The sequence below is a fragment of the Ipomoea nil genome, unplaced genomic scaffold (genome assembly GCF_001879475.1).
Source record: "Ipomoea nil cultivar Tokyo-kokei standard unplaced genomic scaffold, Asagao_1.1 scaffold1149, whole genome shotgun sequence".
In the NCBI taxonomy this organism is placed as follows: Eukaryota; Viridiplantae; Streptophyta; class Magnoliopsida; order Solanales; family Convolvulaceae; genus Ipomoea; species Ipomoea nil.
In genome coordinates, this window is record NW_017617577.1 from 1,900,440 (window position 1) to 2,044,618 (window position 144,179).

A 144,179-nucleotide genomic window follows, 5' to 3' on the forward strand; every position below is an offset into this window, starting at 1 on the left:
TGGAGGTGATGTCCAACTTGTCCCCCCGTTTGGTAGCCACCAAGTGACAGTAGAACTCCTTTACCAATTCAGGATACGTAACTCTTTTAATCACGAGATAGGTATCCAAAAGGCCTTGGAATCCAAGCATATCAACCAACTCCGGAGAGAATTGGTCGAGTTCGAGTGCTTTACCTCCGATCACCGTGTAGTCGGCGTTGTTCCATTCTAGGACTCGGGTACTGACGGGCTTCTTCGGCATCATTTGGAGTGGTTACGGTTAGGGTGGTCTTCCCGGTGACTTTTTCGGCGAAAATTCAGGCGAGACTTTCAGCGACGGTGTGGCATGGTGAGGGGCGTTGACGGCGGGGGCGATGCTGTTCTGCTCAGGTGGCTGGCAAATTGGCTGGGGCGGAGGCAGCGGGTCCCCGGTGGTTCTACACGGGGTGTTACACCCTCCCTCCTTACAAAGGGCTTCGTCCTTGAAGCTCGGGCACGGATTTACTCTTTCACCCCTAGATGTCACGCATTTGGCCTCCTGGTTAAGGAAATGTGGCTCAAACGTGTCATTTCCTGAGGGTAGAGTGGGGTTTGGTTGGGTCGGTGACAAGTGGTGTTTGAGATTTTGGGTATACCTTGGTTTCCTGCTCTTGAGCTTGAAGCTCCACATGTGCCTAATATGGCCTCGATTGCAGCCACCCTCCGGTCCAATGAACTTATCGCGAGAATCAAGGACGAGAATCCGTCATCCATGATCCGGTTCTGCCTTATGAGCTGCGCGAGGATGTGCTCGTTGGTAGTTCTTTCATCTTGGGCTTCCGCGTTTCCCCTTCCTTGTGCGGGTTCAGGCTGGCTTGGCTTGCTTTCTTCTTCCTATTCCTCCTCCTACTCTTCTCTTTCTTACATTGCTCGCCTCATTTTCATGTTGGAGATCTCCAATTGATCCACTAGTAGTTGTCGTTCGTCGGGGGATTTCAGGCAAACCTCCTCGAGGGTGATGTATTGTCCCTCTCCGACATAGTAGATGTCGTTGCGGCAAAGGTTTTGGGCATTGAAAACCATTCCACCCATGGGCCTGGCTTCGTTCTGGCTTAGGTCTACTCCCTTTCTCTCCATGGTCCAACTTAGGATCATCCCGTAGGGTAAGCTGATCCGGTTGCTGGATTTACAGAACTCCATGTGTTTCAACATAAGGGCGGGTAAGTTGAACCTGACCTTATGCTTAAGAAAATAGGCAAAGGTGCATTCTAAGCTTCCCACATCCTTACTTTTGTTGTTAGTGGGCAACAAGCTGTCGGACACAATCATAACTAGCAATTTCTGCTCGGCGGTTAGCAACTTCTTGTTTGGCCTTGTGGCCGAGGGGAAACCGCCTTCTCTTCCCAACAAATACCCGAGGTAGTCTGTGTACCCCGTGTTTCGGGTACTGACCCAAGCCTTCCGATCATAGTCTGATACACCCGTAGTGGTCAGTTTTAGGAGCTTAGCCAGGCGGCCCTCGGAGAGCACTATCTCCTTGCCCCGGACCTTAGAGGTGATCTCCAACTTATTCCCCTGTTTGGTGGCTACCAAATGACAATAGAACTCCTTTACCAACTTGGGGTACGTATCTCCTTTAATCGTGAGATAGGTATCCAAGAGGTCTTGGAATTTAAGCATATCGACCAACTCCGGAGAGAATTGGTCGGGTTCGAGTGCTTTACTCTGATCACCGTGTAGTCGGCGTCATTCCATTCTGGGACTTGGGTACCGACGCGTTTCTTCGTCATTGCTCGGGGTGATTTGTGGTTTGGGGGGCTTTTCCGGCGACCTTCCGGCGGAACTCTAGCGAGCTGGGCGACGGGGGTAGTGCGGTAGGGTACCGACGGCGGGGTGTTGGTGTTGCGCCGGTCGGTGGTGGCGTGAAGGCCGGCTGCAGCTGGGGCGGTGTCGCGTCGGGGTGTTGTGGCGGCAGTGGCGCCTTACTCCGGTGGCCGGTATTGCGGCGGGGAGTGGTGGCAGCGGGTCCCCAGCGGGCGCTGGTCAGGCGGCTACTGGGCGGTCGGCGGTAAGTGGTTGGGGCTTTGGGGTGGTGTCGGTGGTGCTTGGTCGAAGGAGAGGAGAGAGAGAGAGAGAGAGAGAGAGAGAGAGAGAGAGAGAGAGAGAGAGAGAGAGAATGTGGGAGGAAGAAGAAGACGGGTTTTTGATTTGGGGATTCTGGGTTTTAGGGGCTTGGTGGGGTTTAAGACGGTTGTGTTCCCTTAAGGTTTCAAGATACACTCATAGTCTAGTGGTTAGGGTCTTGGTTTTCTACGTGGGAAGTCTAGGGTTCAATCCTCATTGGTTGTATTAATCCTTTTTGTGCACCCTTTCCATGCTTTGGGCTTTCTATCATTCTTTTGGTTCGATGTGGCAAGTGTTTGATTGGATCCCCTCGTCGAACTTTTGCTTTCAACGTGTGTTAGGTTTGAGATTCATAGATTATAAAAGGCGTGGATCTTAGTCCTCCACTTACCCCGAGGGGCGGTAGTTGGGGAAATTTAAGCTGATTGAATTAATTGATTTTGTCTTTTATTCATGGTACGAGAGCTTCTAAATAACCGAGCTAAATAAACGATTCTACTAAAAGGGTCTTTTACAGGGGTTCAGAGTTTTATCCTAAGCAGAATTCCTCTTCCGGATTTTCCTCCAGTTGATTCGTGGGATCCTCGTCTCCTAGGGCCACGTTTTCTGCGTCGATTTTGGCTTCGGTTTCAAGGTCGGCCTGGGTGCGGCTAATGACGAATACCTTTCCGGGAGCTCCGTAATTCCCTCGGTTATTCGAGCTCCCTTGTTGGCCCATGATTGTAGGGTTTGTGCTCGGGGGTCGAGTGCACTGGAAGGCCTTGTGTCCTTCTCCCCCGCAGTTGAAGCACCGCAAGGTGTTCCCAAAGCAGTCCTTGCCCCTATGATCCTTATTGCATCTTCGACAAAGGAATGGTCTTGCATTGGCTTCGTTGTTCCTTAGAGACGATCCTTGGTTAGGTGGGTTGACCGTCCTTGTGTTAGAGTCGTTCCTTGTTCTTTTCACAGGCGGTCCCCCACTTCTGGTATTCCTCTTGCGGATCTGTTCCTGAACTCCTCGTTGTAGGAGTTGGATAAGGTAGAGGTCGGCGGCGCTGGTGTAAGCCTCGTTAAGGGTTCGGGGTTTGCTTACGATTAGAGCCTTTCGGGCTTCGCAGTTGAGGCCTGTCACAAATTTCTCTATCTTGGTCGTTTCTGTAAGCACCAATTCGGGCGCGAAACGAGCTAGCTCGAGAAATCGTTTGTGGTATTCCATGACCGTGGCTATCCCCTGTTTTAGGTGGAGGAATTCCTCGTACATGGCTGCCCCTATGTGTGCGGGGTAGAACCGTCCCCGTAGTCCCACTTTTAGGGACTCCCAGTTGAATCCTGGTTCTTGCCTACAAGCAGGTCCTTCGTGGACCCACCAAAGATCGGCTTCGTGTCCGAAGTAGAATGAGGCTATTTCTATCCGGCATCCCTCCGGGAACTCGACCACCTCGAAGATCTTGTTGAACGTTCGGATCCATTCTTCGAGGATGGTGGGGTCATCTTCCCCTGAGAAGATAGGCGGGTGGTGGTTTGAGACTTGGCGAGCTACATCTGAGTTTCCGTTTGGTGGTGGTGGGGGTCGGTTATTGTTATGGAGGATAGCGTCGCTTAGCGTCTAAGTGACCTGACTCAGTTGCTGTAGATTCTGAACTAGTGATTCGTGAGCGGAGGGTTCAGGGGTCCTTGACTGACTTCTTGTCGGCGCCATTCCGGTGGTCTTCAGGGCCAATGTGGATTGTAATGGTAAGTTAGGGGTTCGCATCCTTACCTTGATGCTATAAATATAGGGAATCTTTAAACTAAGCACATAATAGAGTGAGGAGAAGTTAGGCAGACAATGATAGATAAACTCACAGCCTCACCGCGCGTCCTAAGACTCCTAGTAAGTATTTAAACACCTAGAGTTACGGCTAGGTGTTTAAAGGTAAGTTAGGGTTCAGGGGTCCTTGACTGACTTCTTGTCGGCGCCATTCCGGTGGTCTATAGGGCCAATGTCGATTGTAATGGTAAGTTAGGGGTTCGCATCCTTACCTTGATGCTATAAATATAGGGAATCTTTAAACTAAGCACATAATAGAGTGAGGAGAAGTTAGGCAGACAATGATAGATAAACTCACAGCCTCACCGCGCGTCCTAAGACTCCTAGGCCCTAAGTATTTAAACACCTAGAGTTACGGCTAGGTGTTTAAAGGTAAGTTAGGGTTCAGGGGTCCTTGACTGACTACTTGTCGGCGCCATTCCGGTGGTCTACAGGGCCAATGTCGATTGTAATGGTAAGTTAGGGGTTCGCATCCTTACCTTGATGCTATAAATATAGAGAATCTTTAAACTAAGCACATAATAGAGTGAGGAGAAGTTAGGCAGACAATGATAGATAAACTCACAGCCTCACCGCGCGTCCTAAGACTCCTAGGCCCTAAGTATTTAAACACCTAGAGTTACGGCTAGGTGTTTAAAGGTAAGTTAGGGTTTAGGGGTCCTTGACTGACTACTTGTCGGTGCCATTCCGGTGGTCTACAGGGCCAATGTCGATTGTAATGGTAAGTTAGGGGTTCGCATCCTTACCTTGATGCTATAAATATAGAGAATCTTTAAACTAAGCACATAATAGAGTGAGGAGAAGTTAGGCAGACAATGATAGATAAACTCACAGCCTCACCGCGCGTCTTAAGACTCCTATGCCCTAAGTATTTAAACACCTAGAGTTACGGCTAGGCACCTTAAGGTCTCAAACTTTGAGTACTATCCTAGACGCAGCTTATATTCTAACTCTTAATATCTAAGTATGTAGGTACCTAGGGTTCAAGCTTAATGTCTCAAGGTCTTATCCTAAAGGCATAGTCCTAGGGTCGAACTTAGGCTTTGATACCAACTGTAACACCCCTAAATTTCAATATATTTAAAACCTATAAAATAAAGGCTAATCTCTTATTAATTTCTAAACAGAGCATAAACTAGACATAGTTGTCGGGGTGCTATGCCCCATCTGAGCTAGAGAACTCAGATGCACAGGCTAAACTAACTAACAAGGCATAAATCATAACTAATACCCAAATACAAACCAAGGCATGTAGGTCATCTTATCTAGGCTAGAACTATCTAAGCTAAGTCCACGAATCCACTAGTAAGGAAGCTGTACCTAATAGGGGAATAAGGCTGCCGTGCTGTCAACTTACTGCCTTTTCAGTATGAACTAAATAAGGAAGCTGCTTAATGTGCGAGGATCGCTTCCGTAGAATCGGCTCAACGCGTTACTGGGGCGTGCCCGGCCAAGAATGGTCCCGACTGTGCGGAGAGCTCTCCTGGGTACTTGGCCTTGGATAATGACATCCCGTCCGTAGGGCCTGGTCGGCCAGCCAGGTCCCGGGAAAGTGTTTGATCAAAGGCGCGCAGCCCGGCGTAATTGGTCGTCTGACCGTATCTCTTCTGCGAGCCCGTCCGGGGATACGCCGGCTGGCGGGTCGGCCGATTGGGAGCGCTCGGCGGCCACCGTAAGGCGCTTCGCGTCAGGGCTGGGAAGTCTTTGGCGATCTTCCCCCTGCTAAGTAGTGAATCATCTCCAATTATGGCTGCCTTGTCTGACCTTCCATCCAGACGGCAAATTTGGGGTATCTATCAATATTCATAATAAATTATTTATAAATATATTTGAGTATTGCTTGTGGATTACACTAATTTTAGACCAAACTTTCAAAGTTGACATGTGTGTCTGGTTGATTTTTATTTTATTTCTTTTTTCGGACATCACATAATTGATTTAAATTGTATCAAAGTTTTTAAAGGTTTTGCACAAAAATGTCAAATTTAAAAATTTAGCCAAAATTGTCACAAAACAGATAAATTTGAATAATTTTCAAAAATAATTTTTTTTTATTTTTTATTTTATATTGTAGCTAGATTGCTCCCAAAATAAGTGTATTTCACTTTTAATTACTCAATTATAATGATATTTTCACTTTTGATCATTATTATTCACTTTTAGTCACTCAATTATAATGAGATTTTCACTTTTGACCTTTAAATTTGATTTGTTTCAATTTTAAACATCACTTCAAATATTTGAACTACAAATAAAATACTCTATTTTTTTTTTTTTAAGTAGAGAATCACAAGGGAGAATACATTAAATTATTAAAGCCAAATATCAAAAGTGAATATTATCGTAATTAATGGGTCAAAAGTGAAATAAAGTCTAGTATAGTTAAAGACGCAAATTATGCCCTGGAAATGTGTTCACTGTGAATGGTGAACACAAGTCCAAACGACGTCGTTTTTACGCAAAAAAAAAAAAATCGCGGATGTGGAGTTAACGGCGCCGTTTGATCAAATTATGAATTTTCTGTTATGAGATTATGAATGTAATGAAAATTCATAATCTCATAACAGAAAATTCATAATCGCATAAAAGTAAAATATTTATTAAATTATGAATTTTCTGTTATGAGAATGAGATTATGAATGTAATGTAGATTCATAATCTCATAACAGAAAATTCATAATTTCATAACAGAAAATTCATAATCTCATAACTGAAAATTCATAATCTCATAACAGAAAATTCATAATCTCATGGTTCCAAAGTGAATGTGTAGGCATGGTTCCAAAGTGAATGTGCAGGCATGGATTCATAATTTATGAATGTCCGTGATTTCGGACGGGAATGTGTAGGCATGGTTCCAAAGTGAATGTGCAGGCATGAATTCATAATTTATGAATGTCCGAAATCATTGCTCACCTCAAATTAAAGTGAAACCGCGAAATCTAAAAATGAAGAAGAAAAGTCACGCAATTAATTAAAAAAAAAAAGAAGAAGATAACGGTGTACTAACACCGTTGGAACCGTGTTCACCATGAATGGTGAACACGGTTCCATGGCATAATGATTGAGTTGAAGAGAATTCAATATTAAATTTTGGATAAAAGGGTCATATATATCCTTGAATTATTTCAAAAAATGTAATTAGATTATTGAAATTTAAAAGTTTCAAATAGGTAAGTGAATTCGATAAAAAAGTAAAATTAATCCTTGTTTACATGTTACTTTAGGTCCACTGACACATTATTAGGTTATGTAATGGTTACCAACACAACATGCATACCCTAATCTTAATTTGTTGAGGAGCAAACATATATCAAGGTTAATACCGGCCACTTTTAATTTCTCAAGTGTATTGACATTTGCCCTGAAAGGATTGACCAAGTGATTTTAATACTTAAATGTCACAAGTTTAATTATTGTCAATATTTTTTTAGTCAAACTTATAATCTATGCACAAATTTGTTGAAAAAGTATAATATGATGTTCACATTGTCGAACCAATATTCCGTGCTCAAATTTACCTATAAAAATAGGCAAAAATGAGTTAATTGCATTAAAAAAAAACATAAATCAAGAACTTTGTGGTCCAATGGTACCAAGTTGCTCGCTTATGTGGGAGGTGGTGGATTCCACCTCAGTAGAGGTGATTAGAGTGACATTTAATTTGATGTAGTAGTATATGTGAGTATCTTTCTTTCCTTATTAAAAAAAAAAAAAAAAAACATAAATTTTGGGTGTCTATTTAAATTATTTTTAATTTCAATGATCCCATTAAAACTTTCAAAAGAGTTTGGGGGTACATTTGAAAATTATCTCATTAAATGAGAAAATATCATTTTTAGTCCCTCGACTATAACACATATATCAATTTTGGTCCTTGAATATTAAAATTTTCAAATTAAGGGCATGACCATTCAATTTATATCACATTTGGTCCTTGGCTATTAACATTTTCATATTAGGTGCATGACTATTCAATTTGTATCCCATTTAGTCATACCGTTAAATTTTCCAACCAAAATCATCGGTGACCGATTAATTTATTTAATTTTTAAATTAAAAACTTAAAAATAAAATTAAAAAAATCCCAGTCACCCCTCCTCCTCCTCCTTCGTATCTGACGAAGACGAAGGAGGAAGCAGCTGGGGGAGGGGGGACAAAAGAGGAGGGTGGGGGTGGCCGAAGTGTTTTTTTTTTTTTTTTTTTTTTTTTTTTTTTAAATTTTATTTTATGTTTTTAATTTAAAAATTATTAAAATAAATTAGTCGGTCACCAGTGATTTTGGTCAAAAATTTTAACGGCAGAACCAAATGTGATACAAATTGAATAGTCATGCACTTAATTTGAAAATGTTAATAGTCAAGGACCGATACAAATTGAATAGTCATGCACTTAATTTAAAAATTTTAATAATCAAAGACCAAAATTGATACATGTGTTATAGTCAGTAGACTAAAAATGATATTTTCTCCCATTAAATTAATGCAATCCATCTATGAATTATAAAACGTAAAAGGTTGAAGTTGGAGTCAAAATAATGAATAAAAAGCCAAAGCACTCTCAACTCTCAATAAATAGTAGCAATCCAATTCACTTCATAATCAATTATCATCTCCGCCCTTCAAAACATTTATAACATTTCTCTCCTAATTTACATAGTATATTCCTTTAATTTGTGCATTTTACATTTACACAGTGATAATTATTAGATTTTTCAATATAAATGCTTCAAACGAACATTGCAACTATAGTATTTTTTTAAAAATGGAATACGTTATAAAAATATTACATTAACATTATCCTTTTACTAAAACATTCCTCCAATTATGCTCAAGAAAAAAGAAATACATGTTCACATTTAATATTATTTATTTAATCAATGTATAATATTCCTAAAATTAATTTAATCATAATAAATTATTTATAAATATATTTGAGTATTGCTTCTGGATTATATTAATTTTAGACGAAACTTTCAAAGTTGACATGTGGTCTGTTAGATTTTTATTTTATTTCTTTTTGGTTATCACTGAATTGATTAAAATTGTATCAAAATTTTAAGTTTTTGCACAAAAATGTAAACTTTAAAAATTTAGCCAAAATTGTCATAAACATGATAAATTATTTTAAAGAGTTAATGTCATATGAGATCTTTCGAGTATAGTAGTTTTGTCATGTTTAATTTTAAAATTTAAAATCGACCACCTGTGATCTTTTGACTTTCTAATTGTTACCATCCGTAGTCTAAGTTAATCATTTTTGGTTTTTCAATTTTCAAAATTTAACCGGTACTCTTAAAAGGACTATGAGTGGTTAAAATTTAATAGTTGAAGGACCACATGCGGTTAACTTAGACCGCTAATAGTAACAATTTGAAAGTAGAAGAATCAGGGATGATCAAATTAAAAATTTATGACTAAATATGTGGCAAACCCACTTATACTGGAGTATCCATATGGTTTTATTTCAATGATCTAATTAAAACTTTCACAAACAATTAGGGGTATATTTGAAAATTATCACATTAAAGTAATGTAATCCATCTATGAATTATAAAACGTAAAAGGTTGAAGTTGGAGTCAAAAAGTCAATAAAGAGCCAAAGCACTCTCAACTCTCAATAAATAGTAGCAATCCAATTCACTTCATCATCGCCGCCTCTTCCATTTGTCGATGAGCGAGTCATTGCATTTCCGGCGGCGGAGGCCACCGCCGCCGCAAGAGCAGCTGAGGGAGATCGAAGTCCTCCTGTACTCCGCCAACGACCTCAAGAATGTGAAGCACTTGAGCAAGATGAGGACCTACGCCGAGGCTTACGTGGAGAGGAGCGTCCACGTGGCGAGGACCCGCGTGGACGAGCATGGCGGGGCGAACCCGGTGTGGAACCAAGTGGTGAAGCTCAAGTTCCACCAAGGGCTGCCGGAAAATGACGTCATGGCGGCTCTGAACGTTGACATATACGCGCACGGCCACGTGAGGGAGAAGCCGGTGGGGAGTGCTAGGGTGTTGCTCAGCGACGTGCTTAAGGGGGGCGGCGGCGGCGCGGCGGATGAGACGCCGCTAGGTAACCCCATCCAATTCTTGACGGTGCAAGTTTGGAGGCCCTCCAGTAGGCCCCACGGGTTGCTCAACCTCTGGGTTCCGCCCACCGGGAGGTTCTTGGTTTCGTTTAAGTCATTGTCGTTTAGCTTAAGGGGGAGAGATGGTACGGAGGAGGAGGTGGTGGTGGTGGTCGGAGAGGAGGCGGCGGCAACTAGTGGTGGGGTCATAAAGGATGCTTAGATATATATATATATATATATATATATATATATATATATAGATCGATCGATCGAGCTAGAAGCGCGCTATGCATGGTCGCCACTTGTATCAAAGCTGCTCTCTTTTCTTGTTGTTTTTCTATTAGTTATCTTTGGCTCCTAATGTCATTCAGTCATTGTACTTGAAAAACTAAATGAAGTTTAAATTTTCAAAGAAGGCCCTAAATATCATGGAGTTAATTCCAGCAATGGTCCTCTGACTATCGTAATTTTCTAAAATTGGTCATCATCTTTTAATTTGGACGAAAAAGACACTTGACTTTCAGATTTGTTCCAACATTAATTCTTCCGTTAATTTTCAGTTAATTAGGTGTTAGTATAGAGGATAAAATGGTCATTTTATTAGCTATCTCTTAAGTAAATTATACCACCGTAATTTCAATCCTTTTTTACGGTTTCAGTATACTTCCAGCTGCTTCACTGTCGGAAAGGTCCAAATGCCTGGAAGAAACGGTGGTTGTTGTGTCCATTGTAGCCGCCGTGCCGCCGGAAAGCACGTCGAGAAGAGTTGTTCGTCGTTGCCTCCTGCTCTGTTCGCCGAGAAAAAACAGGGGTTACCGGAAGCTCATTGAGAGAGCAACTCGCCGGGGAGATCCAGCCGCCGCCACTGTTAGTTACCGTCGTCGCCAACCACTGCTGCAACGTTGAGAGGGAACCAGAGCATGAACCTGCCTTCGCTGGATCCATTGTAGCCGCCACGCCACCGGAAAGCATCATCATCAACTTCGCCAGATCTCCCGCTGCTGCTTCTTGCCGCCAATAGATCTGCTACAACAGAAGGTTGCCGAAGCTCATTGGAGGCCGAAACTGCCGAGGAGAATGAAGCTGCTACGCTGATATGCTCACGTCGGAATGGAGGACGCCTTCTTGCTGCCGGAAAAGTTGCTACGTTAGAGAAGGAAGCTCGCCACTGCTCCGCGCTGTCGCCGGTGAAGAGCTTCTTGCACCGGTCACCGCCACTGTCGCTGCTACTCTGCTGGCCGAGAGAGAGAGAGAGAGAGAACGGAAGAGAGACAGAGGCTCAAGGTGGTGGATTGTCGGTGGAAGAGGGAGAGAGAGACGGTGATTCATGGTTTAATACATACCGCTATACTGCTTTCCAACTAATAATCACGGCTAAATGTGAATTAAAGATGTGGTTCCATATGTGAGTTTGAGCATCAAGAATTTCACTATCTTTCTCTGCAATATGTGGAAGGGATGATGCCATTTTTAGCTTCACTGGGGATTTTTTTTTTTTTCTTTTTATCATTCTTAAGAGTCAAAAATACACAAATAGAGAAACTTAAATTTGTAGTTCACTGAACACCACAATAATCATCTAGCACTTAACTTCCTTGAGACCATGTCACCATGGGCAAAGTACAAGAATGTTGGGTCTGTGGCACCATCCTTGTAGTAAGCAAACGCAAGAGTGTTATCATCAGCCATGCTCTCTCCCACAAAAAATTGCAGGTCACTAGGCTTTGAGAGCAGGAACTTGGTTGCTCCCTCAATGTTTTTCTTAAACACCTCTTGTTTCTCGGCATCCAGCTTAGGGGTCAACAGTTTGATGTATTTCTTAATGTATGCTACAAATTGCTTCTTATCAAAGGCAGGTTGCTCCTAGAGTCTGAAAGTGTCAACAATGTCGACGACCACCTTACCAGCTTGGTCATCAACTCCCTCATCCTTATAAGCACCTTCTGCAGATGGGTTTGCCCCAATATCTCTTCAACTGCTCCTGGACCACCCACTTTCTCAACTTCCCACAGAACCCCGTCCTCAATTTCTTTGTTGCAAAATGAGTCAGAGAGAAGCTCATCACCAGTTAGTAAATCCTGATAGACCAACATGGTTGATAGCTTGAGCTCTCTCGAGATGCTCCGAACTGAGATTGAAGAAGATAACTAGGAAAAGACCCCTTTACCCTTTAACTTAACGTCCATATAAATCTTAGTTAACGGAAGGACCCATGGTGGAACACTTTTGATAGTCAAGGGTTTATTTTCTCCAAATTAAAAGACGAGGACCAAATTTGGAAGAGTTTATTTTGTCCAAATTAGAAAAATCATAATAGTCGGAGGACCCTTGCTGAAATTAACTCAAATATCATGGCTCAAGACAAAGTTGATTAGGGTTATAGTCAACTGCTATACTTATATAAAGCCTGTAAACACAATAACGTCTCCATTGAGGCTTGAACACACAACTTTCTAAATAGAAATCCAACCCGAGTACCATTAGACCACATAATTTTGGTATATAGCATTTAAGTTATGGTACTCATATTGTTGGAAATAATACTAATACACCGTCAGTATACCATAAAACACAAAACAATGAATCTTATTTTACAGGTCTACTTTTCAAGAGACAACACAAAAGAATGAATCTTATTTTACAGGTCTACCTTTCAAGAGGCAACACAAAACAATGAATCTTATTTTACAGGTTTACCTTTCAAGATGCAACAGTAGAGATCAACATTGCCATTAGACTACATTTATATCTAACAGGTCATACTCTAAGATGCTAAACCGTCTGAGTCTATTGTTAATTTCTTTTTTCATAAGGTTTTAATTAATGATATCTTTGACTTGTTGGTTTCCAAAAACAAAATGTAGTCAATCAAAATCGCTCTTTTATAAGGTGATTGGTGGATTTGGCGGTGTTTTCCGGTAGAAATATAATGGTGGCGATGGTAGCTAGTATAGAGAGTTTGGATGGTGGAGGGTGATATATCATGTATGGTAAGTGATGATGATTTCAGCAATATAATGATGAAGGGAATATTGATGTTAGCTGGTTTTGGAAGTTTGTTACAAAACTTCACTCCACAACAAAAGACATAGTATGACAACGGTAGGAAACTGAATATTATGAACATGATTACAATATACATGTAAGGGGTCGGGAAATATATATAAGAGGAATCACAAGGAAATTAGAATAGGGAGTACAGTTATACTATGACTCAAATACAAGAATCTTAATATTAGTTTTAATACTATCCCTCAAGCACATGGTATACTTGTAACTTGTAGCTAAAAGAAAATCTAGGACCGGTCAACGCTTTGGTAAATATGTCTGCAAGTTTGATCTTTTGTTGAGATGAAGTTAACTTGAATTTCTCCAGCAGCAACTTTATCTCGCACAAAGTGATAATCTATCTCTACATGTTTGGTGCGAGCATGAAATATGGGATTGACATACATATATGTAGCTCCGGGATTATCACACCATAATTTAGGGATTGAAATACCTGGCGTAGAAGGGACATGATCCAAATTACCTCAGGTAGAGCCGTCAAAACGGACTGGGTAAGCACGCCCCGGCCCGTGAAAAGGGAGGGGCGGGCTTTGATATTTTTGGCCCGTATTATGGCGGGCTTTTTAGCCCGCCCCTGCCTAACCCGTGGACTTGGTGGGCTGGCGGGGGCCCGCCAAATGTAAATTATAAAAATAAATAAATGCTACGCTAATAAATTTATAACATTAAATATGTCTTATTAACCTGATTATATTACTAGGATTAGTGTGTGTATGTGTGTGTGTGTGTGTATATATATATATATATATATATGAAAAAGTTCAAATGCGGTGGGGTCTTCCCGTGCGGCGGTGCGATGGAATTTCAGAATACACCAACAGTGTTAACAATATGCACCAACAGTGTAAGGAAAACACACCACAATGAAATGCAATAAACCATCAAAAAATACACAATAGACCCAAAAAATACACCATATAACCCACCACCCCTAATGGTGTATTTCCGGACACTGTATGGTGTTTTTACTCACACCTAATGGTGTGTGTTTGGCAGGGTCGTTCCAATCAAAATTGAGGTCCTGTGCAAAATTTTAATTTGGGCCTCATTTTTTCAAGTAAGTTCTATATATAAATGATAGTTGTTCAAAAAGTTGTGTTAAAAATTCAAAATATAAATATTGTATAAAATAATACATCTAAAATTTCATTTAAAAAGTGACATGCGTCGTGCGTACACTTAGACGCAAAATCATTTGGTTTATCACTGTGACCAACGTCATCTAAAGCACTATCAACATTCTTATAATTATTTTCATTGTCACAGTGATACCTATCATCGTTGTGTACATAATCATTTAAATTCTTTCCAATCTCACAATCATCTTTATATTCTATATATGAAGATTAGCATCTAACAATTTTTCTTTGGCATAATCTTTTTCCTCATTTTTTTTTTTTTTTTTTTTGTAATGAATTTTTCAAGAGCACCCTTTTGAGATTGAGTTAGTTGCTCCATTCTTCTTTTCTTTTTACGCTTCTCAAACCCAGATGAATATTTTCTAGAAGACATAAAATCCTAAGGAAAAAATAAAAATTTATTTTAAAACTCTATGAATATTAATCAAGAAACGAATTCTTGATTATATTATTCTGAAATCAGAATTATTAAGTCATGTAAATAAAAAAAAATAAACAAGAATTGTGAAACAATACGTAGTTTTAATTACGTGTCAAGAGAATTGAAGAACTTGTGAGTTTGTATGATAAAAAAGAATTGAAGAATCAATAGCACATGAGTTGAATCTGTCATCTTGGTGTGCTGCCTCAAACTTGTAAAGAATACAATTGAAAATTCCCAAAATTGAATTACCTAATCTAGTTCAAATACATAAACACTCAAATTAAATACTCAAATTCAATATTAGAATGTTTGAATTAGTTCAAATACCTAGACTTCTCAAACAACAGCTTCAAATATTAAATACTTAGGCACTTAGGAGTTAGGCAGTAGGCAATTTCTTCTAAGCTGTACTCTATGTCTTTGTAGTCTCTCGTGAGTCTCTTCTGTTATTGTCGTAGGAGTTAGGCAGTAAGCAAATACCTATATTAGGGAAATTTTAATAGGCTTGACAGCTTTGTTCGAACTTCGAAGTCTTTTTACGCTGAATCGATATGCCTTATATATATAATATATATATATTTTTAAAATTAAGGGGCCCCCAAAATGTGCAAAGGCCCTGGGCAGACTTGCCCAGGTCTGGCCCTGGTGTTTGGTGATGCGTACTTAAGTTGTCTCTGTTTCTTATGGTGTATTTTTTTAACGTTGATGGTATATATATCTTTAAATACGCATAAAGGCTCAGTGATATTTGCCCACATTTTCAGTCGATTTTTCTTGTACTCTGCGCTTTAATGGTTGGTGATACATGTAATTTCTCATCTGCCCTTCACATTCTACATGAAATTCCTCATCTTCCCTTTTGATGCATCAGTCGTTCAAAATCCGTCTTGTGAGGTACAAAGAGAGTGTTCCTTTTTACTGTAGCCACATGATGGCCTGCCAACCCATCCCTTTACCTACTGTACTTTTCTTTCTGACAATCCATGCTTGCATTTAATGTGAATGTACCAATTGAGTTTCTTTCACTGTCATTATTATTATTTTTTTTAATTTCCTTGGTCCTCTCTCTCTGCTCAAATTGAGAGCCTTCACCGCCATCATCAACTCCTCGACTTATTCTTCCAAATTAAAAATGCAAAATGTAGTCTTCAACCACTCCAACTGCATACTCGTAGCATCTCCTGCAATGCGTACATGGAGGAGAACAACTCCATTTCCGGCTTTGCTAACAAAGTTATCGGTTCACTCCCGGTGATCGGACTCCTTGCTAGAAACGCCAGCTGTAGACACGGGAAATTTGAACCCAACAAATGGGCTGCTAAAATGGTTTTGGTCCGGTGTTGAGATTGATTGTTGGTTCAATTTAATTAATTGGATCATAGAAATTAATTTAATTTAATTAGCCCAATTAGATTTGATTTGGGCTATTGAATTAATTAATTAGTTGGCCCAAGCCCATTTCATATTTGAATTTAAATTATAATTATAATTTAAATATAATATTAATTTTATTATATTTGAATTAGATAATTATAATTTAGTTTGAATTTGAATTAGATTATACGATAATGAACCTGGACTTGATTCTAGGCAAGGTTCATTTTCTAAAATAAATAAATAAATAATTAATTAATTAAAGGGGGAGTTTGTTGAGGAATGTTGGTTAGGCTTCTAGTATAAATAGAGCCTTCATTTCATTCCAAAACACACTTGAAAGCTGGAAGAACTTGAAGGCTTAAGGAGTTGAGAGCATTTGAAGAGCCTGAAGGCATTGAAGAACGCTTGAAGTTGAAGGCATTTTTGTTGATTTTGCAGGCAATTTGAATACATTGCAGGTACTTTGGAGCTTTGCAGAATTGATTGTCTCGAAGATATTGAGGTCTTTTGAAGGCGTTTGAGGATCTTAAAGCAGCTTGAATCCATTGCATGTGTTTTGAAACTTTGCAGGGTTGATTACTTCTAAATTCTTGACGCTCGTTGTTGGAAGTTACGCCACTTAAATCCCGGAAGCTACGCCACTTGAATCCCAGAGGCACGCGCCAATTGAATCCCAGAGGCTACGCTATTTGAATCCCGGATGCACTTCCATAGATAACGTCAGTGAAGAATCAGAGGACTAGACAGAGATTTTGTACCTGCATTGAATTATACGCACACTGTACACGGAATTTTGTGAATATATACAAAGTTTACTTTTTTGTGTTTACAGATTTTGGCACGCCCGGTGGGACAACTCTGCCTCTCATCTCTTCACTGTTGATTCGCGAGCGCTATAAGGAAGGAATCTAAATGGCATCAAGAAATCCCTCCTCCAAGATGACATATGCTCAAGCTACCCGCTCCAGGGCATCATCTGCGGCCGGTTTCGGTGATAGCCAAGGCCTGGGAGGAGCAATGACTCGAAGCCGAGTGAGGAACCTAGGGGTGTAGCTCCACGAGGCCCAGGACATTGCCCGCCACATCGTCCGAAGGATTGACAGAAACTCCACTATGTCACGGAGAGCTGCACATGACAAAGGATCATCCTTTACAAAGGAAACTGTTGTTGACCAGAATCCTACAAGTGAGGGAGCTCCAAGCAACAAGAGCCCTGCGAGCCCTATTCCATCGAATAAAACTCCAAGCAGTGGAAGTTCATCACGGTCGTCACTTCTGCGGAGAACCTCACCGGAATGGAATCACATATACACAATTATGCCTGCTATGACAACGAACGCGGCTTCGGTGGAGGAACAACTCGCAAACATCACTAAATCTCTCGAGGGGATAGCGGCACTCATGCATAACCAAGAAAGGCGGATCAATGAGCTCAGCGAAAAGGTTGAAAGCGGAAGAAACGGCGAAGCAAGTCGGGCTTCCGGGAAGCAGCCTCAAATCCAAGGAGATGAGATTGATGTCGAGTCCCCACGCCATCAAAGTAGGCCAGGAATGGAAGAGACAATCTCTCGTCCACCACCCGCCGAGAAGAGTATTCCAATTTCTGAGGGCATGATACCCGTCGAGCAGTTGAACGACTGCATCATGGGAGCAATTAAAGGGAAGCTCGAGGGAAGACAATCTTCATATACTCAGAGAATTGAAGAAATGAAGATGCCGCTGGACTATCAACCTCCCAAGTTCCAGCAGTTTGATGGAAAAGGCAACCCGAGGCAGCACATCGCCTACTTCGTTGAAACCTGTAATGATGCAGGAACATACGGAGATCTCCTCGTCAAGCAGTTCGTCCGCTCTCTGAAGGGCACTGCCTTTGATTGGTACACAGACCTGGAGCATGGTTTCATTGATAGCTGGAATGATATGGAGCGCGAGTTTTTGACCCGCTTCTACAGCACCAGGAGGACTGTCAGCTTCTTGGAACTCACCACTACCCACCAATGGAAGGGTGAGCGTGCGGGCACTTACATCGAGAGATGGAGGGAGTTGTGCCTTAACTGTAAAGAGAGGATATCACAAAGCTCCGCAATTGAAATGTGCATCCAAGGGATGCACTTCGAGCTCTCTTATATCTTGCAGGGAATCAAGCCTAGAACATTTGAAGAACTATCCAATCGTGCTCACGACATGGAGTTGAGTATTGAAGCCAACGGAGGGCTCGGCATGTCAAGTATCCCTAGCTCATCCAAGGCGCCTGTAAAATAAGAATTCAAGAAAGGGGGCAAACCCTTCCCGAAACCAGAAAAGAAAGAGGCCATGAACGTAAAAACAGCACCAATGCGGGTTTTCGCCAAAGTAACTGAAAATCCCAGGCTAAGGTCATTTTCCCGCCCATCTCGGGGTACTAGAATCATTGAAGAGATGCAGCAAAAACAGTATCCGTTCTTGGACTCTGATGTGTCACCCATGTTTGATGAATTGTTAAAGCTTAAGTTGATTGAATTACCGGAGATGAAGCGTCCCGAAGAAGCTTCTAAGGTGGACGACCCCAACTATTGCAAGTATCATCATCTCCTCGGACACCCGATTGAAAAATGCTTCGTCTTTAAAGATAAGGTGATGAGACTTGCTCATGATGGAAAGATTGAGCTGACTGATGCAACTGCCAGCACCAACCAAATTTCATGCGGAAGGTTCGCTCCGTTAGTTGAGGAGAGTGATGAAGAGGATGGGGGCAAGCAATACAAACGCCCGCTTCCATTTATTGTGAAACATGCTACGAGGCAACAGCCGGAGTTACCACAGGTCAACCCGGTATGCGAGAAGGATTGGGTAATTGTTACCCGCAAAAAACAAAGGAACAATGCTGGACATGTTAGATCTTTGAAGAGAATAACGAAGCGATGGGTAGAGAGAAAGCCAGCAAGGGACCTCGCCTATGACACAAAGATGAGAGGACGTCCCGGCACGTCTCGAACACCAGTTGCCTTGGCTCAATACATGCCAAAGGCGCTTCCTCCGCATGGGACAAATATTCCTGGAACTCGCCTGAATATTAAAGAGAGACATGTTGAAGAGGAGGAATGTTCATTCCCCGTGATTGAGGGAGGCGACGAGGTTCAAGTCCACAAAGTCGCGTCTTATACTGCCGAGATAACTTTTAAAGATGAGGATCTATTGCTTGGTGGTACACCACATAATCGTCCGTTGTTTGTTGAAGGTTATGCCCGCGAGCAAAAGATTAAAAGGATTTTGATTGATCAAGGGTCGGCTGTGAACATTCTGTCACTCCGGGCGATGAAGGAACTCGACATTTACACTGATGAGCTTTCTCAAAGCCGCTTAATGATTCAAGGATTTAATCAAGGCGGACAAAGAGCACTGGGTACCATCAGACTCGACCTCAGGATCGGAACACTAAACTCAAGTACACTATGTTATGTGATAGATGCAAAGACGTCTTACAACTTGCTGTTGGGCCGGCCTTGGATACATGAGAATGGAGTAGTTCCCTCATCCTGGCACCAATGCCTCATGTTTGAAAAAGGCGGGGTGATAGAAAAGGTAGTCGCTGATGAAACTCCCTTCATTGAAGCAGAATCATACTTTGCAGATGCAAAGTTTTACTTGAAGAAACAAGTTGTAGAGGAGGCTGAGCAAAGCAATGTTGACACACCTCTTGATCCGAGGTGGAAAGGCAAGCAAGTTGTAGACCAAGCTCATCGCGACAAGGAACTTGTTTTCCCACTCGCAAGGATAGAAACATTAAAAGCAGCAGCTCCAGTTAAATCGCTTGAAGATGAAGCTCAAGTTGGGGAAAGTCAAACAGTGCCCGCTAAGCGCACTAGCGGCTTCGACCCTAATGCATATAAACTTCTATTCAAAGCTGGATATGATCCCAAAGAGCCACAAAAGCTGGGGAAACTCATCCCAGAAGCTGGTGGTAAAGGCAAGTCCAATCAGCAGGAGTCGCATGAACGGAAAGGATTGGGTTATGTTCCCCCTAAGCCAGTGCGAATATTCATAAACAGAGCCACAAGTAATTGCATCACTTCTACAGATGAGGAGGAAGGTGACAAGAAACAATCTGTTTTTGATAGAATCGGAGATGTAGAAGTACGACAATCAGTCTTCCGTAGACTTGGGCAGAATCCCAAACCGGCTAAGAGAAAATCAGTACATGACAAAATTGGGCCTACTCAGAGTTCAAAGGAGCAGACCAACCCTCCTACTGAAATGGAACCCTCAAAAAGGCTCAGGAGTGCCGTTCCATCTCGCATGAGAAGAGAAGTTAATATCCATGTCTCGTGTGGTGAAGTTTTGAAGGTCCAACCAAGAACCATTGTACACACCCAAGTGCAAGAAAGAAGTCAAGAAAACATTGATTCAAGTTGCGAGGCAACACCAAGTCAAGATGAGATGGCATCGTCATTTCATATAACATTATATGATGAGATTCCAACCGAGGGTGAAGATGCAGAGGATGCGCCTCAAGAGCTAGAAGAAGGGGTACAAGCCGCAGTGGATGAACTAAAAGAGGTGGATCTAGGAACGCCTGAAAGTCCTTGACCTATCTTCATTAGTTCACTCCTTTCCAACGAAGATGAAGAAATATATGTCACACTTTTGAAAGAATATATTGATGTATTTGCATGGACATACAAGGAGATGCCAGGGTTGGACCCAAAGGTAGCCGTGCACCGCTTGGCAGTGAAAAAGGGGTGTCGCCCGATTATTAAGCAAGCTCAACGGCGCTTCCGCCCCGAGCTCATTCCCTCAATCGAAGCAGAAGTCAACAAGCTTATAGAGGCTGGTTTCATTCGCAAAGTTAAATACCTAACTTGGATATCCAGCATTGTGCCTGTGCGCAAGAAGAATGGCCAGATCCGCGTGTGCGTAGACTTCCGAGATCTTAACGTTGCATGCCCGAAAGATGACTTCCCGCTCCCTATCACAGAGTTAATGATAGATGCCGTAACTGGACACGAGGTCATGTCATTCATGGATGGCTCATCCGGTTACAATCAAATCCGCATGGCGCCAGAAGATGAGGAGTTTACAGCGTTTCGTATGCCAAAAGGTATCTACTGCTACAAAGTGATGCCCTTTGGTTTGAAAAATGCAGGTGCTACATACCAAAGGGCTATGCAGACTATATTTGATGACATGCTACATAAAATGGTGGAATGTTACGTAGATGACCTGGTTGTGAGGTCGAAACTCCGCAAAGATCACATGATGCATCTAAGACAAGTCTTTGACCGCTTGCGAAAATTTCAACTCAAAATGAACCCCCTGAAGTGTGCTTTTGGGGTTGTTGCTGGAAAATTCCTTGGGTTTACTGTTCGACATAGGGGCATTGAGATCGAACAAGCAAAGATCGACGCTATAATGAAGATGCCTGAGCCAAGGAACCTTCATGAGCTTAAAAACTTGCAAGGGAAGTTGGCTTATATAAGAAGATTCATATCAAACCTAGCAGGAAGATGTCAGCCCTTTAGCTGGTTAATGAAGAAGGGTGTCCCATTTGTATGGCATGAGGCCTGCAAGAATGCTTTCCAAAGCATCAAGTCCTATTTAATGAAGCCGCCTGTGTTGACTGCTCCAATTCCAGGACGCTCGTTGATCCTTTACATCTCCGCCCAAGAAAGCTCTGTGGGTGCTTTACTTGCACAAGAGAATGATAATGGGAAAGAAAATGCCCTTTATTATTTAAGTAGAAGGATGACGCCAAATGAGCTCAAATATCTTCCAATTGAGAAGTTGTGTCTGGCCCTTGTATTCGCCATCAGGAAGCTCAAGCACTATTTTGAAGCGCATACAATTCGACTGGTTTCCAGGGCAAACCCGGTGAAGTATGTCATGTCAAAGGTTATTCTTTCCGATCGACTTGCTAGGTGGTACTTATTGTTTCAATAGTTTGAGATCACTTATGTACCACAGAAGTCCATCAAGGGGCAAGCCTTAGCAGATTTCCTAGCTGATCATCCAATTCCGGCCGAATGGGAGCTGTCCAATGACCTACCTGATGAGGATGTGTTTGTAGTTGAAGTTTTACCTCCATGGAAGATGTACTTTGATGGAGCGGCACACAAAGAGGGGGCAGGCGCTGGAGTTGTCTTTGTTACGCCTGAAGGGGAAGTGCTTCCTTATTCATTTACCTTGACGGAACGCTGCTCGAACAATGTTGCCGAGTATCAAGCACTCATTTTGGGACTTGAAATTGCAGCTGATATGAAGCAACTAAGGGTTAACATATACGGAGACTCCAAACTAATTATCAACCAAGTACTTGGGGTTTACGAAGTAAAAAAGCCAGAGTTGATCCCATACAACAGTTATGCAAAGACGCTCCTGCATTGGCTAGGAGATGCTACGATGGAGCACATTCCAAGGAAACATAATAAGCAAGCCGATGCCTTAGCTGCTTTGGCTTCAACTATATCACATCCTATAGATGAGGCTCGGCTACGAGTATGCCAAAAATGGGTGGTCCCTCCAATCTTCGAGGACGATGGCTCTCTTGACAACATTGTTGAACTCCCGACTGCTTCTGTCTATGAGGTAGATAAAGAGGATTGGAGGCAATCATTGATTGACTACCTTGTTGATGGGAAGTTACCTTAAGACCCTCGTAGGAGGGTAGATGTAAGACGTCGAGCTCCTCGTTTCATATATTTCAAAGATGCGCTATATCGGCGCTCGTTTGATGGCGTGTTTCTTCGATGTTTAGGCGAAGAGGAAGCTTTACAAGCGATGGAGGAGGCTCACTCTAGAGTGTGCGGTGCTCATCAGTCTGGTCCTAAGTTACATTTTCACATCAAAAGGATGGGTTACTACTGGCCTACGATGGTGAAGGATTGCATAGACTATGCACGAAGATGTTAAACATGTCAATTTCATGCAAACTTTATCCATCAACCTCCTGAACCGCTGCATCCGACGGTAGCATCGTGGCCATTTGATTCATGGGGGCTCGATGTGGTTGGTCCTATTACACCCAAGTCATCAGCAGGGCATTCGTATATATTAGCAGCCACCGATTATTTCTCAAAGTGGGCTGAAGCAGTGGCTTTAAAGGAAGTGAAGAAGGAAAATGGTGCAGACTTCATCCGAGTTCACATTATCTATCGTTTTGGCATCCCTCGGTATATCCTAACCGACAACGGGAAACCATTCGATAATAAATTAATGGATAAAATCTGCAAACTTTTTGAGTTCGAGCAAAGAAATTCATCAGCCTATTATGCAGTTGCAAATGGACTTCCCGAGGCTTTTAACAAAACTCTATGCAATCTACTAAAGAAGGTGGTGTCGAAGTCAAAACGTGATTGGCAAGAGAGGATGGAAGAAGCACTGTGGGCATACAGAACTACATACCGTACACCAACGCAAAGCACTCCATACTCACTGGTTTATGGGGTTGAAGCAGTCTTGCCTCTTGAACGCCAAATACCTTCTCTAAGGTTAGCTATCCAGGAAGGCCTTACAGACGAGGATAATGTAAAGTTGCGGTTGGCAGAGTTAGAAGCTCTCGATGAGAAGAGATTGCAGGCCTAACAAAGTTTAGAATGCTATCAAGCTCGAATTTCTAGAGCTTTCAACAAGAGGGTAAGGATTCGCTCATTTTAGGTTGGTGACAAGGTGTTGGTGATTCGTAGACCTATCATTATTACAAGGAAAACTGGGCACAAGTTTACTCCAAAATGGGATGGACCTTACGTGGTACAAGAAGCATACTCAGGAGGTTCTTACAAGCTAATTGATGAAGATGGTGTGCGAGTTGGCCCTATTAACGGGAAATTCTTAAAGATCTATCATCCCTAAGCACACGGACTACATAATGAATGATATCCACAAAAAATGCAGCACGTGGTTAAACTGCTAATGCATCTCGCTTGTCTATGAGTGGGCCCAAGTCATAGACGCTCCTGACCCGCACGAGCTTAAACTGCGTACGGTAAACTCCTGGCCCGCATGTGTTTAAACTGCGAACGGCCCTACCTATTCAAATGGTCTTTTGAACTACGTTTGACTTGATCTTCTTTGCAGGAGTACGTAGGCAGCTTAGAAACACTTCCTCTTCTAAGTTCAGTCATAACTAAAATAAACCCCTTTGTGTCCCCTTTATGTCGCGTTTGTTCGAATAATGTAGATGTATTGGAGATGGGTCATCTCTGTTCATGTTGTAATATGGGTGAATTCTTTTGTCAGATTTCTATTAGAGTGACTCGTTTGGGTTTAGACTTAGTTGCTTATGTTCATGCTCAAGTTCAATTACTTTCCTCCGAGTATACTTTTTTTTTTTTTTACACTTGTAATCAAGAAAATTGTTTGCAAGTATTGTTGAAAAGAGAAGAGAATTCAAGTCGTATTCAAGTCTTGTTTCCAAGTATAAAACTCATGCGTTATACAAAAAAAAAAAAAAAAAAAAAAATCTAAGCAAAAAAAATATAAATAAATCTAAAGTATTCTAAAGCTCATGAGATCTTCTTTATACGCTTCCAGCTCTCTTTTGATTGAAGTAAGCTTTTCTTCATCTTCATCTGTCAACGTGGGGCAGTCTCGAATACGTTTAACTTCATCCTCAGCGGTGGTCACGGCCTTTTGCGATGCGTTATGTTGTTCTTGAGCCTTTGTCACACGGTCTTGGAGTTCCGGGTTCTTGGCTTCAATCTCCTTCAACTCTTCCTGTGCATCCTTTATCGTTTTCTCCAGGAGGGCTTTTCGATCGGCGGCGTCTTCAAGGGTTTTCTGTTCGTCAAGAAGAAGCGTTTCGGTTTGAAAACACTTCCGTTGAGCTTCTATAAGGACACCTTGCGTTAGAACTAGCTTCGCGACTTGTGTTTCAACGGGCAGTGCATTCGAGAGCTGCGACCGCGCCCGATCGTAATCTTTGGCTTTGTTAAAGAACTCGGCCACTCGTCGCTTCAATATTGATAGGTCCACCCCGTCCCGTCCCATTTCTTGGAGTTATCTTTCAACGCTTCCTTGGAAAGAAGAAATTCTTTCAGTTGGAATCTCATTAAGCTTCCTGCAGATACTACTCCAAACTCCCGCAATGAAAGCCATGTATTGTGATATAAACGACTCCTCGCCGGGGAAGATAGAGGCTTGGGACGGCTCTGGCTGCGTCTCCTGAGGAGTTGTGTTTAAGGGCAACGTCGACTGGTGGGATTCTACCTCGAGGTCAAGGGTATTAGAGCGTCCGCCACTTTGTCCCATTGAAGACTGGTGATTTGATAACTGGACATCGTTGCTAACATGTGGCTCGGCAGGATCCTGTAAGAAGTAGTGCATGTACGTTAACAAAGGCCAAAGTCCAACGATATACGAAACGGAAGAATTTGGGGAAGTATCTTAACTTGGTTCAATGGTCTCCCTCTAGGCCGTTTCCAACAGCGATCTTGGTCGTCATCACTACCAGCATCCTCATCCGAGCTTCACTGCCTCGCTTGCTCCTCCCTGCTCCTTCGAACGACATGTCCTGAGGCTCTATCCCGAGATGACATGTCCTCTTGTGCAGGTGTTTTTTTGTTCCTTGAGGTGGTCAATTGGTCTCTTTGTTCTTGAGTTCCTTCCTCGCCAACAGGTACGTTTGGGTTTCCATTAACGGCTATGTCTGTGAAATGATTCTCAAGAAGGTTTGCACTTACATCGATCAACCAGGCCTTGTACTCGTTCGAAAAATGCTTCTTTGGAGCAGTCGGGCTCATGGGAAATGTCGCCCTGGATTGGGAGTTGATATTATCATATTGGCGATGAAGCCGGAATCCTTCGGTGAGTGAAGCATAACGGACATCCTTCGCTAACAGGCCGGGGGCATATGCTTGATAGAATCCAAATTGACGACTGAAGCGATGCGACATGTAAGGCTCAGCTTTGCATTGAGACCCTTGGCGCAAAACGAGGAAGCTGGGGCGCAAACATATGAAGTACTCAAAGTCTTCCCTACTCCCTCTACGGTCGTCGTAAAAGATAAAATATCTATTATCCTTGCGGGAGTTGCAGAGCCAAGAAACGTCCCCTTTGAATATCTTCTTACGGGCATCCATCTCGGTGTAATACCTTGCACCACCTTCTCCAGAATTAGTGACCATCTTTGGGTTTGCTAACGTGAGGCTGGGGGTCTTAAAGTGGGGTTGGTAGTAAGTTGCTAGCCAGCTGTACACGTAATGGATTGGAAAAGGATCTCCTATTTGACCAGGAGAATGGGATTCCGAGATTGAGTTTAAACCAGAATAAATACTAGCAAGTACTGGAGCCGCAAGACATATCTTATCTCCTCTAGCCATCGTGCATGATATCTTGAAAGTCTCTGGGCGAATGGTTCTTGTTGGTGTACCTGGTAGGACAAACACGCAAAGCCAACAAGATAAAAACGCGGCCAAGTAAGCTTCCTTTTCGAAACGCCGGGAGATGCCTAGTTCGAGAAAGGGCATCCTGCTCACATCTAACCACCTGATGGATTTGTTAAGTTCTCCACTTGGGTTGTGGGTATTCTTTGGTCGGGATTTCCTGTCCTTTTGAGATGCAGGTGGAGGAGCTGGATGTGTTCGTGGTTTTCTGCACCAGAAGTCAATCCATCGCGATGCTTGAACAAAGGGGGTGCCACCCTCTTGCTGGTTTAAGAGATAAAAGGCCTCGAATAAGCTTGCACAACACTTTTTTGGGTCCCTTTTTAGGTCCAGGGCACTCGGGATGTGTTCGTCATAGATGCCGTCGGACAGTGATAGTCCCCCAAGAACGTGCAAATCCCGAGGCGATATGCTCACCTCACTAGACGAGGTGATCAGGGTGTTGGTTCGCGGACACCATGCTTCGCAGAAGGCTTTGACAATGTTGATGTTACGGTCATATGTAAATAATGACGCGTACACAGCATCATATATCTTCCCCTCCTTTAAGGTGTCGTGGGAGAAGTGAAGCGTTTCTTCAACCCACTCCAAATATCCTTTTAGAAAAGTGAATTCGCCCTCGAAGTCTATGTCTTAGCCCCACGAGACCTCAGCATTAAGTATACGATGCCCCAGTGTAGGAAGGGCGTATTTGGAAGGTTGGTGCTGCATTCCGGGTAGCAAGGTCCACACCTTGGATGGCGGGCATTCGTACTTGGGGGTCCAGTTGCTCTCGTGATACGACACCGTGAGCTTTGGCGGGTCACGTAGTACTATGGGTGGGTTAACCGTCAATGTGACTTGATGATCGCTATTTCTGCTCGATATCACCATGACATCTTGCCCGTTACGTCGTTGATCTTGAAAGTACACCATTTTGAACGTGTCAAGTCGAAAATTCGCTGCAAAAAAAATAATAATAACAATAACGATGATATATTATGCACAAATATATAGCATATACATAACACAAAATTAAATTGACGAATTATATATATTAGTACATTATATATGTATACACAATATTATTATTAATATTATTATTATTATTATTATTATTACTATTATTATTATGTAACATTAGAGTTTGTGGGCTTTTCTAATATAACATTATTATATTATGTTATATTAGTTGTTATCAAAACATTGCAAGACAAAAGAAAGTAAAAAGTTACGAAACTAAAAAGGAAACGAAGCAAAGTAAAAAAAAGAGTAAAAAAAAACGAAGCAAAGTAAAAAAAAAAAAAAAAAAAAAAAAAAAAAAAGAGAGAGAGAGTAAAAAAAAGAGAAAAACAAAACAAAGAGAAAGAAAGAGAAAGGAAGAAAAAAAGAAAAAGGGAAAAAACGAAACAGAAACAAAGAAACAAAAAACGACAAAAACAACAAAAGGGTTAGTCGACATTGAAAAGGAAAAAAAAGAAGGAAAAGGTGACAGCAGGCAGTTGGTGGGTGCGGTGCAGCTGTGTTGTCTCCATCGTAATTAAAGCTTCTCCCGCACATTCCAATCCTTGGCATTATTCATGTTCCTCTCCCCCCTATTCATAACAGAGCAGCCACTTTCACCTCTTTCTCTCTCGAAGCAGGCGGCCAAAAACGGTGGTGTCCACTTCCGGCGACTTCGACGAAGAACGAATTCCGGCGACCTTCAACTACTCCGGCGACTTCTGCGGAAAAAACAAAAAAAAAAAAAACAAAAGAGCTTCCGGCGAGGGGGCTGGGTAGTGTCAACCTCCGAGCAGCAGAGAAGCATAGACGGGCAGAGGGAAACTCCTGGACTTCGACGATAGCCTCCGGCAGCGCTGTTCTCCGGCGAGAGGCTGAGCAACGTCGTCCTGGGGCGGTAGTCTTCCAAAACCGTGGCAACCTCCAGCGAGTATCTCCTGCACCAACAACAATAAAGAAACAGAGCTTTGCAACCGGCGGCTTTTGCGATGGACTTCCGGCGACTACGAACTCCATAGCAGTAATCTGCCAGACGGCTTCCAGCGAGGAACTCCGGCGCACAGCGTTCCGACGACCTCTGGACTCCGGCAGTGTTTGTGGTTGCACGGCAACAAAAAAAAAATAACAAAAAACTCTGGCTGATCGGCGTCGACAGTCTCCGGTGGAGAGCTCCATCAGCATCGTAGTTCGAGCACTGCAAATAGAAACTCACACTCTAGCGGAAACACGTGGTTCCTTTCACGTTGCTCGTTGAGGGAGTTCTTCTTTAAGATAATTATTTGGAGAGGGCGGCAGTAAAAACAGAACAAACAACAAAAAACCAGGTTCCTTTCTGGCCATTTTGTGGCGGCTTCATTATGTGTTGCATGTTCTCCCTACACCTGTAGATAAAAATGCATATAGAAAAGGATGGGGAACAAAGGTAAGAGCAGAGGTTTACCTTGCTGGACGAAAGCTAATCTGAATTGCTCTTCTCTGTTCCTTCGACTGGTGTAAATGAGGGTGTGATGGAGACGGTATTTATAGCGTGCCGTAGGGAAGTGATAGAGTTGGATTACACTCCTAATCTTATCGCCGCTGAAATTTCGCATGGGATGGGTATGAGTATGAGTCGGTCGCATCCTTGCAGGGAGAGTAGTTTGATTGGTACTAGGCTTTGAATTGGCTTAAGTTTAGTTGGAGTTGGCCTGGTCTGACTTCAATGGGCAACAATCATTCTTCATCTTAAAACAGAGATTTTAACAATCAAACGTGGCAGAGATGCTTTTTTTTAGAATTTAAAATAGAGATTTTAACAATCTGGCTTCACTGGTCTGAGTAAAATATCCAGTGTTGCAGAGGTGTTAAATGGGTAAAGTGAGCACAATATTCAACATGACAAAACAAAAAAAAAAACAAAAACAAAACAAAAACAAAAAAAAAAAAAACAAAAAACAAAAAGCAAAAACAAAGGAAAAAAAAACTTCATATGTTTGGACCCATGTAATGCACTATTTTGGCTCATAGAATATTCAAGTTTATAATTAAGCTCATTGTGACAATTTAATCTTTTGATTTGTGTTCCTGAGATATCCGGACATACATTTGGGTCCATGGAGCTTAGATGCATCACGACGAGTTTAAACGACTGTTTATTAAATGTTCGAGACTTTCTCGTTCCAAGCATTATAAGCAGTATGTTCCGGCAAGTCTCGAGGGGGCAATTTGTAGACACGGGAAATTTGAACCCAACAAATGGGCTGCTAAAATGGTTTTGGGCCGGTGTTGAGATTGATTGTTGGTTCAATTTAATTAATTGGATCATAGAAATTAATTTAATTTAATTAGCCCAATTAGATTTGATTTGGGCTATTGAATTAATTAATTAGTTGGCCCAAGCCCATTTGATATTTGAATTTAAATTATAATTATAATTTAAATATAATATTAATTTTATTATATTTGAATTAATAATTATAATTTAGTTTGAATTTGAATTAGATTATACGATAATGAACCTGGACTTGATTCTGGGCAAGGTTCATTTTCTAAAATAATTAATAAATTAATTAATTAACTAAAGGGGGAGTTTGTTGAGGAATGTTGGTTAGGCTTCTAGTATAAATAGAGCCTTCATTTCATTCCAAAACACACTTGAAAGCTGGAAGAACTTGAAGGCTTAAGGAGTTGAGAGCATTTGAAGAGCCTGAAGGCATTAAAGAACGCTTGAAGTTGAAGGCATTTTTGTTGATTTTGCAGGCAATTTTTTTTTTTTTTTTTTTTTTTTTTTTTTTAAAGAAGTTTATTAAAAAAGGAAGGCCAAGGCCAGTACAAGGTCCGGATGGACTTAGGCCCCACATGGCCTAAATCCTACTAATAAGCTAAGTAAGGAAAAGTAAGATAAGACAAGATAACATAAAGTGGCCCCCGGGGCTCTAACATGCATGCCCCAAGCCCTATGCTAGCTATCACTACCTAATCGAAAGGATAGCAATAGCACACACGACAAAGATGTACGACTAACAATGGCACGCAGGCTTAAGTCCAGTAATGGCACGCAGTCCTGAGACGGTAGATCCCGAGCCAATAAATCATCAACACGGCACAAGGCAGCCAATAGCAGAACTCCCGATCAGCACCAGCACGAACCAGAACCAACCCTAACGGGATTAGCTACTATGGGCCAGCAGCAAGCCTGGACTACCGCCAGCTACTATTTTGCAGGCAATTTGAAATCCATTACAGGTACTTTGGAGCTTTGCAGAATTGATTGTCTCGAAGATATTGAGGTCTTTTGAAGGCGTTTGAGGATCTTAAAGCAGCTTGAATCCATTGCATGTGTTTTGAAACTTTGCAGGGTTGATTACTTCTAAATTCTTGATGCTCGTTGTTGGAAGTTACGCCACTTAAATCCCGGAAGCTACGCCACTTGAATCCCGGAGGCACGCGCCAATTGAATCCCGGAGGCTACGCTATTTGAATCCCGGAGGCACTTCCATAGATAACGTCAGTGAAGAATCAGAGGACTAGACAGAGATTTTGTACCTGCATTGAATTATACACACACTGTACACGGAATTTTGTGAATATATACAAAGTTTACTTTTTTGTGTTTACACCAGCAACGAGGGAGGCGTCTCTGTCTCATCTGTGTAAGCTTTTCTGCGCAGGAAAGCAGATGACATACTTTTGTGGAGGTGGAATATCAAGAAGAGGAGTCTGGAGTCATATATTTGCATATATGCCATATTTGAATGCGGTGTTTCTCTCTCCGATAATCAAAAAGTACATTGGTAATGCAGGTCCATGTCTCTATCTCTCTTTTTTTTTCCCCCTTTATTCTTGGTCATTAACGCCGCTTCTGCAACTTTCCCCCATTATTTTTGATTCCCTTCTTTCTTCAATATGGAAACCATTAGTCTCCTATGCTTCATCACATTTTCTTCTTAACACCTTGAACTTCCAACATAAAGGCAAAATTCCCCCTAGCCCTCTGGCTCAAAGAGGAGTATTTTCCAACCTTAATCTTGGCGTAGTCTTGCAAAAGAAGCGCTGCTTCATCTTCCTCTCTTGGCTCTGAACTCTACTAAATCAACAAGATGTCATAGAAATTTGCAGTGCTTTGCGTCTTCTATTGGCATCCTCGACAAGTCATAGTAGGATTTTGATGGCCGGAATGATCTGAGGATCTTGAGAGATTGTAGAGGATTTTGAGGAGATGAGGGGAGTTAGGTATGCTTTGTCTTCCGTTCTGCTTTCTTCTTCTGCAATTCCTATCCCCCAACCTCTGTCACTCTGGGCAGGGACTGTGCTGCTGCCTTCTCCGACTCGAAGAAGGCAAAGTCCGTCTTCATTCTTCCGTTCGGCTTTCTCCTCCTCTGTTTTTTTTATTCTTTATTTTTAATATTAAGATTGCAGTTTTCCCCAGTAGATAAGCAGCAGGGGGCTAACATACAAAAATATTTTCGGAAAGTTTTCCGCCGGTAGATACGCAGTAAGGGCTAACATACAAAAATATTTTTGGAGAGTTTTCTGCCGGTAGATACGCAGTAAGGGCTAACATACAAAAATATTTTTGGAGAGTTTTCTGCCGGTAGATACGCAGTAAGGGCTAACATACAAAAATATTTTGGGAGAGCTTTCCGCCGGTAGATACGCAGTAAGGGTAACAAACAAAAATATTTTCTGGAAGTTTTCCGCCAGTATGGTATATAGGACTATGTAGCAATCTCAACTGTAGAATTTACCAACATCATATTTGGGAACTGGAGTCTTTGCACTTCCATTAATGCGCCAAACTTGAAAAGACCTCTTTTATCTTTGCATAACAAGTGCATAAAAAACAGCCAAATAATTCCACCTCCTTCAAGCAAATGGGGAACTTTGTCGTTTACAGTAATTGTCTTGCTTGCACCCTTGATTCCAACACCTTGTTGCTTCAGTAAAGCTACAAGGATGAAGAAATGACAACCTCAAAGTTAGTTCCGTGGGAAAGAGAATTCTGTATTTTATCAATCACTTTAATCTACCTGTAACTTTTCATCTTCCCTCCTCAGGAGCAGGTGTTGACGATGCTGATAGCCAAGAATCAAACATAGCCTTGAAGGAGTTTGTTGTTGGAATTTTTAGCTAAAAATGGCATTTTGAGAGATTATTTTGTGGTTCTTCATAGTGAGGCGAAGAATTTGATATAATGTAAGCTCAAAATGGGTAATAGGGGAATGAGAAATTGATTTTCAAAGTTAACCTATTTGAGAGAAGTCAATACTTAAGCTAGGTGCTAATTAAAATTAGCACGATTCGTAACATGTATGAATGTTGGGCTTAAGTGAATTAAGCTTTATATGAAAGCTTATTTCTTGAAGTTGGGACCAATGATGGTGGACGAAAGTGCATGCAAATTGAAAGCTTAATTTTAAGCTTTAGTTTCATGCTGAAAGTTGGAGTTGTGAGCTATCTTTCGTGCTCTCCTTTTGTGAGTTACTTTCTTGCTAAGCACGAGTCAATGCTATATGCATTGATTTGTGTTGCACTGTTTCGGTGCTTGTGGACCACTCAGATGTGGTTTCCGGTCCCAATTCGTTAAACCTTCGGATTAGTACGGACTTCTCGGTCACTCAGATATTTTGAAACGGGTCTTTATGGTCGGTACGAATTAATCGGATATTAAGTTCGTGACTGTTGATATTATTTCGATAATAAGTATGACTGTTTCAAACGTTATAATCCTTTTATTATATTGGATTATTTATGTTGGTGTTAAGTGCCATTTTAATGAGCTATTAACTCTTCCTTCCCCTATATAAACACCTTGTGTTGGTAGATTGTTTCGTCCAATTTTGAACTCACAAAATCAATTTTTATCTCTTCCTCTCCCAAAATTGTTTTCTTACAAACAGATTCTACCAACAATTCCGAAAACATCGGAGTGCTCAACTTGTGTTCTAGTTCGCCGGGCTTTGGGTTGGAGTGCTCGAACGTCGAAGTCGTAGTTCGTTGTATCCTGGGAGACTGACGCCACAACGCTCCGAGCACCCTTGGGAGGCGGCGAATCAGTTTTAAGGAGAGTGTGTGTACACACAACTCGGGCTTCCTCTGCTTCTTCTTTCTCGTTGGGTTAAAACCTCAGGTTAGAAACCCGTCTCTTGTTTTATGTTTTTGTTCTTGGTTTCGTACCAAGCTATGCTTCTTCTTCTTTCTCGTTGGGTTAAAACCTCATGTTAGAAACCCGTCTCTTGTTTTATGTTTTTGTTCTTGGTTTCACACTAAGTGGTGGGATTAATCTTGTAAAGGTTAAATCCTTGTACTAGTTTCGTACTAGTTGTGGTGGGATTAATCTCAGAAAGATTAAATCTCTTGTACTAGTTTCGTACTTATTGTGGTGGGATTATTTTGATAAAATAAATCCCTAGTTGGTTAATATATAAACGCTTTATATATATGTGATTTTGGTTTTGTACCAAAAATTGGTTGGAAGTAATTTTTCTAAAAATTAAATTTCATTTTTTCGGGACAAATATATATTTATATATATTTATATTTTGTGTATCGATTTATTCACCAATATCCAACAATCTTAAAACCGATTCGTTTTTTTGGTGATTAAATCGATGAATTCCACGAGTGTTGGAACCGTGAATGTTGCTCGTGGTGCACATTCAAATGGTCGGATCGGCAATGTTGTTGCACATTCCGAAACCCGGGTGAACTTTGGTTCGGAGACCTGTAACACCCTAAATTTTATAACAAAATTTTCTTTAATTTTAATACTTTTTCTCAATTAAAAGTTTAATAATACTCTAGCGGAAGCATTAACTAACCAAAATAAAGGGTGTTACCGCCACACTTAGGCAACCAACAACCTAAGTGCTAAGGCTAAAATTACAACATCGAATAATATCTCAAGTGCCACTTAATACATAAAATTTCAAATTACTATACAACAATATTTTTCTCAAGAATATCAAATCTTCCATGCTGTCTATTCTTAATAGACTAAACTCGTTCTCAACTGGAATCCTTATTCATGTTCACCTGTAAAAATTATTTGTCACAAAAAGATAGAGAATAGACAAAAATTAGCATAAGCTAAGTAAGTTCCATTTCACCCCGTAAAATAATAGGCTCGGATTTTATATAATTTTCAAATTAAAATACTTATATATTCTTATACTTTCGCAAACCCCACCCCACACACACACACACACACACACACACATATATATATATATATATATATATATATATATATATATATACATATATATATATATATATATATATATATATACATATATATATATATATATATATATATATATACATATATATATACATATATATATATATATATATATATATATATATATATATATATATATATATATATATATATATATATATATATATATATACTTTTGTACAATTAACATAGTAGAGACTTTCCAAGTATTACTTAGTAAATAATCATTTTCCAAAACCTTCCATGCCATTTTTTCCAAAATATAACATATTTATCAAGGAGGAGTAGATACCAAGTGAAGAGTCTTTAAGCTCTCAACATAACCACCAAAAGGCATCTCATAAGCCAATCATCATGAAAATAATTTAGAATTCCAATGTGAGTTCTACCGGCTCACTCTGGTTTCCATATCTGAGATAAATTTCAAATTTGTGAGTTCTCCCGACTCACTCCGGTATAATAAAAATATTTTTGTGAGTTCACACATTATATAATATCATATCATAACCACATTCACACATTATAAAAACATATATATACTTTGGGGCAAATATAAAATTTTAGTGAACATGAAATCTTACCAAAATAATAATTCCTAGCAATTCCATAAACCGCCCAACCTCCAATTCCTTTCTTTCTCTCCTTCACTTTCTTCTTTCATTTCGTCTCTTTTCTTTCTTTTTCTTTTTCTTTCTTTTTCCCTTCTGCCGATTCACTTCGCTACATAACCCCCATCTTATAATACTAAAATAATTATCTTTCTTAATGTGTGTAAGATATATTAAATATAATATATATATTATATATAATATATCTATGTATTTATATATAATAATATATAAATAGGAAGAGAGAGAGAGGAAGATTAGAATGAATAATGTTTAGATTGGATGGATTTGAACGTTGAGATGCTCTCTGGCCAACGGTCAGAAGAGGACGACAATTTGCTCCGACGTAGCACGAAGAAGGCTAAGATGATCGATGGCAGTGTATCAGGCTTACCTCCAGACCTTACGACGGATCTTACTACGGATGGTGCTACTGTCCCTGAGACTCCGATGGAGGAGCTGAGGGCTTTTGTGATGCCGATGGCCATGCAGGTAACGCAAGATTCTGGAGAACCGATTCATATTTCTAACACCTTTGTTCCGCAGGTTTCTGAGACGGCGAGACGGACATATGCGCAGACAGTAAGGGGCCAAGCGGACATGCATGTGAGCCAGGAAGAGTGGTGCGACGAGTCCAGTGATGATGATGACCAGGACGACATCTCAGATGAAGAGGATGAAGATCCACTTTGTCCTACGATCCGACTGTCAAGAGCGGAGATAGAGCAGATCAGGGCACCATGGCGGAAGGCGATCATCGTCAAAGTAATGGGAAGGTCGATCAGTTACGCATATCTTCTACGCCGGCTCAATTCCATGTGGAAACCAAAGGGGAAGATGGATCTAATTGCGATCGATAATGGATACTTCATCGTCAGGTTTGGCGCGGTTGAGGATCTGGAGCATGCCATGTTCGAGGGCCCTTGGATGGTCATGGATCATTATTTGCTAGTCAAACCATGGGTGCCGGACTTCGATCCCTTCTCGGATGTTACAGAGAAGGTGCTAGTTTGGGTAAGAATCCCTTGTTTACCTGCTGAGTACTATAGCTTGATCTTTCTCAGGAAGCTTGGGAACAAGGTAGGGAGGACAATACGCGTTGATCATGCCACAAGTCTGGTGTCACGAGGGATGTTCGCGCGCATATGTGTAGAGGTTGACATTTCAAAGCCATTGATATCCAAGTTTAAATACAAGGATCGAGTGCGTTCGGTGGCCTACGAAGGTATACATCTGATATGTTTTTCTTGTGGAATTTACGGGCACTCCCTTGATGCATGTCCAAAGAAAGTGAGGCCTGAGGCCTCTCAAGACCAAGCACAGCAGAACGAGGTGGCGGCTAAGGTCCCTGAAATGCCACGCGGGATCGCTGTTGGTGCCGAGCCATTTGGACAATGGATGATAGCGCCAGGGAGGAAGGGCAGACCTGGAGGCAAACAGATGGGGAAGCCAACCCGTGTGCCCCAGGAGCGTAAGCTGGGATCTACAGAGGGGAGAAATGCTCAGGTTCCGGCGTCCAGGTTTGCGCCATTGGCAGACGGTGAGGATGATGAGGAAGTCCAAGAGGTGGAGGCGGTGGCTGGGAATGGTGGAACGGACCGCGAGACCGTGCAAACGCATGGTGGGGCAGTATCGCCAAGAGCGAAACGCGCCGAGGGAGCTGGGATCACGGGCACAAGGCGCCCAAATGTTATAGCGGTGGAGAAACAAATACAAAACGAACCAATTTCTTTGAACAGATCTCCGGTACGAATTGGGGAAGGAGCAGTGGCGTCTCGCCGAGGGGTCGAAGGGGGCTATAGAAGAGCGGCGGAAGAAGATGAACACACTGTCGTTCGTGGAAAGCAGGGGGGTCTTGTTATACACTCATCACGAGTTCTGGCCGGAAGCGAGATGGGTGACCTCCCGTCACCGGTCTGGCAGCACACAAAGGAGCACCATACGGACCCCCCAGAACGGTTCGACAACGAAGGTGACGCGGTGATGGAGTTAGGGGAAATTCGAGCATCTCTTGACGGGGAGCTGGCCGGCAATGGCCGTTGAGTAAGGCTTTTCGTTTTTTTGGTTTTTCTGGTGTGGTCTGCTTTTTGTTTTAAGCTTGTTTGTTTCCTTATTTTTTTTAATCTTTTATGGATCTTATGCTATGGAATTGTCAAGGGGCGAGTGGACGGGCGGTCCACCGTGCCCTTAATCTCATGCTGCAGGTTTACAAGCCGACTATCTTGGGACTCTTTGAACCAAAAGTCTCGGGGATTCAGGCGAACAAGATTTGTTCCAATCTCGGGTTTTCGGATTGGGTCCGCGTGGAGGCGGTGGGCTTCAGTGGGGGCATTTGGGTCCTCTGGAAGGAACCGGTGCACCTAGATATCCTGTTTACTCACCCCCAGTTTATTCTATTTCAGGTTAGGCAAAGCGGGAAACCGCCCTGGATGTTTGCGCCAGTGTATGGGAGCCCGGCCCACCACCTGAGATGAAGGCTGTGGAGAGATTTGTCCCAGTCAAAACGGGGCCCGCAGGGCCCGTGGATGGTGGCTGGGGATTTCAATTCAGTAACCTCGAGGGAGGAAACGATGAATTATGTCTCCTTCTCGGCCCAGCGGAGCTCAGATTTTGTTAATTGGATTCAAGACGAGTGTAACACCCCGTGTTACGAGTCCTAAAACCAATTAATTAATTAATTAATAGCCCAAGAGAAAGAATAAATTATAATGATTAATTAGGGAAAAAGGCCCACCGTAGCCCATGGGCCCTCCTATATAAACCCAACCCCTAATCCCAATAGGATTAGACCCTAAATAAGATCCCTAGATCTATAAATAGGGAACTTAGGAAGCACCTAGAACTCCTCCCACAAGAATAACGCCCCACCACCTCAAAAGAGCTCCAAGAATCCCCTTAGAAGAAATCAAGAAAACAAGGAAGCTTAAAGAAAGATCCTTCGTAGCCAAGGAATTAATTAAGGCTAAGAGGTAACCCATGTCTCAACAAAACCTATTTTCATAGTTATAATTCCCCCTTAGGGTTTCCCCATATTATTGTATATTGGCGAGTCATGATGATTATTATTGGTAATTGATGTGATGATCCCATGGGAGATCTTGATGATCTTGATATTGGGAGATTCTTGATGATTATGGAATTCTTGATGATTATATAGAGTTCTTGATGATTATGTGTTGTTCTTGATAATTGTGTGATGCTCTTGATGCTTATGCGTTATTCTTACCGAATCTTGTAATTAGAAGACGAACCGTATTCTTGTTGATATAAAAGTGATTAGAACCCTAGGTTGTATCATATGATATTATTCTTGGTTTATCGGGTGGGGAAATCGCATGTTTGGGTGTTGATTATGTTTAGAAAAGCATGATAGGTTATGTGCCGTTCGTTTCTCGTATTTGATCCGTTAATTGTCTACATGTTGTCGTTAATTGCGTTGTAAAGTGTCTAAGTATGGTTTCGGGTTCCACAACGGTTCCCGGGGCGAAATTATGTGATAAGAGTCAGTGGGGGGTAGGTGGGGGGGTGGGGACCCGCCACCTACCCACGGCCGGAAATAGTATATCTGGCAGCGGGCAGCCGGCGGGCGGGCAGCCACCCACCGGCGACCCGCTGCCCGGAACAGTGAGTCCGGCGGGCAGCCGGCGGGTGGCCCCCCACCCACCGGCTACCCGCTGGAAATTCCCCCAACTTGGGATCCCGGCTTCCCCGTTTGATGTTCCCCGTTCCCCGTGGTGTCCCAACGGACTCCGTTTATCGTGCCTATGTCTAGTTTGATGTTTCGGGTACCGTTCGTAGGTTTATGGGTCTATTATATTGCATGCTAGTTGAATTGGTATCCCGTTGACCTAGGTGGAAGAAGTATGAACCCCTTAGGACTATTCTTAGTAAGTGATGGATCACGCATAGGTTTTGTTATACGTTATCTCCCCCTTCCTAATGTGTAATGTGGGTTGCATGTGCTTGCTATGTGTTATGTGTGTGTTACCCCAATTCGGTTGCGATCGGATTGGTTATCCTGAGCTGCGGTCAGATTGATACTCTTGGGCTACGGTCCACCGTTTGGTTGCGATCAAACGTTTCTATACGAGCTGCGGTTCGTCCTTTTTCCTGGCTGCGGTCAGATGACATTCTCTTGGGCTGCGGTCCACTGTTTGGTTGTGATCAAACACTATGATGAGCTGCGGTTCATCGGTCGGTTGCGATCGACCCCTCCGTGTTGCGATACGGGGCAGGGTGCTGCGGGGCCGTGTCAGAGCTATATGCGCTGACCCTCATGTATGGGCATGCGATTGGTCCTGTGGCGCCAACAAAGTGTGTTATGTGTTGTGACCTGGACGAGTTGTGATTACGAGTGTCTTGGGGGATGTGACTATGGGATTTATATTGGGGATTGTTCATGTTGGGTTATGATCATTGTTTATGCTTTGCCTTATCTGCCTTATCTGTTGTGAACTGCATATGCTCGTTATAACTGTGCTTGTGTCTGGCCTTATCTGTCGAGTCATTCCCGGTTTTAAAGCTAGAGTTCGTAGGATATATCTTCATGCTCAAAATGGTTTTCGTATATCTATATATATCTCTATATGTATTGTATTTCAACGCGTTGGAGTGGGTTACAGCATCTCTCGCTGAACAGATATATTTGGCTTTCAGGCACAGAAGATTAAGTCACTGGAGCGCGCTAGAACTTGGAATATAGAAGTAGATAGTTTTCCTTTTTGGCCTGCGTGCCACGGTTACGTAATTACGCTTTGAGGATATTAGTTAGTTAGCCTGTGCACTTGGGTTCTCTAGCCCAGGTGTGGCATAGCACCCCATACGCTTGTATTTATTTCTTGGGATTTAATGAGATTCTACCTTTATTATAAGTTTAAAAGGTCTTGAAAATCTGGGGTGTTACAGTTGGTATCAGAGCCTAAGTTTGACCCTAGGAAAAGACTCGTAGGACCGGACTTTAGGACATTAGGCTTGAACTCTAGATGCTTAAGAACATAGGCCTCAGGAATCTTAGGACGCGCGGTGAGATGGAGAAACCTACACATCACCTCCCCTCACTTCACCCCTCTCTAATATTAAGAAACTCTTCTCCGCTTATTACATCAGGGTGAAAACACAAAATAATATCAACCTTTATCCACCAGGATGGCACCCAAGAAGAAACAGACAGGAACACCGAGACGCCCTACTCAGGAACTCCTGACTCAGAATCTACAACGCCTGGCCCAAATCGCCCAGGCACTAAGCACTGTCATTCCCCAGCCCCTACCAACGAACGAGAACTTGGAAATCCACCACCAAGTCTCGGCACACCAACCGCCCACCTTCTCGGGAGACGGAGACCCCACGATCCTCGAGGAATGGATTGAGACCTTCGACAGGGTATTCAGGGAAACCCAATGCCCCGAACACCGCCAAGTCGGGATAGCCTCCTTCTACTTCAGACACGAGGCCGACATCTGGTGGGCCCGTGAGGGACCCACGTACGAACACGACCCCAGATTCGACTGGGAAGGCCTAAAAACACGGTTACGAGAACGGTTCTACCCCAACCACCTGAAAGCCGCCACACGCGAGGAATTCCTCCATCTAAGACAAGGGGCAGCCCTAGTCTCAGAATACTACCAACGATTCTGCCAACTGGCTCGCCTCGCCCCCGAGCTAGTATCCACCGAGGGGATCAAAGTCAGGAGATTCTTAGCAGGCCTTAACCCCGAACACCAGAGGGCCTTGGCCGCCCAAGAACCAAAGACCCTCGGAAAAGCCTACACCAAGGCGTGTCAACTACAACAGGTAACGAACCCGCCCCAAGGGACACAACTGGGGTATAAAAGGAAGCCCGAAAGAAGTCGCCCAATTCCCACCAAAGAGCCTAAAAACCCCAAAACCACCCCACTGGGCCGGGCCATCACGCCGACTGCCCGGGGGAGGATCCTCACCCTAAGCAAGGCCAGGGTCGGAGATAGCAACATAGTCTCCGGAACTTTCCTAGTGCACGCCACCCCGGCCACCATACTATTTGACTCGGGGGCTACCAACTCATTTATAGCAACCGAATTCGCCGCCTAGCTCGACCATAACGCCAGCACCAAGGTCCGGCTCCAAGTCAAGGTGGCCTCAGGCGAGATCATAAAATGTGATCGCATGTACGAACATGTGATAATCACCATTCAAGGGGTGGAATTTCCCAGCAACCTAATCCAGTTCCAACTGGATGGGATGCAAGTAATCTTGGGCATGGACTGGCTAGGGAAATTCCAAGCGCAAATCTTGTGCCGAGAGCAGAAAGTGGTCCTACGAGGACCAAACGGAAAGAGGGTGTCATACCGCAGTATCCGCCAGGATCCGGGGATCAAGCTTGTAAACATGATGAAAATTAAGAAGTATCTGGGCCAAGGAAACGAGGCCTTCTTATGCTCAGTCGAAGACCTCAACGCCAAAATACTCGAACCACGAGACGTCCCAGTGGTAAACGAGTTCACCGACGTCTTTCCGGACGAAATTCCCGGCGCACCCCCGGCCAGAGAAGTCGAGTTCACCATAGACCTCACACCGGGCGCCGCACCGATTTCTAAACCACCCTACAGACTAGCACCAAAGGAAATGAAAGAACTGAAAACGCAACTCCAGGAACTACTAGATAAGGGTTATATCCGACCCAGCACCTCCCCATGGGGAGCACCGGTACTATTCGTTAAGAAAAAGGATGGGAGCATGCGCCTATGCATCGACTACAGGGAACTCAACCAAGTTACAATAAAGAATAGGTACCCCCTTCCCCGGATAGATGACTTATTCGACCAACTTAAGGGGGCAGGGGTATTCTCGAAGATCGACCTAAGATCCGGATATCATTAAATCCAAGTGGCCAAACCGGACATCCAGAAAACGGCCTTTCGAACACGTTACGGCCACTACGAGTTTACCGTAATGCCCTTCGGCCTCACTAATGCACCCGCCATATTCATGGACCTCATGAATCGAGTATTCCGACCTCACCTGGATGACTTCGTCATTGTATTCATCGACGACATCCTAGTCTACTCCCGAAATAAAGAAGAGCACGAGAAGCACCTTCGTATATCACTACAAACCCTCAGAGAAAACCAACTTTACGCTAAATTCTCCAAGTGCGAATTCTGGCAGGACAGCGTAGCCTTCTTGGGCCACGTAATAACCAAAGAAGGGATCAGGGTGGACCCCGCTAAGATTCGCGCCGTTAAAGAATGGACCACGCCAAGCTCACTCTCGGAGGTCCGAAGCTTCTTAGGCCTGGCCGGTTACTACAGGAGGTTTGTACCCGACTTCACCAAGATAGCCCAACCCCTCATTAAGCTCATGAAAAAGGAAACCCCCTTCCGATGGGACAACGACTGCATCTCAGCCTTCCAAGAATTAAAGGACAAGTTGACCACGGCGCCCGTGCTAGCCATCCCCTCCGGAACGGAAGAATTCGAGGTCTACAGCGATGCATCCAAGAAATGGTGGAGCACTTGCCACGTGTAGCCTCGGACCACGCGCCGCTTTTAATTCGTCTGCAAGGACGGCAACGCCCTAATAACGTTAGTCCTTTTCTTTTTCAGGCAGCATGGACCACGCATCGCGATCTGCCTGAGGTGGTAAGCAGGACGTGGAATTCCGACACTAGCCTGGCGGATAATATCCAACGGGTCACGGAAGGCTTGACGAACTGGAATAAAGAAGTGTTTGGAAATGTCCACATTCGCAAACGCAACCTCTTGGCCAGGTTAGGTGGCATTCAAAGGGCCACAACACGTGGGGCCCATAGGGGTCTTTATAGACTAGAGAAAAGGCTACAATCTCAGTTGGAGGACACGCTTTATCAGGAGGAACTGCTGTGGTTCCAGCGATCCAGAGAAGATTGGATCAGATCAGGAGACAAAAATACCAAGTTTTACCACGCGGTCGCCACCGTGAAGAAGTCGCGAACGAAGGCCCTGGGGCTTAAGGACGACACTGGGAGGTGGATGCAGGACGGTGACGAGTTGCAGGACCATGTTAGGTCGTTTTACTACAATTTGTTTGCTGGGTCTGAAGAGGGGGTGCTTGATCTGAATTTAGGCGCAAATTTTCCCCGCATTCGCAGCATAGACTGGAGGGTGTTTAACAGGGCAGTGACCAAGGAGGATGTTCAAGCGGCGATCTTTGACATGAAACCGTTTAAGGCGCCGGGCCCGGACGGCATCCCAGCAGGGTTTTATCAACATATGTGGGACATTACGGGGGACAGCATTTTTCAGTTGGTCAAGGACGCGATTCAGACTGGTCAGCTTCCGGAAGGGATTAACGATACCCTAGTTGCCCTGATCCCGAAGGTTCTGGCCCCGGAATCGATTAAGCAATTCAGGCCGATCAGCCTATGCAACGTGAGCTATAAAATTTTGACAAAGACAATCACGAACAGGTTAAAGCAAGTTCTACCCAAAGTTGTGGGGCCGTATCAAAGCTCCTTTGTCCCGGGACGACAAATATCGGACAATGTTATTGTATACCAAGAGGTGATGCACACAATGCGTGAGTCGCGGGGGAAAACAAACTACATGGCGATCAAGTTGGACCTGGAGAAAGCCTATGATCGGCTCTCCTGGGCTTTTATACGGGACACGTTGTTTCAAGTAGGTTTTGAGGATTTTTGGGTAAATATTATAATGACTTGTATTTCTTCTTCCAGGTTGTCGATTATTTTGAATGGCGAGAGACTGGAGTAGTTCAGACCAAAGCGGGGAATCCGCCAAGGTGACGCCATATCCCCAGCCATCTTTGTCTTATGCATGGAACGGTTGAGCCAACTTATTGTGTCAAAGGTGGAAGATAGGGCTTGGAAAGGCATCAAGCTGGCCCCATCCGGGCCTATTTTATCTCACCTTTGTTTTGCAGATGATATGGTGCTTTTTACCGAGGCGTCTTGCGAGCAAGTGGAGGTGGTACAGGAATGCCTACGTTCCTTCTGCGAAGCCTCCGGACAGAAAATCAGTCTGAGCAAGTCTCAAGTATTTTTTTCGAAGAATACTCCATCCGATCGTGCGCAAGATTTGGCCACGAAATTGAACATTGCAGAGACGAAGGATTTGGGGAGATATTTGGGCGTACCATCACTGCATGGAAGGGTTACGTGCAATACATATTCGGGGCTTTTGGATAGGATTTCAGCCCGTCTAGAGGGATGGAAAGCCAAAACTCTATCCTTAGCGGGGAGAGTCACCTTGGCAAAATCAGTTCTTAATGCCATTCCAATATATACAATGCAAACGGCCTATCTTCCTAAGGGCATCTGCAATGAGATTGAGAAACGGACTAGGCGTTTCATTTGGGGGCAAAACGACCAAACAGGGGAGAAAAAAATGAGCCTGGTAAATTGGGAGGTGCTCACTACAGAGAAGGCACGTGGAGGACTGGGTTTAAGAAACATGCATGCCATGAACAATGCGTGCATGACGAAGCTGTGTTGGAGGATTAAAACAGAACTAGACGCTTTGTGGACACGAACTTTAACTAGTAAGTACAAGCAAGAACCAGACTCGATCCGATTTGGGTCAGGTAGACGAAGCACTTCAAATGCTTGGAAAGGAATTGTGGCTGCTACAGGTATTCTGGAATCCGGACTCATGCGTGTGGTTCGGAATGGGAGGACGACTTGTTTTTGGCTGGATGCATGGCTTACCCCAAAACCGCTGTACGAGAAGCTGAGTGGATCTTTGGGGCTCTCCGAGTTCTACGCAAAGGTGGATGAATATTTGGATCGAGCCAGAGGATGGAAATGGGAGGTATTGCAACAACACCTTCCAAGTGACGATCTAGAGCGCCTCGCCGGGTTTTGCCTAGCAGAGCCAAACGTCGATGATGAGTGGGGCTGGGGCCCGGACACACAAGGACGGTTTACAGTGAGATCAGCATATAGCCTGGCGATTGCGCCCATAGCGAGGGAGGTGGACAAGGACTGGACTCGGATTTGGAAGCTGAAAGTGCCGGCCAAAATCTCGATGTTTCTCTGGCTTGCTAAACACCAGAAAATCATGACGAATTATGAGCGCACAAGGAGACACCTGACTTCTAATGAAATGTGTTTTCTTTGTGCAGGTAAGCGGGGGGATATGGACCATCTGTTCCGTAGGTGTGTTGCGGCGTCGCATATTTGGGGGCATGCCCTACACAGGCACGCGACAGAGAGATTGCAAAACCTCGACTGGGAAGCCTGGCTCAAAACAAATCTGCACGGTAATATGAAGGACGGATTTGTGGAGGGTTGGCCTGAGCGGTTCGCGACCAGAATGTGGTGGCTGTGGAGGTGGCGGAATGAGGGAACTTTTAATGGCACTAACGTGCCTTTAGATCACAAGCTGGACTGGCTGCGACGTTGCGATGGGGAAATTGCGAGCGCTTTCCTAGACAAAAGCCGGTCGTTACAAAGGTACAATCGGGACATCGAGGCTAATTTGGCTTGGACGAGACCGGTGGAGGGTAGCTTGAAATTAAACGTGGATGGCAGCAGAAGGAATGATGGCCAAGCGACTTGTGGGGGTGTCCTCAGGGATAGCAACGGGACCTGGCTCCGAGGTTTTGGCTACAAAATTGGCAGGTGTACGACAGACGTAGCGAAAGCTTGGGGTGTTCTGCAGGGCTTACGGATGGTCAAAGATTATGGTGTACGGCCCCTTGTTCTCGAGTGTGATTCGAAACCTTTGGTAGAGGCCTTGCGACAGGGCGACGGTGATGGACATCTTTTAAACAATATCGCGAGGCTTTGCATTAGGGAAGCAGAAGATTTTCCAGATTTGCGCTTTGTTCACATTTACAGAGAACAAAATCGCCTGGCGGATAAATTAGCGGACATGGCTTTTTCTCAGCAGGAGGACCATATACTTCTTGAAACACCTCCTCTGGAAACGGAGGAGTTGCTTGCCCTCGATAGGGTAGGAGCTGCATCGACCAGACGTGTATGTAGACAATGAGCTGCTGCTCTTAGCTGCGTTGGGTTTCCCCCTCCTTTCTGATCCAAAAAAAAAAAAATAAATATAATATATATATTATATATAATATATCTATGTATTTATATATAATAATATATAAATAGGAAGAGAGAGAGAGGAAGATTAGAATGAATAATGTTTATTCACTGGGATGATTTAACAAATGAAAATACACCAGATATTTATACTAAGAGAAAGCTAATAAATAGGAAGCTAATGCTCCATGTACTACTCCTATAATCTAGGTATGTTCTACATTAACATACATGACTCACCCATGTTTGTTTTTATTAAATTCTTTGACTTGGTTTAATTACTAATAATAATAATAATAATATTATTATTATTATTATTATTATTATTATAACATTGCCTCCTTTAAACCAAGTTGGATGTATTGGTCATCCCAATATCTCCTTCTTCAATTTAAGAAATGTCTCTATCTTCAAGTTGGATATACTGACTTGTATTTCGTTCTGTAAACCCACTTTACTCCAATTGGCTTCTTCCCAGGAGGTAAATCCGTGAACTCCCAGGTACCATTCTTTTCAATGACACGTATCTCCTCATCCATCGCCTTAAGCCAATGAGTTTTTGTAGCAGCCTCCTCAAAAGTTAAAGGATCACAATCTGCAAAGAGAGCAAATTGAATAATCTCTTCATCAAACAGGTCATTATCATGATCCAAAACATAATCTTGCAAGCGAGCTGGTAAGTGGCGCTCGCGCTGAGATCGTCGAACTCTGGCTGTGAAGGAGACTGGACATGATCTGGAATCGGTTGCTCATCAACAATATTTTCAACAACAGGAATAACTGAACTTTCATCTTTAGCTAACCAATCCCAGGCACCATATTCATCAAAAGTGACATCACGACTTATAACAACCTTCTTAGTTTCAGGATTGTATAGTTTATAAGCCTTTGAAGCGTCACTATAACCAATGAATATGCATTTCTCACCTTTATCATCCAACTTCTTTCTCAATGGATCTGGCACATGTGCATATGCCAAACATCCAAAAACCTTGAGATATTTGATAGAGGGTTTTCTCCCACTCTATGCTTCTTCGGGTGTCTTATCACTGACACTTTTAGTTGGACACCTATTCAACACATAGACAGCACAAGCAACAGCTTCTGCCCAAAAAGGCTTAGGCAGGTTCTTGGATTTCAACATGCACCTTACCATATCCATGATAGACCTATTCTTCCTCTCAGCCACTCCGTTTTGTTGTGGAGTGTATCTAGCTGCCATTTGGTGCTGAATACCCTTTTCTTTCAGAAAATCATCACAGGAAATATATTCTGTACCTCTATCAGTTCTCAAGATTTTAATCTCATAACCACTTTGCTTTTCAACAAAAGTCTTAAATTGTTTGAAAACATCACATGCTTCAGACTTTTGCTTCAGAAAGTAAACCCATGTTTTCCTACTGAAATCATCAATGAAAGTAATAAAGTACTTACAACCTCCATGTGAGGTAACCTCCAACGAACACAGGTCTGAGTGAACAATCTCCAACTGTTTTGTAGCTCTCCTTGACTTGCCCACAGGGAAGGGATCTCTATGCTTCTTCCCAATCACACAAATCTCACATATACGATCAGGGACATTCACAACAGGTAAATCAGAAACAAGTTCCTTTCTCGCAAGATAGTTTAACCCAGAGAAATGGAAATGCCCAAACCGCATATGCCATAACCAATTATCATCACAAACTTTAGAATTAAAGCAATCAAGGAGAGTATTCTTAATTTTCAAAGGAAATAGTCGATTTTGGGACATATTTACCTTTGCAATCAAAACTCCTTTAGCATCTTCAATGGTACAACACTCCTGAGCAATATGTATCTTATATCCTTTTTCTGATAGCTGACCCATACTCAACAAATTTTGGTCTAGTTCAGGAACATAGAACACATCGGATATAAAATTTTGAGTACGATCCTTCAACTGAATAGAGATTTTACCTTTTCCCAAAATTGGCACTTTTGACTTGTTGCCAAATGTCACTTCAGACCGGACTGATTCATCCAGTTCAGAAAACAATTCTTTCTTCCCACACATGTGGTTACTACACCCAGTATCCAAGAACCATATGTTCTTATCTGCAGAAAAACTATCGCTAGCTAAAAGTAAAGTTTCAGAACTCTCACCAGACTTTTCAGCAGTGTTTTCAACAATGTTTGCTTGATTTCCAAGATTGTTGTCCTCATTATACCAACAATCTGCAATCTTGTGCCCATACTTGCCACAATTGTAGCAATGAAATGGAAATTTACCTTGTTTGGTATTACCTCCACCTCTTCCTTGGTTGGAGTTACCACGACCTCTTCCACTAGAACCTCCTCTTCCTCTTCCACGACCTCTACCAGATCCTCCACCTCTTTGATTAGTGTCAGTCACATTAAGGGTGACTTGGCTCTTCAAAGCTTCTTCTGCTAGTGGTTCCGATTTTGACGCAATCCTGTCAATATGACTTTCTACCATACCTTTCAGCTCTACAATTGATAAGAGCTCAGTTTTGTGTGACTCTGTGATCGAAGCCACCACATGGTCATACTTCATCGGCATAGTTCGAAGAACTTTTTCAACCACTGCACCATCTTCAATTGTATCTCCGTATAACCTCATCTTATTCACCATATCAATAAGACGAGTGAAATACATATCTACTGTTTCTGTAGAGGTCATCTCACAATTATCGTACAACCTTCTCAATGACTGCAACTTAGACTTCTGCGCCCGATCGACTCCTTTGTGTGACACCTTTAAGATGTCCCAAGCTTGTTTTGCTGTTTGAGCACGAGCTAATTGCCTAAAAATGGAATAATGAACACCTTGGTGAATCTGACCCAAGGCCAATTTATCTCGCCGTATAGCGGCTGCATCAGCTCCTTCGGGTAGACCGGGATCAACAAAGCTCCAAAGATTTTGAGCTTGCAAATGTGTGGACATCATAATTTGCCAATAATTGTAATCGAGTTTACCGTCCAATTTGGGACCCGACCATACAATATTGAAACTTGTTGCCATATTTCACTACGGGAAATATTTCGGGGTTGAAAGGTTGAATTGACTGGCTTTGATACCAAATGTAAGATATATTAAATATAATATATATATTATATATAATATATCTATGTATTTATATATAATAATATATAAATAGGAAGAGAGAGAGAGAGAGAGAGAGAGAGAGAGAGAGAGAGAGAGAGAGAGAGAGAGAGAGAGAGAGAGAGAGAGAGAGAGAGGAAGATTAGAATGAATAATGTTTATTCACTAGGATGATTTAACAAATGAAAATACACCACATATTTATACTAAGAGAAAGCTAATAAATAGGAAGTTAATGCTCCATGTACTACTCCTATAATCTAGGTATGTTCTACATTAACATACATGACTCACCCATGTTTGTTTTTATTAAATTCTTTGACTTGGTTTAATTACTAATAATAATAATATTATTATTATTATTATAACAATGTGTCCTGCTAATCAATCACTATAATAACTGTCCATCATCATAATATTCTTTTAATCATTCATTATATTATTGTGTAAATGCTTGGCTTGGAATTTTTGATATTTATATATAAAAAAAATGATCAAATGTGATCAATTTGCAAAAAGTGTTATTTTGACAAATTACACCATTTATATATGTGGTGAAATATAATGATTAGCAGTTACAAAGTAATATAATGAATGATTAAAAGAATATTATGATGATGGACAGTTATTATAGTGATTGATTAGCAGGACACATTAAGAAAGATAATTATTTTAGTATTATAAGATGGGGGTTATGTAGCGAAGTGAATCGGCAGAAGGGAAAAAGGAAGAAAAAGAAAAAGAAAGAAAAGAGACGAAATGAAAGAAGAAAGTGAAGGAAAGAAAGAAAGGAATTGGAGGTTGGGCGGTTTATGGAATTGCTAGGAATTATTATTTTGGTAAGATTTCATGTTCACTAAAATTTTATATTTGCCCCAAAGTATATATATGTTTTTATAATGTGTGAATGTGGTTATGATATGATATTATATAAATTAAAGTTATATGATTTCACAAATTATGTGTGATATTATGTGATTATAATATTATGGTGACACAAGTACATTTATCGATAAATGGTAACGTTGTGAGTGGTGATTCTCGAAGTATCGAGAATGGGTTTCGACGTGTCGAACTCGTGTGTTGTGTAAATGCTTGGCTTGGAATTTTTGATATTTATATATAAAAAAAATGATCAAATGTGATCAATTTGCAAAAAGTGTTATTTTGACAAATTACACGATTTATATATGTGGTGAAATCTTATTATTATTCCACGTTCATATTATTAAAGTTTGGAAAAGAAACATTTTGACATGAAAGTATATATATATACATATATATTTTAATCTTGGAGGAGGGTGATATTTGGTGCAGGTGTGAGCCGGAAAACTCACAACCTACCGACTGGAATTTGGTCATTTTACCGGAGTGAGCCGGGAGAACTCACAAAAATATTTTTATTATACCGGAGTGAGCCGGGAGAACTCACAAATTTGAAATTTATCTCAGATATCGAAACCACAGTGAGCCGGTAGAACATACATTGGAATTCTAAATTATTTTCATGATGATTGGCTTATGAGATGCCTTTTGGTGGTTATGTTGAGAGCTTAAAGACTCTTCACTTGGTATCTACTCCTCCTTGATAAATATGTTATATTTTGGAAAAAAATGGCGTGGAAGGTTTTGGAAAATGATTATTTACTAAGTAATACTTGAAAAGTCTCTACTATGTTAATTGTACAAAAGTATATATATATATATATATATATATATATATATATATATATATATATATATATATATATATATATATATACACACACACACACACGTGTGTGTGTGCGTGTGTGTGTGTGTGTGTGTGTGTATATATATATATATATATATATATATATATATATATATATATATGGTTTGCGAAAGTATAAGAATATATAAGTATTTTAATTTGAAAATTATATAAAATCCGAGCCTATTATTTTACGGGATGAAATGGAACTTACTTAGCTTATGCTAATTTTTGTCTATTCTCTATCTTTTTGTGTCAAATAATTTTTACAGGTGAACATGAATAAGGATTCCAGTTGAGAACGAGTTTAGTCTATTAAGAATAGACAGCATGGAAGATTTGATATTCTTGAGAAAAATATTGTTGTATAGTAATTTGAAATTTTATGTATTAAGTGGCACTTGAGATATTATTCGATGTTGTAATTTTAGCCTTAGCACTTAGGTTGTTGGTTGCCTAAGTGTGGCGGTAACACCCTTTATTTTGGTTAGTTAATGCTTCCGCTAGAGTATTATTAAACTTTTAATTGAGAAAAAGTATTAAAATTAAAGAAAATTTTGTTATAAAATTTGGGGTGTTACAAGACCGGTGGGGGAATCAAAGGGTATATTTCTACGATGAAGGTACATGGGGCGGTACCTTGTGGATTGGCCGAAAGACCATGGAAATTCATGAAGTTGAATTTTGAAGGGTGGCAACTGAGAATGTTGTACAACATAATGATTCTCGGCATGTCATGGTTCTTGACCGAGATGGTTCCTAGTGGAAAGGAACACGAGTCTAACGCTCAAACGGTTAGCATAGTACGTATTTGGAAATACTTGGTTTTCCTATGCCTAAACTATATTTTGAATGGTTTGTGTGACTCGTTGTGGGAATCTTTGGACCTAAAGTATACAAGTGATGACGCTAAGGCAAAGATGTTTGTCATTAGCCGATTACTTGAATACAAGATGGTCGATTCCGGGATCGTCCGAAGTCAAGTTGACGAAGGAATGATTGTGAGTGAAGCCTTTCAAGTGGAATCTAATATCCATTTGTTGTCTTTGGGCATAAAGGACTTCAAGAAGCAATTCTACGGAAAATGCTTCAATTGTGGCATTATGGGCCACAAGTGGACTGATTGTAAAGCACTTATGAGGAAGAATTACAATTCGGAATCTAACGTGGTGAGGGTCAATCAGAATGAATCCGAAATCATCCTCTCGGCAATGGTGACCGAGGTAAACCTGGTTGGTTCGAACCAAATGGAATGGTTCATTGATACGGGTGCGACCCGACATATGTGTTCCAACCGTGAGTTGTTTACTACCTTCGAGACGACTAATAGTGGGAAGGTATGGATGAGAAACTCTGCTCAGTCTACTGTGGAAGGCATGTGCAAAGTGGTTCTCAAAATGACCTCTGGGAAAGAGCTGACTCTGGACAACGTTTTGTACGTACCAGAGCTACGAAAGAACTTAGTTTCTGGTTCATTGTTGAACAAGAATGGCTTCCGATTAGAGTTTGAGTCAGAAAAAGTTGTTTTGTCGAAATCGGGAATGTACATAGGTAAGGGTTATGTACTAGATGGGCTTTTTAAGCTCGATGCTATAACTGCAATTAATAAGTGCGTTATTAATTTAGCCTACTTACTTGAGTCTTCGTGTTTGTGGCACGGTAGACTAGGTCATGTTAATTTTAATTCTATTCGTAGATTAATTAACTTGGACCATATTCCTGCATTTCAAGTTGATAAACACAAATGTGAGATTTGTGTTGAGGCAAAACAAACGAAAATTCATTTTAAATCAATTGAAAGGAAAACAGAACCACTTGAGTTGGTTCAGAGCGATTTATGTGATTTTAGATCAATACAATCTCATCGTGGTAATAAATATTTTATCACGTTTATCAACGATAGCACACGATACTGCTATGTGTATTTTCTTAAGAGCAAAGACGAAGCCGTCGATAAATTCATGCTCATAGATCCTCAAAGGAGCACAATGTTACCAAAAGAGCATGATGCGGACAAGCACAATGTGTGCTACAGAGCACAATGTATCAAAGGAGCACAATGTGGCAAAGAAGCAAGATGTTCAGAATATGAATAAATTCGAAGGAATTTATTTTGGATCAGCCCACATACCACAAGAATCCAAAATTACCTGAAGATATTTGATCAGAACGGAAAAATATTTATGAAGACATGAATATAAAAATTTATCCTAGAAATAAATTCTATCGGATGAATTTATTTCAAAGATTCGTTGGATATTCAAATTGACAATAAAAATAATATTTTTAAGAAACAACTTGAAAATCAAGTTGAGATAAAATATTATTTTGTCAGGCAAGTTGACAATGAAATCAAAATTGAAGATCTACTATTGTCAACAATATTAGGCTATGAAGATTCAAATTTCAAACATCAAATTATCCCACTCCAACGGATATATTTGATTTCCTATAAAAAGCCATGAAGACTTGAAGACAAATAGAGCAGAGGTGCATACACACGGATAAACAAGTGCAAAATTCGAAAAGTGCAAGTGCTCAAATATTCTTAGAGACTTAGTCTGAATAGTCTCAAATCTAGTAGGAGAGAGATATAATTACCTTTGTATTTGTAATTGTAAAAAGAGTATAGCTGTGTGCAAAATACTCTAGTGAGTGTAGCTATGTGCAAAACACTCGTAGTTGCTAAGTGTAGCTGTGTGCAAGATACTTAGTTGGCGTTGAGTATAGCTGTGTGCGAAATACTCGAAGTTGAGTGTAGCTGTGTGCGAGACACTCGGAGTTGGGTGTAGCTGTGTGCAAGACATCCGGAAGAAGTGCCTGTGTAGCACTTATTCACTATTGTAACTGTGTGTGGAAAATAGTGAATTTCTCCTAGACATGAAAGGAGAAAAGTGGACTAGGAAGATTACGCCACTTCCGAACCACTATAAATTGCCTCTCTCATTTACATACCGCACTTACATAATTTGCTCTATTTATCTATCTTATTCGACTAACCCGTTTACTATTCACAGTTAATCTTATTCATCCGGGTTTAGTGTGTTTTTACATATACATGTGACTCAAACTTCTCAAGCTTAAATATGGATTATTCTAAGCTAGTTTGACGTGTTGCATGTAATATTCGTCACACGTTCGACGTGACACGATATTTATTTACAATCTTGAATATTGTTATTATATATTGAGTGTACCATCTTCTTTATATATTCAAGATATCTCTGTCATTTACATATCATCTGTACCCTTCTTACATGCGCATTTAAATTATTGTTTGGGCATAACTCTTTACATTCTATTATTCCGCTGTGCAGTTTTAAACTTACTCTATTTACTTGTTACTTAGAGTTGAAGTTACCAAAGAGTTATTTATTTTGAAAAAGCTTGAAAGTCTATTCACCCCCCTCTAGACTTTCACCACCCTATCGGGACCAACAATTGGTATCAGAGCGGTTGTCTATTTGAGTCAATTTTGACTGCTAGACAGATCTCGAAAAATCAAGATGATGAAAAGAGATATCCGAGTAAACAGAAATAAATGACATGCTAAAATATTTTTCCACTAGCTGTTTGAACTGAAGGAATATTGTAAACACATCTGATTTACGTTTCATGGGGTACAGCCAAATGTATTTTGAGAAGTGGTCCACAAAAATTACATAATAGTGAAATTCATCAATAGAGTTCTCAGTAGGTCCCCACACATCAGTATAAACATGTTGCAAAGGTTTAGTGCTAACAAGTGTATTTTTTGAAAAAAAGGCAGTTTATGGCTTTTATGGACATTGCAGGAGGAACAATAAAATTTTTGCAGAGATGACGTAGAAACTGGAACATTACAGTGTTGCAACACATTATTCGGTGGGTGGCCAAGTTGTTGGTGCTATTGAGACAAACAAGCCAACTGCGTAGCATGAACTGTTGGGTGAGAGGCAACTGGTCTAAAATAGACACCATTAATGTTCGCCCCCTGTAGCAGCGAAATCCCCTTTCGAAGTTCCTTGACCAGAATATGAGAATCAAATAATTCAACAGACACACGATTAGTCTTGCATAACTAGGAAATAGAAACTAAATTAGTGTGTAACTGTCGGACACGCAAGACATTATCTAGAGTGAGAACATTAGAAGGAGTGGGAATAACAGACTGGCCAATATGGGATATTTGTAAGGAATTACCGTCACCCAGCCGTATTTCATCCGATCCACTGTACTCGGCGAAAGTCTGCAGAGGAGCAAGGCTTGGTGTCACATGGTGCGACGCCCCACTATCAAACATCCAGGGAAGAGAAGCCCAAGTCATCGAATTGGCTGTAGAAGATACAGAGGTTTGCAAAGGAGGAACATTATGCTCCTTTAGAAACCGGGCTAGCTTGTGACACACCCTTGTTTCATGACCCGTAAGATAACAGAACTTACAGACGATACCGGAGCGATTGTGTTCCCCTTGTTGCCGATTGGAGCCATAATGATTGTTATTGTTGCGGGCCCTCCGGTTGGTGTTGGACTGGTGGTTGCGCTGCAGGGGTGACGAGGTGCGTTGAGTGACATTAGCAGTAGTCAAAAAGGACTGACGCAAAGCATCTGCGTTTTTCAGTTGGCGTTCATGGTCAGTCAGCACATCTGCCAACTCGCCAAAAGAAAGAGGCTTCTCACGAACGCGGATGGCCGATGTGATGGAATTGTAATCCTCGCCTAGCTGAGTCAATACATAGAAGGTTAGATCTTCGTCAGATACGAGACACTGAGCCAACGCTAAATCATCAGTTATAGCTCGCATGTCATTGAGATAAGTGGTGATGGACTGAGACCCTCGCCGATTCCTCGTGAGTTTGGCCTTGAGGGATATGATACGTCCTCGTGAGGCACTGGCGTAACTAGCAGCAAGACGTTGCCACGCATCATGGGCTGTCGTAGCCGCGGAGATAAGGGGCTGTATGGTGTCAGTACAGCTCCCAAGTAGAGCACTAACAATAACTTGGTCTTGTCGATACCAAGCTAAATGGGCCGGGTTGACAGAAGTTTGAGCAGGATCAGCGAATTTAGCTGGTTGCTTGGTTGTACCATCAACATAACCAAAGAGATTAAACCCAACAAGCGTGGCATGAATTTGACACCGCCACACCGGGAAATTCACAGCCGTGAGTTTAATTGGGAAGCGCATTGGGGCATTTAATTGGATTATTGTATTTGTGGTTGTAGTAGCGGAAGCCATTTGGAAGGGGAAGGAAAAAAAACTTCGTAGGAGAAATTAGGCTCTTGATACCATAATAGATTATGAACTTAACTGATATTATTGATGTAAAACAATCAGCTTTAAATAGCATACAAGGGAGAGAAAATAGCATGTAGTTAGCAGGTTATTGTAACAACCAGTCTAACAATGCTACATAAAATGAATGCAACTAGAACTAATCATATACAAAAGATGTCAGCCACAGATATCCTTAACACTCTCCGTGTCTCTTATTCTATTTGCATTTATCTTTATATTGATCCAATTCTGCGATTCACGGGTTCGGAGCTAAAGGCCAACGGGCACAAACAACACAATTACAACATGTTTGTGTTTGTTAAGCGTTCGTTTATTAAGGTAAATGAACATAAATGAACAAATTTTAGAGTTCATTTGATAAACAAATAAAATCTAAATATTTGTAGACTCGTTTTCTAAGAGCTTGTGAAAAATCTCGTTAGTGTTTGTTTAATAATGTTCATGAGCAAGCTCGTTTAGTGTTCATTTAATAACGTTTAAGAACATGCTTGTTTAGTGTTTTTTTTTTAAATTTTTCACGAACAAACTCATTTAAATATATTTTATTTTATTTACTTTTAATATAATAGTATAGTACTTAGCACTTTAGTTTATATATATATATATATATATATATATATATATATATATATATATATATATATATATATATATATATATATACATATTTTAAAAGGCGGAAGGGTCAAATAGGCTCATCTACTACTTTGAAGTGCTCAATTCCCCTAATTATCTAATTGGACACACCTCCTAAAATTGTTCGACTAGCTTTTTTGCAAGTTACCTCCGGGTTGCCAATCCACATTGCTGACATGTAATTTTATTAGAATAAAAGTGTATGATGATGTCTAATGACATGGAATTTAATGTTGTCGGCAGTGCCTTCATCATAGTCAACCTCCACCACCGCCTGCCGCATATCATCCCAGTCAACCTCCACCAACGCGTTCATCATCAACACACCCACCAAAATCAACAGCGGGTCAACCGCACATGCCGAAATCAACGCCAACACTGGCAACATTCCCCGTAGATAATCACCCACCGGCTCCGTTTTTGCCTTCACCGGCGCCGCTCGAATTAGGCGATCGGAAGTCAGCAGAGGCATCGCGCGATCGAACTCCGATTGCGTCGCTCAAAGCTTTACCGACGAACGCGCCTTTGCATGGACAATCAGAGCCCGGCGATGCCATTCTGCAACCTTCTCAAAGCTTCGTCACTCATCAGCGAGGTGATCGCAATCTTCAATCTCAAGATCAGCGACCTCCTGTGAAGTCTCACATCGCGATCCAAAATTCGTCTTTTGCGACTATGGTTGGTCGTCTCGCTTCGAAGGGTACGACAGTGGACCTGCTGTGTCTTTGGTGGCGGAAGAGGTAGAGTTTGGTGTTCTGCCTTCTCTGCCACAGGCTGGTCTCGTTGCTTCTAATGGCGGTGGACGGGTCTCGGTGGAGGGGGAGAGAATTAGACCTCTTCATATGGTGGCAGTGGAGGAAGCACTTTCGACTCCTGCTTCCTCGTTGCAAGCTGGTGGGCCTCCAGTGAGTAGGCCGGTGAGAGTGGATGGCATGGTGCGTAGATGGAAACGGCAAAAGCAGGGGTCAACACCAATTCGAGTTTAAAAAAAATCCCTAAAATCTCAAATCCCTAACCTAATCGACGGAGCTTCGCATGACACTCTCTAAAACGTTGTTTCTCTATGGAGGTGAAGACTCTATAAACAACAGCCACCGCGTCGACGGAGGAGGTGATGACTCCATAGACGACAGCCACCGACGTCGACGGCAGAAGAGGTGAAGACTCCATAGGGTTTCGAATTAAGGCATTCATTTAATTAAGCCCAAATGTTTTTTTTTTAATTTTGTTATTTGAATGCCATGTAATCACTGTCACATAATCATGATCGGGCCAAGTCAGACTCCACCGGAGGTAACCTGCGAAAAAAGCTAATCGAACAGTTTTAGAGGTAAGTGTGTCCAATTACATTATATTTTAGATGATGGGGAGAATTGAGCACTTCGAAGTAACAGATAGGCCTATTTGACACTTCTACATTTTAAAAATGTTACTTTTATTTGCCTATCGTTCTACTCCTACTAGAGTAAATGCATTTGATAATTCTCATCCACAAGTGCTAGTTCCTGAGAATCTTTGCTAATTAGGACGAAAGGAAGAAAATATGAAAAGACTATTTCTAATTCACAAATAAATTATGATAATGAATATGTACATGTGTTCAAACGTTATCATATTGAATATGTACAATATGTACATGTGTTCAAACGTTATGATATGTACATGTGTTTAAACGTTAATAAACATATGCGTGAATGTTAACAACCACTAATAAATGCTTAACAAATGAACAAAGAATATAATTTTCAAGAACTTTAACAAAAACAAACATAATATAATTTTCAAAAACTTTAACAAAAACAAACATTCCAAAAATCTTAAGCCAAGTCCAAATATGTTCTACCACCACACAATCCACCTGATAAGAATAAGAATTAGACACAAATACAACAAATTTTGTAAAACGTAGCCAAAAATTTAAAATGAGATTGGATAAGGGCCACGCGAACGCAGGCCCCGTCTGCTACAAATTATGACCTAGGCTCCACCATTAAGGTAGACCTTAGATTGACACCCTTTCTAAGTGCAATGAAAGTCATCAATCTAGGGCATAGACCTTATTGATCGCCTATTGACCCTGTCCAGGTAAGTATGGAACCAATTATTACTCGGCCCATTTTTATAACTCGTTGCTATGAACCACATTTTGTTTTCTGCCGATGTGGAAATCTCTTAAGTATGCAAGTGAACTGCTTCTTCTTCTGCTGTCTTTTCTTATTGATTTAGGTCTTTTCTTTTGCTGTTTTTCTTACTGATATTTACAAAATCTAAATACCTTAGCATATTTATTGCAACAACAAAAGTTAAAATGGTACCAAAATTGATGTATTTAAGTGATGTATGGTAATAGGATGCAACTCTTAAACTAACTTCAATTCTCTTCAGATATAATTATTGGTGTTCTGTTGCTTGGGCTTGTGACAATGGAAAGGTTGATTCAAAGCTTTAGATGAAATTTCAATCCTTTACTCATTTGATTAAATGAAATTTTCCAAAGGGGGATTCATAGGACAAGCTTTCTAGTGGCATTGCCATTCTCATAGTACAGTACCATAAGACCATTCCAGAATCATAAACATTTTCATCCAACACATAATTGTCATGTTGTTTTGTATCACATACATATGAACATTTTCTATTGGAATAATGGTCAAATAGGCCATCGAACTATACATCAAAATGCAATTAGACTATTGAACTCAAAAAACATACAATTATGTCCTTAAACTAACCAATTTCATGCCAATTTTCAGGTTTTACAGGTTTCTAACAGGTCTCTCAAATTTAAAATATTTTTTAAAAATAATTATTTAATTGTTTAAAAAAAACAAAAAAAAAAAAAAAAAAAAAAAAAAAAAAAAAAAAAACGTCTACATGCCGGAGACAAAGAAACCTTCTTCGTCTCCGGCCAGAGAGGAAGGTTTCTTCGTCTCCATGGCCGGAGATGAAGAAGGTTTCTTCGTCTCCGGCATGGAGAGGTTTTTTTTCTTTTTAAAAAAAAAATTGAATAATTAGTTTTAAATAATTATTTTTAACAAATATTTTAAATTTGGAGGGACCTGAAACCTGTAAAACCTGCAAATTGGACTAATTGCATGAAATTGTTTAGTTTAGGGACCCAATTGTATATTTTTTGAGTTCAATGATCTAATTACATTTTGGTGTATAGTTTAATAGCCTATTTGACCCTTATTTCTTTTCTATTCTGTTTTTTTTTTTTTCCTTTCGAAAAGTTTATATTGATCTCATTAGAGTAACTACATTATTGGTTTTTGCTCAATTTTTATGGAAGAAAAAATCAATACATTATTTTTTGACTGATGGGGGAGATGATTTTTGTGGTGTTTTATTCTATAAATTTGATATTTTGTGGGCCCTAAACTGACAAATGAAAGGAGGGAAATAAACTGGCAGGTGCGCGTTTCATGCATATACTACGCCTAGCTGACGTGTAAACTGAAACAGATGGTCAGCTAAAGCTTTGGATTTTTATGTCCGTTTTTTTTTTCTTTTTACTTGCTTTTCTCTCTCCTTCTCCCTCTCTTTCCTACATGGCACATAAAAAACATACACTTTATGGATGCTCTTAGTGAGGTTTTTTGTTGGCCCCCGGATCCCACCTTAGTATCCACTATCTTACTCAATTCCAAAAATCATAATTTACATTAGTTTTAGGTCTTTTCTAAATTTTTTTATGGACAGTCATTTTACTCTACTATATTCAATTATTTTTTATTTAGTATAATTTTAAATTTATAATTGTAATTAACATTTTTTTTTTGCTATTGGAGTGTAGCTAAAAATTCAAAATATGTTTTGGTTTATAAGTTTACTAAATATTATTAGGAAATAAATATTACGAATTTATATAGATTGTTTTTTTTTTCATGTCAATAAGTAGTGAGTCTTCAATCTATAAGCACTTTCAGTTCATATGCCATTTCTAGTTTCTTTAAAAATAAAAATAAAAAAGAGAGTAGTGGTTCTACCACAATTGCATTTTTAATTTTCCATTTGCAACAAGACATCCAAAAAAAAAAAAAAATCATATTAGATCATTGACTGATAAAAAAAAATGTTATGAAATAGTTTGTTGAGATCAAGAAATGTTAAATATGAAAAAACTTATTAATATACATATTATAATTCACAAATCAATGTATATTATTTGAGCATCCATTTTGCTTAAATGTTCTTCAAGAATCTATTTAAGAAATAAAAACATGACAAATAATACATATTGGTCACATACTACACTAATATATAAATATGAAACCAATCTAATACATATCACTTTTTGAATGTTATTGACTCTATTACACAAAGAGTCAACAACACCTCCACTGAGGCTCAATCTCATGACCTCCCATATGGGATAGCCACTACATGTCATCTAAGCACAAGATACTTGGCTAATAAATATCACTTTGGTTATTTAGAAAGATAAATTTATTTTCTGACCATTAAATTCACATTTAACTTTGAAGCTAAATATAAGTAGATACATGTTTATAAATCTTAGAAAACTAACAATTCTTCATTACAAATGAAGAGAATCGGTATATATGAAGATTTAGTTGAGGGAATTTGAGAAAACTCTATAAAATGACTAATGTGTCTTTCAATAGTTTGAGAATTTATAGTGCAATGTTAATTTTTAGCTGAAATAAGGATCAAATAGGTCACTCAACTGCACACCAAACTACAATTAGGCCATCGGACTCAAAAACAATGCAATTGGGTCACTGAACAACACAAAATCATGCAATTAAGTTCAAAATGATCTATTTACCTGAAAGAGCGGTTACCTATTTTAAAAATGATTTTAAATTAATTAATTAATTAATTAATTAAAAAAACAAAAAAAAAAAACAAAAACAAAAAAAACAAGAACCGCCGTCGAAGAGGAATCATCTCCGGCCGGCTTAGGCCATGCGACGACCTTCTGTAAGTCTGTAACCTCACCCTCTTCCTCTGTAACCTCACTCCCTCCAAAGCCACCAATCACAGACCCCACAAATCTCTCTCCTTAAACCCCTCAAATTGCTAAGCACTGCCAGCTTCCTCAGGTGCCCTCTAATCTCGAAATCTTACATTTAATTTTCGAATATTTTCCGTTTATATATATCTGCGTGTTTATTCTGATTTGTGAAGTTGAGGTTTAAGTGTCTAAATTTGGTTCTGCGCATAAGCGCGATCGAGATAGGAGAAGCGGAAGCCCTTGATTTCTTGATTTGGCTGAAGTTCGTCTCCGGCCAACAGTTCTATTTAAAAAAAAAAATTATTTATTTATTTATTTTAAATTATTTTAAAAACTGGTAATCGCCACGTTAGTATAATTTTCGATAAACAGGTCATTGTGGATTAAATTGCACGAGTTTGTGTTGTTCAATGACCCAATTGCATTTTTGTTTAGTTCAATGACCTAATTGCAGTTTGGTGTGCAGTTGAGTGACCTATTTGACCCTTATTCCATTTGTAGCTACTCTCCAATGGCCAAAAAAAAAAATGTGTATCATACTCAATAATTAATTAATTATTTAAAGAATAAGGTTCAAATTGACCACTGAACGTAACCTGAAAGTACAATTAGACTACTGAACGAAAAAAAATACAATTAAACCATTGAACATTGTAAAATCATACCATTTGTCCCAAGTAACCTGCAATAACAAGTTACCAACAGGTAATTAACTAAAATTTTAAAAAAAAAATTAAAAAAAAAAAAAAACATAGAACCACCCGATCCATGGCGGATATGACTGCCTTCATCCATTAAAAACTTCTTTTTTAAAAATAAAAATAAAAAAATAATGAAGGGATGAAGGCAACGGTCATGGCTGCCTTCACCCCTTCATTTTCTTTTAAGCTTTGAAGGGATGAAAGCAGTGGCTGCCTTCATCCCTTCATTTAAAAAAAAAAAAAAATACTTTGAAGGGATGAGGGCAGCCATAGCCGCTACCTTCATCCGTTCATATATTTTTTAAAGCTTGAAGGGATAATGGCAGCGGCCATGACTACCTTTATCCTTTCATTTTCTTTAAGCTTTGAAGGGATGAAGGCAGCCATGGAAGCTGCCTTCATCCCCTCATTTTTTTTAAAGCTTGAAGGGATGAAGGCAGCTATGGCTGTTGCCTTCATCCCTTCATTTAAATAAAAAAAATTTTAAAAAATTAAAAAAAAAACCTTTGAAGGAGTGAAAGCAGCCATGGTCGCTGCCTTCATCCCTTCATGGATCTGGAGGTATCCTATTTTTTTTTTAATAATTTTTTTTTAAGTTTTAACTAATTATTTGTTGGTAATCTGCTAATTCAAGTCATTTGGGACAAATTGCATAATTTTACAGTGTTTAATGGCCTAATTGTACTTTTTTCGTTCAATAGCCTAATTGCACTTTCATGTTACGTTCGGTGGCCAATTTGAGCCTTATTCCATTACTAGTTTTTGTTGGAGAAAGGGCTTGTAATCTGTAATACATTTGAGATACAACAATAATACAAAATACAACAGGGAACAAAAACTGGATCATTTGATATCTTCAGGCGTGTAATCACTTTCCTATAAGCTTTAAATCTCTCTCTATAAAAACAACAAGGTTCAAGATTTAATCTTATGGGATACAAGAAGATGAATGAAATTTTCAAGTTGTTTCGTCTGAGAATTTCCTGAAGAACTGTAAGACTGTGAAAATCTCAGTTTAATGCAAGTTTTGCATCTCCTTTTTGATGTTTCTTCAAAGTATTTATAGATGCAAAATATATCTGTTTGGAGAAGTTACATGGAAGTTGCTGTGATTTAAAACTCAACTTCCATAAAATAAGATAAAGATATATCCTGGTTGATATATCTATCACTGGAGAATTATTATATATATATATATATATATATATATATATATATTTATATATTCCTTACGCATGGAAACATGCAAAGGATAAATATAAATAATATACATATATGTAGTTCAATAATCTCAAGCATACAGCTACATATACCAAGCATGTTAAGTGTAACTTTGAAGCATATAGCTTCAAAAAATATAAGAGCATATTTCAAGCATGTTAAGTGTAGTTTTGAAGCATATAGCTTCAAAATGCCCCAACACCTTACGCATGAAAATATCCAAACATGCATTAATACTCTGTTGTGGACAACCAAAGGCTTGGAGACCCACTTCAAATAAGAGAAGGTCCAATTACTCGTTCAAGAGCCAAAAACTTACAAGAGGCCATGAATGGACTGATCCATACACTTTGGCAAGAAGATGGCACCAAGATACTTGATGGACTTAACATGGAAGATACCAAGTGGGTCAATATCTTAACCTTGCATTTGGAGGCCTTAGAAGCTGCCATTTAAATACCAACAAAGAATCAAGGCCCAACTAGAATTTGAAGACCAAATTGTTGAAGAAATGTGCCAAGCTGGTTGTGCTGAATTGAAACAATAAGTTGGGCATAAAATAAGTGGGGAAATCCTTTAAGAGTGGTCCAATTTCGTGGCTTAAGCTTAGGAGAAGACAAAAGGAGCTAAACTCAAGTCACATGGAAGAATTAAGTGTCATTTACTTCAAAATTCAATAGTAGTAATTTCTGAATTTAAGTATTTTTATGTTACAAGCTAAGGAGTAAATGCATCTTCTTTGAACGTGTATAGCCCTTTTTAAAGGGCTAAAGAACTCATTTTTGGGTAGATTATTGAAGTTGAATTCATTTGGATATGTGCTTTGCACTTCCATTTCCTTTCTAGCATTCTAGGAAGAATTTCTGACTTATCAAGGATATTACCCTCCTTGTGGCGTCTCAATTGGCCTTATCACCCTCCAACCCGGTGTGGCGGCTTCCCAATTCATCCATACACGTCCTCAACCAATTCCATCTCCAACACCCTCAAACCGTAATTGTTGTTCCTGCTGTTTTGGTGAGGAAAAGATCGGGCAACCGAAGGAATCTTTGGTGAATCGAATCTTGAGTTCATCCCCCAAAGATCCACATCATTTTGGTATCAGAGCTTTGGGTTCATTCCTCACACAAAAGAGGTTAACACTCTACCAATCAATTCTTGTTTCATTTGTTTCTGCAGTAAATTTTCAGCCTGCGTCTTCTGAAAGAAAAATTCCAAAAAAATACTTCCACATATCCAATTGTGTTGAAATTTTTTCTGAAAGTACCCAACATATCACTCTAATGTTTCATGAAAGTTTTGTGTTAAAATCATACTCCTAGAAACACAGAAAATTCTCTAAAGTCAACACAATCGTAAGATTCTGCCCAGAAATTTTCTTCCTGTCTAGTCCAGAAGAAAATTTTGAAAAAAATACTTCCACATATCTTTTGCCCTGAAAATTTTTTATGGTTGAATAAAATCCCTAGTTCTTGCTAACCATAAAAAAATTGGGTCAAAATATCATCCATAAAATTCCAGAAAATTCATCAAAGTCACTATTAAATTCTGTCCAGATTTGTGTTGACATCCCTTGTGTTTTCTAGTTATTGTTCATTCTTTCACATCATCCATGGAGTCTTTTGAGTTAAATACACTTCGATAAGGATCACTTAGTGTGGATGAATTCTACAACAAGTTAAGAGATTTGATGATCCGAGATGAGGTGATTGAACCAACTACAATTACCAAGAACAGATTTGTGTATGGTGTTAGAAAGGAAATTGCACGATTGCTTCCTCAAGGGTGCAAGTGTTTGTTTACTTTACTATACCATGCCAAAATAATTGAAGAAAAATTGCAGCAAAAAGAGGTCAAGAATTCAGCATCTATTTCCTTGTCATATGATGAGAGCTCAAAAGAAATGAGTGACAATGTAAAAATAAGTGAAGAAGAGTGTGAAAACAAAGATGAGAAATATTTGGATGAGAAAGAATGAGTGAAATAGAAAAATTGAGTGAAAAGGAATTGAGTGGAAAACAAGGAGAGATAAAAGAAATGAGTGCACAAAAAAGAGAGGAGCAAAAGAAGAAACAAAATTTCTTTTGTACTGGAAAAACCGTGGAAAAAGTTTTGAGAGAGGGGAGACCTATTTACTTGATACTTTTTAAAGAGGCTAACCTTGAAAATACTAGCCTTGAACATATGCCCAAGGAAATATCTTCTCTTTTGCAGGAATTTGGTGATGTTTTTCCAAAGGAACTTCCTAAGGGATTGCCCCCTTTGAGAGGAATCGAGCACCATATTGATTTGGTACCCGGGGCACCAATTCCAAACTGTCCAGCCTATAGATGTAGTCCTGAGGAGACTAAGGAGATTCAAAGGCAAGTGGAGGAACTTTTAGCTAAGGGGCAAATTCGAGAAAGCCTTAGTCCATGTGCAGTGCCCGTGCTACTAGTGCCAAAGAAGGATGGAACATGGAGGATGTGTGTTGATTGTCGAGCAATCAACAAGATTACGGTGAAATATAGATTTCCCATCCCCCGTTTAGATGATATGCTTGATGAACTTTGTGGTGCTTGCGTGTTTTCTAAAGTGGACTTAAAATCTGGTTATCACCAAATTAGAATCCGTGAGGGTGATGAATGGAAGACAACATTCAAGACCAAACAAGGTCTATATGAATGGCTTGTCATGCCATTTGGACTCACAAATGCTCCTAGCACTTTCATGAGGCTCATGAATCATGTGCTACGGGAGTATATTGGTGAGTTTGTGGTGGTTTACTTTGATGATATTCTTATTTACAGCAATGATTTGAATGAACATGTCACACACTTGCACAAAATATTCACCATTTTAAGGAAGCATAAACTATATGCCAACCTTGAAAAGTGTGAATTTTGTACATCTTCAATTCACTTTCTTGGCTATATTGTGAGTGCAAATGGAATTGAGGTTGATGGAGCTAAAGTTAAGGCTATCCTTGAATGGCCAACACCAAGGACAGTTAGTGAGGTACGAAGCTTTCACGGCCTAGCTAGTTTCTATCGTCGTTTTGTGAAAGACTTTAGTACTATTGCTGCTCCACTAACTGAGGTGATAAAAAAGAATGTTGGGTTTATTTGGGGAGAGAGGCAAGATGAAGCTTTTAAAATTTTAAAAGAAAAATTGAGTTCTTCTCCTATTCTTGCTCTTCCAAATTTTGAAGCAGCCTTTGAGATTGATTGTGATGCTTCCGGAGTTGGTATTGGGGCCGTCCTCATGCAAGGTGGCAAACCAATTGCCTATTTTAGTGAAAAACTAAATGGGGCAAGCCTAAATTATCCAACTTATGATAAGGAGTTCCTTGCTCTAGTTAGAGCATTGGAACATTGGGAGCACTATTTGAAACCTAAAGAGTTTGTCATTCATACTGACCATGAATCTTTGAAATATTTGCGAGGTCAAGGCAAACTCAATAGGCGCCATGCTAAGTGGGTTGAATATATTGAATCTTTTCCTTATGTGATCCAATATAAGCATGGTAGGGATAATGTGGTTGCTGATGCACTTTCCCGTAGATACTCCTTACTTACCTCTTTGCATACACGATTTTTGGGTTTTGAGCATATTAAAGACTTGTATGCAAATGATCATTACTTTGCCAATGTCTTTCATGCATGCAAAAATTGTTCTCATGACAAATTCTATGTGCATGAAGGGTTTTTGTTTAAGGCTGATAGACTATGCATTCCTATGTGCTCTTTAAGGGAATTGCTAGTCAAGGAAGCCCATGGAGGAGGCCTTATGGGGCATTATGGGATCCATAAGACTTATGATGTCTTATGTGAACATTTTTATTGGCCTAAAATGAAACGAGACGTTCATAGGGTTTGTTCTAGATGCATAGTGTGTAGGCAAGCTAAGTCTAAAAGCATGCTTCATGGACTTTATCAACCCTTACCTGTGGCTGAACATCCTTGGATTGATATCTCAATGGATTTTGTCCTTGGGCTGCCTAGAACACAAAAGAGACATGATTCTATATATGTTGTGGTGGACCGCTTTTCAAAAATGGCACACTTTGTTCCTTGCCATAAAACTGATGATGCTAAATATGTGGCTGATATTTTCTTTAGAGAAATTGTGCGTTTGCATGGCATGCCTAAGTCAATTGTTTCAGATCGTGATGTGAAGTTTCTTAGCTACTTTTGGAAAACCCTATGGGGAAAACTAGGAACTAAACTCTTATTTTCTACTACTAGTCACCCTCAAACTGATGGGCAAACTGAAGTAGTAAATAGGACTTTAGGAACCTTACTAAGGGTTTTAGTTAAGAAAAATTTAAAGACTTGAGAAAATTGCTTGCCATTTGCTGAATTTGCTTACAATCGCCATGTTAATAGCACCACTGGGTTATCTCCTTTTGAAATTGTTTATGGATTTCAACCACTAACCCCATTGGATTTAATTCCTTTGCCTATTAAGGAAGTGTTGAATACAGATGGAGCAAAGAGGGCGGAGGCAGTCAAGACAACCCATGAAAAAGTGACACGCCAAATTGCAAGGAAAAATGAGCAAATTGCAAAGTTTGTCAATAAGGGGCGTAAACCAATGATCTTTAAACCTGGAGATTGGGTTTGGGTGCATTTGAGAAAAGAACGTTTTCCTGCCCAAAGGAAGTCTAAGTTGCTGCCTAGGGGAGATGGACCATTCCAAGTGCTTTCAAGAGTGAATGACAATGCATATGTCCTAGAGTTACCCGGTGAGTATAATGTGAGCACAACATTCAACGTAGCTGATTTGTCTCCCTTTGATGTTGGTGATGAAGATTCGTGGGCGAATCCTTTTGAAGAGGGGAGAAATGTTGTGGACAACCAAAGGCTTGGAGACCCACTTCAAATAAGAGAAGATCCAATTACTCGTTCAAGAGCCAAAAACTTGCAAGAGGCCATGAATGGACTGATCCATACACTTTGGCAAGAAGATGGCACCAAGATACTTGATGGACTTAACATGGAAGATACCAAGTGGGTCAATATCTTAACCTTGCATTTGGAGGCCTTAGAAGCTGCCATTTAAATACCAACAAAGAATCAAGGCCCAACTAGAATTTGAAGACCAAATTGTTGAAGAAATGTGCCAAGCTGGTTGTGCTGAATTGAAACAATAAGTTGGGCATAAAATAAGTGGGGAAATCCTTTAAGAGTGGTCCAATTTCGTGGCTTAAGCTTAGGAGAAGACAAAAGGAGCTAAACTCAAGTCACATGGAAGAATTAAGTGTCATTTACTTCAAAATTCAATAGTAGTAATTTCTGAATTTAAGTATTTTTATGTTACAAGCTAAGGAGTAAATGCATCTTCTTTGAACGTGTATAGCCCTTTTTAAAGGGCTAAAGAACTCACTTTTGGGTAGATTATTGAAGTTGAATTCATTTGGATATGTGCTTTGCACTTCCATTTCCTTTCTAGCATTCTAGGAAGAATTTCTGACTTATCAAGGATATTACCCTCCTTATGGCGTCTCAATTGGCCTTATCACCCTCCAACCCGGTGTGGCGGCTTCCCAATTCATCCATACACGTCCTCAACCAATTCCATCTCCAACACCCTCAAACCGTAATTGTTGTTCCTGCTGTTTTGGTGAGGAAAAGATCGGGCAACCGAAGGAATCTTTGGTGAATCGAATCTTGAGTTCATCCCCCAAAGATCCACATCAGATGAAGTGTAGGGAGTTGAGTCTTCTATGGGCTATGATAGTGAGGAGATTGAGGATAGTGAGATAGAAATGGGAAGGAGAGAAAGAGGGAGAAGAAGGGCAGCAAGAAGGGATGTAGACGATGATTTGGGCAACATTAAAATGAGTATGCCTAATTTCCAGGGGAAGAGTGATCCAGATGCCTATCTAGAGTGGGAGAGTAAGGTAGAGAGGGTGTTTGATTGTCACAATTATTCGGAGAGGAAGAAGGTGAAATTGGCATCCTTGGAATTCACTGATTATGCCACTTTATGGTGGGATAAGTTAGTGTTGACAAAGAGAAGAAGTGGAGACCGTCCTATTGAATCATGGAGAGAAATGAAGATAGCCATGTGCAAGAAGTTCATTCCAACTTGGTACTACCGTGAGCTCTATCAACAACTCCAAGATTTGGTGCAAGGGAGGCTGTCCGTAGCTGAATATGACCATGAAAATGAGAAGTTGATGACAAAGCTGGGTTTGGAGGAGGATCCACAAAGCACCATTGCCCGTTTCATCAAGGGGCTAAATTGGGACATCCGTGAGGAGATGGAAATGCATGATTTTGTGGACTATGAAGAGATGGTTCAAAAGGCTGTCCAAATTGAGAAAAAGCTCATGAAGAGGAAAAAGAGGGCCCAATCCAACACTTCAAATTGGAAAGCTAGCAAGGGACAAAAGGAGTGGAAAAATGACTCCAAAGGAGAAGCTAGCAAACCGAAAGAAGCTGTTGATAAAGGTAAAGGTAAAGTTGAATTTTCTTCAACTAAACCAAGTGGTGTTCGTTGTTTTAGGTGCCAAGGAAGAGGACACATTGCTAAAGACTGTCCTAATAAGAAAACAATGATAATTAATGATTTTGGTGATATTCAAACTGAATCTGACCAAGATCAAGAGATGAGCAATGAGGATTCACAAGGGGAAAGTGCTGAAATTCAAGAAGCTGTAGAAGGGGAGTTCTTGATGGTGAGGAGAATGTTGAATGCTCAAGCCAAAGAAGATGAGGCACAAAGGGAGAACATCTTCCACACGCGTTGTCATGTTCATGGGAAGGTTTGCAAGGTGATCATTGATGGTGGAAGTTGTGCTAATGTTGCTAGCACTGAATTGGCAAATAAGCTTGGCTTGCAAACTAGATCACACCCTACCCCGTATTCTTTGCAATGGTTAAACAAAACTGGGGAGATTAAAGTGGACAAGCAAGTGATGGTGCCCATGTCTATTGGAAAATATGAAGATAGCATTTTGTGTGATGTGGTGCCTATGCAAGCTGCTCATGTATTGTTGGGGCGTCCCTGGCAGTTTGACAAGAAGACAACTCACGAAGGACACACCAACAGATATTCTTTCTTTCATAATGGTAGAAAAATTGTACTTGTACCTTTATCTCCAAAACAGATTTTTGAGGATGAAAAGAAAGAGAGAGAAAAAGAAAAAAAAGAATGGAAAAGATAGAGATGAATGAAGTTGAATGAAAGAAATGCTTAGGCATTTTGTTGTCTCTCTTGTGTGTTGAGAGATGTTATTCTAGGCTTATCAAGATAATACCAATCTTGTGGTGCCATCCATTCCTTATCACCTAGGACCAAGGTGTGGCGGAAATATCTTTATAGAAAAACACAAAAATAATCCCCCAAACCAACCCCTACATCAACCAATTCCATCTCCAACACCCTCAAACCGTAATTGTTGTTCCTGCTGTTTTGGTGAGGAAAAGATCGGCCAACCGAAGGAATCTTTGGTGAATCGAATCTTGAGTTCATCCCCCAAAGATCCACATCATACTCTCAAGCATATTAGCTATATATCTCAAGCATATAGCTATATATCACAAGCATATAGCTATATATCTCAAGCATATAGATATATATAAAACTCAAGCATATAGCTATATATTCCAAGCATATAGCTATATATCTCAAACATATAGTCATATAAATTTCTCCCAGTACTTTAATTAACTTTCTACCAAACTAAAATAATATTTACAACTCCACAACTCCAAATATTATTTAAGCATTCATGGTAGTTCGTCTGAAACATTAATCTCCATTACTATATAAATTTCCAACAGTTTTTTACGCGCATTGCGCTATTGGGATAATGCCCAATGTTTTTTTTTAATAACTACTTTAAATTATATCAAGGCAAGATTATATTGGAATTGTTCATGCATAGATAATTGAATGTTGAATTTGCGTATTTAAATAGGCAATTCTAAGTTTACAAATGCAAGATAATATAGTCAAGATTGATTATAATTGTCAATAAAATAATTGTATAGGTATGGTTGAAACCAAATACGGGACATAAGGGAGAGCAAATAAAAATTATGGCATAAAATATTAAATATATACTAATATTGAAGAGCTAACTGCGGCTTGCCAAACAAGGACATTGCAAGGTAGTTTCCCACTTCAATTTGTTGTGTGATTTGAATACTCCTTTTGTCAATAAATCCCCCAAGTAGTTAATGTGATTGGCTTAATTATATATTTTTTATTTTTTTAAAACAATTATTATTATTATTATTATTATTATTATTATTATTATTATTATTATTATTATTATTATTATTATTAAATATATGTATACCCTTAGGTCATTTTACATGTTAATCTAAATAGCTAATTTTTTCAAGTATCTTTTTACCAACCATTGATTTTAATTCGCTGGTCAAATCCGCTTACGCTAACCGCTAACTGCTGATTGTCAAACAAAGATATTGCGAGTTAATTCTCACTTCAATTTGTTGTGTGATTTGAATACTCTCTTTGTCAACAAATCCCTCAAGTAGTTAATATGATTGATTTATTAATTATAATTTTTAAATTTTTTCATGGTATTTAATAAAATACTTGGTAAATAAATATATAGCATTATTTTGTATTATAACTTTGATATTTAATTAGAAAATAGTGGACAAAAAATATAATAGGCAATGTAGTGAATATGATCAATTGATGAATTTGAATGTAAAGAATTTTTACATTGGAGAAATATAAAGACAATATAACTAATAAAATTATTTCTCTTAATTAATTTATTGATAATGAATAATTTTTTTTTAATAAAGACATTGTAGGGACAATGTAACGAATATAATCAATTGATTAATTTGAATGTAAAGAATTTTTATATTGGAGAAAAATAAAGACAATATAACTAATGAAATTATTTCTCTTATTTAATTTATTGATAATGAATAATTTTTTTATTTTTTATTTTGAATAAAGACATTGTAGACACATAATTCTAAATTAAAGAAATACATATATATTATTTTTTGTTGTAACTACTAAATTATTTTTTTTTAATTTAATAAGAGTCAAATAGAATACTAATTATGTCAACTTTGATTGAAATGAGGTTCGAACCTAAGACCTTTCTTATTAAAATCAATGAGTAAGTTAACGGTGAACTAATAGAAATTAACGGAAAAGATAATATTTAACGGAAAAGTTAACTGATAATCATATTCATTAAGGATAAATTAGGAAATCTCAAGGAAAAATTAAAATCTGATCAATCTGAGCCATTCATTTGATTAAAAAATTTGACCGTCATTTTTTCTACCCATTATAGGCCTAACTCTCTTGGGCTCTTATTAGTATATATATATATATACTAGTTTTTTACGCGCATTGCGCGATTGGGATAATGCCCAATGCTTTTTTGTTAAATAAGTACTTTAAAGTATGTATATTAAGGCAGGATTATATTGCAATTGTTCATGCATAGATAATTGAAGGTTGGGCCCCCCACACTCCGACCCGACAGAGCATTGTGGGAAGTTGTAAATCACGGTGACTCAATGGTTCAGCAGACAGGGCCAAATGCTGATACGCACAAGGAATCTGCCCACTTTGGACATAATTCCCGCACTGCCGCCGCCGAGGTTCAAACCTTCGTCTCTTCTCCCAAATACTACCCACTAAACCATTGAGCTAAGCCCGTGCGAGTTAAATAGGTAATTCTAAGTTTACAAATGCAAGATAATATAGTCAAGATTGATTATAATTGTCAATAAAATAATTGTATAGGTATAGTTGAAACCATATACGGGACATAAGGGAGAACAAATAAAAATTAGGGCATAAAATATTAAATATATACTAATATTGTTTGAGGAGATTCCGACATTAGGATTTGTGGTTAAGTTCTATTAAGACTTTAATATTAGAATTAGATTAACGGTGTAGTTATAATTCTATATTAGACTTTAATATTAGAATTAGACTAACGGTGAATTAACGGAAAAGTTAAATGGATAATCATATAATTAAGGATAAATTAGAAAATCTTAAAAGAAAAAAATTAAAACTTGAACAATATGAACCATTCATTTGATTTAATAATTTGGCGATCATTTTTTATACCCAATGTCAATAATTAAATAAATTTGCTAGTCAAATCCGCTAACGCTAACTGCTAACTGCTGATTGTCAAACAAGGACATTGCGAGGTAGTTCTCACTTCAATTTGTTGTGTGATTTGAATACTCTCTTTGTCACAAAATCTCTCAAGTAGTTAATATGGTTGGCTTTATTAATTATATTTTTTAAATTTTTTCATGATATTAATAAAATACTTGGTAAATAAATATATAGCATTATTTTGTATTATAACTTTGATATTTAATTAGAAAAATAATGCACAAAAAAAGATAATAGATAATGTAGTGAATATAATCAATTGATGAATTTGAATGTAAAAATTTTTACATTTGAGAAAAATTAAGACAATATAACTAATGAAAATATTTCTTTTAATTAATTTATTGATAATTAATATTTTTTTTTTGCACTGAATAAAGACATTGTAAGGACAATGTAGCGAATATAATCAATTAATAAATTTGAATATAAAGAATTTTTATATTGAAGAAAAATAAAGACAATATAACTAATAAAATTATTTCTCTTATTTTTTTTTTTTGAAAATTATTTCTCTTATTTAATTTATTGATAATGAATAATTTTTTTTTGAATAAAGTCATTGTGGACATAATTCTAAATTAAAGAAATGCATATGTATTTTTTTGTTGTAACTACTAAATTATTATTTATATAATTTAATAAGAGCAAAATAGAGTACTAATTATGCCAACTTTGATTGGAATGAGGTTCGAACCTAAGACTTTTTTTATTGAAATCAATGAGTAAATTAACGGTGAACTAACGGCAATTCTTAAAATTTTAATGGAATTAGTAACGGTGTGTGGGTATTTTAGGAAATTTTAGTGTAAAAGTTAAATCTGATCAATCTTTTAATCAATCTGAGCCATTCATTTGATTAAAATCTGTGACCGCCATCTTTTCTACCCATTATAGCCTAACTCTCTTGGGCTCTTATTAGTATAGTAGATAGTAGATAGTAGATATAGTAGATATATATATATATATATATATATATATATATATATATATATATATATATATATATATATATATATATATATATATATATATATATATATATATATATATATATATATATATATATATAAAATTTGTTAGTGGTGGACTAAAATTGTCACTTTACACATAATTAAAGGAGAAAATTTGTACTCCGTATATGGTAATAATTAATGGATCGAGTCTACAATATAAGTATAATTAATGGACCAAAACTGTCATTTTCTCTTAAAAATTTAAAAGTAAAAGAAAAGAAAGTTGACCAATTAATGGTTGACAAATTCACTTTTCAAAACTTAATTTTACTATATTGACCATGCTAAATACCCTTACATCACCACTCACAAAAAGAAAAACAGAAAAAATAAACCTATTAAAACCTACCACATCAGGGAGTGTCAAGTTTGTGAGTGGTATATGTAAGGGTAAATAGCATTTTCCATAAAACAATATATGGTTGTTAATTACTTTTTAATTGAATTAATATTAATATTATTATCAATTTCTATTATCTAATAAGAAACTGACTTAAGGTTTACTATTAAATAATAAAAAATGGACTTTAGAAATTCTACATAATAAAAATAGTTTTAAAAACCTTAAATTTGTAATTTTTTAAAAAAATTTATTTTATTACATATTTGTGTAGTTGTTAAATTCTGTATTATTTGTAATCTACAAAATTAAAATTCATACTTTAAAAACTAGAAACTTGGCAATTTTAATAATTACAACTTTAGATGATGTGCTTGATTTAATCGATTGTCGAGTTAATTACTGAAATGGTCCTTAACTATAGTAAAATTATCGATTTGGCCCTTAACTATATTTTTTACCAATTAAGTTTCTCAATTTTAAAAATTTTAACCAATTTGGTCTGCTATTTGTTTTGTTGTTAGACATCCGTTAACTCGGGACCAAATTGATAATTTTGTTATAGTCAAGAGACAATTTCGGTCATCACATGTACCATTTCCTCTGAAAAGATAATTATTGAAAGGATCCCTTAACTATAGTGAAATTACCAATTTGGTCCTAAGTTAACGGATGTCTAACGAAAAAACAAATAGATGACTAAATTGGTTATAATTTTTAAAATTGAGAAATTTAATTGGTCAAAAAGAAAATAATCAAGGACCAAATTAATAATTTCGTTATAGTCAAGAATCATTTTGATAATTAACTCAATTGTCAAAGAAAAGACCGGTCTAATCTTTTTTTTTATACATTAATTTTTTTTTTTTTGTCAGGATTCAACCACCCACCACCAAAACCCATACAAAAATATTGTTGGGAAAATACATCAATTCTTCAACAAGGATCTTACAAATGTATTGACTTAGCATTCTCCTTCCTGAACATAGCAGGAAACAGGCTAAAAATCCCTAAAATTAAACATCACAGCAAAGAATTTAAATCCCTGTTTAACTAGAAAAACACTGACAACTGGAAAATACAACTTCAACAGGATACAGATGTTGCTGCAAGAAAAAAACACACAGATTGTCCCCCGAGACTTAGGGTAGTTGGTTCGTCGCCTGACTTAAAGGTCATGACTGGAAGCGACAGTGTGGGGGTTTGAATTCCACTAGAAACATGTATGGAAAAATGGCCCAAGGATTATGGAAGGTCTGGATTAGATCCCTTGTGTGCACATGAAGACTAGGATCTGAGTGGTGGGCTGATTGCGCGACTTGCAATATATCTCTGCAGTGGCTCTAGGGGCAGGCTGGGATCACCTAAGTATAAAAAATAAAAATAAATAAATAAATAACACAGATAGGCTAACCAAGTCCAGCTGATTGGCAAACTCAATACTGACTAGGAGCTTCTTAAACAGAACACATGAAGTATTTCCAATCCAGCCAGCACTGCACATATGGCCAAATCCAGATAGACTGACTGAAAAATGGGCAATGAAATCTGTGTTAAAAAATGTTATTGACAGTAGGATATCAACGCTTCAGATGGAATTAAAGGAGAGACAAACCGCAAGAATTTCGAGCAGTGTGAAAAGCACTGCACATATGGCCAAATCCAGATAGACTGACTGAAAAATGGGCAATGAAATCTGTGTTAAAAAATGTTATTGACAGTAGGATATCAATGCTTCAGATGGAATTAAAGGAGAGACAAACCGCAAGAATTTCGAGCAGTGTGAAAACAAAGGTGGCATTATCCATGATCATGAATGAACTTCAATGGTTTTCCTGGCATAGATGATTCAAAAATGGAACATACCTCAAAGTCCCGATAAATCACGTATTTAAACAGGCACTAACACATCAGGTAGTATAAATGATAAGATTATAAGAAAGCAGCTAGAAAAGCGAAGTTCAGAAGAAAGTTAAGGAATGTAATTGAAGGGGAGAAATACCAGAAAATATTCAGTGGCTTAGATGCAGGCAAGACTAGATAAAACGAAATGCATTTAAGCCCGACCTTGTTTAAGCAACTTAAAGCAAAATGTTATGTGATTCTCCAAGGTGTAATGGTATTTATGCCACCAATAACAATGACCTTACATCCCAACCAGAATTCCAGTTTGTTTCAGTACCTAAATGCAATCAAACACACCCTTCTTTCTAAACTTTTAATAGACCCTGCAACAAGGATTTATAAGGAATAACTTGAAGCAAAATACAATGGATATGTTACTCTATAAGATAATGAAATCTATGGCAAATTTAGCTTGGCGACACTACACTTTGTAATTATCACAAACTCCAATCGCATATTGGCATTTACATCCCAAACCAGATTCCAATAATTCAGTTTGCTTCAGTCCATAATAGAACAATAAAGTTCACCAGTTACCCATATGCTCAAATAACACTAAAATACATTGCACAATTAGTAAACACCTTGTTCCAAAATAAAAAATACAAAAAAAATACAAAAAAAAAAAAAAAGAGGAAAGAAGCATCATAATGAAAATCTTTTCAAATGTCAAAACAAAATCTGGGTAATCTTGTAAAAGAAAGAAAATACACAAGTTTATTAAAGAGAACACTTATATCTTGATATTCAATGAGGGCAATCATTTATATTGATTGAATCTCTTGAGTAAATTGTAAGGACATAATGAAAATCTTATGAAATGTCAAAACAAAATCTGGGTGCCTAATACAAGCATATATAACAACTGAAATTAAAAAGTACATATGGTGTTCAGAAAAGCTAAATTACAGCTACTTGAATTTTAACATCACCTATTTGAGCATCTTAATGGCACGTTTCCTAGAACGTCTTTTCTTGATTGAGACAAGGCTCTCCACATAGTAAAAAACTCCATTCATGCCATTGACTCCAATTATTTTCCTTTCTTTTCTTTCTGGATCATACAAAAATGGTGCATTTGGAGTATTTTGCACAACTATGCAACCATTTGCCAAGCCCCAATGATATGAAAGTTGGAAATCCATCGTAATCATGAGATTTTTGGTCCAAACCCCAACTCCACTTCTTTTATCTTCCAGCATCCACACTTGTAGGCACTTTTGGAGTTCAAAATGTGCACCATACACAAGTAATCCAAGACGACCTCTGAAGTTCATAACACTATAATGGTGAGATTTTACAATCACCGCGTCAGGCACTACAATTTGTTGAAAGACCTCTCTACGCATGTCAAATGATGCTACAAAAGCCTTCTCATTTACATTTCCTTTTTCAGCAAGCCAATAAATGAATCCATTCAGTATCACATCACAGCTCCTCCTCGTGATAGTCAAGGGGAAATCAATCTCGATTTCTTTCCAAGTATCCAAACTGAATGAGTACACCTCTACCCTAGTCAATGGCATTCCACTATCAGCAAATTGAGGACTAAAGTTCAGTATCCTTACAACCTTGTAATCATCAGAACTCGGTTCATGACCGAACCCAAGAGTTGCCTGAACCCTTTTCCTGTCCCTAGCAAGTATAGAACCCTTTGGGAGGCACCTACGTTCTCTTAATGAAGGGTTCCAGAGGAAACACCACCTCCCTAGACCCACACAAGCAATACAAACTAGCCCATTAATTGAACCCACAACAAAACAACTAGTCCCCAACTTCTTAAACTCATCCAATTCAACCAGGATATTAGGACTTTGGACTGTACAGAAAACAGCGGAGGGAAGCTCATGGTTGCGCAAAAGGAGAAGATAGTTGCGTGTCGGGTCCGAGAAGGACTTGTTTAGCTGCATTGAAATAAACCAGCGGCTTGAAATCACATCACACCAGAATTTGGACACGCACTTGGCCCGCAGAAGATCCCTGACAGGAACACGGGAGAAGATTTCTCCCAAAACACCTTCCGGCAGATCATCGAAAGTGGTTATCAGCCTTCTTCTCCGCATTTTCTCAGTATAAATTTCAAATTACAGAATTGGGTTGTCTGTGATTGTGAACCAGAATCAACATTTCTTTGAGGCAATTCATCAAACACAGTCATGCAGATTACATCAAATTGCTTGATAACACAGCACAGTTAGCATACCTCAGAATAATCTCACCACGAAGCTCGATAACATTATTTCTCGCGAGGGCTGGGTACCTTGACTTCCAATTCCTGCACATTCATAAATGATAATCTTAATTTTTCAGCCAATAAAAAGTTAAAATTACAGAATTTTTTACTTTTTCAAGTTGACACAGACGTTGCTCGCGGTAAAATTCGTTTTGCCCCCTAATTTTCCACCAAATGCTAAATCGCCCCAAATAATAAATTCAAATTTTTAAATCAAGCCTTTATAATAGAGTTAATTCCAGCAATGGTCCTCTAACTATTGCAATTTTCTAAAATTAGTCCTTGATTTTTAATTTGGACAAAAAACACACTTAACTTTCAGATTTATTCCAAGAGAGTTTTTTGCACTTTTAGTCCCACAACTATATTGGCATTGGCAGAATTGATCCACGACTTTTGAACCTTGCAATTTTAGTCCACGACTATTAATTTTTTTGCAAAAATGGTCCTTCCGGCCACTTTTCCGTCAAAATTTTACCGGAAAAAAAAAATTCTCCATTCTTAGTCGGGTTAAAATTGACATTTTACTTATCTCAAAAAATTAAAAGAAAAAAATTGATATTTGACTACATACAATATTACTGGGCTACATACTACTGCCCCAGGCGGCGGAGTTCCTGGAGCAGGCAGGGCTGTCAGTAAGCGACGGAGCGGTCGTGGCGTTTCCCGGGCTAGTTAGGTTATCCGGCAGCAGCATTGGACTGCTCCAGGAACTCCGCCGCCTGGGTAGTAGTATGTAGCCCAGTAATATTGTATGTAGTCAAATATTAATTTTTTTCTTTTAATTTTTTGAGATAAGTAAAATGTCAATTTTAACCCGACTAAAAATAGAAAATTTTTTTTTCCGGTGAAATTTTGACGGAAAAGTGGCCGGAAGGACCATTTTTGCAAAAAAATCAATAGTCGTGGACTAAAATTGCAAGGTTCAAAAGTCGTGGATCAATTCTGCCAGTGCCACTATAGTCGTGGGACTAAAAGTGCAAAAAACTCTATTCCAAGAATGATCCTTCCATTAAATATCTGTTAAAGTGATGTTAAATAGAGGGGTAGTGTAGTCATTTCCTTAATTGCTTTCTTCTTCCTCTTGCCAGGGTCACTTTCCGGTATCCCCATCATCTTCCTTTGTTTCCTCTCCCCCTTTCTGATCCATGTCGTCCGAGGATTTTCCGGCCAGGATCAACTGGTGTTTGGAGGAAGGGGCGGAGGAGTTCTTTTTGAAGCCGGTGCGGCAGGCAGACTTGAACCGACTGAGTTCCCATTTGCTCAGACCCAAATTCCAGAAGCTTTGCCCAGCCGAAAAATGAAGGCGGTGGCGGCGGAGGATTTCTATGTCTCAGCCCAACCGCGCAACCAGCCAGGCCGATAAGAAGAAGAAAGAATACTGGTTTGATCTCTAAACTTTGGGCGATGATGGATCGAATTGGATCAATCGAAGAAGATCTGAGAGATATTGAAGGAGGATTGAACCAAAATTGCGAGCGATACAGAGCCCATTTTTAGGAAGCAAACGCGAGTGTTGTAATAGAGAACACAGTGAAATTTGCGAGCGAGAATTGAGAAACATCGGCGAGTAGATTGAAAGCAAGTCAGAGAGTAAAATTGGAGATGTGATGATTGTGGGGTGGAAGCAAATAGGGATCAGAACCAAATTAAAAGTAGTATGCTTTTAGTGTGCTGGTTGTCCTTCACCATGCATCCACAAATTCTTGTATAGTCACAGGTTACCACTTTTGCGAGATATCGAAGGATGATTCATGATTGAATCATAGATGAGATGTAATTATACACAATCTTCGTTCTTGCTAGATTTCTAGGTCATCAAATTCAGGATTCAGGGCCTGCTTGCAATTGAACCTATATATTGCAGATTTGGTATTTTCCGGCCAAGTTCGAATTTCCGATCACTGTAAACCCGCTGGAACTGCCAAAAGAAAGAGAAATTTTTTATGATTTGTAGCATTCGTTGGTTAGAAACCAAAATTTTATACAGATATACATGATTTTTGAAACTTACAAATGGTTTGTACTACTTAGTTTAGTTAGTAAATAAATACATTATATGACCACAAAAGGGCAAGAACGAAGAGGTATGGAGTGGGTATAGAGAGGAAGAAGAAAGCAATTAAGGAAATGACTACACTATCCCTCTACTTAACGCCATTTTAACTGATGTTTGACGGAAGGATTATTACTGGAACAAATCTGAAAGTCAAGTGTCTTTTTTGTCCAAATTAAAAGTCGATGATCAATTTTGAAAAATTGCAATAGTCAGAGGACCATTGCTGGAATTAACTCTTTATAATAAGACTCTGTATTTTCCACCAAATGCTAAATCGCCCCATATAATAAAGTCAAATTTTTAAATCAAGCCTTTATAATAAGACTCTGTATTCTAGGCTAGCCATGGATCATTTGAGTACTGATACCAGACAATCGTTATACCCTACACCACGACGCGCGTAGCACTGTACGTCGCGCGCCTCCCAAAACAACGTCATTTTGGGGTCGTTTTGGGAGGCGCGGTAGGAAGTTGCTGTGATTATGTATATTTGTTCACACAATTATGTGTATTTGTTCATACAATTATGTATATTTGTTCATACAGTTATGTACATTTTTTATACAATTATGTACATTCTTTTTATACAATTATGTACATCCGAATCAGAAAATTTGTGTGTATTATGTTAAGAGTTAATGTGTATTATGTTAAAAGTTTATGTTTATTATGTATTATGTTAGATTATGTGTATTATCTTTTAAAAAGAGTATGTATATTTTGTTATATAATTATGTACATTCATGTATACAATTATGTGTATTCTAGTATAACATTATGTACATTTTTGAACAGGGTTTTTTTTTTTAAAGAACAAATAACTGCCATACACTGGGGCGAGAAATTTAAAAAACAAAAAAAAAAAAAAAAGAAGTTAAAACGACGTCGTTTTGCATCTGGGCACACAGTGCAACGCGCGCCGTGGTGTAGGATATAAATTGCCGATAGCAGATGAGATCAATAGTTCTGAGAATAATCTTACTATTAATTATTATTGATCAGTGCATTATATAAAGTACATGAAGAGATTTATTTATGAGGATAATAAAAGTCCTAGTTAAATAAGAAATGCTAAAAGATAAATTCACAATATATATCTACAATCTACATCTACAATTATAATAAGAGCGAATAATGTTAAGCCCTTAACTGGAATTAAAAAATGTCGGTACTAATTGTTTCTTAAAATGAATGGTTCATATTATTTTAATTTTAGTATTTTTAATGATTTTTCTTATTTACCCTTTATTATATTATTTTCTTCCCTTAAATAACCTTAAATTCCGTTAGTATAAACTTTATTAACGGAATATTCCGTTGACTATTTACTATTCTTAACTTACTTATTAATTTCTATAAGAAAGGTCTTAGGTTCGAACCTCATCATATCCTAATTAGAGTTAGCATAATTGTTAAACATATACTACGAATATGTTAAAATGTATTAAAAATATAATATAAAATTTAACATAAACTTTGATCAAATAATTAATTAGTCCGACTAAATACATAGCATTAAATGATTATAAATCAGGAACTTGGAAAATCATTTGATTTTCTTTCATTAAAAAATAAATAAATTTAAGTTCAGTTTTTTTTTTTTTTTTTCGTTTAATTAATCTTCTTTTGTTTATTGAGAACAAAACTTAATATTTCAATTATGCTTTTATCAATGCATGAAAACTTCTAAAGAAATTTGTAAGTTACTTTTTACTATATTATTATAACAATATCTATTGTAATCTTATATTTTGAATTATTTATTATCATCCTCTATTGACAACAATTGTCATTGAAAAGCTCTCGAAACGATTTGTCTCAATAAAAAATAGAAATTAAAAAAATCAATGATTTCATTATTGTGGATGAAAAGTATGTACGCCACTTTATTTAATCATTGTGATGTGGAACTGTGTTTTATGTTCATAATTATTATGTGTTCATAATTATAAAGCTATATATTTATAATTTTTGAACTTCGTATTCATAATTATTGAACTCTATATTCACAATTACAGAACTCTATGTTCATAATTACTAAATTATATATTCATAATTTTTGAACTTCATATTCACAATTATTGAATCTGTATATTCATAATTACAGAACTATATGTTCACAACTCTATGTTCATAATTATAGAACTATATGTTCATAATCTTTAAACTATATATTCATAATTATGAACAGTTTTGGAACCGTGTCCACCTTGCAAGGTGGGCACGGTTCCACAACATAATTTGCCCACTTTATTGCTCTTATTAATTAAATTAAAAAATAAATTAGTAGCTACAACAAAAAATAATATCAACATGTGCTTGTAAGATAAAGAGGAGTTCATAACACAATTAAGATTCAAGTCATATATACACAATAAGTCAAATTTAAAACTTTCTACACCATAATCTCATTGCATGATGAATCCCTATATGATACCACCAATAACCCAATTGCACATAACACAATACGAATAACAAAAAAAAAAAGACATGTACTGAAGATGAAAACAATAACAATGCTATTCAAAAGATAATTAGAAAAATTTAAACAAAAAATAGTATTTATTTAGACTATCGCTTTTAGACTTAGTACTTAGATTAGCGTTATTACAAACTTGCAAACATTTATTTTTGTTAAAGTTATATATAATCAATCTCTAATATATTATCTTGTATTTATATACTTTAAATTACCGATTTAAATAAACAAATTCAACATTTATTTACCATGAACATCTTCTATATAATATTACATTGATATACTTTGAAATACTTATTTAAAAATAACCATTGGGCATTATCTTATTCGCGCAAAGCGCGTAGAAAAACTAGTAATACAATAAGAGAGAATATACCGTCCTAATACATTAAAACAACATCTACAAATCTAATAAGAGCCTACAAATCTAATAAGAGCCAATAATGTTAGGCCCTTAACTGGAACAAAAAAAATGTCGGTACTACTTGTTTCTTAAAATGAATGGTTCATATTATTTTGATTTTAGTATCTTTCAATGATTTTCCTTATTTACCCTCTATTATATTATTTTTTCTCTTAAATAACCCTAAATTCCGTTAGTATAAACTTTAGTAACGGAATATTCCGTTAACTATTTTTTATTCTTAACATACCCATTAATTTATATAAGAAAGGTCTTAGGTTCGAACCTCATCCCAATTATAGTTGGCATAATTGGTAAACATATATTATTTTTTTTTGAAAATGGTAAACATATATTATGAATATGTTAAAATGTATTAAAAATATATATAATTAGGGCTGTGCAAACCCGACCCGACCAACACGTCCGATCCGAAAACCGAAACCACCACATCCGACCCGCCCGTGGTCCGATTAGCCATATCTGAACCGAAGCATAAACGACGTCGGATAAAGGAGGTCGGATAGGGTTTGGTTTTTTCCCATCCGACCCGTCCGACAATCCGATCTAACCTAGGGTTAGGTTTTATGTGTATGCTAGACGACGTCGTATGAGGTGAGTATATATGTATGTTGAAGCCCTTGTGAAGCCAGATGCGCAGCCCTACTCTTCTCTCATTCTCTGAGACTCTCTCACTCTCAGATCTCTTCTCTCGTTCTCTGCTCTCTACTCCTCTCAATCTCATCCTCTCATTCCTTTGAGTCTCTCAGACTCTCACAGTCTCACCTCTCTTAGTCTGTACTCTCTGAGACTGAGAGTCTGACTGTATGAGACTTTGAGTCTCTGTGGACTGTGGAGTCTTCGACTATCCGATTGTCCGGTGGGCGGTGGTGGACTGGTCGAAGCCCTTCTCGAGTTGGTGGTGGAACGTGGACTGGTGATTAGAGGCCCTTGTTCTTCGAGGAATATTAAGGGGAAACCAAGTAAATTAGAAACCCTAGTTTTTCCATTGTTTTTGTGATCTGTTGATCATTTTCTCTCTGTATGTTCATATGCTCGTATATTTGTGTTAGATTATGCTATGTTGTGTTCTATTTTCTGATCTATTATGGTGGAAGCAGAAACCCTAGTTTTTGTTTTTGTGATCTGTTGATCCTTTTCTCTCTGTATGTTCATATGCTCGTATATTTTTGTTAGATTATGCTATGTTGTGTTCTATTCTCTGATCTATTATGGTGGAAGCAGAAACCCTAGTTTTTGTTTTTGTGATCTGTTGATTCTTTTCTCTCTGTATGTTCATATGCTCGTATATTTTTGTTAGATTATGCTATGTTGTGTTCTATTCTCTGATCTATTATGGTGGAAGCAGAAACCCTAGTTTTTGTTTTTGTGATCTGTTGATTCTTTTCTCTCTGTATGTTCATATGCTCGTATATTTTTGTTAGATTATGCTATGTTGTGTTCTATTTTGTGATCTATTATGTTGGAAGCAGAAACCCTAGTTTTGTACCAGTGATTTGTGTGGACTGTGATATTGTAATCTGTTGAGAAGTTCCAGATTTCATCTCACTTGTCTCTAATTTTGTACTTGTGATTTGTGTGGACTATGATATTGTGATATTGTTGATACTTGAGAAGTTCCATATTGCATTTATTGGTGGAAGGCATTAAATGTTGAAATATAAGTTAAAGGCTTGAATGTGAAATTATCAAGTTTCAAACTTGAAATTTCCATTTATTGGTGGAAGCCATTAACTGAAATCCAGATATTGATGAATTGGATACAATTCCTGAATCTGGATTTCTTTCATTATTTGAGTATGTTTATGGATGTATTACCCTTAATTGAATATTTGAATGTAAATATGTAAATATGAAAATGTGAAATCTTGATACATGATGACACAAAAAGTGTCTGAATCCTGATTTCTTTGTATGTTTATGTGAATGTGATTGTTGGCTTGTTGCCTTTGCTGAGTAATTGATGCCCATCATTTTAGATGGGAAGCATCAATGTTCCTGACTCTGGACCTCAACCCTCAACTCAAGAGGGACATGGAGGACAAACCCAAGACACTGAGAATCCTGCTCAGCAGCCTCAGGTTGCTCTTGCTGTTCCTGCAAAAAAGAGGAGGGCGGTTGAGTCTAGATCTCCAGTCTGGTATCACTTTGAAAAGATCAAAAACTCTGAAAATATAGTGGTTAAAGGCAAGTGCCTTTACTGCCTGAAAGTGTTTTTCTGTGAGTCTAAGAAACATGGCACATCATCTTTGAAAAATCATATGATGGCATGCCTTAAAAATCCTGTTTCAAAGGATATGAGGCAGTCCTTTCTCACATTCAATACTGTTTCAACTTCTGCAACAGAGGCTCCTGTGGGGGTTTTGGGGACTTGGGTCTTTAATCAAGAAACCATTAGAAGGGCATTATGTGAGATGATCATAATAGATGAACTCCCTTTTAGGTTTGTTGAGGGTCAGAGGTTCAAGAAATTTATTCTTGTAGCTTGTCCTGGGTTTCAGATTCCTTCTAGGTGGACTATTTCTAGGGATATCTACCAAATCTTCCTAGATGAGAGGTTGAGTCTTAAGAAGTTGTTTAGGGTGGGCACCCAAAGGGTCAGTTTAACCACTGATACTTGGACTTCTGTCCAAAGGATTAATTATATGTGCATTACTGCACATTTTATTGATGACCAGTGGAGGCTTCAGAAAAAAATCATTTCCTTTGTCCCTGTTTCTTCTCATAGGGGGGAGTATATTGCCAAAGCCTTAGAGAGTTGTCTGTTGGAGTGGGGGATTAAAAATGTGTTCACTGTGACAGTGGACAATGCTTCTTCTAATGATACAGCTATGGGATTTTTTAAAAGCAAGTTGTTGTCTTGGGGGGGGGGGGGGCGGGGGGGGGTTCTTCTGTTAGGGTGCAGTATATGCACATGAGGTAGCCCATATCTTAAACTTAGTGGTTCAAGATGGCTTGAGGTTTGCAGATGAGTCAGTTAAAAGGGTGAGGGATGCAGTGAGATGGGTTAGGAACTCACCTGCTAGGTTGAATAAGTTCAGAGAACTTGCTGAACTCATTGGGGGTGGAAGCCAAATCAGCTTTGCAGCTTGATGTCCCTACAAGGTGGAACAGCACCTACCTTATGCTCAACACTGCAATTCAATATCAAAGTGTCTTTGACTCATTTCATCAAAATGATCCTTCTTTTTCTGCTGACTTGGGTTCTGCACCTTCTTTCCTTGATTGGGAGACTGTTGAAAGCTTAATGAAGCTTTTGAAAACTTTTTATGAAATGACTGTGAGAATATCTGGTTCTCTTTATGTCACTTCTAACACATTCTTCTCTAAGATCTCTGATCTCAGTTGCATGCTAGAAGATATGACTAAAGCTGAGAGAACTGAAAAGGTAAAAAAACTTGTGCAATTTATTTGTGTAATTCTGTATATCTTGTAAGTTGTTTACTTGTTTGTGTTTTTAAATGCTTATGCTTTCTGAGTTTCTGCATTTATTAGGCAATGGGAACAAAAATGAAAGAGAAGTTTGATAAGTACTGGGGAGATCCAGAAAAAATGAACCATATCATTTTCTTTGCCAATATTCTGGACCCTAGAGATAAGGAGGAGTACATGCCTCACCAGTTTGTCCAGTTGTATGGAGAGGCCAAAGGCAAAGAATGTTTTGCCAAGGTCCAAAATTCAATGGTTGCATTGTACAATGACTATGCAGCTACATACTCTGACAGTTCATCCTCTAACCAACCTGTCCAGTCTCAGCCTACTACTTGTACAGTTGGTAGGCCTGTCTCAAGGATGAAGAGTGAACTTAAAAAAAAAAAGAGATTGGAGAGTGGTGGTGGAAGCAGTAAGCAGACAGAGCTACAAATTTACTTGAGTGAAAATCTGGTTGAGGATGATGAATCTGTGAGTTTTGATGTTCTAAAGTGGTGGAAGAATCATAGTGAGAGATTTCCTATTCTATCCAAAATGGCTAGAGATGTACTTGCAGTTCCTATTTACACAGTGGCATCTGAGAGTGCATTTAGTACAAGTGGGAGGGTGCTTGATGCATTTAGGAGTTCCTTGACTCCTAAAATTGTGGAAGCCCTACTGTGTACCCAAGATTGGTTGAGGTTACATAATCAGCCAATCACACTTGAGGAAAATTTAGATGAGGTTGAAAGATTGGAGAAAGGTAAAAATATCCATTAAATAATAGTTTCTTTTTTACTTTTGTAACTTGATAGTCTAGAACTAATTACATATTTACTTAACTGTTTTGCAGAGTTACCCACTGGAGCTGCAACTACTGTACCATCAATGCTGCCATCCATTCCTGTAATGTTTTCCATAATGATTATTTGTTTTACTAATTATTTATCTTTACTGGTGTTGTACTGTTGTTTGCTGTTGGTCTACACAAGATGAAACTGTACGAGTCTTAACAGTCTGAGTGGCTTGGAAACTTTCTATAATTATATTATAGAAATGTTACCCCACTTAGAGTTGAGCAATGAGCAGTATTCAGTAATCTGTACTGGTATCCCTTACTCCCATTATATCCATTCTGGATCTCTGGTATTCCTCTCACCCTCTGAAATCTGAATTGATCTCTGTTGATGCATTATTATTTATTACTTATTTTTTTGGCAATGATGATGCTTCCACCACTGTCTGGAAAAATGGTATAGTGTTGCTATGTTGCTCATGTGTTATTATAACACATTTGAGCAATTTGCCACTATCCTTACTTGAAATGGAAAATTGCAATATGAGCCTACTATTGTTACTTAGTTAGCTGTTTACTACATATGTTGTCTAAATGTCTAATAATCTAATACTGTGTTAAGCTTTCATATGAACAGGAAGAAGTGTAGAAATGGTGATTGATGTAAGCTGATTTGCTGATTTGAATGATTGTTGATTTGAATGAGTCGAATTTTTGATGTTTTGGAATTTATAACTTCAACTTGGATTAAGTTTGTATTTTTGGTTTACTTAAATTATTTAGCTCTGCAAAGTGCAAACTGTGCATTAAATTGTTGTAGCATGTAATATTTTGTTTACTTATTAGTTATTACTTGTTTCAGTTTTAAATTTTCTATTATTATTTATTAATGACCTTTTCCAAATCCGACTTAAGTCTGACAATCCGATCCGATCAATCCGAAATCCGACATTGCATATCCGATAGGGTTTTAGTTACAAAAAAAAACGGATAGGATTCCAAAATAGCAATCCGAAATCCGATCGAATGGTCGGAATATCAATCTGATCCGTCCGATGCTCAGGCCTATATATAATATAAAATTTAACATAAACTTTGGTCAAATAATTAGTCCGACTAAATATATAGCATTCAATGTTGAACATCTAAAATTATAAATCAGGAACTACTTTAAAATCATTTGATTTTTCTTGAATTTTTTATTAAAAAAAAAACAAATTTAGGTTAAGTTATTTTTTTATGCTTAATTAATCTTCTTTTGATTATTTAGAACAAAACTTAATATTTTAATTATGTTTTTGCATTATTGGAATGATTTAAGTCATTATGGTATTAATATTTTTTTGTATCTACTATATCTACTATACTAATAAGAGCCCATGAGAGTTAGGCCTATAATGGGTAGAAAAAATGGCGGTCAAATTTTTTAATCAAATGAATGGCTCAGATTGATCAGATTTTAATTTTTACTTAAGATTTCCTAACTTATCCTTAATGAATATGATTATCCGTTAACTTTTCCGTTAAATATTATTTTTCGTAAATTTCTGTTAGTTCATTGTTAACTTACTCATTGATTTCAATAAAAAAAAAAAAGGTTTTAGGTTCGAACCTCATCCCAATCAAAGTTGGCATAATTAGTATTCTATTTTACTCTTATTAAATTAAATAATAATTTAGTAGCTACAACAAAAAATAACACATATGCATTTCTTTAATTTAGAATTATGTGTCTACAATGTCTTTATTCAAAAAAAATTATTCATTATCAATAAATTAAATAAGAGAAATAATTCTATTAGATATATTGTATTTATTTTTCACCAATATAAAAATTCTTTACATTAGAATTCATCAATTGATTATATTGGCTACATTGTCCCTACAACGTCTTTATTAAAAAAAAAAATTATTCATTATCAATAAATTAATTAAGAGAAATAATTTTATTAGTTATATTGTCTTTATATTTCTCCAATGTAAAAATTCTTTACATTCAAATTCATGAATTGATTATATTCACTACATTGTCTATTATCTTTTTTGTGCACTATTTTTTAATTAAATATCAAAGTTATAATACAAAATAATGCTATATATTTATTTACCAAGTATTTTATTAATACCAAGAAAAAATTAAAAAAAAAAATAATTAACAAAGCCAATCATATTAACTACTTGAGTGATTTGTTGACAAAGAGAGCACTCAAATCACACAACAAATTGAAGTGAGAACTACCTCGTAATGTCCTTGTTTAACAATCAGCAGTTAGCGGATTATATTAGTGAATTTGACTAACAATTATATCAACAGTTAGTAAAAAGATATTTGAAAAAATTAGCTGTTTAGATTAACATATAAAATGACCTAAGGGTGTGTGTGTGTATATATATATATATATATATATATATATATATATATATATATATATATATATATATATATATAAAATTAAGCCAATCATGAAGATTTATTGACAAGTATTCAAATCACACAACAAAATTGAAGTGGGAAACTATCTAGCAATGTTCTTGTTTGGCAATTAACGGTTAACTCTTCAATATTAGTATATATTTAATATTTTATGCCCTAATTTTTATTTAGTACTGTCAAAGTGGGTCGAAGCCCGCGGGTTGGCCCGCACCCGCCCCGCGGTGAGGCGGGTTAGGGTCATAAAAAAATAGGCCCATGAAAATGCGGGCCTAATGGGGCGGGCCAAAATTGCCGGCCTGCGAGTTAGATCTATTACAAAAAAAAAAAATTTAAAAATAATAAATATACGTTACACAGCAAGGCAGAATTCTGCTATATATATATATGAGATTAATATTAAAATTTTTAAACCCTAAAAAAAATGCTCGCGAGCCAGCCAACAGTTTTAACATGTTTATCAGTTTATGCACTATTTATTATTATTTTTTAAAATTTAAGTGGTGGCCCGCAGGCCAACCCACAAGCCCGCATGGGCGGACTTGGGCTCTGTAGTTCTAAGCCCGTGGGTTTCGCGGGCCGGCCCGCAAAAGCCCGCCAAATAAAAAGTCCGCCTTGGGGCGGACCTAATGGGACGGGCCAGCCTGCATTGACACCCCTATTTTTATTTGATCTCCCTTATGTCTCAATCGTTATGCTGTGCATCCGTATGCACCATGCATGGTGCATACGGATGCCAAAACGACGTCGTTTTATTAAAAAACGCGCGTCTCCCCTTTAAAAAAAATTCAGGTTCAATTCCCAGCAACAACATTATATTGTTCATTCATTCAGGAATTTTAGTTCATAGATTATGGAATTATAGTTCATTGATTATGGAATTATAGTTCATCGATTATGGAATTGTAGTTCATCGATTCTAAAATTTTAGTTTATAGATTATGGAATTTTAGTTCATTCATTCTGGAATTTTTAGTTCATCGATTAGATTATGGAATTATAGTTCATCGATTATGGAATTATAGTTCATCGATTATGGAATTTTAGTTCATATGTTGTTGCTGGGAATCGAACCTGATTTTTTTTTTAAGGGGAGACGCGCGTTTTATTAAAACGACGTCGTTTTTGCATCCGTATGCACCATGCATGGTGCATACGGATGCACAGCATAATTTGCCCTTATGCCTCGTATTTGGTTTCAACCATACCTATACAATTATTTTATTAACAATTATAATCAATATTGACTATATTATCTTGCATTTGTAAACTTTGAATTGCATATTTAAATACGCAAATTTAACATTTAATTATGTATGCATGAACAATTCCAATATAATCTTGCCTTGATATACTTTAAAGTACTTATTTAAAAAAAAAAAAAAACATCGGGCATTATCCCAATCGCGCAATGCGTGTAAAAAACTAATTTTTTTTTTATAATGGTACAATTGTACATTACTTTACAAATATTATACTATTATTTTTTTTATCGGACAAAATTGTTCTTACATAGTCAGACCTGCGAGGCCTAACTACAAAGTTGTTGATCATAAATATAAGAGAAAATTTCAATTTTGGTCCACCGACTATTGATGTTGTGTTAATTGCAACACTTGACTTTCAAAAAAGTTAATTTAGTACCTTGACTATGCAATTCTTATCAATTTTGGTCAAGCCGGCCAAATTACCGGCCAAATGTGACCGGAAAGTTTAAACTTATTAAATAAAAAGGGACAAAAACGTCATTTCAAGTTTTTTTTTTTAAATTAAAAATTTGCAAAAGTGTTCACCTTCACCTTCGCACCTTCATCTCCAACTGGAATTCAGCATGCCCCGGCATTCTCCCCCCGCCATGTTTGGATGCGTTGTTGGAGTTTGCAAAGCCATTAACAAGGCGATAGCTGAAACCCGAGGACGACGGACGTTGTTGGTTTTCTTAACAGTGCCGCCCCTGACGGCGTCACCGCCGGCGTGCCCCAGAACACTGGCCGTCAGAGGTTCTATAAAAGCCATGGAGCTGTGAGATTTTCTGTTCCCTCTTTTGCTTCTTTCACATGCGAGTATACGAATTTGCCTTTTCACATCTGAGAATCCGAGATATATACATACTCCTAAAGTCGATTATCTGGGATTTGGGTAATGGAATCGTCATCTTCATCTTCTTCTTTGGTGATTACTCCCGAAGATGTGTTGGGGACCCTGATAAACGAAGGTACAATCGACACTATCCGGATGAAAATCATCACTCAGCTCAAAGCCAATGTAATCTCCTTTTTTTCTCAACGTTCTCAATTCTTTAGTTTGTGGTTTTTTATGCTTTGCTGCTTCACATATGTTATCGCAAGGAAATGACTATTTTCATTCTTGTTTTTTCAATCGTTAGTGGGGAGTATTATGATTATTTTATAATTTGTTGATGATAATACTATTCTGTTAATCTGATTAAGGAAGAGTTGAAGAATACAACCATAAAAATGGTGGAACAGAGCAAGGTTCTGAACACTCATGGGGCCGAGAAGCAGACCAAAAGAGAGCTTTTTGATGCACTTCGCCAAGAACGTAACTCGAGTCAGTATTTTCCCCTCTTTCTTTCAAGCACTGACATTTGTTATTCGTTGCTCGTCGGCGGCTTCATGCGTCTGCATCATCGGCGGCCGGCTTCATGCGTGCTTCAACAACAAAGATTAGAATAACCTGAAATGACATTTTTGCCCCTTGTATTTAATGAATTAAAATTTTCCGGTCACATTTGACCGGTAATTTGGCCGGCGTGACCAAAATTGATAAGAATTGCATAGTCAAAGTACTAAATTAACATTTTTGAAAGTCAAGTGTTACAATTAACACAACCTCAATAGTCAGTGGACCAAAATTGAAATTTTCTCTAAATATAATTACACATGGACTCTAAAACAGTAGGATCATTTTCCAAATAATTGACAATGTTAACATCCTACTAGCTCCAATTGAACAAGTTTACACATCAAAATTTTATCAATGCATGAAAACTTCTAAAGAAATTTGTAAGTTAATTTTTACTATATCATTATATTAATATCTATTGTAACCATATATTTTGAATTATTTATTATCATCCTCTATTGACAGCAATTGTAGCAATTGTCATGGATAAACTCTCAAAACAATTTGTCTCAACAAGGAATTGAAATTTCAAAAAAAAACATTGATTTCATTATTGTTGAAGAAAATTATGTACGACACTTTATTATTCTTATTAAATTAAATAAATTAGTAGCTACAACAAAAAATAATACATATGCATTTAATTAATTTAGAATTAGATGTCTATAATGCCTTATTTTAAAAAAAAAATCATTCATTATAAAAAAAAAATTTAAAAATATAATTTCATTAGTTATATTATCTTTATTTTCTACAATTTAAAGATTTCTTACCTTCAAATTTATTAATTTATTATATTCACTACATTGTTCATTGTCTTCCTTTTAGATTATCTTGTACTCCGTAATTAAATATCAAAGTTATAATACAAAGCATGTTATATATATTTATTTACCAAGTTTTTATCCAAATATAATAAATATTAATATTTTGTTTAATACTTTCACATGATAACCTACGACACATATCTCACAACACATGAAACATATAGGGAAAAAACTACCACTACTAAATATCTATAAGTGTTTGTAAGATAAAAAATTCATATTACAACTAAAATTTTAGTCATATACACAACAAGGCAAATCTAAAGCTTCTTACACAATAATCTCATTGTATGATGAATCTCTCTATGCTGCCACTAGTTACCTAATTGCACATGATACACTACTAATAAAAATATTTTTTTTTTAAAAAAGGACATGTACTGAAGATGAAAACAATGACAACGCTACCCAAAAGAGAACTAAGAAGAGTTAGAGAAATTTAAATCAAAAGTAACATTTATTTAGACTATCGCTTTAAAACTAAGTATTTAGACTAGCGTTATTACAAAGTTGCAAACATTTATTTTAGTGACAATTATAATCAATCTCTAATATATTATATTGCATTTATATACTTTAAATTACAAATTTAAATAAACAAATTCAACATTTATTTACCTATGCATGAACATCTCCTATATAATATTGCATTGATATATTTTAAAATACGTATTTAAAAATAATTATTGGGCATTATCCCATTCGCGCAAAGCGCGTAAAAAAACTAATATATTCATATATGGCAAAAACTAACGACAACTCACATTGGCATACAATACGTATATGGCATATGTATAAAAATTATGTTGGTGCCACCATTTGTAAATTATACGATGCAGATATGGCAAAACATTTATTCATTGATACAAATGCAAAATATTAAATAAAATAAAAATTCAGTACTACATAATTTTTTTTGAAAGAACCAGATTCAATTAATCAAGTGAAGGATACAATGGGGAGGAACATCAAACTAACTACGAAAACCAGAGTCTAAATGTACAGCCCGGACAAGGGATGAGCAAGCACATTCACTGATCTATTAATATGTTTTATGACAAAAGCCTGAAAACTAGTGGCAATAAAAAGACTATCTCTAACTATAGTATTGACATACTACAAGTACGGTCATGCGAAGGGTTATTAAAGCTATGGCAAACTTGTTGACAGTCCGAAAGGAAACAAATTTTTCGCCATCGTTCACCCTTCAACCAAGAAAGAGCAGTACTACATAATTTATTTATAAGATAAAATAAAATAGATCTGCATTACTTCAAAAATAAAAAAATAGATATGCATTAATGTATTCAATACCTCATATCTATGTTGTTTGTAACTATGAGGGAAAAACAAGGACTTAGGACTCAAGCAGATTGGTAGAGTGTGACATCACGCATTTGGTGAGGCCGTAAGAACAAATGAAGAAAATGATGTAGAGAGATTTTAATTCAATTATAAAATCATGCTGGCCGTTGCATTTGCAACGGCCAGCTTCTTTTTTTTTTTTTTTTTTTACTTTATTTTTTATTTTTTAATTTAACTTTGTAACATTTTTGTTTTTATTTTTTTAAATTATTAATATAATGTTATTTAAATTTTTAAGATATTATTGTTATTAAATTTATATTTATTAATTTATTAATTAAATTTTAATTATAATAATATTGTTATCAAATTTATAATTATAATTTTTAAAATGATAATAGATAAAAAAAAATATAATTAAAATATATGAGGTAAAATGGTGGGTCCACAAAAAGTTGTGAAAAAATTTAAAATTAAGTGTGATTAGAAAAGAAAATAGGGGAGAGAAGAAAAAAACAATAGGGGAGAGAAGAAAAAAAAACAAAACTAATTCTTAAATTATAATATGACATTTTATAAAATAATAATAATAATAATAATAATAATAATAATAAAAATAATAATAATAATAAAAAAAGCAGAGCCAAAAGTCAGACTGCCCGACGTGTGCACTCCCAAACGCACTTTTATGCATTTTGATCGTATTAGGGAAGAACATCCATAATAGTGGAGTATTTTTTTTGTGGTTTTTAAGGAATTTTTGTAAGTGTGATTAGGAAAGAAAATAGGGGAGAGAAGATAAAAAAACAATAGGGGAGAGAAGAAAAAAAAAACAAAACTAATTCTTAAATTATAATATGACATTTTATAAAATAATAATAATAATAATAATAATAATAATAATAATAATAATAATAAAAGCAGAGCCAAAAGTCAGAGTGCCCGACGTGCGCACTCCCAGACGCGCTTTGATCTGGTATTAGGGAATACACACATATACAATCAACGGCTACAGTAAGGCTCCAACCCTAGACCTCTGGGAGCAACCAGATACCAGTGGACCACAAGGTCCTTAGTATAAAATATGAAATATGAAGTGGTGAGTATGCACACACACAAATAAAAATTATAAAAACAAAATCTATTAGTTATAGCATATACATATTTTAAAAATAAAATAAATATATAGATGTATAATAAAGTACTCAATACTCACTATCACCCAAAAAAATCTGCATCCATGCAAGGTGAATATTCCCAGGGCGACCCGAATTGAAATTATCATCCCTAGGGCCCAAACCATTAAGATGCAATCGTTATGTTGTGCAACCGTGTGCTGTTAGATAATAAATTGACTAACATAAACTAAAGTAACGAGTAACCTGACTCGTAGTAGCGGAAGCTTCAAAATCATCTGAATATCCCTTGCCATAGTTGTTAGTGTTGCCACGGGATGGTAAACCTGTAGAATAAAGGTTAGTGTTTTGTCTACCACTTCTCTCTCGAATACCTGATGGTGCGTGTATTCTAAACACGGGAGCTGTGGGAGGACTCTTTTGCTTAAAAGCCTACATGCCATCAATATAGGCAGATATTCAGTTTAAGCTAAACTGAATATCCTCAGTTTACCTAACAGATTAAGTCACTAATTGACTTAATCTCCTACTTGCACCACAACCACCCAATAATACAATATATTATAATATATTGCCCGTATGGGTAGCTCAACTGGTCATAGAGGTGAAACTTTGGAAGAATGACCAGGGATCGAGTCCCACCAGCAGCAGTGTGGGAGCAACCTCTCAAAGTGAGGGGGGCTCCTTGTGCGCAGTGAGCACCGGTCTAGCCTTTGTGATTAATGTTCAGTTGAGTCACCATGCCCGCATGGGTAGCTCAACTGGTCATAGAGGGGTCTAGCCTCTGTGATTAATGTTCAGTTGAGTCACCATGATTTACAACCTCCCACCGCTCTGTCGGGCCGGGGTGTGTGGGAGCAACCTCTCAAAGTGAGAGGGGCTCGGCCGGGGTGTGTGAGAGAAACCTCTCAAAGTGAGCGGGGCTCCTTGTGCGCAGTGAGCACCGGTCTAGCCTTTGTGATTAATGTTCAGTTGAGTCACCATGATTTACAACCTCCCACCGCTCTGTCGGGCCGGGGTGTGGGGGGCCTGTGATTAATGTTCAGTTGAGTCACCATGATTTACAACCTCCCACCGCCGCTCTGTCGGGTGTGGGGGGCATGTTCAGTTGAGTCACCATGATTTACAACCTCCCACCGCCGCTCTGTCGGGTGTGGGGGGCATGTTCAGTTGAGTCACCATGATTTACAACCTCCCACCGCCGCTCTGTCGGGCCGGGGTGTGGGGGGCCCGTACTGACACAACCTTCCTTAAAGAACAAAACACATGAACCACAGTAATATGTCCTCTACTAATCAAGTGAGTAATATCTTCTATGATCACATGCATTTAAATTCCCTAACTTAGGTTCTTTATTAACCCTACGTTTATTCTTAGTCCCTTAATGGATGTTTCTCAAAATATATTATGTGCACAACTGAATGAAGAAACCATCCAAATTCACTGTATGATCTCTAAAATCTTAGAAGCATGCCTTAAGTAGAGATCTCTTAATGTTAGCATAATGTTAACTATATTCTATGACTTCTTTATAAGTTAACATAAGCACTACCTCTAACAGCTAAGAGCTTGGAGTTGACACGTCTGTCACTTCCACTCATTAAGATAGCCAAAAGATAGTCAAGTCACAGAAACATTCCAATAACTTAGACAACAAACCAAAAAAATCTAACTCCATAAATTTAGAATCTTAAACATACACCAACTTCCAAAATAATCTCAAGGTCCACCTCAAAATTAATTTAACATAACGAGTCTTACTTATATGTCTTGCAAAATTGTTTTGAGCCTTACAAACCAAAATGGCCGGGATCAATTTTGAAGAACCTAAAGACTCTATTAATTGCTAAAGAATTTATTAATTGGCAATGCACCACAAGTTAAATGCTTTCGTTCTAATAAATTCATTAATATTGTTACAACATTTTCATAAATATGTTGTACAACCAAACGTTCAATGAAATGAACTTATGAATTATAAGAACAAAAAACTAAATCAATACTTGTGGAAACTTTTGGACTTATTGCTAGACACACAATCCAATTTGGAATGTATGAAATCAATTAAATCCATCAGCTTTAGTAGAGTATTTTAATGATCTTTTTCTAAATGATCACTCTCACTGATTAAGATATTCTTTAGCCAAATTAATGATATAACACTCATAATTTATTTGACCAACTAAATAATGAAGCACTACAAGAAAAATGCACATAGACAACGGTTAATAACCGTTGTCGTAGGGGTAAAATTTCTGTTGTTGAAGCCGGTGTTGTTGTAAGTCCCGCGCATAGACAACGGTTTTTAACCGTTGTCTTTTCTAGAAACAACAACGGTTTTTTAACCGTTGTCTATTAAGTGTTGTTGAAGCTGGTGTTGTTGTAAGTCACGCACATAGACAACGGTTTTAAACTGTTGTCTTTTCTAGAAACGACAACGGTTTTTTAACTGTTGTCTATTAAGTGTTGTTGAAACCGGTGTTGTTAAAAGTCACTCACATAGACAACGGTTTTAAACCGTTGTCTTTTCTCGAAAAGACAACGGTTTTTTAACCGTTGTCTATTAAGTGTTGTTGAAACCGGTGTTGTTAAAAGTCACGCACATAGACAACGGTTTTTAACCGTTGTTTTTTCTATAAACGACAACGGTTTTTTAACCGTTGTCTATTAAGTGTTGTTGAAACCGGTGTTGTTAAAAGTCACGAACATAGACAACGGTTTTAAACTGTTGTCGTTTGTTTCAAAGACAACGGTTTTTGACTCGTTGTCTATTCAATGTTGTTGAAACCGGTGTTGTCTCAACGGTTTTTAACCGTTTTTAACCTGCTTAAATTTTAATCGTATAAAAAATCAATTTATCCATTCACCATAGCCAAGTGTAGTTACATAATTTTGCACAAGCTATGGTTCAAAATACAAAAAAACTAATTAACAAGTCTAAATACTTCCATGACCAATTCAAATTGAATCATATATCATCCAAGTCATAATACTACAAAAAACAATTCCACAAACCAAATCTAAATGATCACAACATTCTAATGATCAAATCATACCTACTCCCTATTGATGCATTAAAAATCTAAGTCATTCAAAATAAAACTTTAAAAAAAATGCTAAGCAACCTGTCTCTGACAACCAAGCCAAAGCTGATTATATTGTTCAGCTTGTTCACGTTGTTCAACTTGTTGCAAGGCATCGATCTCCTGAGGACGAGTCATCCAAGCATGGGCCTCCCTCATCTATTCGTCTTTGTAAAGAATGGTTTCCTTTGCAATTCTGTTCTGAAGATTGAAGAATATTCAATTTGTCAAACTGCAAAATTCTAATCAGCAGCTAATGTTGCACAAGTACTTAAATATTTTAAATTATAAAAGTATCAAATGCATTCCATAATGCAGTTTCTCCATGTTACCATACTACAAAGCAGTGAAAGTATTTTCAGAAATTATGGTACATATGAATTGACCTGTTCCTGCAATTCCATAAACTGATGTTCTTTCTCTTGAATATGTTCCTGAAGTTCATGAAGTTGCTTAATATGCTGAGCTCTTTCAGCTTCAGAGTTGTCCCTCTCTCTCCTGGAAATTTATGAACTTCAGTAACAAATATAATAAATAAAGCAAAAAATATCTCAATTCTCTAACAATTTAAAGCTTTTAGTTGAGGTAGGGCACACAATTCAACAGTAAGATCATATAATCACCCATCACCCCAAGAAACCATTTTAAGTTAGGTGATTGTTTGATTTGAAACATGAAAATCATTACTGCTAGTGCAATGTAGTTATGTAATTCTTCCCATATTAAAACTATATCGCACATGCAAGCTCAATGGTCATAAACATGAAACTTAGTTTACACAAAGAATTAAGATCAAGAAGGCTTACATTCCAACAATGTGACAACACACAGTGATATTCCCAACATTGCAGTCACACTTAACATTGCTCTCAGACCAACTTGGCCGCGGTTACGCTATCCCAACTCCTTCGAATTTGCACGAACGAGCATTGAACTTCCAAGATGTTACACCCATATATGGTAGTGACAATCTGCCCACCATCTTTGTGCTTGCCATTTGTTAAACATCTCTCAGCTAACAAAAAGCAACATTGTGATCAAATGAGTGAGTGTATGGAACCATAAAAAGGTAAATCCAATTAACAGTACTAGAACAAAAATTTTTAGAAATGTTGTAAACAATGTTTATGCTAAAACAAAGTATATTAATTGAGATGTAAACAGCCAATAATTGTTGTGTTTAATAGTACTTCATATTTTCTAATTTGTAGAAGTCTTAGAAAGGATAGTCTATTGTTTTTTTTTTTATAAGAAGAAGATAGACTATATGCAATGCCACATTAAAACATAATAGTAAATCTTCTCTGAACAATGGTCACACTCTCAACAATGTGTGTATAAAATTCATCTGCTTAGCTTGAATTACGGTGTCCATCCATATGGTAATAATCAAGATAATTTTTCACCATCATAAACTATCACATTTTTATTAAGGGATGCCTCTTGGTTATGCATGTTAGTTACCACTACTAATAAAAGATTCAGCTGGACCACACTGAGTAGAAAACAAAAGAAAATGATTTATCCAACTATCACATTTCACATTTCTAAAGCAGTGTGCTAAGGGAATTCTCCTGGTTATGCATGTTAGTTATCAATACTAATGAAATATTCAGTTGGACCACTCTGGCACACTGCCTTTTAAAAAAAAAAAAAAAAAAAAGCATTTATCCCACACCATTCAGAACTCACCATGATGATTTCATGGGCACAATTACCTAAATATGAAATATCGAGTGGAAATAAAACATTACAATCACTTGACATTCTTTAAGTTGCTAACGTATAAATAGTTTGGACTAGTGATGAACATGTATAACACTTCATTGAAGTTCTTATTTGAAGTTTTCTGATCCAGTTGAGCCTGAAATATCTCTTAGGTGATTAAGGAAAAGAATGGGCATTGAGTTCCATTGAGCATTGAAACTAGCATATTGTGGGAGAAAGAGCTTGATCTGGTATGGTATATAAGCACAAGGAAAGGAGAATTCCAAAGGTATCGATCAGTGCAATACATACCTTTCCAGGATGAATTTCCCTTCCTTGTATTTCTGGCTTTTGTCCTCAGCAGATTCCTAGAGTTATTAACACAAACTTATCACCACAAACTATTGGAGAAACCATGTCAGAAGCATGTGTAACAATAGGTGATTCAAGTGTGTCACGTGACGAATGAGAAACTCACATATTTCCAGCCAAGCCAACTGCAGCAGCCCACACAACAGATGTCAACAACAGTGTGCATTCCTGTCATCATCATCCACTCTTCCCTTTCCCCTTCAAACACATTAACGCTATAACACAAAAGGAGAGATTGAATTGTTATGGCATCAATATGAGAGAAGCAGTTCTTTCTGCAGTTCCACAAGAAAGCTAAGCACACAACATTAATGAATGTGATTAGTTTTGAAGAAATAAAGCTCTTCTCAACAGAATTGTTCCCGTCAATTCTCTGCAAAAATGTGAACTATGCTGTTGATGTAACTCTGTTCTATCTATTCAAAATTACGAGCAAAGAAAAGGCATGCAATTTATTAGTAAGATCACAAGGTCATTCATTTGATCATAATTTTCATTTAAAAGTTCATATGCACTCTTTTGAACTAATATGAAATACAAAATATGAAAGCAGGAATGTGGATGTCAGGAGGAATGCACAGTTATCAAAGGTCTGAGTTTGATAACAGCTAGTAAAGATTGCACACTGTTACCATAACCTCTGTCGAAAAAGTTTGGCACTCTACCACTGAATACTTACACATTCTCAAAGAGATATATGCCTTTCTATGCCTGCTGTGGAAATACTGAAAGCAGAGGTGAACACTTGGTTAGAATTAAGCAAGTGTATCAGACATGGGCATTGCTTAAAGAAAGGTTGGAAATTCTGCTTCTAAAGAGTGAACTTTGGGTCATATGGATTGTTTTCCACCTAAAAAGTATTAAATATGAAAAACAATCATATATCTGCAGCATTTAACAAATTTTACTAAAAAAAATCTATTGGAAACCACAAGTAGCCACTACAAGTATGCAACAAATACAATTTACTTCTACAGTTAAGATTACAAAACAAAACCACCACCATATACACATACATAAATAAAACATGCATTCAAGGATACACACAGAATATATGGCCTTGTATCTAATGACAATCCCTTCTCCAAAAACTCAAATACAAACACATAGGCGCACGCACTGATGCAGTACAAAACATATATCCAAAAATTCAAAATAAATTTCTTAAAATATCACAATAACAATAATATTTGAAATAAATCAACAAAAAATTGAAATAAATTAAATATAAAATAAATAAATAAACTTACCAGTTGTGAAGGATGGCGGCTTCGGGGATGGTTGTGGCGTTTGGCGTCGGTACGTAGAGGTCGCGAGTGAGGCAGCGTCGGTGGAGGAAAGGCAGCGGTGGCGTCGGATGGCAGCTACGGCGGAGGAAGGGCGTCGGTGTCGGCTGTGGTTTCAGATCTATTGGTGGCGGGCGGAAATGGCTAAGGTCTCAGATTTGAAGAGAGGCTGCCAGCAGATCTATAAATTTGGCTGAAGAAAGGAGGAACGTCGTCTGTTTGAGGTGATGCTTGCCGGCTATAAGCTTGAATCTCCGATGAAGGAATAAGTCGTAAGGACTAAGGAGGGAGGAGGTTTAGGGAGAAGGCGCCACTTAGTGAAAATTTTGAGGCCAAAATTTGGGTATGGCGCCATCTTAGGGATATATTTTTTATTTTATGAAGATATTACTTTTTAATAGTGCCAAATGATAAAAATCTTTCTTGTAAAATATTTTTACTTTTTTGACGTTTTATGTTAAAATTAAATTTTAAAATAAAATATTTAGGGACGTTTATTATAAAACTTTATTGATTCTATATCTTTACTGACCAAAAAATTATATTTCGTCAGCAAATATTACAAAAAAAAAAATTATTGTCTGTACCAAAATATATAGTGACGTTATTTAATATAACGTCGTAAATAATAACAGAAGGCGGTTATATAAAAATCGATGTGTATTAAGTGACATAGTATATAATAGAAGACGGTTATTTAGAAAACCGTTATCTATTATGTGCCGTAGTATAACAACATATAACATAAGTCGGTTATTTAAAAAACCGTCTTCTATTAAATGACGTAGTATATCATTTATGTAGTAGTATATCATTATATTTGGACAAAAAAAATTTAATTACATTTTTATTTTTGTTCTAGATCTTCTAAACATCTATTTTCATCTCGTAACAAAAACAATGAAGGTCCAAATTATAGGTAAAAGATAGGGTGTAACACTTTAGTAATCAAAAGTAAGTGTGCCTTCGTGGGTTTAGCTTTGTTTGATATGTTAGAGGTTTTGGGTTTTATCTTTCTTGGTGGCATTTTAACCTATATTTTATACAATCGTTGTCTTGGTTCTCAGAGACAACACAGAACCAAACTCGTTATATCTTAAATGTTGCACTTGAATAAATAAGGGTTGGTGTGGCTTGGTGGGTTTAGCTTTGTTTGTTATGTTAAATTATGTTAAAAGTCTTGTGTTTAATTCTTCCTAGAGGCATCTTTAACTTACTTTATAAAATTGTTGTCTTGGTTTACACAGAAGCAACCCAGTTATATATCAGATGTTGCACTTTGGTACATAAAAGTTTGTGTTGCTTAGTTGGTTAAACCTTATTTGTTATGTTTGAGGTCATAGGTTCAACTCTTGTTGTTAACATCCTTGTTTTCATTTTATAAAATAATGATGCGCAAAGACAACGGTTATAAAAAACCGTTGTCTTTGTAGTGTTGTGTATTCAAATACGCTTAAAGACAACATACCAATAACAACGGTTAAATAAAACCGTTGTCTTAAACAAATAAAGAACGCGCAACGACAACGGTTATCATTGTAGTGTCGTGTATTCAAGTGCTATTAAAGACAACACATAAATGATAACGGTTAAATAAAACCGTTGTCTTTTATAAAATAATAATCCGCAAAGACAACGGTTTTAAAAAACCGTTGTCTTTGTAGTGTTGTGTATTCTAGTGCGCTTAAAGACAACACACCAACGACAACGGTTAAATAAAACCGTTGTCTTTAAAAAAAAAAAAAAAGAACGCACAAAGACAACGGTTTTAAAAACCGTTGTCTTTCTAGTGTTGTGTATTCTAGTGAGCTTAAAGACAACACACCAACGACAACGGTTAAAAAAACCGTTGTCTTTTTAAAAAAAAAAACGCACATAGACAACGGTTTTAAAAAACCGTTGTTGTTGTGGTGTTGTCTTTTCACAAAATGCACAAAGACAACACACTTATAACAACGGTTAAGTAAAAACCGTTGTCTTTGACAAAAGTGCTGCATCAAAGACAACGGTTTTGGACCAAACTGTTGTCTTTTATACAAAAGACAACACTTTTCTTAAAAACTGTTGTCTTTCTAGTGTTGTCTATGTGCATTTTTCTTGTAGTGAAGATATAATTCCCCACCATTAGTTGGGCATACTAAATAATCAATATTTTGTTCCAATTATAGTCCAACTAAATGAATAATTAATGAGGACTTGATTCTCATAGTTGGACATACTAAAATAATAAAATACGCCTTCCAAAATCAAGTTGGAATTTGGCTCAGAAGATATATTTTATTATTGGAATCCAAAAGAGGTATATCATACCATGCAACTTACTATAGTTAGTCCAAATAACCAAGTAAGCTTCATGAAAAATAATTAATAAAAGATGTATCTAAATTTTGGGAAGTGACTAAATACATGTTTTGCCAATGCAACCCATGAAACTTAGAATTATAATTGAACTAAATTTATAAATTCTAAGAAAGTGAGATAAAATTATTATCTAATGGGTTGATGAATTTATTGACATAAAACTTGCCACTGGGCTAAAGTTTTAATTATATTAAATTCAATTAAACATTTATGATAGTATTTTATCTCAAATTACTAAATAGACAGAAGAATCTAGTGACATAAAACTTGTATGTGGGCTAAAGTTCTACTCAATTAGATCCAACTGAAATTTTATGATGAAACAATTATCAAATGAGTTGAAGAATCTAGTGACATAAAACTTGTTGTGGGCTAAAGTTTTAATTCAATTAGATTCATTACAACCACTATGAGAAAAAACTTAAGAGATCATGTTCCTTATCTTAATCCATGTGGGCAAATTAAGATATATAACCTAAAGTTTACATCATAAAATTATGCTCCATGATAGAGATGAGAATTATTCATAAAGTAAATAAAATTCTTTATTCCTATCATCACTGATAAACTACTAAACTACATTCTGATACATAATTGCCTGTAGGCTAAATTATGATCATAGTTCAGTATTTCATCCTAATTAATCATACAAATATAACGAAATTGTCTGTGGGCTAAATTCCATCATATTACATACAATTAATCACAATTGATATGTCTAAAACTTTATGTGACCCTGACAACTCAATATATAATACTCCCCAACTAATTAAAATTATAAGATCACTAGACATTTATCAAATTTTATGTGACCCAACAACTCAATATATAATTTTAACTGATTAAGGATGTTGTGGCTACTCCTCAACTAATTAAAATTATAGGATCACTAGGCATTTATCATTGCCATCTTTATGTGATTTGAACTTTAACAATTTTTAGTAAATTAAAGATGTTGTGGCTACTCTTTAATTAATCTAAAAGTGTTATCACTTGGCAAAAGGGGAATTTAAAGCCCAACAAACAAATTAAACCAACACATGATAGACAATTATTAGGTATACTCCCAGGAAAGTTGGTCGAGACGAAGCTCGGTTAAATACCAACTCCTTAGACAGAGTAGCGTCGCAAGGGGACTAGTAGCAACAAGGCTTTTAAGCCAGGGCCATAGAACTAGTATTCCTCCCCAAGAAACTTCCCCAAGTCATGTGTTTTCATATTTGAAGTAAAATCGTTTGGGAGATCTATAAAATTGTAGATCCACTAATGGATAAGGCTTTAAATCGATGATGCTTTAAATCGATGAACTAAATCAACGGATTAAACATGCTTAAATTCAGGCACTACCGCAACTAAAGTTTATGCATAGGTCCAACTTAATAAGGAACTAATATAATTCCATTCTAAAGTATGCATTTCTAAAGGCATAATAAAATTGCATAAATTAAAAACCAAAATATTATGCGGTGGACAAGTATGCATAAAATTAAATAATAAACTCATATGTTCCAAATAAATTGCATAACTAAAAACAATTTTTATATGAGCAATAACCTCAAGTATACAATTAATATTCAAAACTAGTATGACTTCTAACCAAAAGAAATCCAAAATTTGAATAATAATTATATATTTTGAAAGGTTAAAAACTATAAACCCACGTGAACAATAACCTCAAGTATACAATTAATATACTTTGACTTATTTCATGTTTTTTGAATACCTATAATGTAAAGGGTATTTTTTTTTTGTTGGGATTGTTGATGTATGACATTGATACACTTGAAAATAAATATATAGGTTTGTTCTGCCAAATATAAGTGGTGTGAATACAATATTTTAACATTAAGTTGAATGAGCTTAAAAAAATACAATGTGATAGAGTACATGGACTGCCTTGCTTTAATTTATAGTAGATTCTTCAGGACTTCATACTTGTAGCAACACTGTATAGTACATCCTGCAAAATTTTAAAGTGATAAAAACAATAGGCTAATCCTAAGGAATTTTTGTTAGATGAAGAGAACAGGTCCAGAAGAGAACTGTGGGTAATTTATATCCTACACCACGGCGCGCGTTGCAATATGCGCCCAGATGCAAAACGACGTCGTTTTATTTATTATTATTTTTTTAAATTTCCCGCCCCAGTGAATGGCAGTAGTTTTTTCTTAAAAAAAAAACCCCCGCTGTTCAAGAATGTACATAATGTTATACTAGAATACACATAATTGTATACATGAATGTACATAATTATATAACAAAATATACATACTCTTTTTAAAAGATAATACACATAATCTAACATAATACATAATAAACATAAACTTTTAACATAATACACATCAACTATTAACATAATAAACACAAATTTTCTGATTCGGATGTACATAATTGTATAAAAAGAATGTACATAATTGTATAAAAAATGTACATAACTGTATGAACCAATACACATAACTGTATGAACAAGTACACATAACTGTGAGAACAAATACACATAATCCCAGCAACTTCCTACCGCGCCTCCCAAAACGACCCCAAAACGACGTCGTTTTGGGAGGCGCGCGGCGCACAGCTATGTGCGCCGTGGTGTAGGGTAAAGATTGAGAACTGTGTCACTGGACTATTGATTTCATCACCCTTAGACCCTTCATGAAAAAAAAAATGATGTCAATACAGTTTCTAAGTGTTTAAAAACAGGATGTCAATTAACAAACATTGGTTTAATTAAAGGTTATAGTAGCATTAAGACCTGATCAGAGTCTTCAGTTCCTTCATCATCTTCTTCAATCAACCTAAATATCAGGTCCTTTTCTTGGTTATCATTGAGGTTGCAACAGTAGGCAAAAATTAAAGCTTCATCCCTTAGTACTCTCATGACATTATAAGCTAATTAGGGCCACACATTCGATCTTTTTTTTTTTTATTGAAACTTTAAAAATCAATGACATCCCATTTAGGGCCTCCAATTCTAGAGAAATGTGAACATCAACCTATATAAAAGGATGACACATTAAATAAAAAATAGAAAAATAAGAACTGCAGATGTAATGTGTACTATTGGTTAATTCCATTGGAGCTTACCTGTTGATACTTATCAAATAGTAAGCCTGCTGGAACACCTACCAATTCAGCACACTCCCTATCACATAGTAGGAAGGGAGATCTCCTGTTTTATCCACCACTCTAACAGAAAACTTATACCTAATTGCTCCTTTCTGCCACTTTTTTTCACCCTTACTACAATCTGATCATTTACAATCCCCATCATGTAAATGATCAGATTACAATAATTATTTATATAAAGTGAACAATGATTCACATGGTTTGTTAGTCTTAACAGATTAGTTATAACTCACCTCTTGATGCATAAACATATCAGAGATGGTACTGACAACAACATCACCACTTCTAAAATCCCCAAGGCTAGTAGACTGTGACAGAACTGTTGTAGTAGTGACCACCAGGAAGTTCTTGACATTGTACACCTTGCCTTCTTAAAAAATATTGTGATATTTCTCCACTTCTACCTTTAAAATATTGGCACGTATATAGGTTCCCTAAGAATTAGAAAAGTAAGATTATAAAACAGATGAAAAAGGCTCGTGGATCTTGAATGCAAGATATAACCTAAAGGTTCCTACTAAATTTTAATTCAATTATTAAGTTGGATTAGCTCCAGGATCTACACCAGACAGAATAAAGAAACTAATTATAAAAGCAATAAAAGGAACCGTGCACCAGGAAATGTTCATGCAGTTCGGAGCCTCACTCCTACGTCTGCGGGGCCACTCACGTCAGCCCAATCCACTAGATGATCAACAAGGAGTACAAGGGGGAGTACATTACACACTAAAGCATAAACTACACTACTCAAGTGCACTACTCCAGCGACTACTCCAGCGACCACTCCAGCATCACCATGGACTTGACGTGCAGGCTATCTTCATCACAACTTGAACCAGTTGAGAAACCTTCAACACACGAATATATTGATAGAAAAACCAGTGGAGGATTTGAGGAATTATTTGTAGAATTTTAATCCTTGAATCTTCAACTTTAATGCTTAACAAAGTAGCATTTTATAGTGGTGATATGAAACCTCTTTGGTCTGAAAAAATGCAGCCTTCAATTCCTCAAATTAAGCTGCATCTCCTGATTTTTAAAAGCCATAGAAGTAGGATCTTGACCAAAATAAATGTTTGAATGAGTTTCACTTCTTCTGGATTACTTCCTGGAGCTGATCCTGGACTGCATCCTGGCACTGACACTGGACTGGAGTAGGCGTTGATCCAGACTCAACCTAACACAGACACTGGACCATTTTGACAACTAATTTAAGCCAACTTAAGTGGGTTTTAAATGTGTAACATTTTACACTTACAATCTCCCCCTTTGGCAATTAGTTGACAAAATATACTTACAAATATACTAGTAGGCTTTTAAAGAAAAAATAGATAATCTTTATTAACAAAAATAGCCACTAAGTATATTTGCTTACAATGAATAAAACACATGATTTGTGAAACAAAAAAGATATACTCCCCCTCAACTTGATACTCCCCCTTTTTTTGTCAAATAAGGGCCAAAGGTGATCATTAGTGGGTAGGACTATGAGCTGACGGAGTGCCCGATTTATCTAAGGCAGGGGCAGGTTCCAATTCATCATCTATTATCACGAGTAATATCCATATCTCATCCATGCATCACTTATCATCCATATCAATAATCTACATATTCAACCCATGTCACAATAGAATTCACCACGAAGATGGTAAAATAATCAATCTCATCAACAAGATAATCCAAGGAAATAATCCAAATAATATGATAATCCAAATGATAATCCAGATGAGATAATCCAAATAATAGGATAATCCAAATAAAGATAATCCAAATGAGATAATCCGAATAATAAGATAATCCAAATAAAGATAATCCAAATGAGATAATCCGAATAATAGGATAATCCAAATAAAGATAATCCAAATGAGATAATCCGAATAATAGGATAATCCAAATAAAGATAATCCAAATGAGATAATCCGAATAATAGGATAATCCAAATAAGTATGCTCCCCCTCAATTAGTACATTGACTGTTCGTAAAAAAGAAACACCATAGCTTGGAGCAAGATTCCTTTTGCTTTGTTTGAAAGAAATTGCCATATGAACCTGCACAAGCTAAAGAGAAACAAGAGACCCAGAACAAAGCACATCAACTTGCACACAACTCAGCAAAACAACAATTCAAGAACTTAAAAAAAGTTCAAACAAAACAGAAAGATTAGCAAATAAACAAGTCACATCTAAATAAAGCACATTTAGACACAGATTCATATAAAGCATATTAAGGCACAGATTCATATAAAGAATATTAAGGCATAGATTCATATAAAGCATATTTAGGCACAAATTCATTACACTTAGCACAGAAAGCACACAACCAAAAAAAAAAAAAAAACAAACACGGTCATGACCGAACAAAACACATAACACATAGAAACAAATACACATGACTTTACAAGAATAGCATTTTCAAATTTAGACACCACTTCAGAGGAAAAAGTAGATATAGAAACTGGACCAGAGGTTCCTGGAGTAGAGACAGAAGCAGAGATAGAACCAGAGAATTTTAGAGCAGAAACTGACACAGAACCAGACTGGACAGGATTAGCAACAATCATAACTGGAGCAAAAAAAATTCGAAGGTTCAATCACACAAAAACGATCAAATCATAGATGGACATTTAAAGAACACATAGAACCAGTCAAAGAAAGCAAAACAAGATAACCCAGGCAAAGAAGAACTGCGCAGAGCAAAAGGCAACTAGAAAGACAAAAAGATAGGAATTGAAAAAGGTATTGAGCAAATACCACCACTAGTAGAGGAGAGAGTAGAAAAAGGTACCATAATTTCAGATTTTGTGAACTCTCCAAGTCAGCAATCGGAGAATTAGGATTAATATTTTCTGGACTAGGCCAGCAATTCTTCTGGATCTGAAACAGTAAAAAAAATTTAAAAAAACTTATTGAATTATAAAATACCTGGTTTTATTTCGATGATGACCCTTCAATCTTGTATTTGCAGATTCTCTAATCCAACTCCTCTGTCTTCTGCTAATTTCTCTTGAGTTGCGATTGGAGTTAACTGGGATATAAAATCTACTTTCCTAACCCACACTTGTTTTACAAACGGTGCAATGTGTTTATGGGTGTACTTCTCACGCCTTTGGTCTTTATAAAAGTAAAAACATTCAGGTCTGGTATGGCCACGAACCCTGCAATAATGACAAATAGGGTTATTGAATTTAAATTTTGGATTGTCACGCCTTACATTACCAAACCTTTCCCGAACTGTACTAGTTTCTGGAGTATCTGAAATTGGTCCAGGTTCTGAGTCAGAGTCAGAAGCTTTTACAAAAACTGTCACAGCCTTGTCTTTTCCGCCAGAAAAACCTAAACCATACTTGGTAGATGTTGTCCTTCCAGAATCTAAGATTTGGTCGAGGGTGGAAGTGTTGTTCATCATTTTAATTCTCCTTTTGAGCATGTCCAACTCTTGTTTGAGTCATTCTTCACGTTTGAGCCCGTCTTTGATGATGTTGTCCCTGTCAGATATTTTAGATAGATACACTTTTTTTTGGCATTTTCTAGAATGCTAACCTGACTAGACAGAGATCTATTCACTTTTACCAGAATTTCCCATTTTGCATACAAATTTTTGTATTGAACTTCAAAAGAGGGAACTGGTAAATCATGGTCTTCAGCCGACACATATTCTCCAGCTTCTGAGTTTACTTCAGCTTCTAGGTCAGACTCCATGTTGGCTATTGCAGTGAAAGCCACAAGGTTACCGGAGATCGCTTTTGGATCAGATCCTGGATCAGAATCAGGTTCAAGTTCATCATCATCACTCCAGGTTAGAGCTGCCTTCATCGACTTCTTACGCCTTAGGTATGTTGCGCATTCTGCTCGAACATGGCCGAATCCTTCACATTCATAACACCTAATGCCTTTTGCACTTGATTTATCCCTGGATTGAGAGTTTCGTGATGGACAAAAATTAGATTATCCAGTCTTTTGGCTGTTACGTGATGCATTTGATGTTGATCCCTTCTGGTTTTGAAACTTTCCATTTTGAGAGTTGATCATCTGTTTCACCTGTTTCAAAAGCTTCGAAAGTTGGTTAATTAAAAATTCAACTGGATCATCATTTACCTCATCTGGATCAGATACTGACTCATGTTCTTCAACTATAAAGGCAATGTTTTTCTTTTTTTTTTTTTGTGTGATTAGAGAGTATTTCCATCTCATAGGTTTGCAAGTTTCCCATTAACTGTGCTATTGTTTTGTTCTCCCACCCGTCATGTTCTTGAATTGCAGTGACCTTCATTCTAAATCTTGGAGGGAATGAGCGCAAGATCTTCTTGACAAGTGAGGTTCAGAGAAAGGTTCGCCTAGAACGATTGCACGATTTGTTAGTTCCTGAACACGGGCATGGAAATCAATTATTGATTCGTCTTCTTCCATTTTTAGATCTTCAAAATTAGATTGGACCATTTGCAGTTTGGACTGCTTGACTGAATCAGTCCCTTCATAAGTAGTTTCCAAAGCCTCCCACGCCTCATTAGCTGAGTCACAACCTGCAATAATAGTAAACTGACTTTCATGCATTAATGAAAAAATGATATCTAACGCCCTATTATTATATCCTGCGGTAGTCATCTCAGCATCCGTCCATTCTGTCTCTGGTTTGAGGATTGGAGGATCTTCTGGAGTGGCTCCAACTTTGGTAGGATGAGTCCACCCAGTAAGAACTGCCCTCCAGACCCTCTCTCCATGAGCTCGTATGTGCATTTTGGTACGAGCCTTCCAGTACGCATAGTTGTCACCTTTTAATTCAGGAGGTGTTCTATGTCGTTCCATTCTGCAAAACTCAATGCACGGTAAGCCAAAGAAGATTGACCAGAAAAGTAGAATCAAGAACAAAAACCGAGACCTTGTGTTCAAGAAACACGAGTGAGCCAGATTGATTAGACTAATATTTTAAGTCCCCGAGCTTTGATACCAATTGAAAAAGGCTCGTGGATCTTGAATGCAAGATATAACCTAAAGGTTCCTACTAAATTTTAATTCAATTATTAAGTTGGATTAGCTCCAGGATCTACTCCAGACAGAATAAAGAAATTAATTATAAAAGCAATAAAAGAAACCGTGCACCAGGAAATGTTCACGCAGTTCGGAGCCTCACTCCTATGTCTGCGGGGCCACTCACGTCAGCCCAATCCACTAGATGATCAACAAGGAGTACAAGGGGGAGTACATTACACACTAAAGCATAAACTACACTACTCAAGTTCACTACTCCAGCGACTACTCCAGCGACCACTCCAGCATCACCATGGACTTGACGTGCAGGCTATCTTCATCACAACTTGAACCAATTGAGAAACCTTCAACACACAAATATATTGATAGAAAAACCAGTGGAGGATTTGAGGAATGATTTGTAGAATTTTAATCCTTGAATCTTCAACTTTAATGCTTAACAAAGTAGCATTTTATAGTGGTGATATGAAACCTCTTTGGTCTGAAAAAATGCAGCCTTCAATTCCTCAAATTAAGCTGCATATCCTGATTTTAAAAAGCCATAGAAGTAAGATCTTGACCAAAATAAATGTTTGAATGAGTTTCACTTCTTCTGGATTACTTCCTGGAGCTGATCCTGGACTGCATCCTGGCGCTGACACTGGACTGGAGTAGGCGTTGATCCAGACTCAACCTGACACAGATACTGGACCATTTTGACAACTAATTTAAGCCAACTTAAGTGGTTTTTAAATGTGTAACATTTTATACTTACAACAGAGAATATTCAAAAAGCAAAAACAGAGAATATATAGTATATAGATTATAAAAATGCTCTTCGTATGATAAAACATCAAGTATTTTTGTGTCTAAGTTGTTTTTTTGAGGCAAATTTCCAATGAAGTACTGTTTGTATATAATTTTTTTTTAATTGAAAAGTAACTACTCCAGTAAATAATTAATTTACACTTGCTTAAAGTAGATATTCATTCATATGCTGATATACTACCTAATGCTGAATTATAACTACATACACTGTCACTGAATCCAGCCTTAGATGTAATTACAAATAGTACACTCCAACATCCTTTTCTTAGCCTTAGGTAGTAAGGAATGTTGATATCACCATCTTTATTTTCCTAAACATAAAACAATAGATTAGTATACTATACAGAGGAATAATTAACCGTCAATAATAACTTAATGTGTTCTTACATAAGCAACTCAGAACTCATCTTGCCTAATGGATGCACAGAATTAATCCTGCAAAAAGTATCAAAAAGACAAAAGTACAAAAAAAGAAGAAGTTGTAGCTCTTTAACATTATATAGACTATAGAAGTTGCAGTTCAAAGAGTTCAAAATCATATCTATCACTAAAATAATGATGCTATAAGTAGCAACAATTCTTCCCTTGAGATATTTGCATAGATATAGGTTCCCTAGACATTAGATGAAATAAAACACTTCTTGTAATTCTTGTAATCATAAAATAGATAGTATACAATTGGAAAACTGATTTCAGTAGCATTAAAAAAAATAACATCAAACTGGAAAATTGATTTTACATATTCAGCATGAAATAAACATTCTTTACTTTCATCATTTGGCCTCCTCGCCTCCTCTCACTTCTTCTGGTACTTCATATGTTCGAACACATCTAACCCGTGTTGTTTTGGTGCAGAGTATTATGTTTTCTCAAGAATCTCAGGGTGTACTTCCGTATCTCATTCGACCTCTTTATATAGAGGTAGAGGTAGAATTGAATTTGGACTCTTAGAGCAAAACGAAGAGTCCTACCTTGGAAGTTGGAACAATGAGAAATAATAATTAAGTTTGTTGCATGTGTTCAATTAGATGGTATCAGTTCAAATTTGTAATTTAAACATGCAGCCAATTCGCTTTCCAAGGCAATTCGAATAATGTGTTGTTTTCATATTTATTGATCGGTAGTTTTCAAGGCATTAATTCAGACAACTAATACATCATTAACTTTTAGTCTAAACCTGAGTACATAAAACGACGCAGTATAGCATAGGCGGGAAATTTTTTTTGGTAGAAAGTTACTGCTTTATTATAATGATAGATAGATGATAGATATTAATAGTAATAAGGAGCATTATAATCACTGTTAACATTTAATAATGACAAACATGGCCATACATATCTTAATGTTTCCATTTTTTGAAAGATAAAATGTGACTAGTTCAAAACAGTTAACAGTTATAACAGCTATAACAGTAGTTACCAATAATAATAAACTGTAAACTGTAATTAATGATTTGTGTACCTTAGTGATGCAAACTGCATCTATCCATAACACTAACATCGATAGCAAATAAAGCTTTCAAAATATCTCATCTTTGCGAAGAGTTTAGTTGACTCGTCGATGCTAGTAACCTTAATGAATCGCCAATGGTATGTAACAGTTTATTGGTAACACTCAATTACCATTATTAATAGTAATGAAAAAAATGAAATGACATGGGTAATCTTACCAATGTACCAAATATAGTAGATTACCATGAATTAATAATTATTATGAAAAGTAATAAATGAGATTAGTCCCTAAACTTAATAACAGTAATTAATAATGCAAATTAATAATAATTACAATTAATGCAAAACTGTAATTAAGGGATGTCAAATACTAATCTCAATTTACCACATAATAATTAACCATGACTATAATGAGTCATAGGGAGACTGAAATTAAGGTATAACCAGATTATCATTGTAAAGGCAATATATCAACTATGTACATTGCTTGCCATATAAAATACTTAATATTATTGTTAAGGCACTGAAAACTATTAATAAATTAAAACCATAATCAACTTAAATAATAGTTATAATTCTTAATGGCTAAAAACAATAATTATAATTCTTAATGGCTTCAAATCGTAATTGTAATCCTTAAACACTTAATGACTCAAAATCAGGCAAAGACAATAATTATAGCACTAAATTGCTTAAGTCAGGCCCATCAACCTTAATAGACCAAGTTAATTATAACATGAATGATATATGTTCTAATATTGAAATAGATCCAAATATTATATTATTACCAAGATAAATACCGTTAACAAAATACGGTAGCTAGTAATAATTAAAACTTAATAAACATGTTATAGCCAAATAAAAGTGCTACAATTATTATTAAAATATCAATCAAATAAGGGCGGGATCCATACTTTAATGACCAAGATAGGTCCTAAATAGCTTGTTCAAATTAGGTTTAAAAGTCCAAGTGAGAAATAAGACTAAAGTATGCTCAAAATTAAATGAGAAACCAACAAGCTGACTTAATAGGCTATATTGTCCAAAAATAGTCTAAGAATCCAAAATTGAATGATATCTAATATGAAGGCTATGAGTTAATAGTATGCTATATCCAATCTTAATATATGCTTTTCTAAATGTATACTTATAATAAAATAATTTATGAATATACAAAGCATGCGTTGGATTTTGCATATTAATATATTATTAACTCATAAATACTAAATAAATTGCAATAATTCAGGCAACATAATATGCACCTTAATATTAAATTAAAATTCAAAATAGCAAAATTTAAAACATTAATATTTGCGCATAAATGAATAATAATTTAATTATGAATTTAATGCTAAAATTAAGAAGAAACTAAAGGGAATTAATATAACTCTCAATATTAAATTAAAATTTAAATAGAAAATCAAAACTTAATATTTGTTCAAAAATGAATAATAATTTAATTGTGAGAATAATTACTGTAATGACAATAATAATGGCAATAATTCAATCACAAATAATGTCATAATTAATCTCAATGTGAAATTTTTAATGCCAAAATTTAAAGAATAACTAAAGGGGATCATTATTTCAAAACAAGCAATTACCATTAATTTACCATTTGTCATAAAAATAATATACAATATTAAATTAGGTAATATTAATATGGCAATATTGAACTTAATATAATTACTATTTACCATAATTTAATAAGTAATATTAAATAAGACAAATAAATATATGGTAAATAAAAGGATAATTTGCAGTTGCACTTTAATAGGGAATGTACCGTCTCCTTCGTCTTCTTCCATGCATCGCTGGAAAATCAGCGAAGCAGCAGTAGCCGCTTGAAGAAGGGGAGATGAAGCGACGTCAACGGAGAGTCCAGCTCGCCTCTGCCGGCTCTCCTCGTCACAGGTCCAGATCCGCCAACGCCTCTGTCGCGACGCCGCCACGTCGCCGGAAGCCCGTGCAACGCCTTCGCCATCTGTCTTCGTCGCGACACCTCGCTGCTCGTCGCCGCCCGCCGTCGTGCTCGCCCTTAGTTGCGTCGCTAGGAGTAACGGCTACCTGAAGGAAGCAGTGGCGACCATACAACATCGTTGCAACTCCAGTTTCGCCGCCGTCGTCCGCCACTCCTCGTCTCCCACCTGCGGCAAGATCGACGGGGTGACCATGTGGCTCCTCAACCGCGTCACCACGGCTTTCTTCGCGTCGCTGGAGCGGTTCTCCTGCATCCGCATCGCCACTGATCATGAGGACGACGCCAATGACCAACGCCTGACGTCGCCCAGCTCACCGTCGATGGAGATCGCCGAAAAATCCGGAACACCGGCGATCATTTGGGGTCTCGTAATATGCGACGGAAAACAAAAACCACAACGGAGAAAAAAAGAGATATTCCGGCGATGGTTAGTTCCCCAAAAAAAAAAAGAATAAGGGTCAAATAAGCCATTGAACTACACACAATTATGCAATTAGGCCACTGAACCTAAAAAAACAACAATTAAGTCCGTAAACTAACCAATTTCAAACAAATCTTCCAATTTGAAAGTTTCCAACAGGTCATCCTCCCAAATTAATTATTTTTAAAAAATAAATTTTTAAAATTAATTATTAAAAAAAATGACTCCGGCCGGTTTCTTTGTCTCCAACCATGGAGAAGAAGAAACTCCTCGTCTCCATGGCCGGAATCCTGTTTTTTTTTTATTATTTAAATAACTAATAATTTATTTTTTTTAAAAAAAATAATTAATTTGGAATAAAGACCTGTTGACTTGTTGGAAACCTTCAAATTGGAAGAATTGTTTAAAATTGGTTAGTTTAGGGACTCAATTGTTGGGTTTTTAAGTTCAGTGGCCTAATTGAATTATTGTGTGCAGTTCAATGGCCTATTTGACCCTTATTCCCCCAAAAAATAACAATTTCTATATCCAAAAGAAATTAATCATTCTTAATGCACATAATTAAATTCCAAGCCGAACAAAATTTCGAAAAACAACATATACTAAAAATCAATGTATATGACAATAGTTTTCGATGAAAAAACAGATTTCGTATTCAATAATACAAACAACTAGGTAGAGATTTTTAGGGCTCTAATACCAAATGTTAGATAATAAATTGACTAACATAAACTAAAGTAACGAGTAACTTGACTCGTAGTAGCGGAAGCTTCAGGATCCTCTGAATATCCATTGCCATAGTTGTTAGTGTTGCCACGGGATGGTAAACCTGTAGAATAAAGGTAGTGTTTTGTCTACCACTTCTATCCCGAATACCTGATGGTGCGTGTATTCTGAACATGGGAGCTGTGGGAGGACTCTTTTGCTTAGAAGCCTACATGTCATCAATATAGGCAGATATTCAGTTTAAGCTAAACCCTGAATATCCTCAGTTACCTAACAGATTAAGTCACCAATTGACTTAATCTCCTACTTGCACCACAACCACCCAATAATACAATATATTATAATATATTGTATTTAGGGGAAATACTTACATATGCACCATGCATGGTGCACACAGTTGCGAACGACGCCGTTTCACTTTGGTGGAGTAACGGTGTCGTTAGTGGCACCGTTTAACTCCACCAATCAGATTTTTTTTTTTAACTCCACCAATATGAATATATAGTTCATTCATTCTAAATACACAATACTAGTAACCGGTGTGGATATATAGTTCACTCATTCTCGATATATAGTTCACTTATTCTGGATATATAGTTCATTAATTATGGATATGTAGTTCATTAATTCTGGATGTGGATATATAGTTCATCACTAATTCTGGATATATAGTTCATTAAATATGGATATATAATTCATTAATTCTGGATATATAGTTCACTAATTCTGAATTTATAGTTCATTAATTATGAATATATAGTTTATTCATTCTGAATACACAGACGCAGCGAACTGCTATAAGCCAACACAGAGTACTAGTAACCGGTGTGGATATATATAGTTCACTAATTCTGGATATATAATTCATTAATTCTGGATATATAGTTCATTAATTCTGGATATAAAGTTCAAATTATGCACATCATAACGCCGTTAACAGCAATCGACAATGAATTCTTTTTTTTTTTTTTTTTTTTTTTAAGTCGGACAACGTCATTTTTAATTAAAACGACGCCGTTTTACAACCCTGTGCACCATGGCATAATTTGCGATTAAGATGAGAGGAGTGGTAAATTATATCGTGCACCAGGACACATAATGCGTTGGATTTTGTATAACAGAATGTACAAATTGTATAACAGAATACACATTAACTCTTTTGAAAGGATAATACACATAATCTAACATAATACATAATAAACATAAACTCTTAACATAATAGACATAAACTCTTGACATAATACACATAAACTCTTAACTCTTAAAAGAAATCTCATGTTTCAAATGTACATAATTGTATAATAGAATGTACATAATCGTATAATAGAATGTACATAATTGTATAATAGAATACACAAACTCCATCGCATCAACTCCTCACACAACTTACCAAAACGACGTCGTTTTGGGCAAGCAGGGCGCACAATGCATTATGCGCCATGGTGCACGATATAACGATTGTGAGGGGAGGTATTGATGGATGCAATCAATTAAACTCCGATTATTTCCATTTTCTTTGAAGGATCAAGCCCTTAATTGGTTGAATGCCTTTAGTTCTAGTCACTTCAAGAGTTGGGAGAAACTTTACCAAGTTTTCATGCAAGAGTATTGCCCCAAACCCTACCCCCCCCCCCCCCCCCCCCTAAAGTGGATGAGATATGAATCCACTTAATATAAATTTGTCACTAGTGGATTGTAGATAGATGTGAGTCATGTGACTTCTCAAAATTCGCTATATCCTATCCGCTACCAAAATTACATGTGTGTGTGTGTTAGCCTAGTAATTCACTATTGATTGTACTATGGCAGGTGAGCACAAATCTAAATTTATAATTCAATTTTAATTTTTACTTTTTCTATATTTAGCCTAGGTTTTTAGGTTTCTCTTTCTCAATTGTCGTTTCCAAATTTTGACTTTATGCCTTGTTTTTTTTTTTTTTTTTTTTTTTTTTTTTTTTTTTTTGCCAAGCGTTCTTCACGACATCGCAATTACAATATGAATGAACATTGTTTAATGTCAAACTTAAAATTCATCATTTGATCTGCATCCAATCCACCAAATTCGCTATTAGTGGATCAGATTGGATTAGACCTGCACCCCTAACAGATCCAGTTGTGGATGAGATTTTTCAAATCAACCTTTAACGGATTAGATGCAGATTCACCTCAAATCCACTCTACGCTCACCCCAAGTTGTAGTAACCCTTTCTGGCTTTCTAGTGCCTGAACAAGTTTGGGATGAATTAATGATGGACTTTATCATGGATCTACCCTTATCGCATGGCTACACCATCATTATGGTGGTCGTTAATCGACCCACTAATTACGTACGCTTTAGGACCCACTCATTTCTCTACATGTCAAGCAACCCAATTCTTTAGCACCCCAACACACACAGGGTCAAAGACTAGAAATAGGAAAAATTTTGAAATAAATGACAAAAATAGAAAGGTTTTAAAAAGTGGACACTTTCAGGAAAAATTCATTTGGGGTATGTGTTTCTTGTCAAAAGGAAAGCCCCAAATGAGTTTTTTAAAATTTTTCAAAATATTTTTTTTTAATGATTGGTCAACGTGAAACGGTCTCCCAAAATCACCAGAAAGCTAAGATGGAAATGAAATGTTGGAGCAGAGTTAAGCCGGTGAGAATCGGAAACAAGAGTTGCTACTTCTGGAAATTATGCGAAAATTCTAAAGAGGTTTCCTAATCTGATTGGGCGTGATTCTTCTGCTTCATTGCCTGTGAAAAGCCTAAATGTGTTAATGAAGGCAACTTTGTCAAACTGAACATCAATGGCTCTGGGAGAAAGTATGCATTCAAGGGAAAAAGAAAGAAGTATGGCTCCTGCTAAGCTGACGAATCCGCCATTTCTGATGTTCTCCGCGGGCAACAACTTTCTGGTGATTTTGGGAGAAACGCAAGTTTCATGTTGACCAACTATACAAAAAAAATGTTTTCAAAAATTTCAAGATACTTATTTGGAATTGATCAGAAACGCATGTCCCAAATGAGTTTTTCCAGAAATTGTTCACTTTTTAAAACTTCCCATTTTTGTCATTCATTTCAAAATTATTCATATTTCTGTCTTTGCCCAACGCACACAAAGGAAACCAAGGAAAAAATAAGAAAAATGAATCTGAAAATTTATTGATATGCCAAAATGGTACAAACTGCACATATACAGATTCCATGAAGAAATAGTTATTTTGGAACAACTCCACAATGTATTCAAGAAAAGGCATTCTAGGAGGCAAGGCTTCAAACACACAATTGACAGCAATGCTGAAATATTCATGTCATTACTTTTTCTCCCATTTAAATTCCTTAGACAAGACAAATGGTCTAACATATATGATTATACTGCAATAGTTCAAAACTTAGACACATTCGAGTTAACATTAGATAGTTCATCTACAGATCCCAAGTTTCCACAAGGGTAGAAGCAGTTAAGAAGGTCATGGCTACAGAATGAAATATATGATTGAACACCAAAACGATAAAAAATAAAAAATAAAAACTGCACTTGTGCATACAAGACTCCATCTTAACCAGTCATACGAGAATAGATATGTGAGTTACCATCAGAAAAAAGGTTGATTAAATAGTTACAAGAGCGTATACATGCCATAAGGTGATGATATGTCTGTGGTGTTCAACCAAAAGGAGAACCATATCCCTACAGCTACCTGTGTAATACAAAACTAAAGATTAATCCTCAGAGTTGAAAGAGATAATGTCTTTAACAATGGGATTTAAGAAAAGGATGAAAGCAGTGGAAGATATATAACCACTCACCTACAAGAGAATTCTAATCCAAGCAGATAAACCACGGTTGCTACAGATGCTCCCAAAACTTCCACAGAAGAAGATCCTAATATACTGTCTGCAACAAGTAAACCAATGGGTATAAAATATAATTTCCACATATCATTTAACTTTCCACAATTATCATTCAGCCATCTAGTGCGAAACCAATATCCTAGTACTTTCTGATGAGGACACCATTTTGTTTGGATAAGTAGCTTGAATGCTTGATACAGAACTTTGGAGGAACTTGAAAGGTTCTCAAGAAATGCAGGAATGATAGAGCTAGTTCTGGGCATTGACATAGGCATGGATTATGGATACCCGATGTATTGACTAGTACAATGACAACCTTTAAAATTAATGTTTTTCAAAACCACAAATTTTCTGTCTTCAATGAGATGGACAGAAGTCAGAACCATACTTTCATTTCAAATCATCAATGTTTTTTAAACTCTTAAGGGAAATTACCCAAAGCCCAGCATCACAGAGATTGATAAGCATGCATTAAAACAATTCAAGATTTAGCTCAACACATCCGTGAGACCAAAACCAAATTTCTTTAATCAATCCACCTAGCTCCCTTTCTTTAGGTTCTTTATTTCAAATACACTTGGTACTCCTTTGTATTCTTTCTGCATTTATACTCTCAAGCTAGTACATTAATGCCAATTTGATTGCTCCTCATTTCTTTCAAATGATGATATGCATTTATTAGAAGAAACAACAATTACCTCACCCATGAGGCGAACAGGCACAATCCTACCCCGACAACAAAGTCCACAGTGCTGAGAATTGTTGAATATTAGGAAAGTTGTCTTAGTTTCGTATTCTTATTAGTAGTTTTCTAGACTAATTTAGTATCTAGTTTAGTATATATAGAGGTCCGTTGAAGTATAGAACATATATACAGAGAGACAATCTATTGTAATCTTTCATTATAATATATTCTCTTGTTCTTTGGTTCTCACATATTTTGCTTCCGCCTAACTGGCGGGTGGTGGTTATTCTCCACCCGCCAGACCTATCAATCCCTCAATTTCAACATGGTATCAGAGCCTACTTTTCTAAGCTATTTTAGGGGTGTAAACGAGCCGAGCAGAGCTCGAGCCGGGGTAGGCTTGAGCTCGTGCTCGTTAATGGAGGCTCGGCTCGAGTTCGATCGAGCTCAGGAACTGATGCTCGAGCTCGAGCTCGGTAATTTTCGGGCTGCTCGAGCTCGACTCGAGCAGCTCGATTGTTCGAGTTCGAACTCGAGCTCGATCTTGAGCTCGATTTTGACATATTTAATACTTTTGGTTTAAAATTCAAACTACTTTGTTTTACCCATACATAAATAATAGAAATCTTTTAGGGATGTTGAGTTTAAAATTCTAATTTCTAATTGTTATTTATATATATTATTATATTATATTATATCATTATTATATATATAATATATTATATGGCTCGCGAGCGGCTCGACGAGCCACGAGCCTAGAATATCTAGGCTCGGCTCGAGCTCGATTACTAAACGAGCCGCTCGAGTTCGACTCGAGCTCGATATTGACCGAGCTCGAGCCGAGCTTTGACCGAGCCGCTCGCAAGCGGCTCGCGAGCTGCTCGGCTCATTTACACCCCTAGGCTATTTTTATTCCAATATTTCCGGCAGCACTTATTTTCTGGCGAACCAGTGACTGTTTTCTCCTGTTCCGACGTGTCTTGTGGTTGTTCTCAAAATCTTTCACCACAGGACCTCTCGGATCATCGTCGTGAGCCTACGCCTGGAATCTCGTCACCATCCGCCGCCGCACGCGCCACCATCGCCGACGGACTGCTTTAGTTTTTCCGGTCAGATCTCCTCTTCTCCGGTGATTTTGTGATCTCACCTCCTACACCAATGGATTCCTCTCCCTCTTGCGACCTTATCTGGAAAATTTCATTGCTTTCCTCCACCGCCGTCGTCCTCACGCGCTGGCGCGTGAGTCTGCCTCCGGCGAGATTTTTCAGATTGTTGTTTTTCCCTTCTTTCGACTTGTTGGTGAAATTTGAAGGCTTCTTTGGGTTTGGTGCCGAACTTTTCCCATGGTGTTTGTGTTTTGGTATAACCGTGTTTGTTTCTTTATCTCCGGTATGCCTTATCCCATGGATGTTCAGTTTCAGCACTACTATAAAGGCCTTAGATTATTTCCCATGTTTCAAGTGAGGGGGAGAGTGACTATCTACAATCGGTGTGCTATCCTTTACTGTCATTTGCTATTTTATCTACTATGGGCTCTTGCGTCCTTTGCTATTCTTTGCTCCCTTTTTGCCTCTACCGCTCTCTTGTGTTATCGGGAGGTTGTTCATGTTTAACTCTATCCTTGGTGTGTTCATCTTCATTCCCAAGGTTCATGCTCAATTCCGTCCTCGGTGGGTTCATTCCCAATATCGTGTTTAGTTTCGTCCTTGGTGTCTTCGTCTTTATTCCCAAGGGTCCTTGGTGTTTTCGTCTTTATTCCCAAGGATTGTGTTCAGCTCCGTTCTTGGTGCCTTCATCTTCATCCCCAAGGAAGGGTCAGACACTCAGAGTGTCAGACATAACGCAATCTTTTTTGAAGTCATCCATCCTAGAGTGCTTATGTTGCTGTGATGGTGTTTGTGTTTTCCTTTGGTGCCTCCATTCCCAAGGATGTTCGTGACAAGCTTTGCCCCTGGCGTGTTCATTCCCAAGGGTCGCATTGTCCCTTCGAAGCCATCTCGCATTGTTATCCTCTAGTTGCATTTAATTTTCATTTGTAATTTTGAGTGAGGTAGAGTGCTTGTTTTAATCCAAGCTTGGAACTTTAGATGTTCCAGCTTGAGGGGGAGTGTTGAATATTAGGAAAGTTGTCTTAGTTTCCTATTCTTATTAGTAGTTTCCTAGACTAATTTAGTATCTAGTTTAGTATATATAGAGGTCCGTTGAAGTATAGAACATATATACAGAGAGACAATCTATTGTAATATTTCATTATAATATATTATCTTGTTCTTTGGCATATTTTGCTTCCGCCTAACTGGCGGGTGGTGGTTATTCTCCACCCGCCAGACCTATCAATCCCTCAATTTCAACAAGAATTAACTCTAGGAATCTGTTCATAATACACACATAAACCATCAATTAAACCTAATAAATTCCTCGAGCACACAAGGAGATGCATACCTACACATAAACATTCATAATGGTTTTTTTTATAGGACAAAATTGAAGACTGTCATCCATTAAAAAATGATGAGTACTTAATCAGTTAATGCATTGATGCCAAAACCAAAATAATACTAAACACTACACTTAGTGGTGTTTGTAGTCACCAAAGGGAACTTACAGTAAAATTATAAAGTTAAAAGGGAAGTCATGTACTAAATAAAACTAAACTACAATGCATGATGTCTAACCTTGGTTAGACCCTTTTTCTCCATTAAACTCTATCCAGAGCATTGTTCACAAATTCAACAGCTTCTTTTTTTTTTTTTTTTAAAAAAGTTTATGATGATCTCAAGTCTAAACAGTCCTGCAATTTTACTAACTTGTTCCATAAATGAAATTGAAATGACTATTGAGTTAAGCATTATTGAGAGGATGATATAATATTACACCCGTACTTGTATGCTATTTAATCCAATATTTGAGTATCACTTAGATCCTAATTAAACAAAAAAACAAAGCCAATCTAAGTGTTCTTCCTATAAATCCAGTCAAAGTTATGCTCTAAGCTAATAGCAAAACAAAATTATTGAAGGAGGAGACAAACAGGGTTAACTAAACACTATCATGCACTTGAAACTTAAACCCTACTTGTTCCTTACCGTAGAGGCTTGAGGAAGATCATCCGTGAGAAAGGGGAATAATTGCTAACTTGATTGCCTTGAGGCGAAGGTCATCAGTGGGGTTGATCGGATTGCTCAGGAAGATCCAAGTGTAAGTTGGGGGATCCAACGCGAGAGAATTCATCATCTTCATCATCAGGGACGGAGCCAAGATTTCTAGATAAAATTAATTAAAAAATGTTCAAATACAAGGTTCAAATACAAAATATCAAATACGAATAAACTTGTTAAAATATAAAATACATTATAAATTACAATACATACAAGGTGTATGATGAACTACAGGGTAATACTCCTCTATGCTCTCTCATCTTTTGAAATCGGTGTAGAATTGCTTCATTTGAAACTTGATCAAAAATATCTTTTTCAACATACGACACTAAGCAATAATGTAATAAATCATCACTCATCCGGTTGCGTAAAAATGTCTTGATTAACTTCATAGCAGAAAATGTTCTTTCCACACTAGCAGTTGCAACCGGTAGGATCAAAGACAACTTTAGAAGCAAATACACCAACGTATAGTCCAAATGTCTTCCCGTTTCAACCATTTTTTGAGCTAATTCATCAATACCATCCAATTTAGAGAAAGCAGGATCAGAAGTTACATCAACAAAATAAGTCTGCAGTTGGTTATCTAGTAATTCAAGTTCAATATCAGAAAAATCATTTGGATAGAACTGTGCCAATCGAACTAATTTATCCTTATCAAACCTAGCAAATGAATTCCTTGGATCAAAACATGCCACACATAAGAGCAACTCTATATTCTTCTCATTGAAACGGTTGTTTAGCTCTTGGAGTTGTAGATCTAAGACCACATAAAACCTTTCAACACGGTACCTATGAAGATGAGTCTTTTCTTCAACTTTATGTCGAGGTCTTCCTGGAACTACATAAACTTCATCCAAATTAGGTATGGGAATTGCATGCTTGTTGCAAAATAGTGAAACTTCTTGTAAAAGAGCTTCCCACCCATCCTCTCTCATCATTTGCAATCTTTTTTTTGAGACATCAACTAGTCTCATGGCATTCACAATGTTTTGATCTTTTTTTTGTAATGCATGTGATAAGTCATTGGTAATTCCTAAAACATCCTTCATTAAGTGCAAAAAGAACACAAAATCAAAACATAGGACATTCTTCAATACTCTAAATGCTTCTAGCCTTTGTTTTGGATCCTGCCTTATTTCGTCAAGAATATCAATCACCGGAGAAAATAATTTCACAATGCTCACAAGTGCACCATAATGAGATCCCCAACGTGTATCACCAGGACATTGTAAAACTGCTTCTTGATTCAAATAAGTTCCCGTTTCAATTGTATCAGTAGAAATTGAATCAGTCAACATCTTTAATTGTTTGTATTGTAAGTTATCTCTACGCTTACATGAAGCACATACAATATTGCACAATTGCGAGAAAGTGACAAAAAAATCTCCAACATCATCATTTTCCTTTGCAACACCCACAAGTGCTAGTTGTAGTTGATGAGCAAAACAATGAACATAAAAAGCACTTGGATTCTCATTCATAATCAAAGTTCTAAGTCCATTGAACTCACCTCGCATATTACTTGCTCCATCATAGCCTTGGCCTCGTATTCTTGAAAAGCTTAATCCATGCCTTGTTAGAAGATTTTCAATGGCTACTTTAAGAGACATAGATGTAGTATCACGAACATGAGTACTTCCAAGAAGACGCTCAATAATATGCCCACTTGAATCCACATATCGGATAAACACAATCATCTGCTCTTTAACTGATATATCTCTTGACTCGTCAACTATTATTCCAAATAATTCTCCACCAAGATCATTGATTATTATTTCAGTTGTCTCACTTGCAATTGCATTAGCTATATCTTTTTGAATGCAAGGAGAAGTCATTTGGTGATTTTCAAGTGCATTTCGCATCACTACTTTGGCAACATCTTCATTATTATCCGCAAGAAACTTTAAGGTCTCAAGGAAGTTTCCCCGATTAAGTGAGTCGTAGCTTTCATCATTTCCACGAAAAGCAAGTCCTTGCCTTAAAAGAAACCGGATACATTTAACTGATGAAGTCAATCGAACGCGGTAATCTTGTTCCGTTTGCTCCAATTGTTGCTCTTGAGTCATTAAGTCTCGACAAGCTTGTACGTTTCTTGCGTGAACACTATTATGATTACCAACATGTGCACGCAACCTTTCCGGTCCTTTTTTCCAATTGTTGAATCCTTCTGTAACAAATGACTCTGCCCCAGCTTGTAACCTACTGCTTTCATCTTTGAATAGATAACAACATAAACAATATGCTGCATCTTTTGATACACTATACTCCAACCAATTACTATGATCTTTAAACCATTTAGGATTAAATCTTCTATTAACACCCGTAATCACTCTCGTAGGAAATACATGATTTTTTGGTTGACAAGGACCCATTTGTAGATATCGTCTCCGCACAATATCTCTATCATTGATATGATATTCATATATACTTTTTCTTTTAGCTGGATCAACTTCAAGTTCATCTATGTTAACTTCAATACGAGGTCTTGTACTTGACACTTTGTGACTACCTTGACTAGATGAATCCTCAAAAGTTGATTTTCTTTTGAAAAATCTTTCCATAACTGAACCAATAAAACCCAGATGAAATTAGGGCAAAAACAAAATTAGAAAAATTATGGCAACACCAATCGAGTATAGACATACTCACCGCTCACATTCAAAACAATATTAAACATACTCACTGCTCAGTCCTCACAATCATATAAAAGCACATACATTAAAATTTAAAAACAATATTAAAAGCTGCTCAATGCTCACATTCAAAACAATATTAGTCTATTAGACATACTTACTGCTCAGTGCTCACATTCATATAAAAGCACATACATTAAAATTTAAAAACAATATTAAAAGGCTAAAAGCTGCTCGCTACTCACATTCAAAACAATATTAGACATAATCATCCAAAAAGCACATACATAAAATTTATTAAAAACAATATTAGACATACTCACGGCTCACATTCATATAAAAGCAGTAATTTAGACATTTAGTTAAACAAATTGAGATCCATTACACCGGCAAAATCCGAGTCTAAGATTTAAGGAAATTAGGGCAAAAAAATTAGAAAAATTTGGGCAAAAAATAATTAGTGAATTAGGAACTACGAACCTGAGACTGAAATTAGGAACCAACGAGGACTCCTGCTGTCCTGCTAACCGGTAAGGCGGCGACCGGTCACCGGTGTGGCGGTGTTCCGTGTTTGGTGGCAACTGGCGAGGTGCGACCGTGCAGCACAGACAGGGACAGAGCCACAGAAAAGAGGCGGTCAGGCGAATAGACGAGAGGAGCAGTAGCCGGTACTGCGGTAGCGAGAGGCAGAGAGGCGGTCAGGCGGACTGAGAGCGACGAAAGAGACGAGAGACAGAGGAGCTGTCTGTGCTTCTGCGGTCAAAATATGAAATAATGGAAATAAAAAAAAAAAAAAAATTATACAGCCCAAAACTAATAATAATAATAATAATAATAATAATAATAATAATAATAATAATCTATTTAATCTAAAATCTAAATCTAATCTAAATCTAAAAACATAATAAGTGTGAATGAAAGTTATACTCTTAATTTATGTCCGTTTTTTCCGTTAAGTTTTTTTGTACATTATGCTATAAAGGTTGTACATTAAAATATTTTGGACAAACATATCCCTATCGTTATAACTTCCGTTATCTTTTCCACTATTGTTACGATGCACATGCATCCACCATATATTTTCTTATCTTCTTCATTAATAATAATATATACACATTATATATTTGAGTTATATCTTAATTATTACATAAAATATAAATATCAAATTTATAAAAATGATTTACATTATTATTATTATTATTTAGAATAATTTAAATATCTAAAATCTAAATAAATTTAAAATTTTAATATAATGTATTAATATTGGGCACCTATTTTTTTGCGCATCGCGCATAATAATAATAATAATAATAATAATAATAATAATAATAATAATAATAATAATAATAATAATCTTCACCCAATAATAATAAAATGAATGGTTCATATTATTTTGATTTTAGTATTTTTTTAATAATTTTCTTTATTTACTATTTATTATTTTTAATTTACTCATTAATTTCTATAAAAAAAAAAAAAAAAAAAAAAAAGGTATTAGGTTTGGACTACATCTCAATTAGAGTTCACATAATTGTTAAAATGTATTACAAAAATATATAATATAAAATTTAACATAAACTTTGGTCAAATAATTAGTCCGACTAAATACATATAACATTCAAAGTTAAGTATCAAAGATTATAAATCAATAACTTTAAAAATCATTTGATTTTTATGCATTTAAAAAAAATTAGGTTAAGTTTTTTTTTCCGTTTAATTAATCTTCTTTTGATATTTAGATCATAACAAAATTTAATATTTCAATTATACTTTTGCATTATTGGTATAATTTAGGTCGTTATGGTATTAATAATTTTTGTATGTATTTTTATAATGATACAATTGTACATTACTTTACAAATACTATACTATTATTTTTTTTATCGGACAAAATTATTCTTACATGATCAGCGCGACCTAATTACAAAGTTGTTAATCATAAATACAATTACACCGGGACTCTAAAACGATAGGACCATTTTTCAAAGAATTGACAATGTTGACATCCCATTGGCTCCAATTGAACAAGTTTACACATTTGATTTTATTAATGTATGAAATCTTCTAAAGAAATTTGTAAGTTAATTTTTACCATATCATTATAACAATATCTATTGTAACTATATATTTTGAATTATTTATTATTATCCTCTATTGACAAGAATTGTAACAATTGTCATTGACAAACTCCCAAAACAATTTATCTCAACAACAAATGTAAATTAAAAAAAAAAATTAATGATTTCATTATTGTTGATGAAAAGTATGTATGCCACTTTATTACTTTTATTGAATTAAATAAATTAGTAGCTACAACAAAAAATAATATATATGCATTTAATTAATTTAGAATTAGATGTCTATAATGTCTTTATTTAAAAAAAAAATTATTCATTATAATAAAATTACAAACAGATATAATTTCATTAGTTATATTATCTTTATTTTCTACAATTCAAAGATTTATTATCTTCAAATTTATTAATTTATTATATTCATTACATTGTCCATTGTTTCTTTTTACATTATCTTGTAATTAAATATCAAAGTTATAATACAAAATATGTTATATATATTTATTTACCAAGTATTTTATACAAATATAATAAATATTAATATTTTGTTCAATACTTTCACATTATAACCTACGACACACATTTCACAATGCATGAAACATGTATGGAAAAAACTATCATTGCCAAATATCAATAGGTGCTGGTAAGATAAAGAGTTAATAGTACAACTAAGATCCCATCATATCTACTATCTATCTACTATACTAATAAGAGCCCAAGAGAGTTAGGCCTATAATGGGTAGAAAAAATGGCGGTCACAGATTTTAATCAAATGAATGGCTCAGATTGATTAAAAAATTGATAAGATTTAAATTTTACACTAAAATTTCCTAAAATACCCACACACCGTTACTAATTCCGTTAAAATTTTAAGAATTGCCGTTAGTTTACCGTTAACTTACTCATTGATTTCAATAAAAAAAAAGGTCTTAGGTTCGAACCTCATCCCAATCAAAGTTGGCATAATTAGTACTCTATTTTACTCTTATTAAATTAATATATAAATAATAATTTAGTAGCTACAACAAAAAATTATAGATATGCATTTCTTTAATTTAGAATTATGTGTCCACAATGCCTTTATTCAAAAAAAAATTATTCATTATCAATAAATTAAATAAGAGAAATAATTGTATTAGTTATATTGTCTTTATCTTTCTACAATATATAAAAATTCTTTATATTCAAATTTATTAATTGATTATATTTGATACATTGTCCTTACCATGTCTTAATTCAGTGAAAAAAAATTATTCATTATCAATAAATTAATTAAGAGAAATATTTTCATTAGTTATATTGTCTTTATTTTTCTCAAATGTAAATTATATGATTATCCATTTAACTTTTTCGTTAGATACCGTTAATTCACCGTTAGTCTAATTCTAATATTAACGTCTAATATAGAATTATAATTACACCATTAATCTAATTCTAATATTAAAGTTTTAATAGAACTTAACCACAAATCCTAATGTAGAAATCTCCTCAAACAATATTAGTATATATTTAATATTTTATGCCCTAATTTTTATTTGTTCTCCCTTATGTCCCGTATTTGGTTTCAACCATACCTATACAATTATTTTATTGACAATTATAATCAATCTTGACTATATTATCTTGCATTTGTAAACTTAGAATTACCTATTTAACCCGCACGGGCTTAGTTCAATGGTTTAGTGGGCAGTATTTGGGAGAAGAGACCAAGGTTTGAACCTCGGCGGCGGCAGTGCGGGAATTATGTCCAAAGTGGGCAGATTCCTTGTTCGCACCGGCATTTGGTCCTCTCTGCTGAACCATTGAGTCACCGTGATTAATTACAACTTCCCACACTGCTCTGTCGGGTCGGAGTGTGGGGGGTCCTTGAGGTTGGGGACTCAACCTTTGGGGGAAGAATTACCTATTTAAATACGCAAATTCAACCTTCAATTATCTATGCATGAACAATTTCAATATAATCTTACCTTAATATACTTTAAAGTACTTATTAAAAAAAAAACATTGGGCATTATCCCAATCGCGCAATGCGCGTAAAAAACTAGTACACAATAAGAAATCTAAAGCTTCCTACACCATAATCTCATTACACGATGAATCCATCTATGCTACCACCAGTAACCCAATTGCACATGACACACTACCAATAAAAAAAAAAAAGATATGTACTGAATATGAAGACAATAACAATGCTACCCAAAAGAGAATTAAGAAGAATTAGAAAAATTTAAACCAAAAGTAGTATCTATTTAGACTATCGTTTTTAGACTAAGTATTTAGACTAGCGTTATTACAAAATTACAAACATTTTATTTTAGTGACAATATAATCAATCTCTCATATATTATATTGCATTTATATACTTTAAATTACCGATTTAAATAAACAAATTCAATATACATTTACCTATGCATAAACATCCCCGTTATAATATTGCATTGATATACTTTGAAATACTTATTTAAAAATAATCATTGGACATTATTCCATTCGTGCAAAGCGCGTAAAAGAACTAGTAATAATAATAAGTGGGTTATAAAACCCGATGTATTATAGGTATTTATATTTTTAAAAAGTAATAGTGTCTTACCTATACGATGCACGACAATAATTATGATATGATGAATTAAGGGAGAAATTTAAAAAATGGAAAATCGTTGTAGAAGTGTATGAAAGATACTTTGACTAAATATTATAATAAAGTTTTACAAATTTTGGAAAACCTCTTTGTATACAATGTTTGTTGTGGAATTACATTGGGTGTTCTCCTTGGCAAATTATTGTGTGGATCATGGTCCACACAATGTTATGTGGACCATAACAAAAATTACATTTTTAATATATTAAATGTACATTATTTTTGTACTGAATGTACATACACAATATAATGTACACTCAGAACAAAAATAATATAAATCCCCTGAATACAATGTACATTATTTTACAGTAGACAAAATATAGTCCACACAATAATGATTGGTTCTCCTTATCACAAATCAAAATCTTCAAATCATTTGGGTTGGTGACTCTTGAAATAGCAACATATAATTGTCCATGACTGAATACTAGTCTTTCAAAAAGAACCATAATAACAGATATAAATATAAATTTAAAAATAGTTAATATTTATTACCGCTTTTGAAAATCACAAATCTCTTAACAATTTGCATCTACCACAATCTTGGTGGCATTCCATGTGTTAGATATTGAAACCTCACCTAAAGTAATAGAATAATGATTGTCAAATATGAACACTGCGAAACACATAATATGCCAAAATAGTAGATACCAAAAAAAAAACAAAAAAACAAAAAAAAACAAAAAGTGAATACAAAATAGTAACTTACTGTTGTACATTTTTACATGACAAAACTAAATGAGTAAAACAACTGGATTAGGGTTGTCATAGTTGACATGCTGTAATAGTTGATCAACATATTGCTCCCAAAATGTGCAAGGTAAACGTCTCTCTCTGAAAAGGGAAATAGAATATTGTGATAACTCTTACACACATTAGGAAAACACATATAATCCATAATTAAGTGTAAACTTGATTAATATAATATGACTTACTCATGATCCTAAAGAACAAAGTGGATGTATTGTGTCTCTCGCCCATTAATTATGGTTGTACATGGAGATTCAATCAAGATAAGAGAACCAACCAAATCTATATATATTTATATTCATAATAACAAAAATTGTAGTAAATATATAATATATACTTAAAATGGTAAACGAAGTGAGGCACGCAATAAATATTACCAAATAGTTTGAATGCATTAATTTGGGTAGGACCAAGTTGATTGAAAGCTTTCAACATCTATGTCATGAGTGGAAAGTCGTTGTTGTTATACTGAAAGACTCTTATAAAATGCATGAACATGATCTTGTATTTGTGATGCGTAATTTGTATCGCATGTCATTTGTTGCAACAATAAAGTTTTTAATGGAGTACAAATGACCCTCAGAAAAGATTTTTTAAATTCATCAACTTGAGCCTTTTTTATGGTTGTATGTATACGTGTACCCTAAACGACCAAAAAGTAAGAATTCGATGAATATATATATATATATATATATATATATATATATATATATATATATATATATATATATATATTATAATATAATATGAAATACGTGAATATGTGTTATATAACTAACATATTAGCATGCGAATTATAAAACTAATATATAACAAAAATATATATTAAGAATGAATATATTATTAAAATAATATATATCTATATACTAAAAGTCACGTATATACCTCACAATCATGAAACACACACTCTAAAGTATGAGAATTGTAGGTGTTATTGTTGAATGTTGACTCGTACATTCGGATTAGACGAACTTGTATCTTCCAATTCGTGGAGTTAGCGGTTATTTAGTTAATTAGATTGAAGGTGAGAGTCATATTGAAAAGTTTGTCGTATTGTTAGGGTGAAAGGTAAAAGAAAATTACAGGAATATGATTAAACATGATTGGAAAGAATGACGAATGAGATATTTATAACGAAAAATTATGCTTACCAAATCTATATATACCAAATTTAAAAAATAACCATTGTATGCAATTTTAATTTGATTCTATATGCCAAAATTAAAAACCAAATGTATATATGCCAAATGTTAAAAATAATCATTGTATGCAATATTAATTTGATTCTATATACCCCCCCCCCCCCCCCCCCCCCCCCCAAAAAAAAAAAAAAAAAAAAATCATTGTATGCAATATTTACATATAATGCTTAAGGTTGAAGGTTGAATGAGCCACATATAATGCAAATTATATGTAATGACTTTTCGTGCAAATTAATGTATACAAATTTACTAAGGTTAAGACACTATTCTATATATGTAATGGTTCTATATACCAAATTTACTTACATACTAGTTTTATACGCGTATTGCGCGATTGAGATATGCCCAATGTTTTTTTTTTTAAATAAATACTTTAAAGTATATCAAGGCAAGATTATATTGGAATTGTTCATGCATAGATAATTGAATGTTGAATTTGTGTCTTTAAATAGGTAATTCTAAGTTTACAAATGCAAGATAATATAGTCAAGATTGATTATAATTGGAATAAAATAATTGTATAGGTATGATTAAAACCAAATACGGGACATAAGGGAGAGCAAATAAAAATTAGGGCATAAAATATTAAATATATACTAATATTGAAGAGCTAACTGCTGATTGCCAAACAATGACATTGCGAGTAGGGGTGGAAATAGGCAAATTATGCTGTGCAACCGTGTGCACCATGCATGGTGGACACAGAATTGGATCCATAATTAATTTCTATACTATAGATCCATAATTTTTATACTACAGATTCATAATTTCTATATTATATATTCATAATTATTGAACTCTATATTCATATTTTCAATTGTTGAACTCTGTATTCACAAATCACTGAACTATATGTTCATAATTTGATAACCATACAGTATAGAAATTATAAATCTATAGTATAGAAATTATGAATCTATAGTATAAAAATTATGAATCTATAATATATAAATTATGGATCCAATTCCGTCTGCACCTTGCATAGTGCACACGGTTGCACAGCATAACGCTCCGTGGAAATATGCCGAGCCGAGCCGAGCTTTAGAAAATTAGGTCTGGGTCTGTTACAAAAATCTAAGGTCTGGGCCTAGGCCTAAACCTGTGTGTAGGCTTTTTGTTAGGCTCAAGCCTGAGCCTACAATTAGCTTGGCCTGGCCTGAAGCCTGTTTAATATGTAGGCCATTAAAAAGGCATCAAAGTAAGTTCTACTGATTGTCAAACAAGGACATCGTAAAATTATTACATTGGAGAAAAATAAAGACAATATAACTAATACAATTATTTCTCTTAATTAATTTATTGATAATGAACAATTTTTTTTTTTTAATAAAGACATTGTAGGGACAATGTAGAAAATATAATCAATTGATGAATTTGAATGTAAAGAATTTTTATATAGAAGAAAAATAAGACTATACCACTAATATCTCCTAACTAATAGCCTAGTCATATAAGACTTATTCTAATACAAGATAATACTAGACTACGACAATAATAATAAATGTAACAAATAATAACATTACTAACATCTCTTATCACGGTTTGGTTCAATTGAAGCATGTGCTCGATCTCGCTATATGCTCACATGCCCCCTCACGTGTGCGGTGGGTTCCAAGCAACACGTGGACCGGTAAACCATAGTCACTTACGAGTGGTGCTTCCAAGCAACACGTGGACCGGTAAACCATAGTCACTTACGAGTGGTGCTGAGATTTGAACCCATGACCTTTGGTCTGGCTCTGATATCAAATTGAAGCATGTGCTCCATCTCAACTAAAAGCCTAAGCTTATAGTTGGATTGCACATTAATGGCTATATGCTCACAGGTTCGAACTGAATCGAACATTATAGCAATCGAAATGATTCAGATCTAGAACCCAATATTTTGATTTCAATTTATTAAAATTATGAATCGAAAAAATTGGATCCTGAACCCGTGAACCGGCGGTTTCAGATCCAGTTCGCGATTTTGAATCGTCTTTATTTTAAAATTTTATTTTTTATTTTAAAATAGTCTAAATTCAACTATAAACATCGAGTTTCGATGCTAAATTGTAATTGGAATATTTCGGGTTGGTTGCTATAGTGTCTGTTTAGTTTGAACCAAATTGTGGTCATAATTTGTTGGAGAAGAAAAATAAATGAAATATTTATTTTAAGGGTAAATATGTCCATTTAACATTTCAAGGGGAAAAACAGCCACTTAAATAATTCAGGGGGAAAAATGCTATAAGTATATAACTCAGGGAAAAAAGTGCTATTTTCCCTTTAATATATTTTAATATAAAAATTGTTAAGATATCATTTTTATATCGATTATGAGTATGTACAACAATATTAATCTTTACCACTAGTTTTACTATAAGTATAAAGTATTCATTTTGATTATATAAAAAACAGTCATTTTTATTTTATATTTATTATTTAATAATTAAAAATTATAATAAACATTTACCTATTTTAACTTGCGTGTTAGATATTAATTTAATGGCGAAATTTACTCATTATAACTATATATATAATCACACAAATAGAACTGGCATAGTAGATTTTAAAAAAAATTTAAATATGTATAATACCTCAGATTTTCACGGTTGGAAATTTGCCAATTTCTAACCACCGAAAAGTGGTCGGAAATGACCTTAATTACGTCGAAAACGCCTGTTCCGACCTCTTTTCCAACCAATTTGGGTATTCGGAAAAATTCTCCTAGCTATTTCCGATAACCAGAGAGAGTGGTCGGAAAGGGTGGTAACCATTTTTCTTAACATATTTATTACTTAATTATTATATATTTAATTATCTAATTAAAAATAATGATAACAATTCTAAAACCTGTAAAACAATTCGCATTCAGTAATTTGTTACTACGTATCACTTATAATAATAATAATAATAAATTTCTAAATCTGATATCATTCCTGTAAAAGAATTCAATATACATTCAGTATCTAATTATTTCTTCTTCTTTTTTTAAGAAATTATTTCTAAATTATTATATTTATAACTAAGAATTCTTTTTTCCTTTCAAAAAAAAAAAAGAATTCTTTATTTTTAATTAACAAAAATCATCTAATTTCCTATATGTATCTTAACTCCTAAATCTATTTAAACCCCTAAACTCCTAAATTTAAATTACAACCTTATTCACTATTAAAAAGTTGTAATGTAATACACTCCATACAACAATATCCAATAATGTAAAAAATCAAATTTGTAAACTAGGACGATGAAACATAAAACGAACCATATTTCTTATGTCTTCATTGTTCTCATCAAAATCAGTTCTTTTCATTTGTCCCAATTGGCGATTGTTGTCCATTTGCAATTAAATTCTACCATAAGAGATTAAATAAAATTATTATTACGAACATTAAATAATATTTAAAAATAAAGAATTTAAATGGAACTATAAAATAAGTTCATACTACATACCATATTTTTAATTTTCAATGTACAAGTACGCTTGGTATGCCCTTTCTTTTTGCAAGTTGAACATGTAACTCCATTACTTTTAAGCTCTATAGCTCCTTTCATTCTGATAGACCGAGGACGACCTTTAGTAGTCACACGAGGAGAATCGCGCATTTTATTATCATCATCATCTTGATGACTTATCATGCTTGTCAAACAACCAGTGCTGCTGCCATCATCAATCTTCAATGCATCTAACTTTTTGAATAAACATTGCAAGTCTTCTATTATGGTGCCATAATGCTTTTTTGAACGTGAAGCTTTTTCAGAAAGTTGTAATGAGTGAATCATGATATTATTAAACAATGTTGTTGAACACATATTGTAACCACTCATCTCTTCCTTATTTGATGTGCTTGTAATTTCTCCTTTTTTAGCATCTGTTGTCCACCTTTTTAAAATGTAGAGTTTAGGTAAAGAATACATATTTTTCATGATAAGAACCATCAACTGGTGTCTACAAAGGATGCCCAAAAATTCAAACATGTGACATGAGCACTCTATGGTTGTTGACGAACTCATGAATGTCACTATGTACTCTGATTTTTCTTTGTCAAACTCATGCACCCTATATACAGACTCATGCTGAATAGTAATAATTTTTCTGCAACAAATTGCTGAGAATGAATCAATTCGTCTTGAAACATTCTAAACATCTTTCTTGTATAAACCTTTGAAGCTTCTTCCTCCATTGGGTACAATGTCTTTAAGATAGGTTTTGAATCCAATGTTTTGAAGGTTTTTTCCCTTTATTTATTGTACCTTGCGTCAAGAGCCTTGCCATATTGAACAACAAACTTACTTATTGGTGTATTATCATTTATATAATCTTTAAAGTACTTATTCATACTTTCACTTCTTTGAGTATTAGACATTCCAGCACAAAAACTAGTACGTACATAAGCCGGAATCCATTTTTCACGAATGGAATACAACTTCTCAAGCCAACTATTTCCTCGTAAACCATACTTGTCAAGAATTTTTTTTCCATTCTACTTCAAAGTCATTTGGGATATATATCCTATGGATACAATGTGAAAATTGAAACTTAAAATCATCAAACTTATGATAAACATGGCTAAGATTTTCTGGAAATTTTTTTATCAATACAATCGACCCTATCTATTCCTCCAGATTCAGTAACCAAAACTGACATTATTTTACTAGGACGAATTCCAGATTCTTCAAGCACGTCAATCAAATTCCTTTGAGATTTTGTCCTCTTTCTATGAACTCGATGAAATCGAGCACTACTAGGAGAAGCAAGCACATGATTATGATCTCTAGTAAATTTAGATATTATCCATTTGTCTTCGTCTTTTCTAGATACATAAATCATGGCTTTGCATCCCATGCGTGTTTCATCAGATGGATGTTTTTTCCTATTGTCTCGCTCTAAATATTTTTTTTGCACGGTAATCTTCTTTTGAATAAACAAACTCTTGTCCAATAACCATTTGATTCTTTCTAGACTTTTGTATGCGGTTTTTGCGAATTCCAAAACCTTCATGTTTTGCATAATTAGTATAGCACATTAAAGCATCATCTAGTGATTGAAACTCCATTCCAATACATAACTCTATTGTCTCATTATTCACACCACTCTTCGCATTTGCACTGGCATTTTGTTCAATCTCACCTATATTAAATTCACCAATATTCACTAATTCATCATGATTGCTTTCACTCAATTCTGTAGTAATTTCACAACCATGATTTTCTTCAATTTCGACTATATTATGGTCTTTATTATCATGGAAAGTAGCCATCATTAATCTATAAAGAAATATATATATATATAAAGGGATTAGAACACAAGTAAACCCATGAATAGGAGCATATTTCAGGTTAAAAACTATTGTCACCAAGTACCAAAATAGTAAAAAGTGAAAACAGATGAAAAATATAGTCATTACAATGTTCATCATTGCTAGCCACTAACAAAATTATACATATTATGCTCTTAAAATTGAAGACCCAAAACCCATAAATCAAGTCACAAACTCAACCTTTCCACTTTATATCAAAAGTATACTTTTTTAGAATTTACAAATTAAAATAATAATAATAATAATAATAATAATAATAATAATAATAATAATAATAATAATAATAATAATAATAATAATCAATAACTTACAAGAGAATTTCAACAATAAAAAATAGATATAAAAAACAACTTAACGAAGAGAACTCTTTACTAATAGAATACTGATAAAGATTCAGACAGAGAGAAACGATTGACAGGTTGGGTTCTTCTGACAGAGAAAATTTGGATTTGATGAATATATATTCTTACAAGATGTTGCAATTGTTTCTAACTAAGGTTATAATTTAAATTTAGGAGTTTGGGGGTTTAAATAGATTTAGGAGTTAAGATACATATAGAAAATTAGATGATTTTTGTTAATTAAAATTAAAGAATTCTTAGTTATAAATTTAATAATTTAGAAATAATTTCTTTTTAAAAAAAGAAGAAATAATTAGATACTAAATGTATGTCGAATTCTTTTACATGAATGATAACAGATTTAGAAATTTATTATTATTATTATTATTATTATTATTATTATTATTATTATTATTATTATTATTATTATTATTTTATTATTATTATTATTATTATTATTATTATTATTATTATTTTTTTTATTATTATTATTATTATTATTATTATTATTATTATTATTATTATTATTATTATTATTATTATTATTATTATTATTATTATTATTATTATTATTATTATTATTATTATTATTATTATTATTATTATTTTATTATTATTATTATTATTATTATTATTATTATTATTATTATTATTATTTTTTTTTTTTTTTTTTTTTTTTTTTTTTTTTTTTTTTTTTTTTTTTTTTTTTTTTTTTTTTTTTTTTTTTTTTTTTTTTTTTTTTTTTTTTTTTTTTTTTTATTATTATTATTATTATTATTATTTATTATTATTATTATTATTATTATTATTATTATTATTATTATTATTATTATTATTATTATTATTATTATTATTATTATTATTATTATTTTATTATTATTATTATTATTATTATTATTATTATTATTATTATTATTATTATTATTATTATTATTATTATTATTTTATTATTATTATTATTATTATTATTATTATTATTATTATTATTATTATTATTTATTATTATTATTATTATTATTATTATTATTATTATTATTATTATTATTTTATTATTATTATTATTATTATTATTATTATTATTATTATTATTATTATTATTATTATTATTATTATTATTATTATTATTATTATTATTATTATTATTATTATTATTATTATTATTATTATTATTATTATTATTATTATTATTATTATTATTATTATTATTATTTTATTATTATTATTATTATTATTATTATTATTATTATTATTATTATTATTATTATTATTATTATTATTATTATTATTATTATTATTATTATTATTATTATTATTATTATTATTATTATTATTATTATTATTATTATTATTATTATTATTATTATTATTATTATTATTATTATTTATTATTATTATTATTATTATTATTATTATTATTATTATTATTATTATTATTATTATTATTATTATTATTATTATATTATTATTATTATTATTATTATTATTATTATTATTATTATTTTTTTTTTTTTTTTTTTTTTTTTTTTTTTTTTTTTTTTTTTTTTTTTTTTTTTTTTTTTTTTTTTTTTTTTTTTTTTTTTTTTTTTTTTTTTTTTTTTTTTTTATTATTATTATTATTATTATTATTATTATTATTATTATTATTATTATTATTATTATTATTATTATTATTATTATTATTATTTTATTATTATTATTATTATTATTATTATTATTATTATTATTATTATTATTATTATTATTATTATTATTATTATTATTATTATTATTATTATTATATTATTATTATTATTATTATTATTATTATTATTATTATTATTATTATTATTATTATTATTATTATTATTATTATTATTATTATTATTATTATTATTATTATTATTAGTGATAGATAGTAACAGATTATTGAATGCGAATTGTTTTTACAGATTTTAGAATTGTTATCATTATTTTTAATTAAATAATTAAATAATAATAATTAAGTAATAAATATGTTTAGGAAAGTAGCTAGATATATTTTGTTAATTAGAAATAAAAGAATTTCTTATCTTAAAAGAATACAAGTCTTAGATATTTTGCAAAAAAGGACCCGATTAACATTGATTTTATTCTTTAATGATGTGTCATCCCCTCATTCACCGTCAGTGTATAGCATCTATACACCGGCGGTGCATCAAATATTAATCCTAATAATAATATAATTAAACAATATAACATAATAATAAAAAATGAAGAAAATTTATATAGAGTAAATTATTTAATAACAATTAACATTGAAATTGTATTACACATTATTAAAAAAAAAATTAGTAAACAACATTTTTAATCGTACTCAT

At 36.2% G+C, this 144,179-nt stretch overlaps 4 protein-coding genes, 2 long non-coding RNA genes and 1 pseudogene across 9 annotated transcripts; 2 read left to right on the plus strand and 5 right to left on the minus strand.

Moving 5' to 3' along the window:
- Positions 1-11,511: 11,511 nt before the first annotated feature.
- On the minus strand, positions 11,512-33,526 carry LOC109183602 (annotated as a pseudogene).
- An 18,041-nt stretch (positions 33,527-51,567) lies between these two features.
- On the plus strand, positions 51,568-54,778 carry LOC109183645. The gene is made up of 2 exons (XM_019333709.1): positions 51,568-52,493; positions 54,745-54,778. The coding sequence occupies exons 1-2, from the start codon at positions 51,568-51,570 to the stop codon at positions 54,776-54,778; spliced, it is 960 nt and encodes a 319-aa protein (XP_019189254.1).
- A 232-nt stretch (positions 54,779-55,010) lies between these two features.
- Positions 55,011-56,117, minus strand: LOC109183646. The gene has a single exon (XM_019333710.1). The coding sequence runs from the start codon at positions 56,115-56,117 to the stop codon at positions 55,011-55,013; it is 1,107 nt and encodes a 368-aa protein (XP_019189255.1).
- A 21,765-nt stretch (positions 56,118-77,882) lies between these two features.
- On the minus strand, positions 77,883-79,544 carry LOC109183701 (putative F-box protein At5g62660). Of its 2 annotated transcripts, none has more exons than XM_019333762.1 (2): positions 79,526-79,544; positions 77,883-79,437 (listed from the first exon to the last, which is right to left on the minus strand). In XM_019333762.1, the coding sequence occupies exon 2, from the start codon at positions 79,223-79,225 to the stop codon at positions 78,095-78,097; it is 1,131 nt and encodes a 376-aa protein (XP_019189307.1). In that variant the 5' UTR covers positions 79,226-79,437; positions 79,526-79,544; the 3' UTR covers positions 77,883-78,094. The 2 variants fall into 2 exon arrangements, with proteins under 2 accessions (XP_019189307.1, XP_019189308.1); XM_019333763.1 differs by lacking the exon at positions 79,526-79,544 and having other exon boundaries at positions 77,883-79,263; positions 79,366-79,458.
- A 13,675-nt stretch (positions 79,545-93,219) lies between these two features.
- On the plus strand, positions 93,220-93,522 carry LOC109183702. The gene is made up of 2 exons (XR_002054600.1): positions 93,220-93,260; positions 93,446-93,522. It is a non-coding gene; the product is annotated as an uncharacterized LOC109183702 (long non-coding RNA).
- A 6,636-nt stretch (positions 93,523-100,158) lies between these two features.
- LOC109183703 lies at positions 100,159-100,494 on the minus strand. The gene is made up of 2 exons (XR_002054601.1): positions 100,379-100,494; positions 100,159-100,193 (listed from the first exon to the last, which is right to left on the minus strand). It is a non-coding gene; the product is annotated as an uncharacterized LOC109183703 (long non-coding RNA).
- Positions 100,495-122,419: 21,925 nt separating this feature from the next.
- On the minus strand, positions 122,420-130,316 carry LOC109183700 (zinc finger MYM-type protein 1-like). Of its 3 annotated transcripts, XM_019333759.1 has the most exons (5): positions 130,015-130,316; positions 127,112-129,464; positions 126,827-127,003; positions 123,011-123,098; positions 122,420-122,901 (listed from the first exon to the last, which is right to left on the minus strand). In XM_019333759.1, the coding sequence occupies exons 2-3, from the start codon at positions 129,460-129,462 to the stop codon at positions 126,901-126,903; spliced, it is 2,454 nt and encodes an 817-aa protein (XP_019189304.1). In that variant the 5' UTR covers positions 129,463-129,464; positions 130,015-130,316; the 3' UTR covers positions 122,420-122,901; positions 123,011-123,098; positions 126,827-126,900. The 3 variants fall into 3 exon arrangements, with proteins under 3 accessions (XP_019189304.1, XP_019189306.1, XP_019189305.1); XM_019333761.1 differs by lacking the exons at positions 122,420-122,901; positions 123,011-123,098; positions 130,015-130,316 and adding an exon at positions 126,094-126,111 and having other exon boundaries at positions 127,112-129,904; XM_019333760.1 differs by lacking the exons at positions 122,420-122,901; positions 123,011-123,098; positions 130,015-130,316 and having other exon boundaries at positions 126,560-127,003; positions 127,112-129,904.
- Positions 130,317-144,179: the final 13,863 nt, after the last annotated feature.

Excerpts from the sequence above, each read along its gene's own strand:
- LOC109183645 (XM_019333709.1), top strand. The coding sequence starts at position 51,568 with ATGAAGGTACATGGGGCGGTACCTTGTGGATTGGCCGAAAGACCATGG. Across the intron at positions 52,494-54,744 it reads GTTTTGTCGAAATCGGGAAT|GAGGAACAATAAAATTTTTG; the intron begins GTACATAGGTAA and ends TGGACATTGCAG.
- LOC109183646 (XM_019333710.1), bottom strand. The coding sequence starts at position 56,117 with ATGCGCTTCCCAATTAAACTCACGGCTGTGAATTTCCCGGTGTGGCGG.
- LOC109183701 (XM_019333762.1), bottom strand. The coding sequence starts at position 79,225 with ATGCGGAGAAGAAGGCTGATAACCACTTTCGATGATCTGCCGGAAGGT.
- LOC109183700 (XM_019333759.1), bottom strand. The coding sequence starts at position 129,462 with ATGGAAAGATTTTTCAAAAGAAAATCAACTTTTGAGGATTCATCTAGT. Across the intron at positions 127,004-127,111 it reads TGTAGTTCATCATACACCTT|AAATCTTGGCTCCGTCCCTG; the intron begins GTATGTATTGTA and ends AATTTTATCTAG.